The sequence below is a fragment of the Lonchura striata genome, chromosome 6 (assembly GCF_050655825.1).
Source record: "Lonchura striata isolate lonStrDom1 chromosome 6, ASM5065582v1, whole genome shotgun sequence".
Lineage (NCBI taxonomy): Eukaryota > Metazoa > Chordata > Aves > Passeriformes > Estrildidae > Lonchura > Lonchura striata.
The window spans coordinates 31476459-31584573 of NC_140708.1; the positions used below are offsets into that span (position 1 = coordinate 31476459).

The 108115-nt window shown below is 41.3% G+C and overlaps 3 protein-coding genes across 10 annotated transcripts; 2 read left to right on the forward strand and 1 right to left on the reverse strand.

Moving 5' to 3' along the window:
- Window positions 1–770: 770 nt before the first annotated feature.
- On the forward strand, window positions 771–20097 carry PDCD4 (programmed cell death 4). Of its 5 annotated transcripts, none has more exons than XM_085582791.1 (13): window positions 771–803; window positions 5281–5428; window positions 6598–6692; window positions 9986–10282; window positions 10825–10919; window positions 12570–12683; window positions 12945–13166; window positions 13428–13525; window positions 15023–15137; window positions 15984–16091; window positions 17196–17306; window positions 18056–18195; window positions 19366–20097. In XM_085582791.1, exons 3-13 carry the CDS (start codon window positions 6653–6655, stop codon window positions 19424–19426), a joined length of 1401 nt encoding a protein of 466 aa, XP_085438917.1. In that variant the 5' UTR covers window positions 771–803; window positions 5281–5428; window positions 6598–6652; the 3' UTR covers window positions 19427–20097. The 5 variants fall into 5 exon arrangements, with proteins under 5 accessions (XP_085438917.1, XP_021381684.1, XP_021381685.1 ...); XM_021526009.3 differs by lacking the exon at window positions 771–803 and adding an exon at window positions 961–1087; XM_021526010.3 differs by lacking the exon at window positions 771–803 and adding an exon at window positions 961–1038.
- A 2-nt stretch (window positions 20098–20099) lies between these two features.
- Window positions 20100–21068, reverse strand: BBIP1 (BBSome interacting protein 1). The gene is made up of 2 exons (XM_021526011.3): window positions 20938–21068; window positions 20100–20862 (listed from the first exon to the last, which is right to left on the reverse strand). The coding sequence occupies exons 1-2, from the start codon at window positions 20981–20983 to the stop codon at window positions 20687–20689; spliced, it is 222 nt and encodes a 73-aa protein (XP_021381686.1). The 5' UTR covers window positions 20984–21068; the 3' UTR covers window positions 20100–20686.
- On the forward strand, window positions 20735–99755 carry SHOC2 (SHOC2 leucine rich repeat scaffold protein). 4 transcript variants are annotated; one of them, XM_085582788.1, is made up of 11 exons: window positions 20735–23882; window positions 26115–26201; window positions 26347–26509; window positions 56831–57765; window positions 71395–71532; window positions 83576–83706; window positions 86384–86572; window positions 87870–87992; window positions 90066–90203; window positions 90691–90808; window positions 92015–99755. In XM_085582788.1, exons 4-11 carry the CDS (start codon window positions 57063–57065, stop codon window positions 92221–92223), a joined length of 1749 nt encoding a protein of 582 aa, XP_085438914.1. In that variant the 5' UTR covers window positions 20735–23882; window positions 26115–26201; window positions 26347–26509; window positions 56831–57062; the 3' UTR covers window positions 92224–99755. The 4 variants fall into 4 exon arrangements, with proteins under 4 accessions (XP_085438914.1, XP_021381679.1, XP_021381680.1 ...); XM_021526004.4 differs by lacking the exons at window positions 20735–23882; window positions 26115–26201; window positions 26347–26509 and adding exons at window positions 32811–32946; window positions 33623–33773; XM_021526005.4 differs by lacking the exons at window positions 20735–23882; window positions 26115–26201; window positions 26347–26509 and adding an exon at window positions 32811–32946.
- Window positions 99756–108115: the final 8360 nt, after the last annotated feature.

The window sequence follows — 108115 nt, forward strand, 5'->3', positions numbered from 1 at the left end:
GGCGATCCCACTGCTGCCGCTGCCAGGAGGGTGTACTCAGAGCCCCGAACAGGGCAGGCTGCTTGTGCAATGTGAGGGGCAAGTCCTGGGAAGCCACGAGAGAGACAGGCAGGCAGTGTTTCGGGGAAGTGTTTATGCAAAGCCACGGCAGCGGGTGACCCTTCGGTCTCCGCGCCTGGGCAAACGCAGCGCGGTCCCTCCCCAGCTCCGCAGGGCGCCCAGCCCCGACGGGCGCTGCGCAGCCAGGTCTGCAGCACAGCCCCGCTCCCAGCGCCCGCATCGAGCTGCGCGAGGATGTTCGAAAGCAGCTCGCATTACTGAGCATTTAAAAAAGTGAAGGCGTGTTTTTGTACCCTTTCAACCTGGAGCTGACGCTGCCTGATGAAAAAGAATGGGTTTGCTGTGTTTGCAGTTCACTTCGTGAAGGCACCTTAGCAGAAGATGCAAAAATAAAAGTAGTCTGAAGGGAAAGAAAGCAGAAGGCCAAGAGACAGGCAACTGAACAGAGCAGATTGATTTAACAGATATGATACATTTTTGCTGTCTGCATTATGTGTGGAAATTCGTATTCCAAGTGACACAGTAACAGACTCGACTGTAACCAAACAGCTCTGCTGAGGTGTCAGGAGCACAGATGCTGCCTATCGAAAATATTTAAAACAGAAAGTAAAACTTTGAAAAATCCGCGGTGGGGAGTGCAAGGGAAATAAACGTTCGGTAGTGTTTCTAACCCAAGGCAACTTCTCTCGGCTTTCGCTGCTCTCTCTGGTGCGGGAGGTCGGAAGCAGCTCAGCCAGCGCTCGGTGAGCAGCAAAGGCCAGCCCGGCCCGGGCAGCGGAGCCACGCGGTGCCCAGCGTGCGGGGGAAGGGCTGCTCCCCGCGCTTTGGGGAGCTCCAGCCAATGGATCCCTCCCCTGGGTGTTACGGGAGGGCTTGGCCTGCCTCTGAGAAAGGGAGGGCAGAGTTTGAAAACAACTCGAAGGAAGGAAGGCTGCTCGAAAGTGACCTGCTCGCCTCCGTGCAAGCATTTCGCTCCAGGTGATCGGCGGCTGTAGGGGTGGAAGCGCAGAGGGGCCGGGCGGCACAGGTAACCCGGGGTGCAGGTGTCGGGCGGCGGCTCCGGCTGGACACCCCGCGCTGGCTGCCTCGAGCTGCAAATCCACCACAAACGCTCCAAAGATTTTGACTGTGGTGTTTTTTTTTTTTTTAAATGTCAGGAGGAATTTTGCTGTTTTGTTTTCATGAGGATTTTTGATCGTGTGTTTGCTATTAATATGTCTAGGGGAGGGAGCGAGTAGGTCTCTACAGCTCAGAGGTTAGCATGTGATCAGCTGTTTTCTTGTTGTTGCAGGCAGGTTTGAGGTTAAAAAGGGAAAAAGAGGTGATGTCTTTTAGTAGGCTGGTTGATACAATGGAAAAATACAAGTTATCTTTCATGCACATAAGCTCTTTTTCAGGTCATAGTGCTTCAGAAATCAGATGAGATTTTCAGTGATTGATAACCCACGTGCTAATAGAGATATACAGCAGAAGAAAGAAAAAAACACGCAATTTTGTTGTCTGGAGGTGTGCTGGATGGTTTGGGGGTTTTCCTCTTCTTTTGACCTCTGATCCAGCTTTTAGGCTTCTTGGAAGTGAATCAGCCCTAAACTTTAGTAGAAAATCCTTTAGCAATTTTCCATGGCGCTTTAAAAGGTGTAATTGGCATGATGCCATATTTTGTGCCATCTTCTCTTGTGCAGGTTCTGGCTACTGTTTCAGTCTCTCTGTCACCTCTTTCTTTACTGAAAAATCTCTTTAAAGCCCCACTCTGCCTTGCAGGGAAAGCTAAATTCCATGGTGAATGTTAATAGGTAGAATTTCTTTTCCAAATCCTGGTGATGACACTGTGGTAGTTTGCTTGGTACGCACGAGTCAGCAGAGGTGCAGAGAGCAAACTAGGAACTATTTTTTGATTGATGGGGAAACAACATCTTTTAAAGCTGCCTCTAGGTTGCATGTGAAAAAAATCTTGTGTGAGCATGTTGGACTGTTCCGACATGAAAAAGTCTGCAATTTAATGCCTTCATGAGCAAGAAAGGTTTTCTTTCTGTCATTTAGCTGGTGGGGGAAGTATCATGAAAACATGGCAATCGTGCTGCACATTCTTTTAACAGATAGTTGTTGTTTTAGATCTTAAATCTATTTTGGATGATTCATGCAGAGCCAGGCCAGTAAATTAATTCAGAGGCTCTTACACAAGGGAACTTTGGCTTTTATTTCAGTCAGAAGAGTACCAATCAGGAGTGGAATTATACAGGAAAAATATTTAATAACACTACAAAAGTCAAGTCATAATCTGGTTAACTGGGGAGGTTTCTCTCACTGGCAGCTGGAAAATCCTGCAGTGCACAAATACCAAAGCAGAAGTGATCTGTATTTGCTTCCCTCATTGCTTGGGCTCTCTGGAGTGACAAATTAGGGAGAAAACAAAGGGTGAGCTGAGTTTTGAGGAGAGACCTGAACGGAGGCAAAGCACAATTAGAGGAGACTGTCATCTCTAATTAGGTGTGTGCCCTCAGGCAGTTGGTATAAAAGTAAACTAAAACAAGGTGGGAAGTTTGGAAGGACATGCACAGCCTGGCTGTCAATCCCAAACCTGATCCTCAAACGTGTGTGAAGCTTTCCCAAGGGGGGGAAGGCGGCAGCTCTGCCCGCCGGGGGCCGAGCAGCAGGAATGCCGCCGGCCAGCTGCGGTGCTGCCCGGCACCCTGCCCCGCACCCTGCCCCTCACCGAGCCCCGCACCCAGCCCCGCACCCTGCCCCGCACCCTGCCCCGCACCCAGCCCCTCATCCGCCCCGCACCCTGCCCCGCACCGAGCCCCGCACCCAGCCCCGCACCCTGCCCCGCACCCTGCCCCTCACCCTGCCCCGCACCGAGCCCCGCACCCTGCCCCGCACCCTGCCCCTCACCCTGCCCCGCACCGAGCCCCGCACCGAGCCCCGCACCCTGCCCCGCACCCTGCCCCGCACCGAGCCCCGCACCCAGCCCCGCACCCTGCCCCGCACCGAGCCCCGCACCCAGCCCCGCACCCTGCCCCTCATCCGCCCCGCACCCTGCCCCGCACCCTGCCCCGCACCGAGCCCCGCACCCAGCCCCTCACCCTGCCCCGCACCCTGCCCCTCACCCTGCCCCGCACCGAGCCCCGCACCCAGCCCCGCACCCTGCCCCTCATCCGCCCCGCACCCTGCCCCGCACCCAGCCCCGCACCGAGCCCCGCACCCTGCCCCTCATCCTGCCCCGCACCCAGCCCCGCACCCAGCCCCGCACCGAGCCCTGCACCCAGCCCCTCATCCTGCCCCGCACCCAGCCCCTCATCCTGCCCCGCACCCAGCCCCTCATCCTGCCCCGCACCCAGCCCCTTATCCTGCCCCTCATCCTGCCCCGCACCCAGCCCCGCGCTGAGGGAAGGGCTTGGGCGGGCAGGCAGCCAAAGGCCCGAGCTCCCCTTGTCAGCAGAGAGAAACACACGCCGATAAGAGTTAACAGATTCTTTTTTCTGATGGCTTTGATGCTTCGGAAAAGGAAGAAAAATTGGCTTTTAATTAAATTAGTAGGCCAGCACGTGGAGGAGGAACCAGGCACAGCTGCCCCGGTGCCAGCACCCAGCACCCCCAGGCGGGATGTGGGGAGCCGTTCTCCCGCATCCCGGGGCCGCCGCTTCGCCCGGCCCTGCCCCTGGAAGGGCTCGGGCGGCGCTGTCCCGGTGCAGGTGGCACTGTCCCGGTCCCGGTGGCGCTGTCCCGGTCCCGGTGGCACTGTCCCGGTCCCGGTCCCGGTGTGGCCGCCCCGCGCCGTGTCCCACAGGGACATGGAGGAACGGCTCAGGCGCCCTCACCCCCGCCCCCCGCACCAATGGCTCCTTCCCGCTCGCACCCCCCGGACCCACTCGCGATGGTCTCGCCCTCCCCGCTCTCCCCGGCCTTCCCTCCGAGCCCAACGCGCGCCGAGCTCCGCCCGCCGATTGGCTGCGGGGCGGGCGGCGGCCAGCCAATGGCGGCGCCGCGGGTGGCCGTGTCGCTGGGGCAGAAAACACGGGCGGGCAGGGGCGGGGCCGGCAGCGGGCGCGCGCGCGGCAGCGGGAGCGCGCGGCGGCTGAGGGGACTCGGCCCGGCCCGGCCCGGCCCTGAGGCAGCGGCGGCGCTGCGGGCGCATCCCGGGAAAATCCCGGCCGCTCCCGGGCCGCGGCGGCCACTGCCAGCCCCGTGCCTGTGCGCCAGTCTGGCCCGGCGGGCTGAGCCCGCGCCCCGCTGCCAGCGGCCTGCAGCCCTCGGTGCGGCGGGCTGGGCCGTCGGTCCTGCCCGCTCCTCAGCGCCGTTGGTCCCGGCCCGCGGCGCGGGTTTGGTAGGAGTACCGAATCTTACCGTGCTTTTGTGTGTGTGTGGCTGCAGAACAGCAGCTGGTGCTGGCAGGTCTCCAGAGCTTCGGTGGGGGGGGCTTGTTTGCCTAAAGTTAGCGAGGAGGGAGAATAAGTGCATGCTATGGGAAAGATACTCAGGGATGCTTTGTAGCTCGGGAGGGCTTAGTAACTTTTGGAAGCTTTGTCCTATTGCGTGTGTTGTTTCTAAAGGTTAATGTGCCTGCTGAGGTAGAATTGCCTGTTTAGATGAAGTGCAAGAAATGGTAGTGGGTACAGAGCACCGAGCTTGTTTCACTGGTGGATTTCAGTGACTTAGAAAAATACCCTTGTCTTATGAACTTTAAAAGTACTGTTCATGTCACTGATTCATCTTAAAAATTTCCATGGCGTTTCTGCCTAAAGTGGCTTCTGTCCATTTTATTCCTGTATTACCTCTTCCCACATGGATTCTGATATTTTAAAGGCAGTTTTATCGGTAGTACTGTGTGATGTAAGTCTGCAAATGAGAAAATGGGATTTGGATACAATGATAAATCCCAGCATCCTGAAGCTCCAGAGTCTTCTGGTTTGAGTTAGTGATAAGGTGCATTGCTAGACTGAGACTGAGAGTCTTTTATCTCCTGATCAGTATGACAGCAGGACTTGTAAGGCTTGGATATTCCATCGTCCTTTTTATAAACAAAGTGGGATGCTGAATCTCAGAGTGATACTACATGGAAGTTGGGTTGTTACTTACTATGTTGCCACTGGTGGAGGATTTCAACTAGGTTCCTGTACAGGAAAAGCATTTCTCCGCTTGAAATTTAGAACTTGGTTACAAATTATGAAAGCTGAGATTATTATTTAACACAGGTTTTGTCCTTTTTTGTCTTTTCCCAAGAGGTGGACAACTGATGGAACGTTCCACTAGGAAGGATAAAACTGTTCTTTCAAGGTAGTTTGTGTGGATTAGACCAAGACCTGCACAGAAAAATATCTCAACCAACAGTGATTGGCATCACTTAAGAACTCCTGAATGATTGCTTGAGGTAACTCACAAAATTGTTTCTTTTAAAAAATGTGTGGAGCGGGGAAGACTCTTATTGCACAAGGCTGGGAACTGTTTGGTTTGGCATTAGGAAACACAAGACCATGACAGCTGAATGCTGTGCCCCAAACCGGTTGCTTTATTGCCAACGGTCTGTGATGAATCATTTGCTGTTAATGGGTCTGTGGCAGGCAAGTGGGCATGAAAGGGGAAAACCAGGGAAGGGAAAAGGGGAAGGGAATGCAGTTGTTTGGTGCCACAGTCTTGCCACTCAATGGTGCACAGTTTTCAGGGCAGCGAAGGATGAGATAGGGAAAAACGGGCTCCTGAATTCTTATGGGACAGACACAAATACCAGTAATATTCCCAGGCCTGTGAAGGGATTTGTGGAAGTCTTGCAGATGAGGAATGAGGTGAGGTATGAGGAAATTCTGGGACTGCTTAATTTTTTTGTGTACATAAAGTAAAGATGGATGATGCCATCGTCTTCACAGTGACATGGGGTGGTTTGGACAATAGCAGCTACTAGGAAGGGGGAGAAAGAGGAGCAGAAAAAGAGAAGTATTTAAATGAGAACTCTATCCCTTGTAGATTGAATGGTGGTTGCAAAGAGTGTTTGAAGGGTGCAGAAGCACAGATGTGAAAGCTTGATAGCTGTATGTACACAAACAGTAAAACAAAGACTATGTCCTTGAGGGGAGGATCAAAAATTAGCTTGTTTTCCAAGGGCTGGGCTGAGCTCGATAAATTGGTACCATTTTATCAGCATCATTCACATGAAGAATGTTTCTCTCATGGATACAGTTGTGACATTGATATTGTACCCTCCTAGAGATAACCACTTGGCAGAACAGGACAGTCTGGGTTGATAGAGGTGGCTTTTATCAATTAAAAAAAGGAGTCTACATGGGGCTTCTAGCCTTAAAATAACGGCTTTTGTCCCATTTATAAGCAACAGAACTGACAGCTGCTAAGGCATCCAGGCTTAGAAGTGTTGGAGGGTGGTGCTTTTCTCTTGCTACACCATTTACCTTCCCAGGAACTTTTCAACTGCTACTGATAGTTAATTATAGCTGAACCAACCCCCCTATTATATTTTATGAGTGAAGCCTTTGCATTTTACTTTGATCTAGTGTTTTTTGTTCTTTAAGCTTTTCTGTTTCTGTGTAGGCCTTGGAGGGAAAACATTAAGACTTTACATTTCAGTCAGCTCTGTTAAGCAGCTATGGAAATAGAAAAGGAACACATTTATATTACCCAAACAGGTAAGTAATATATTCAGTTATTTTGTTGTTTTTTTTTTTAACTTAAAATTGTTTAGCTGACCAGAAGGGTTCTCTGTAGAAAAAATGCATCACCTGATAATCTTTTTAACAATACTGATTTAGAAAAAAAAATAAAAAACTTACAGAATTATTCCTTCAAATGTATATCAAAGAATCCTGCCCTATTATGTTTATTTAAAATTTATTGAAATAATAAAGTTAGCATTTCTGCAAGTTGCTGGATAGTAGTTGCACTTGTCTCCTTATCATCTGAATTCAAGTAGTGCTGGTGTGAAGAAAAGAATAAACTTAAAAGTAAAATGCGTAGGTGTGTTTAAATTCTGCTTTTATGCAACAATTTATCTTAAAATTAGGGGAAACAAATCTTGAAGGGCTTGACTGGAGGTGGGAATGGGCTGACATGGGAAAAATTTAGGAAGTACGTGTTAGAGACTGCTATGAAATTGATTCTTTTGTCCATTTCACACATTTATTTATGATGCTTAGTCAGGGTAACAGATTCATATTGTTTTCTGTATCTTCCAAAGGTTGTGATGGTCTGCACTGACTCTTTCATGTCAAAGAGGTTTTAAGAGGTTTTAAATGTTTTTTTAGAATAACATGTATCTATGGTGGATAATGCAGCTGAGGTGGCAATGTACTCCATATGATTTCTGATATTAAAGCAGAATTAGGTTAATGCAGAAGACACCTTGGTTCTCAGCATTTTATAATTATGTTTGGATAAAGGGTGGAAAGCTGCAGGAGAGCTGGGTTGGCAGAGTTTGGACAGTTAAAATTGGTAGAAGGCTTTGTTAATGAAGGTAGCCCATAAAAGCACAGATTTTAAGTGAGCTTGCTAGGCTTAATGGCAGGGTAATGAGATAAATTTGGATAAGTTCTAAGTGTATAGTAAGCAAAGTATTGAAGTTGATTGAAAACTGTTACTGCTTATGTATGTATGTTATATGAGGTGAAGATAAGAAACTGGAAAGAAGATTTGCACCACTTTATAGGCTCTTATTATTTTATTTTCTAAGTTTTCGGAAAATAGTATATGTGTTCAGTCTGTTTTTTCAAGCCTAATTAGGTAACTTAATAGTGGAGGGCCAGTTGGTTACCAAATTATGGAGAAAGAGGCTGCAGCTGGAAGTTACAGTGGTATATAAAAACCAGTGTAGTAGTGCAATGAGAAATATTAATTCTTAAGGGTTGGATGTTTCCTGTGGAGGATTTCCTTTAGTCTTGAATCTGAGATCAGGATTGTGTAAGGAGGTTGGACTGTAGCCTCCCCTTTAATCCTTAGCTGTCAGAGGCAGGACTGACTTGTGTTAATTGTTGGCCTTTTTTTTTGGAAACTGACAAAGAAGTAAGTGGTAATTGAAGAGTGAAGTTTGTGGACAGCCAGAACTCAGGTCTAAACTGGAGAAATTAATGGGAGACTGAGCATGAAGAAGAATTTGAGTGCATTTGCTGGAGAGGAGCTGGTTGTTGCTGATGGGGTCTCCTGGGGAATGAGAGGAAGGAAACCTGGTTGGGTTTGCTCTTTTTTCCCCTTCTGTTAGCTTTATGCAAATCTCTCATTGTTTTATTAAAATGTTAGACAAACAGAGAAAGTTGCTTGTGAGAAATCTTTTCCTGGATGTGATGCATGCTTTTCTTTTTTAGCTTGCTGCAAGCATAAAAGGAATGCTTTTGTGGGAGTAATGAGTGGAAAGATGAAGCTTAGCCTGGAATGGCTGCATTATTGCTCAGCTGTAGCATTCACATCTCTGAACACCATTATCTAAATGTTATTTCTTTGATCACAAAGGAGGCAGTTCCACCAATGTTTGCTCAGTTTAATATATTCTTTGATATGTGTAAATACTTGGAGAGTGGCAATATTTTATTAGTTCACTTTGCTTTAAAAATAATATTTAATGAACTTGTTTCAAAATGAAAAAAACATAATTCTGAGAAGTATTGAGAAATGCATGTTGCTCTTGAGCAGGTATTGGAAGGGTGAATTAATATGTTAGCTATGTTCAAATGTAAATTTTGAATACTCTTCATATTCTGGGTTTATGGCAGTGAACTCTTCTGTAAAGGTTTGAGAAAGCAGCTTCTTTTGAGTGCCCTCGTCTTGCCCTGCTAGTGTTGGCACTGTGGGTTGTGTCTTTAGGACTCTACTCAGATCTGGAGAAATTGAGAACTGTGTAACAGAGAGCTGGGGCTGTTCTCTGTCTGTGTGTGTCTTCTCATTTGCAAGGACTCCCAGGGTACTCATTGGAATGTAAATAGGTTCTCAGGTGCTTTTTATTTTATTTTTTTAAGTCTTTATTAGTTAAGAAGGGAAAGAATGGCTTGTGAAAACTTTTGTTTATAATGCTGTAAATAAGACATTCTGGGGACAATTTAACTTTGTGAAATAAGACTTTAGACCTAAACATTAAATGTGCATTAGCTTCCTCAGAGAGTGAAGTTACTGGGCTTCTTGGTGCTCTGAGATATTTACAGATTCTTATGTAGTGAGAGAGTTTTATGTTGGGTACAAAACAAACCTATTTTGTTTGATTGTGTTCTGTTTAGAAGCAGTCTTGACAGAAGCTACAGTGAGGGACAATCCATAGAGAAGAAAGATCTCACTGATGCAAAAGACTGTATATTCTAGGAGTCTTCATTACCAAGCTCTCCAAGCTTTGTAGTGAACAGCATTTTTCCCCCCATAACTTTAAAAACAAAACCTAAAATTAATAATGTTTTTATATTTTTCTATGCCTAAATGGTTGCTTTTCTTGCTAGTGAGCTGTGTTTGAAATTCCTTGAATTGAATAAGGGAAATATTGGTCGATGATTTAGGGAATTAATTTCACTTTGGTGACGAGTCTTGTAACATTGGTGAGTTCCTACGGAATTTACTGTATTGGCAGTTTAATTTGTTTCTAAATCAAGAGAAGAGTGGGAGGAGTGAGAACGAGGCACTTAGATCTATGCACTTAGGAGTTCAGATAGTTTTTGTTTAACAAGGGTGGGGTTTTCTGTGGTTTATGTATTTATGTCTGGTTTTATTAATTTGCTTTCCAACTCTTGACATCTGCTCTGTTTAGATTATGGATATTTTGGGCAGGGGAACAAGGAACTCCTTATTACTGCAGTATGTAGACATACCTTAAAAACAATGTTTGCCTTTACATTCTTGAAAACAAGAATTCTATATGATGTTATTTATAATCCTTTCTAAATGCAATGTGTGTTGGTATTCTAACATAAAACTGTTTAAAATAGTAAGATTTTTTTTCTGTCTTTTTAAGAACTTGAGAATCTAAATGATGCTCCATTTTCTGGTGATGAAGAAAATGGTGGGTCTGAGGAACGAAAAACTGAAATCAATGGAAATTGGATTCCTGCAACTTCAATTACTGAAGCCAAAATAAATGCTAAAGCAAAGAGACGGTTGAGGAAAAACTCCTCTAGAGATTCTGGGAGAGGAGACTCTGTTAGTGAGAATGGAGAGACACTGAAGATTGGAGTTGTACCTACAAGTCCAAAGGGCAAACTTCTGGACAGGCGATCCCGGTCTGGAAAGGGAAGAGGTCTACCAAAGAAAGGTTGGTGTAGCTTAGGGAAGAGAGTAGAAGGAGAAAGATAAAAATTTGTTCAAAGCACAGCATATTTTTTTCTGCTGGAAATGGTCTTCATAAACCACAGTCTCTGTGCAGGCATTTGGCCCTTTATTTTATTTAGTGGGTGGCAATAGCAGGTGGCAGCAAATCTAATATGTCTGTGATCAACCAACATGTGTCTTCGAGGGAAGTACATTTCCTTAGCAGGCTTAATACAAAAATCTGAACTGTTGGTGGTTCATAGGACTGTAACTAATGCAAATTTAAATCATGGTTCTATTTGAAAGTACAGTTTCAACCTTCAGGAATTCTTGTGCAGTCCATACTGCTTCTAGTGTCTTGTGGGAAAATGATGAAAAGTGGCTGGGGAAGTGGGAACTTGTCAGACAAACGCACCCTCTTCAGCATATATTGTTAGTCAGGAGATGGGCACAGCAGTGATAGATCACTTTTAAGTGAAAGAATGTTGTGTTGAAGTTAGTGTTGTGTGTAAACTGGTGGTCCTTACTCTTCCATATTTTTGCCAGGTGGAGCAGGTGGTAAAGGAGTTTGGGGAACACCAGGTCAAGTGTATGATGTGGAAGAAGTAGATATTAAGGATCCTAATTATGACGATGACCAGGTATGCAAATAGTTTCTTTGCAGTGTTGGTTTATATTTCCTCTTATCAATTTCAATGGCCTTGTGAGTTGACATGAATGTAAGCCTGGCTACATTGAAATGTTCATTTTTATGCTCAAGAACAGATTATTGGCTAGTAAAAAGTCAGCTGGTGTAGAAGTCACAGTGTAATACTCAAAAATCTCACCCCCGAGCCCTCTTTCTGTGCCTGAGTGAGCAGTATCCCTTTCCCAGGTGTGTTCTCCACTGCTGGTTCCCGTGGATGTGGATGTTGCAGTACTGCTCCATATTGCACACAGACAATGTGTTAAAATTGCAACACAGACTTGCTCAATTTGGGAGTTTAGTTTATTTTCAAGTGGGGAGTTTAGCATCCTTTATAGATTTTTCTCTTCCATGTATTCCCATATTCCAATGTCTTGTCTGCTTGGTATAAACACTTAATGAAGTTGATAGCTTGGACGTTTTGTTGACATATTTATTTAAATTTGTTATGGAACATTGTATCTTACAGCCATACTACTGGGAGAAGGGGAGAGAAAGCAATACTTATTGGGCAGAGGGGCTTCCTATCATTGAAAGGGAAATGGTGATTAGGGACACAGATTGCTGAAGTCTCTGAGATCAGTGCAATTGCAAGGCAGACTGTCAGTACACTCTGTATGACATAAGCAGAACAATGGTGGTATCCTTTGAGTAGAGGCTGTTTGCTGTAGCCAGAGCTGCTGAAAGTATGTTATGTGAGAATATCAAAACCTTCTTCCAGGATCAATTTTCCCTAAAATTTGATGTTTTACATAAACAGAAATAGCCATTAAAAATGGAGCTGACAAATGCATAGAACAAAATTTTATGAAGCATGAACATTCTGTGTAACTTTGGTGCGATGAAAGGATAGGATTTTTGATTTTTGCTATACTTGATCATGAAAACTGTCTTTCCATTACACATTGCTTGAAGAACGTCTTTGATCAGATGTCTTTGTTCAGCTCTGTAGTATTGCTGTGAGTGTTGCTTCTGTAGGTGCAGAGTAGGGAACTGAGTTAAATCAGGTCTGGTGCTGCTGGAACTCTGCAGGACAGGTGATACGTGAGGCAATTGCTGTGTGCTTCTTTTTTCCCCTTCAGGGAATGCCTTTGCCCACAAATATTCTGAAAATGCCTTTTCTGTGATTTGTGCATGGCACCACCTGTCTGGTCACAGAGTCACCAAGGAAGAGGGAACAAGGCTGGGTTCCTGCCAGGGACAGGAGTGCCACATGCAGGGGAAGGTCCTGTGACATGGCCAGCTCTGCTGGGCTGGGGCAGGAGCTTCTGTCGCTTTCCCTTCACTATGGAGGCACTAAACCTCTGTTCCTGTGGTACCAGTTGAATCCTAGGAGCAGAGTTTGGTGTGTTTACCATTGTTTAACAGTAAATTCAGCCTTTCAGTTGAATTCAGCTAACAGTAAAGTCAAAATATGAAGAAGCATGACAGCCAGCATTGTCTGCAGTTTAATAGTAGAGAGAGAGTCCAATGTTTTTTGGCAGAATATTGACTACCAAGAACAAAGCATTAAGGATTAAAAAAACACTATTTTGATGCCATTAGTGCTGTAGAAGGTACAAGAAAAGATAGTAAGGATATGTATTTCTGTTGTCTTTTAAAACAGGAGAACTGTGTCTATGAAACAGTAGTTTTACCTCTTGATGAAAGAGCATTTGAAAAAACTTTAACACCAATCATCCAGGAGTATTTTGAACATGGAGATACTAACGAAGTTTCGGTATGTTATCTGCCTTTTTATTTCTTTGTTTTAGGGGTCAAAGCTGTAGCATACAGGGTAATTGCCAGCTATGAATGAGTTTATAGAGAAATTGGCAAGAAATGCACTATAAGAATACCCAAGCAGTTGTATAAATTATTGTGAGCAGAAGCATATATGTAATTGTATAAGTATAAGCACATCAATATTTGAGGTCTATTTATATATTTAAATAATACAAATTATGAAATCTCATTGTTCTGTTTGTCCAATCTTATCCAGGAGATGCTGAAGAATTTAAACCTTGGTGAAATGAAATACAGTGTGCCAGTGCTGGCTGTTTCCTTGGCATTAGAGGGGAAGGCTAGTCACAGGGAAATGACATCTAAGCTCATCTCCGACCTTTGTGGGACAGTAGTAAGCAAGACTGATGTGGAAAAATCCTTTGATAGACTGCTCAAAGAACTACCTGAATTGGTGTTGGATTCTCCCAGGGCACCACAGGTATATTTGTAAATCTTTATGTCAGTAGTCAAAAGCTTTTTGTGGCTAAAATAGATCAAATAAAATGAAATAGACCCTGTGTTTGAAAAATATCTATTGATTTTCTTACTGTCTGTAATCGTCTCCCAATTACTCAGCCTGTGTTTTCACTTTGAAACAGATCATTTAAATAAAATCTGAAAATCAAGCACATTATAATTATCTACTTAAAACTTCTTTGAAATTCAGCACTTAATTAAAAATGCTTCTGTTTTGTTGCAGTTGGTGGGCCAGTTCATTGCTAGAGCTGTTGGAGATGGGATCCTAAGCAGTACCTACATAGATGGCTACAAAGGCACTGTGGATTGTGTCCAAGCTCGGTAATTTCCTTGCTTTTTCTCTAGAGACAGTTTTCTATTCCAAATGTCAAAGATGATGATCAGGAATTCACAGCTTCAAAATAAATAATGCAGTTATTTAACTTTTTTTTTTTTTTTAACTTGAAATGAAAAAAAAAGAAACCACAAAACCAACAAAATCCAGAATGACTCAAGTCAGAGAAGAAATACTAGGTTCTGAAAAATATATTAATACATTTGAGTTGAGTTTGTCAGCTTTGTTGTCCAGCTTATGTTCAAGGGTAGAAAATGAGCTGAAAGAAGCAGTGATTATGGAAGGTTTTGTCTTAGAAAAAGCTTTAATGTGATTAATGGGTAAATATAGCATCAGGACAGCTGCTGTAAATATGTTGTGAAATACACAAGGGATTAACTGTTTTGCCTTACAGAGGTTTGAAGCCTGTGCAGTGATTTCCGAGACTTTCTCTGTAATGTTCTATTTGTCAAGGAGTACAATTGTTTTCCATGTCAGTGTGAGAAGTTTGAAGGAGCAATCTCTGACAAAGAGGGATGTTTTAATAATGAGTCATGTTTTATTTTTCTTACCCCCGTAAGTGTATGTTTCAGGCTTATGGAGGTGCTGAATTCCTGTTTCTTCCAGAAGTTGCATTTGCAGTGATTATAGTTCAGTACTTTCAGAATGAAGAGCAATTCTTAGCTGCCTACCTTGGGGGCTCAAATTGAGAAAATTGTCTGTCACTTACATAAATGTGTCCTGTGATTTGAAGGATTGTAGCCTGCATTCTGCACATCTGGGATGCTTTTCTGCCTTTGTTATTTCTTGGCCAGTCTTTCCTGCTCATTAAATCTTGGTGAATAGAGTTATTGTTATTGGCTTGCCCCCAGCATGAGGACTGGGAGAACTGTTCCTCCTTTACATGGACGGTACATACTGTATCCCAGGCCTCTTTTTTTTACCTTACTTCCCTTTTATTATTTTTTCAATAAACTGGCAGGCATCTTTAGCTTGTGCTATTTTTCCAACTACATATTTACCTTCTGAAGTGTTTTCTTTGGCTTAAATTCTAAAGGTTTCATAATTCTTCAGACCCAAACAGAAAATAGTATTTCAATAGAAAAATATTCTTGAGTGTGGCAGCAACTCAGGCCTTTTTTGTTTGAGATCTACCTGCCAAGCTGCATTCTTGGAGAAAACTGGATACAATCCATTTCTGCATAAGAACAACATCTAGGTGTTTTTTGTGAGGATGTTTCAGGTTCTGCATTGGTGATTTAATCTAGTGCCATTGCAGCATTGTTACCTGTCCTTGATATGAGCAGGAGTGTAAGGGTGACAGAAAGGCAACGTGGGGAGCTTACTTGCTTTTTTGTTTTTATCTGGATGATCCCTGTGGAGTTGATAACCCTGACCTCTTCCCAAAGATCTGGTAGCTTTGAGGAGACGTGGCTATGGGGGAAGTTGCAGATGCATTTAATGAAGTTGTGTGATCAGGTTTAAAGCACTGACTCTGCCTTTAGAGCGGCGCTGGACCGTGCGACGGTGCTGCTGAGCATGAGCAAGGGAGGCAAGCGCATCGACAGCGTCTGGGGGGCAGGAGGGGGCCAGCAGTCTGTGAAACACCTGGTCAAAGAGGTAACGACAAAACTCCCCACTCCCCAGCTGCCTCTTGGTCTGAGCTTACGTTGTTCGGGGCAGAGGGAAGACAGACAAGTATCCCATACTAAAATGACATCTTACGTTATGAGTGTTGGTTTTGTTTTGTTGCTTGGACTTTCTTTTTTTATATAATTGATTTAGACAACGTAGTAGAACTGATGTAGATAATTTAGTTGATTTTGTAATATTTGTCACTGGTGGGAGCATGCTAGTACAACATTCTGTATTGCAAGTATATGTTTATTTTTGCTTTAAGCAAAACTTGTAAGCATTCAGCTTTTTAAGACCTCACAGTATAAAGTGATGAAGTAATTAAAAGAGCCAAGATGAAACTGGCTAAACTAGATAAACTATTATTTTTTGGCACTGCTGATCAAAAAGACAGTAATAACTGAAAAAAGAGAGAGGAAGAAAGAGGAATGTTTAGAGATCCATGCTATAAAGTAAGCAGGTCTAAAGGAAAAGGTCATGTTACAATTTCTAGTTTGGGAGTCTAACAGATGATAGGAGGAGGCATTCAAGGGAGAGGATAAACTTAATGCCACCCACATGCTCCTTTTATGGTGACACACAGCTTATAAAACAATGATTTTGGTGCTTCTGTATCAACACTGTGGATAGGTATTTGGCTTACACTGTGTTTCAGGTTACTGATAACATCTCGATTCAATTAATGCCTAAATTTAATTACATTTATAAAACCATTGGCAGCAAGTTTGAGGAACTAATGTGCTGCTGGGTTGCTAGTGGATTATCAAAATGGTTGACCGCTTTTGCATTTTGTATCTAATTAGTGTTGGGTTTTTATTTAAAATTCAATAGATTGATATGTTGCTGAAAGAGTACTTGCTTTCTGGAGATGTATTGGAAGCAGAACGCTGCCTTCAGGAACTGGAAGTACCCCATTTTCACCATGAACTTGTATATGAAGTAAGGAGAAATCACAGTCCCTTTAATAATTGTTGTTGTTTTGATGTGGGCATGCAAATAATATAACTGGCATGTGAAGCTTAGGTTGCTTGTTCTGTTATTTGAATAACTAAACTATTTAATGTAAAGTTCAAGGTTTGTGTGCTCATTTCTATGTGCATTGTGCAATAAGTAAACTGCTGCTGACTCTGGGAAGATTCCTAAGTAATTTCTGGGGATTAAATAGTTGAATTCAGTTTATTATAAATTCCTGAAAATAAGATCTCAGTTTATTTTCTGCTGAGGAATAGCAACAAAGAAAAACCTCCCATGCTTTGTTTTGGTGTTTATTTCCTTCTAGTTTCAGATATCTGGGTATTCTAATGGGTGTTACCTGGTTTTTTTAAATTATAGAGCTTCTTTTTTCAGGGTGGGATTGTTTCACCCAGCACATTTGTAAAAGCTTACATATTTCAGACCAGCCTATATGGGAGACTGTTCCCATTTGTACTCTTTTATCTGCCAAATTGGGAAATGGTTGTTTACCAATAAAGCTGAACACCCACAATCTACAAAATTTCCATTTCAGTCAATGGACTTGTTATAGAAAATTCCTTCACAATAGAACTAGAGAATCATTTCAGTTGATGGGGGTTGTGCAATATTGTAGAATCTAAACTTCTGAGTCCTCCTAAAATCACAGATAAGAAACCCCTATGGATACAAAATTAAAACCCCATGGATATAAAATTAATTTCACAAAATTAATTAATTACCATCTGTATTTCAGCAGCCATATGGATATAGTCATGTAGTGGTGAAACATGAGAGAGAAAGGCAATGCTTTTCACTATGTCTAGTCCTTTCTGGTTTTGCATACCTTTTATCTTATCCAAAGAATTTTGATTTGTTTTTCTTTTATAACAACAACAATAATAAATACTACTACTACTACTAATAATAATAGTAAAAAAACTGAAATTGTGAGTGCATGTAGCAAATGGGCTTTTTCCCTCAGAAAATTCATAACACATTCACTCCTTTCTGTACCTCATATGGTCACACACCTTGTACCTGAGCCAGTGTTTTCATTTTAGTCAAAACTCTTGCATTATTTGTTTTTAGGCCATTGTACTAGTTCTGGAGTCAACTGGAGAAAAGACATTTAAAATGATACTGGATTTGCTGAAAACTCTGTGGAAGTCTTCTGTCATTACTGTGGATCAAATGAAAAGAGTAAGTGTGGCATCTAGAGAAGTTTGTATAAGATCTTCCAAAATTTTCAGCTGTCTTTATGCAGTTAAATGGTTAAAACTAATAATCTAAAATGGTGAAATATTGCTTCATCTTTTAAATGTGTCTTTTTATCTGGTAATTATTTGTAACTGAAGTAGTACAATAAAGGCTATCTAATTGCAAATGTATGGAGCAGTATAGAAAAATAAATATTTTGCACAGTTGGAACCATCTGTGACTTTACTTCTCAGGATGAGTATAGGACAGCAATTCTGTCCCAGGACAGACTGGGAACCACACCAACACTTCCATACTTACAGCTGTGTTGTTGGTGGGAAGTGCTGAAGTCATCTCTGGTTGTCCCCAGTCTCCCCTCTGTAGCATAAACTTGTGTTGATCATTTCTGGCCACATTTTGTTCACTTACATGGAAGACATTAATTTTCTTCCCATGTTACTACCCTTGTAGCAACAGGCAGGTTAACATACAGGTTTCATAGTGTCTGGATTTCTGACTTCTAAAGAAGTTAAAAGTTCAGGTTGTGTTTTTATGTAGATAGATACTTGTATAGTGCCATGGTATGGGCTGATATTATATACCTTATCTCTCTACTGACTTGGAGCTGCAATGCTTTAGGTTTGTAAAACCATTTAAAAAAAATAAATCCTGTGGAATGCAGAAGGGTATTTAAAAACACTGTAACAAAATAATAGAATAACCTGATGATTATTTGAATCCTTACACTGCAGGGCTATGAACGGGTTTACTGTGAAATCCCAGACATTAACCTGGATGTGCCACACTCCTATTCAGTGCTGGAGCGCTTTGTAGAGGAATGCTTTCAGGCTGGAATCATCTCCAAACCCCTGAGAGACCTCTGCCCTTCAAGGTACTTGTTTCATTGTAGCTAGGCAAAGGCACTGTTTTCATTCCTATCATAGGTCACAGAAAGCAGCATCTTGGGACCAAAGTGTTACTGATTGGAGGTGGAAACTGGAGGATGGACCAGCAGCTGGACTGGTAAAACGTGTATTAAGAAGCTGCATTGATGTGAAACCTGTTGAGGCTGGGATAAGGAAAGGTAGCCTCCTGTGAATGCCAGGCAGCACCCCTCAGTGCTCCCCACAGGATAAAAGCTGCCTCTCCATTTCCTGATTTTCTTGGTAGAAATTGGTGGAGCACCAAGCTGGAAGATCCTGGTGTCACAATGGTCCGTGTAGGTGACAGCGGAAAACTGTCAGCTATACTGGGGAAACGAAAAAAAATCCTTTAAAAATGGTTTAAACTTACCAAAGAATACGAGTAGAGTTCTAAGATGAGAGAACCAGTCCTAATATTTATATAAAAAGAAACAGGATAATCTCTGCACACCCCATTCCTCATATCTGTCCTGTGATTTGTGTAATTTTTTTTTTTTTGGGTATGGCTTGGTTACTCGTAGCATAAATAATGCTGTGTGAACTGTACCTAATCAGTATGCTGTTACCTCCTTACTGATCACAAAACAGTTAAGATGTTTCATTTCCTCTCGGGAATATATGTTAATTTTAAAATAGGATGTTAATACTATTATTCACAGTTTTATGCATTTGAAATAGTATTTATTTGACAGGTCATTCCTATTTTGGGTGTTTTGTTAGAGTTCTTATATGTGATAAATTTGGATCTTGGAATAGCATCTTTATCAAGAACAGCCTCCATTTGTGGACTTTACGCTTAAAACTCTGTGTGCGTTGGTATCAAATGTTTTGCAGGTTTGGGTGTGTGGGAGGATAGAGAGTCATCACTGCATCAAAAGCTTGATTATACTTTGGCTACCAGTTATATGTTGAGAGGCATTTTTGGTTTGTGTACTTCAGTTTTAAGTAGAAACCCCCCATTTCTATGTTTCCAAACCAGCATTTTTAAGCAGCTGAGCTGACACTGTGATCGCTGCTAACCCTGCTGAACTCGCGCTTTATTTTTGATTTCCAAGATCCGGGAGAAGATTCTTCTCACTGGTAAAAAACAAGCAGTACTACTCTGAATTACTGAAAAGGGACTTTCTACTTTCTTATAGGGGCAGGAAGCGTTTTGTGAGTGAAGGAGACGGAGGTCGTCTGAAGCTGGAAAGCTACTGAATGTGAGACCTGCCTCCTGAAGCCTTACAAGCTGGAAGGGAACATAGCTCGCTGTCGATCTACACAACACGCATGCTCCTCTGGTGTGTGTATGGATACACATCTAGGACAGACCAAATTCAAGAGTTGCTTAGCACAGTTGGTATTTTTTTAAGAGCACATGTTTTGGGTACAAATTGTTTTCTTTTTTTTTTTTAATAGTTTTGTAAATTTCAGGAAGAAGTGTTCTTTCTTTGGGCATATGGTAGAACAACTAGCCACTCTGCTGTGGTGGTGCCTTGAAATAAGCTATCTCTGTATGTGCCATGTTTATGACCTAATCATTCCACGTGTGCATCAATGTCTGACTGCCGCTCGCTCTTTCCAGGACAGTGCTGTCATCATAAAAATCACTGGTTTATACAAAGCTTTATTATAGAAGGGTCAAGTTAAGCTGCTGTGATCCCATTTTCATTGCTGCTAAAGAAATACTGTGCTTTGGGAGTTAAAAAAAATTAGCAGTTTGTTTTAAAGAGCCCAAGAAAATACAGCTGGGTGACAAGACAAATTCATCTGTTTCAGGGGAGAACACTGGTTGGTTTCAGCCCCCATGTACCAAACTTGTCTTTTTTTTTATGTAACTGGAAAAGTGAAAAGTTCTGGTAAAACATATTAAAGATATTTTTTGTGAAGCTCTTGTTTCCTTTTTATTTATTTTAAATGGAATAAATTAAGCAGTACATCCAATGCTGCCCTTTGGTATTGCAATCAGGAGGAGAGCACAGAATAATTAAGCTCATGGCAAGTGAGTATTTACGAGATCTGTTTTGGAAAACACAACTGACTTGCGTAGGAGTGTCCAGGCTGGCACAGATACTGTGACTGTGTCTTTGCAGCTTCGTGAAGCCGTTCCTCAAGAACAAGATGGATCTAAGGATGACTCGCTTACAGGAACTCAGTAGAGGCTCTCCATTGTTTTTCAGTTTCACGTTCAGATTTCAGGTGTTCTGAAATGCTGGGAATAGCCATGCCAGGGCCGGGAACTCGCTGTGCTCTAGGAGCCAAGCGGATCGTGCTCGAGCGGGTCTGGTAAACCCGGCTTGGAGCAGGGTGTGTGGAACTCGCCTCCTCCCGCTTTCCGAGGGGTTCTGGTTCTCTAAATTCGCGTTTAAACAGCGCCAGGGCAGCGACCAGCGCAGCTTCTGCACCAGCAGCGCCCGACGCGCGGCCCGCCCGCCCCGCGGTACCTCCGATCGCGGGCGCCGGGCACGGCCCGCCCCGCTACGGCCGGGCCGGCGCGGCCCCCGCGGGCGGCGGCGGGGCCGCCTCGGGCGGCGGGGCCGCCTCCAGCGCCGCCCTCTGCAGCTTCTCCAGCTTCTCCAGCGACACCGACTTGAGGGGCAGGATCTTGGGCTTGCACAGCACCAGCGCTGCCGTGTCCTCCACCGACAGCTGCCCTGCAGAGGGAGAGAAAGGCCGTGAGCGAGTGGCGGGCCGGGCGGGCAGCGCCGGGCGGTGCCGGCCGCCGGTACCTTGCTTGGGCAGCACCTCCCGGAGCGCTCCCGTCCCCTCCGGCATGGCGGCTCCGGCCGGCACCGCCCCCGGGCACAACTACAGCTCCCAGCTGGCACTGCGCGGCGCCGCGCCCACGCACCCCGCTCGTGCCGCCCCGGTGCGTGCTGGGAGCGGTAGGCCTGACGGGGCTCCGGCTGCCTCAATGCGCGCTGGGAGTTGTAGTCCTTGGCGTGGCGCTGCGCCGGGGCCGCTGCGGGCGCGGCGGGAGCGGCTCCCCCGCTCCCCCGGGGCTGTCCCGGTCCCGGGATTCCGGGATGCCGCTCCCCGCCTCAGCTGCGCCGGGCTCTGCTCTGAGGCGGAGCCGTCCCACCTGCGCGGGCCTGCCCGGCCCGGCGAGCCGCTGCCTGCCCGCCTGCCAGGGCCCGCCGCTGAACTCAGGCTTTGAGGCGCTTTTATGGTTTATTTTCTGCTTCTGTAAATAAAATCCCCAGCAGACACCGTCCAGCAGACGGGCGTGGCCAGGGCGTACGCGTCCCGGTTTTCGTTTCCAGGCAGCGCCTCGGGATCCGCGCTGTGAATCACGCTGCTGTTTGACATGTAAACAGCAGCAAAAGCCGCTGTCTTTCTAAACTCTGGGAGCTCAAATGTCGCCGAACCTGATGGGCCAGTGCGCCGGGATCCCCCACAGGGGTCCGCCTGTTGCAGGATCTTTGCACCGGGAGCGGCTTCCCTGGGAAACCCCCGCGGGGAGCCGCGTGTGACCCGGGAGGGGCGAGAGGGGTTCACCTGTCCTGTGCTTGGCCATGCCCCGGCAAGCCCCGATTCCGGGATGTGTTGCAATTTTAGAGTTTGCTAATGAGCTTGCCTGTGTGCCCTGCACACCCTGTGTGCCTGGGGATGGCAGCTCGGGCTGGTAATCCTGCTAACCTGGCCTTGGCAGGCGGGGACGCTCCTTTCAGTGTTCTGGGATTGAGATCTGCCTCCTTGCTATGCACAGGGGTGGCCGCGGATTACTAAAATGAGGGGGGAAATCATCATCTTACTTCCAGTAAGCAGCACTCCTCTGACAGTTATTTAAAGCCTCTGTCTGTATTGTTCCAGAACTATTTCCTTTTTCCTCTAAGCAACCTAGAGTAGGAAGCTGACAATCCCTCAGGTAGCCCGGTTCCACCTCGCTGGAAGCCTCCCCTGATGTTGGGTTGGAGGCCAGCAGAAGCCACAGAGGTGGGAGCAGGGCTCCTCCTCCCTGCCTTTTGTGGAGATGCCAAAGGTAACTCCTGGGCTGCTCCCGGGCAGCACAGAAAATGGCCCTTTTTGACCTTCCTCACATATTCCACTTTCAGGTCAGAATATTGGCGTTGGTGAGGCTGTAAAATGGATGTGCTTGCTGGGGACATCCTTCTCTACCCTTTGAAGTGCTCAGAAGCATTCCCACCAATTTCAGTGAGAAAAGTTCCTTTGTCTGATGTGCTTTTCCATGTGCCAATCACTATTTTGTGCCGACTGGAGGGTAAAGGACAAGGCACTGCTTTATGATGGATGTTTTTACACCAGGGCATTTTAAACATGCAATTTGCAGATCAGTAATTTGTAGTTGTTTGTCAGTTTGTTCAGTTTGTTTGTAAGAACCGATCCAGCATCTTAGATATGGCCAAGGCTAAAAATGAATATAAAAGATACCCAGTTATGACTGAAAATTTTGCACTATGAAAGCAGGAGGTTTTCCTGTGGTAACAAATATGGCCTACAGAGCAACAGAAATGAGGTGAAAGCAAGATGTTGAAATCAAACTGTAGGCCAGGTTTTGTGTCAGTGTCCTTCACAGTGCCAATGGCCCCCTGGAGTCCAGCATTATGTGAACACTTGCATTTGGAGCCCATCTCAGTTGTGCAGGGAATCACTTTCCAAAAGCAGTTTTCCTGCCAACAGGGTTTGTTTGCTTGGTGATAAGAAACAATGGTCAGCTTAGTTTATTGCTTGAGCATTTTAGTGACTGAGAAGTCTGGCATCCTGTACTAGATCCATTTTCTTAGCTACTCAAATGCCATCTTGGCAGCCTATCTAGGAAGCTGATAGCACTGGGACAGGCGTGATTGTGGAGGTTGTTTTCAACAGTTTCTAGTAAGTCTGTTTTTAATATACCTCCTTCCTTTTTTTCCTTTCCTGGGAAAAAAACTCATAGTTACCACCTTCATGACTGGGAAGTCTGGATGATGAGCAAGAGGAGGGAGGCATGGGCATGCAGCTTAATATCCTACTTTTCAAAGTGCCTTAAAAACAGGACTGGCTTTAGTTTTGAGTGAGGCTAGTATTTATTCATAGTTATACCCTATTTCTTGAACTTTTTGGCCTCTGGGGTTGACATGTGCTCAAGCACCCATTCATTTCTCTCACGGGCCTTTCCAGTTGCCAGGGATAGCTAGGAAGCTTTTGCCAAAACCCTTCCATCTGGGAAAAGCACCGTGCACTTGCAGTGGGACTGTGCTGAGTCAGTGCATTATCCTGGTGTCATTCCACAGGGCTGAAGTCAGAACAAGACTGTCCTTGTGCCCAGGTCCCAGGTTGTGTCCCCATGGGACGAAGCTTCCCAGAGTCCTGAGACTCGACCTCGGGATGAAACCCAGTGTTGTTTGAGAAAGCCTAAGTGTGGTATCCATGGAGAGGACAACGTGCTCTAGGTTGTACATCCTTATTTTACTGATGTCACAAGCAAGTTATTCTTGTGCACTGCAGAGAGCATCACAGCCACAAAACCAGCAATAATTTTATAAATGATAAGCTTGTTTTCCTCCTCCTGTTCCCAGATACTCTGAGTGCAGCAGGCAGCAGAGATGTGCATTGCTGGAATCCAGAGGGTTTCGTAATTTGGCAGCCACTTGCTGAAAGCCCTGCAGATACAAAACAACACTTATTTCAAGTCTTGAGAAACATCTCCTACTAAGTAGAAGAAAAAAGCATTTAGGTGAAGCAATGTTGCCAGTCCCATTTGTTTATGAGGCTTGGGTTTTGTCTTTATACATTTTAAATGCTTTTTATTTTCCTTCTGCTCTTTAAGCCTTTCAAGTTCATGTTTTCCATATGACAAGAAAGTCTGGAATCAAGTCCTTACTTTTAAAAGCAAAAATATGGTTCAGAGTCCTGTATAATCATGCAGCTCCAGACATGGAGTGTTTAAAAATAAAGCCACTTTGATGAGAACTACCCATCTTGAAGGTGACTTTCTGTTCTAAGTAAATACTTTGTTGTCAGTTTAAGAAGCTTTTAACAGCACCTGATCTGTGTTTGCTTTACACTTGGATCTCTCGCTTTTTTCTTCTTTTCTAAAATTCTAGAGCTTGTTTCACCTCTCTGTGTGCTGATGAGATCAGAAATGTAGTGTGGCAGCCTTTGGTGAACAATGCATCCCTGTGCTTTCAGAAATACACCCGCAGATTTCATGCCATGGTCCCTGAAGCTGCTGAGTGGTACCAAGGGACACAGAGCCCAGCTTCAGAGTGAGGAGGAGGAGGAGGAAGGTGGTTTGGGTTTACTGGGTGGGGTGAGGCAAGGAACAGAAAGCCTGGCATGGCTCCCTGCAGGAATTCCAAATGCCTTCAGAGCCTGAAGCTTGATCGCTTGGTGTTTAACCCAGTCCTTGTTTTTGAAAGGAAGTTGACAGACTTTTTTTTTTTTTTAGTTGAGCTTTCTGAGTATATTTTAAGTTTGTTGTTAGTTTGATGCAGTTTGATACAGATGCTCAAGCTGCATGCAAAAGGCAAGGAGACGTGCCTGAAAATGCATTATCCAAGGAACACAGAAACAGCTTTTTGACAGGCTGCTCTTCCTGCTAACACCTGGTAATGCAGAGACCTGGCTCCATGTAAGTCCCAGACTGAGCTCCTAAGCCAAATGCTCCACACTGGCATTTCTAGGAGGTTTCTGCTCTACTTGTGTGGTTTGAATCGCTTAAGTCTTTGGCCTCATGCCCTGGAGTGCCAGCAGAGGCTTGCTGTAATTGCCCGTAAGTGCACCGTCTGTCAGATTATTGTTTAATTATTCCAGCTTCTCACCGCCACACACTGCTCAGTGTCTCTCTTGCTATCTTTATTTAATTGAGTGGAAGAAATTCGAGACTTTTGCTTCTCTTACATCACTTTGTTTTCACCCATCCTCACTGCATCCTACCATGAAGTCCCACCTTTTGTTTGCAGAAGTCAGTCTTCTATATAGAAAAAAAAAACTATTGTCAATATCTCAAGCATATGTTAGAAAGAGAATCAATATTTTAACACATGGTAAAGTCAAACCATAAATCTCTCAACACAGTGAAATGATTGTATTATTCTCCCTTGAAACACTGCTCCTCCCCCTGAGAAACAAGAGAGGGAAAGAAAACTCTTGGATAACCAAGCCCTTGTTCTCACAATGCAGGACTGTTCTTAGCCCTTTGCTCTGTGTCACTCCTTCCTCTTCAAGATCCATCTTTCCCCAGCCCATCCCTGTTCAACTGTTCCAGAGTATTACTGGGATATCAGCTCTTTTCCCAAGATCAGCTCGTGATGACCAGTTCCACTGCCTACCTGCTGCCATTTCAAACATCTCTGTGCTTCCTCCCACCCTTGCAACCAGGTTCTTACTAATGTGTGTTGAAAAGTAATCTTTCTGAGCTCTCTCTGACATGCTCGTCTGTATGGCCTATAAAAAAACCTGGCAGCACTCTGACTGCTTTTCTTCTCTCATGCCCCTGTGCCTGTGACACATACGTGTCCTTTTTCTGGTCTTACACTTGGCTTTCAGCCTCTGAATTCAAACACTCTTCTTGTACAGCCCCCACACAAAGATCAAGGCTCTCAATAATACTAAATGTTAGGGTTGCCAGCACTCACTCTGCTCTAGTTTTCATGGCTCTGGACAGAAGGAGTTTCACCTTTTGGAAGATCTATCTGCACCTGAATGATTTAGTTTTCAGGGTTTCCTTTAGAAATCCTCAGCTGAAACCTCCCTTTACAGGTGTAGTCCCTGTAATGCCTGGCTCTCTGACCAATTTTTGGGGTTGTTCTTTTCACTTCCTGTAACTGAACTGTAGGATTACTTTTTTCATACTATTTTATGATTTTATTTTTCATCCATCTCTTTTTTTCAGGAAGGAGCAATTTATGCAAGAAACTCAGTGTGGAATTGACTTTAGGCTTTATTGCTATTTGTTACCCTTCAGGAAATACATCCCTGGCTCCAGTACTCAATCCCTTCTGGCACTCTGAAGAGGAAGAGAAAATAGCAGAGATGCAGCAATTAAGAACAGGCAAATATTTTATTAAAACTCAACTTCTTGGGTCACTCTTAAGGAATATTTTTCTGATTGTGAGGATGTGAACGAGGATTGCGTTTGTTTGTTTGTCTTCCTGGAGACTCCCCCGTTCAGCTGATCTTCATCTTCCACATTTCAGGCAGCAGAGCTTGCAGCAGTGACAAGCTGGAATCCCAAGGAAAACTGCTGGTGCCTGTGGCCGGGGTGAAGCTGCTGGCAGTGATACGTGCCTGGGCAGGGGCAGCCGTTTCACACAGCTCAGCACGGACGTGCTGCCACTCCCAGCCGCTTTTAGGACACAGGTGAGCTGTTTACAGCAATCTCAAAAAAGCCTGTAGTAAAGTTGTTCTGCCTTCCTGGAGCCACCACTGCCAGAGACCTTTCCCCTTTCTTGGCTACAGCAGGAGCCTCATTCCTTCAGCTTCACACCTTTATCAGCTGAAATGATGCAGTTAAGAACTGGTTGTGGTCAGGCTCTGTCTTAGAAGGAGGGGGCTACACTGCCACTCTGTTGTGGCTGCTGAGAACTGGAAGATCAGAGAGGACAGCAGGGAGGTGGAAGCCTGCTCCCTCTTTTATGTGGAATGGAGTCAGGATATGCCCTTGTAGGAAGTTCAGAAGTAAAAACTTGGGCTGCCCTCGCATTCCTCCCCACCGTGCCATTCCAGTCAGCCTGGTACTAATCTCCACGGATCTCTGAAGGCATGAAACAACATGCAGTGTAAATGAAATCCGAGCCACACCACGCCACGGTACTGGTGCCAGCCACATTTAGAAGGCTGCCACGAGAGCCAAGGGAAACAGGTACAGTGGTAGAAGATGCCTCGTACCACCTGCAGGCACAGACCTACAGCACTCGAGCAGCTCGTGAGGCATGTGAAAAGCTGGTGAACACAGGGCCACTTAGACTTGAATGCACTTTCCTGGGGAGGAAGTGGCTTTTCCCTTGGAAAGCTCAACTCCCCAGGGTCTGCATGAGGTCAATGGAAAAAGTGATTTCTTCAGAATGTGATTCAGAGTGCCTAAGCACTGGGTTTATCTTACTGACTACAGAGGAAGCTCAACCTCTGTAGATTTAAACTCACTTTTGAGAATAGTCATCCCCTCTTGCCCTTAGTTATGGGAGTTATACTAGACCTGGATGTGGTTAGTCCTTGGAAGGCACACTACCTACTGAAATTCAGGTGCTGCAGACCAAAGCTAAGAGAAGCTTGTCTACCAGAGCACTGAGCATCCTGTTGGATCCTGTTTTGTCCTTTTAAGTTACCTTGGGATGTCAGAGATAGATTTGCAAGTACCAGAAAAGAAAATTAAATCAAGAAAGGTTGGTTTCTTCATGGTTGTCCTGACTGGAGTGGAATAATCAGCATATGTTTCAGTTTAACTGAGTTTTCATTCTGGCCTTTCTCCCCTTTCAAAGTACAGGCAACTGAAGCCTTTAATTTGCCCTGGCTTTCACTGCAGAGGAAAATAGGAGTTTCTAACAGCTGTTACTATCCTGTCTAGAATAGCTACACTAAAAAAAAAAAAACAGTTTATTGTCTGTTGTGAATGAAAAAGCTCTTGCTTGTTTCTGTTGTTTGTTGTGTTCACTTTGAAAGATAAATTGTTTGAACTGGTTGACTCTCCGTTTGTATAACTGAAGATTAGCTTGCTTGATAGCCTGCTGGATTTGCAGTTTTCCCTTGCACTAAACAAACTGAAGAACTGCTAGCCTTGGGGCAGTTAGGACACAGCACATTCTGGAAAAAGTTTGTGTTCATACAGGTAAATAAGAAAATAACTTCATGCATGACATTCTGGATGTGCTGCTTTAGTGCTGATATGTCCTGTCTTTCCACCTGGAAGAGATCTTGTAAGATCTAGGAAGCCTTTTTAAAAAATTGCTAGCAGACATGGATAGGTGGCTAATTAGTTGAAAGTAGAAGCTGGCAGGACCAGAAATAGTTTTTACATGGTAGTTCTAAAATCCTAAATCGTGCTGCTTGTTTTTGAGAACATAGGTACTCTGCCCTTTTATCATACATTTGCTTTGTAAAAACAATTTGAGAAAAAAGCAAAAATAACTTCTTGTCACTCAAGTAAGCAGACCTGGCTCTGAATATATAAAAGGAAGTGACAGTAAAAATAGCAACATCTTACTGTACTGTAGTCCTTCAATAGAGAACCACTTTTTGAGGTTCCCCTTCTTTGCATCCTTCTTTGTATTGCAAAGGCATCTTGCCCCAAGCAGAAGCTTTTGCTCTGGGGGGGTCAGAGTCTGATTTCAATGGGACAGAGCTTGGTGTCAGTGCATTGAGTATCAGCTTCTAGACACTGACAAGGGCTCTGACTCTCCATGTGCATCCTCCAGGCTTGGTTTCTGTGCCCTCCTCTCTCCCCTTCCACCAAGTGGTCCAGCCTTCCCAGTTTTTGTCTACTCATAATAAAGGCAGTGGAGCCATGGTGCCATTCAAGAGCAAGACAGAAAAGAAAGACAAAGGCATACACTATTTCTATTATGGGCATGGTACTCACAAAATTAAGATGTGTTGTGCCATCAGCCTTCAAAACATGCTTCTATCCCCCAGAATAACTAAACTCCTTGCAACCCTTGGCCAAGAGACTGAAGCCAAACTTCTGGTAAATTGACAATTCAAGGGAAAGGAAAAGGATGTGTCAGGAAGGTCTAGATAAATTGAGGTGTAGATGAAAGGAAGGTAAAACCTAGTGTGAAATTTTGAGATTTGAGACATGATAGTGGGAGGCTGAGATACAGAAAGAAAGAGAGAACAACTAGGAATTGGAGTTTTATGTTGAGACTGGTTGGCAAGGAACTGGCAAAGAGAAGACACAATGGAGCTCCAGTACAAGGAAAGAAGAAGGAAGAGAGTAGAAAATCAGTGACATGAAGAACCAGACAAGAGATTGGACTAGGACCTGGCATGGGGAACCAAAGTTGGAGGCCCCGTTGGAGATCAAGAAAGGAGGGACAGTCTGGGGAAGGAACAGCTGATCCAAGTCTGGGAGTGGAGGTCGGGCGCAGGCAGCAGGGAGGGAATGGAGGAGCAGGGGAGAGCTGTGGGAAGCAGCCCCACGGGGCAGGCAGGGCTGTGTGGGTGGAAGGGGCACGGCGGGCTCTGCTGCTGGGACATCCTGACCTGCCGCGCTGGAAGCGGAACAGAGCTTCCCCGAGGCCGCTCTTCATGGTGGCGCGGCCAGCAAAGAATTTGCCTCTTGTGCTCTCTGCCCAGCAGCAGCACAGAAACCACTGGAGCTGAGTGTCCTTGGCCGAGGCAGCAGCAGCTGCCTGCCTGGGGGAGGAGAGCAGGCTTTTGGGTAGCTGGATGACAAAAATTTTACAGTTGGGAGGAGGTAGTGAAAAGGCCACATGACCGAGGGAGAAAGGGTCAATTCATTAGTCTGGCAGCCACTAAATTAAAAAAAAAGGCAAGGGGGACTATATATCAGAGGTATCTGAATTCGGTCAAAGATGATTCTGAAGTTGCTAGATTGATCTTGTGGTTGGCTTAAGCAAGCTTAACTAATTAATTGCTTTATTTTAGTTCATTGTGTAAGAGCTAGCTCCTAATAAATCATACTGTTTTGTAGAAACATGCTTGAAACAACTGTGTAAATACTAAATAGCCTTAGGAATGGTCTTATGAATCCACTGAATAATCCAAATTCCAACACTCATCCCCCTCTGCTGCTGGTCTGGATGGAGGATAACAGCCACTGCTGCTGTTTCTCTCTCAGTAAAAGGGGTAGAAGTCTGTGCTGGACACACAAGGGTGGGGACACACAATTGATATCCCATGGAGGTCCTGTGATGCTGTGTGATCCTGCACCAACAACTCTCCTTTTCAGCAGCCCAGGAAATGCTACAGGTGTTACAGGAAGATTATGAATGTTGCAAAGCCAAGCATTTAAAAGTTAGGCAATGTCCAAACAAAATTGCCAGTGAAACCTTAATTCAGAACCATGCAGGTTATGAAATGCTCTTTAATTATATTTCTCCTCCTGCTTGTTTCAGTGCAGATGGCAATAATTCAAGGTCCTTGTACAGTCCTGTGGAGCTTCTGGGGCAACAGTCTCCTGATGCTGAGAGACCCTTTACTAATAGTTGTAAGGATTGTGAACTCTTCTATTCACCCTCTGCTCGGGGACAGGTCTGTGCCAATGAGATCTGGAGACAAACATTGCTGGTGGAGACTGGGAGTAGGTTGGAGCTGAGCTTTCCAGCATCCAGTAGGAGGGTATAAAATTACCTACTCCATTTGGGCAGATTAAAAACAAATCTTTCATGCATGAATTCTGCCTTTGCAAAAATGTCTGTTAGTTCTGATTGTTGGCACAAGTATTCCCATAGTATCAGTCTAATCTCATATGACACATTTAAGGATTTGCAGCAGAAGGGTGGAGATAGCAGTGTAAATTTCTTGGCTGATTTGTCTCTTGTGACAATTGTCCTGCTCTGCTTTATATCAGCTTTTCAGAACAAATCAGGGCTTTTGAGTATAAAGTAACATTTCTTTAGATTTCAAATAATATTTTTTTAAAGCAAAACGAGTGGAAACAGAAGTAGACTCTCTAGTAGAATCAGAGTAGATATAGCAAGTACATGTATTTCAATGCTAAGGCAGTGTCACTGGGCAGTGACACTTTGCACACAAAGGGCCTGAAAATGTAAAGGTACACGACAAACATTCAGATCCTCCCTACAACACTACAGTCTTTTAATGCAAATGACTGTGTTCAATTAAGTCACACAAGAATAATTTTTTTAGACTCCAAGCTCTCAAGGCAAAGTGTGTATTTCCATGTCTTGTAGAGGATCCTGTACTGTCCACAAATAAGTTTTATTGATTAATAACAGCAAATAAACATGCACTCATTGTAAGAAATTGTAGGAAATTTCAACTGGTTTCTGTCTTGTGATCCAATATGCCAAAAATCCAATTCTGCTTTTAATGCTGTCTAGTGTTTGTCAGTAAAAGCCCACATAACCACATTGAACTGTCTGGTTTGCCAAAGACCTATACAAAGGCAGAATTTTGGTATTTGAAAACTGAATGTGAATAGCTTTGTTTCACTGAAAGCAGCCCAGATGATTGCCAAAAGTTGTAAAAAATCTGATGGAAACAGCAGATACTCAGCTCTGACTATCTGATGTGTCTCCCAAATTTACTCATGGTTTTGATTCTGCTGAAGTAACTGCTGAATGTGAGCCTGTGGGACCAGTCCAGACTAGCAAGTACTGAGATCAATTAGTAGACTCCGATTAATTTGAATGTATTTTCGAATTATAAAGTTGAGATGCTACTGCATCTCAGTAGCATTCATCTAGGATGCTCAGTGCAGAATCCATCTAGGCTTGAAAGGGGAACTGATTGCAACCACCTGAGAACTTAGCATTAAAAGCCTAAACCTTTCCCAGCAAAATACTGAAAGATCTGTTACAACAAGTCGTCAAAGAACTTGCTTTTAAAGCCCATCCTAAATGAAAGGGCGACTGATGGCAGGTGCTGTGTCACACTGGAGTGTATTTGTCCGCACAGAGATGTGGTTGTCACCTTTTGGTATCCCTTGCAAAGGCAGCTTGGTTGGGCTTAGCCCGGGATGTCTGCTAGAGGAAGGAGAGTCGGCACATTGGTCCGAGGTTACAGCAGCTGCCAGCTGGGGATGGTCCCGATTTAGTCGAAAAAGGAGACAGGGAATGCCGCGGTGCCCGTGTCCATTCCTTTGGCGGTGTCCCAGCAGCTGAGGGCGGCTTGCCGGCGCGCCCAGCACTGAGGGGAGCCGCGGCACCCCAGCCCGCGGCACCAGAGCTCCGGGGCCCGGCTGGAACGGCAGGAAAACATTTCTGTGTGCCCTAACACTTCAGTGACTGCACTGGGTCACCGACCGGGCTGCGGCTGCCCTCCGCGCCGGGGACATCGCGGCAGCGCCGGCACGGCCGCAGCTTCCAGCGGGGTGTGCGGGGCCGGGCGGCCACCCGCCGAGACGGGAGCCGCGGTGGGCAAGGGGCCCGCGCGGGGAGCCCGGCCCGAGCCCCGCGGGGAGCCGGCCCGGCTCGGCCCCGCTCGGCCCGGCTCGGCCCGGCTCGGCCCCGCTCGGCCCGGCTCGGCCCGGCTCGGCCCCGCTCGGCCCCGCTCGGCCCCGCTCGGCCCGGCTCGGCCCCGCTCGGCCCGGCTCGGCCCGGCTCGGCCCCGCTCGGCCCCGCTCGGCCCGGCTCGGCCCGGCTCGGCCCGGCTCGGCCCCGCTCGGCCCGGCTCGGCCCCGCTCGGCCCGGCTCGGCCCCGCTCGGCCCGGCTCGGCCCGGCTCGGCCCGGCTCGGCCCCGCTCGGCCCGGCTCGGCCCCGCTCGGCCCGGCTCGGCCCGGCTCGGCCCCGCTTGGCCCCACTCGGCCCGGCTCGGCCCCGCTCGGCCCGGCTCGGCCCCGCTCGGCCCGGCTCGGCCCCGCTCGGCCCGGCTCGGCCCGGCTCGGCCCCGCTCGGCCCGGCTCGGCCCCGCTCGGCCCGGCTCGGCCCGGCTCGGCCCCGCTCGGCCCCGCTCCCGCCGTCGCCACGGGCAACGCGCGCTTCCGCCGTGACCTGGAAGCGCTGGGGCCGCGCTCGGCGGGCCCGCCCCGCCGCCGCGGGAGGGCCGTGGGCGGGCGGTCCCGTGACGGCTCGGTGCGCACAGACGGTGGCCGGCAGGGCAGGGCCGGGCGCGGAGCGGTGCCGAGCGCGCCGCGGGAGGATGGCGGAGCCGCACGGTACGGGCGGGGGGCTCGGCCGGGGCGGCTGACAGCGGGCGGCGGGCACAAAGGCGGGGAGGGCCGGGGCGCAGGTGGGGGCGGCCGGCGGGGAGCCCGTGCCCGCCCCGGCGGGGCTGCCCCGCCCGGTCCGCGGGCCCGGCGCAGGTGGGGCGAGCCGGGCCGGGCCGGGGGCGGCCATCGGCCCCGCGGGGCTCGGCCGAGGGGCTGCCCGGCGATGGCAGCGACCGCCACAACAACAACAACGATAACAACAAAAAGAAAGGAGGAAGCTCCGTCTTGCAGGCTCACCTCCTCCCCGGCAGCTCTCGGTGCCGGGAGCTGGCACGGAGCGCTTGGAGCGGGCTGTGCGTGGTGGCGGCGGCGCTCCGGGTAATGATTACCGGCGTGCGGGTAATGATTACCGCTGCCTCTGCCCGGGCCGGCGCGGTCCCCCACCCTCCTCACAGGCGTGAGGCTCTTTTCCTGTTTCACCCGACGTATTTATTGTGGCAGCTCTGATGGAGCCGCAGAGACAGGACCTCGTTTCAAAAGTCGTCGCCTTCCTGTCTAGCCAGGTGATTTTCCCGGTATTTAAAGCAGAGAGGTGTGACAGAGAAAAGCGGTGTGACAGCTTCCCGCGTATATTTGTGGCCGTAGAAGGCGTCTTCACCGAGTTGTTCGTGTCTTTCCCCAGGAAATGCTTCAAAAGCTGTAGTAACCTTAGTAAGGTGAACGGCCGCCTTGACTAAAATTCCGACTGGGCGTGAGCTACACCGCAGTTCAGCAGAGCTGAAGTTTGGTGAAACTGTGTTGCTGCTTCACTTGTCCATCCTATTTAGGAGCAGGTATGGACGTGGGATGAAAAGTTGCAGTGTGTGAGAAAACAATTGTGAAGTGCTGAAATAATAGTGGTAATTTTTAAGCTCTGTTTTTGAGAAGGAACTGTAGAAGCATAGAGTTCTGCACATGTGCAGACTTTTGAGGCAGAATATTAATGATCAAGAGTTATAATTGTGTGTATTGTCATTGCTGCAGTACTTGGAGATTTTTTTACTATCAGAATAGAAGTTAAGATAGTTTTGGTGATTACCTTCAGTGTCTTAATTTTCTACTGTTTCTTGTTTGCATCTTTGACTTTATATATTGTTCTTTTTACCTCCTAAACTGTGTGTTGTTGTGTTGTTTGTTTTATTTTTTTAATCATTAGTCACTATAATATACTTCTGTTTATAAAATCAAGGGCTTAAAGTAGGTGCTGGTCAAATTAAATCACACTTATTTACAGGCATATTTCAGCAGGCATATGTTGTATGGTGATCTTGATGTAAACCTAGTCTGGTTTTGAGAAAGATTTACAGTATCTTATGAATTTGTTATTACACTACTGTGCATACATTTTAATTTTAGTAACACCCTTATCTTAATTCCCCTTGAATGTTTTTGATTTCACTGTTTTGTTTTCTGTGTAATTATTCTTTGCTCTGGATGAGTAAAATGGGAAATAATTTTACTAATTTGAAGCCGTATTCCTTTAATTTTAGGCTATTTGTTGGCCATCAGCATTTCTGTACATGTCGAAAGGCAAAGCGTGTATATTAAGCAAAACTAATTTCATATGTAACCTTATAATACACAAAGATGATTTCAGACAAAGCTCTCCTTGTGTCTACAGCCTTCCTTTGAGGAATACTGAGGGATCCTCAAAGAGGATGCTGTCTTCTTCCACGTCCCTCTATCTGCTCTTTCTAGAAACAATCCTCAGCGTTTTTTGTTTGTGGTGATGGCAAGGGAGGGTCCATGAACAGTTCTGGTTGTGAGTAGCTGCTGTTCCCACTGTAGTTTTTCCTTTCCAGCGTGGCATGTCTGTAAGGCAGGAGGTGCTGGGAGGGGCGTTCCTTTGTTATGTTGACACTTAAATCGCACTGACGGGTGTATTCTCCTCCAGGAATTTTGTGTGATTGAAGGGATTCCTTCAGACGAGGAATATTTTCTCCAGCTGTCTTCCTGCGCTGTTAGCCTATGCGCAGAAATTAATTGCTCGTAAGATCACTGCTGTGCGTGTGCCTTTTAGGAAACCCTTGGATTGATTGTGACTTGGCTGTGGCTTTCTAGAAAAGCATGTTCCTGCTGGGGGTGTGTGTGGCAGTCCTGGCTTGTCACCGTGCAAGCCGGCAGCTGTGTCCAGCAGCCGTGAAATAGGTGGATGTAGGCGCTTGCATGTGGGCATGGTGCTCATGCATGGTAATTGAATCAGGGCTGTCAAAGCATCTTCTGCATGTCTGAAAGAAGGATCGCATTCTGTGAGCCCTTCTTGACAAGGCTGAGGAAGCACAGTAAATAACAAAGCTCTGTTTTGGGAAGGTTTAGTATGGTATCAAGGAAATAAAACTGCCTTAAGAAACCTCAGTGGTTCCAAAATATCACTGTGGAGAATTTGGGTGGGTGCTAGGAGGTGGCTTCTCTCTAGGAGAAGGTTCTCCTTTGTGTCTGAGCAAAGATGAAAACTTCTGTGCTGCGACAAGGCAGCGTTGTCCCTTCCCGTGTCCCACCACAGCCCCTGGGAAGGCTGTCCCTGGTGCCCACCTTGCCCCTGCCCTCCCCAGCGCCTGGGTTTGGGGTATCTCTGCTGTTCCTGGGTGCAGGAAAAGCTGGTGCCATGTCCTCGTGTCCAGCCCGCCATGCCCTCCTGTTCAGCGTGGCCGGTGGCATTTCCCACCCAGAACGCTTCGAGGCTCGTTGCTTTTGATTTTGTTTTTCAGTGGATGCTCTTTTAATTGAAATGAGGCTTGCTTTTCGCTCTGTTGTCGTAATACCTTGTATTTATTTTTACTGCATGCAACTGCATCTCAGAGGAGATATTTCTGCCTCTTGCTTTTTGGTGGGTTTGTATGCATGTGAGAGGGCTGGGGGGGATGCAGTAGTGAAGATTAAAAAGCCAGTTACAGCTGATGGTACAGATAAAAAGAACTCTCGTTTTCGTGGAAATTGTACTGGCTGACATAGTGTAGTCTGTTTGATACAGTGGTCTTGCAGTGTTACAAAATGGACGGGGATAAAATGTAACAGGTTGTTATAATAAGCAAGGTAATGTTTGCTGTATTAGCCATTGACCTTAATTCACTTGTTTTTTGCTGCATTGCTTTGCCTTGACTCTGTTGCGAAATATGCATCACATACTATTATAAATCTGGGAATTCTCCAACATCAAATTTGGTTCAATAAAGGCATTTTCAGTATAGGCAGGTCTCTGGATGAAAATGGAATTTTAATTACTAAGATTTTTTTATATCATTAACCTCCAGGTAATGTGTCTTTTTTACAGAAATTATGGACAGTTTACACTTTCTTTAAAAAATGTGAGTTTGTGCCATGTGGTGATTTTAGACTGTTTTAAGATTGTCGCAGTTTAAGAGGTACTTTATCTGTATTGCTCTACCAGAGAAATGAGAGAACAGAGCCCATCATATAATTGCAGACATGCTGACTGAGGATATATTAAGAGGCTGTGAATTGGTGTAGATAAATACTAGGATGCACGGTCAAAGAACTTTTAAAAACAATCTGGTTTGCCTGTATACTTGGTTGTTTTAGTATTGTCTTTCCATCAAGGTGTACATGTTGGAAAAAAAAGGTAAATACTTGAGTCTATTAGTTTGCTTTTTGCTTTCTCTACAAAAGCGTAGTCTGTTCTCAGAGTGGATGTTCATTAGATCCTGGTTTGCACTCCTGCCTCCCTTTCTGTCTCAACCAGTGCCGGAGAGCATTATTTTTGGCTTTTTTTGCCACAAGAAAGTATGTACCCGTTTTCTGTTTATTATTTTTGAGCCAAGTTGAAAGTTTGCTGCTGTGTGTTGGTGGTGGGGGGGTTTTGCCGAGAGGAGCAGCCCTGGGGACCGAGCTGTGCTCCAGCCCAGTTGCTGTCTTGTGTGACACGAGGCTGGTGCTCGCATTAAATTGGCTGTAGCTTGCTCTCACCTTTGCTGTGCTAATCATCTGCGTGCTTTTGTGCCCAAGGACGCTTCATATTCCAAATGTGAACAGGAGGCACGGTGCGATCCAGCAAGCAGCATTTCCATGGAGCCCCGTTGATCCCGTAGATGTTGTATCCGGTTCAGTGGACCTGCCTACCCTGTGGTCGGAGGCTTTTTGTTATGCATGCATCCTAATTGTTCTTTCTGTCGGCATTGTGCGCTGACTGAAGGGGCTGTGCACCAATGCAAATAGCCTTTCTAATACCTTCCCGCATTTGCATTATAATGGCTGCATAAATATTGCAGCACATCTCAATTCACTCACTGCTTTGACTGCTAGGTTTAAAATAGGTTCTTTCTGTAGCACAGATCTTGTTCGTGGTTGGTATTGATTTGGAGAGGGGTTCTGAAGTGCATCCTTATTAAATAATGAGGCTTGTTTGTGATGAGGTGCAATTTTAACTTAGCTATGTTCTAGTCTCCCACTCCTTTCAGCCCACAGGTTGATACATGCACTTGGAGGCAAAAAAATTTCAAGCTTTAGCAGTTTTTCACCAACTATTTCTAAACTCACTATATTTGGGGTTGCAAAACACGTTTGCTTGAGATTTTGTTTTGCATTAATTCCAGAAATCCTATGGAGGTCTGTGGTAATCTTTTCTACATAAGGAATGTGAAACATTGTGCCACTGTTGTTTTGGTGCTGAAACATTTGTTGACTTATTGAAATGTCGATACAGGGATGTGACTGAAAGCAGACACTCTTTTTGGGAGCTGGTGGCAGATTGCCATCACCTTTCTGTCAAAAGTTTGCTTTAGGTAGTTGTTGAATGGAACAGTGATTAGTATCACATACTTGACTCTTGGTGATTAATAGATGCATAGAGACTTTTTAATATCATCGGAGAATGCCAGCTTTTCTTGTGGCTATAGATTTATTATTAATGCATTGTTTCAGATTTTGGAAATGGTAGCACATGAAACTAGTATTTCTATTTTTTGGCTAATCAGTTTTAATGCCAGGGTTCACTCTGTCTTATGTGATTTAGTGAATGAAAACTGCAGCAAGAAAGGTACGCTTAAATCAAATGTTAAATTTATTTTTTAATGTGCCTGATGTTAGTAGCTTGTTACTCTTCCACTTGTTTGCACGTATTAAAGCAGTATGATTTATTCTGGTTAAGGATATGCAGAATGAGCTTGTTGTAAGAATTAAAATTACAGAAACTGTTTTCTGAAACAGTAAGTGATAGTATTGCAGGAATCCTAAATTTACTTAAGACTTCTGTATGATGATGGATGATTCACTTCCATATAAAGTACTCTGCACAGTGCTGAAAACAACATATGTATTACTATAGTACAGTACTTTTAACACTTATCCTGTCAAAAAATTGTGCCCATTAGAAGTTCAGAATAATTATTTATAGTGATGGACATGAAAATGCAAGGTTAAATAATATTACGTATGTATGCATAAAAATAATCTTGAAACCCCAATACCTGTGAACACTAAGCTGTCGTGTGTCTATACTTCATGTATAGATATATATACGTTTTAATTATCTATTAGATATTACGGATAACATTGGTTTAGTACATAAAAAAATGTGGCAAAACCACTTCAGGATTTGCTGTTGTATTTAGATCCGTGTTTTTGGTGTTTCCATCCCAATAGGAATTAGTATTAAATCAGAAATTGAAGAGTTGTTAGATGACAGTTTGAATGGTCAGAACAATCCATTGGTCTGGCATGTTGTCTTGACTGGGAAGAAAAGTAAGTGTATTTATTACTTCTATGAGGAAATACCTGACTGGCAGCCAAAATAACCAGGGCCCGATATTTGTTTGTAGCTGAGGTGCAGCAATGATTGTGGGGAGTTAGATTTCTCTCTTTTCCTTTCCTTTCTCTTGCCTGTGCCCCAGCCATTTAAATCTTGGCAAATAGGGGATTTTGCTTTCTCTTTGTTGTGAGGCTTCTGTCCTGTGACTGCCGGTAATGGTAGTCTGTGTAATTGTAGCACGTGAACTGTCCAGTCTCCTATATAATAAGATTCCTGACTGTTGTAAATATTTTTTTGATGCTGAAAGTTATAATCTGTTTTGTAATACACAGCATTAATCGTGGTTATTGAGAATTGTCCTGGGAGGAAATACTCATGTTGTGTCAAAATGCTCAGAGCAAAAAAAAAAAAAAAACCCAAACAAAAAAACCTCCTTTTTACGATTTCTTAACTGTTGTGTAGATTTCTCTTTTTTTTTAAACAAAAGATAGCTATTCACTGTGTCACAACTTAAAGCTTATATTGCACAGTAGTGAAGGTTGTAGTAAATCTGTAGATAATTAGCTAAAGCTCTGAGTACAGTGCAACTGCAGGTGCTGAGTAAAGTCCATTGTGCTATGGAAAGGTTTGGACTCTTAGCTTCAGTCTTTTTTTGTTTGTATTAGACCTAATCTAGCATCATTCCATCCTCATTAAAAAAACCAAACACCTTGTAATCTCTCTCAATGCTTCTCTCCCAACTCAACATCCCCCCAATCAACCTGCAGCTGTCCAAGGCAAAGAAATATTTGAGCAATCATTATTCTCATCATTAGATGAGAACTTGTGTTCCTGAAATTGTGGTGTTAAAATTTTGTGCTCTAACAAATTATATTCCCCTTTTGTGCTCTAACAAGTTATATTCCTCTTCCTCCTCTGCTGCAGAAAAGCAGAACTATGCATTTCTTTTAGCTCCAAGGGATAACTGCACAGGCAGGAGCCTTTTGCAGATTGCTGCAGCTCCTGTTTAGAAGTGTGTAGTTACAGGGAGTCACTGTGTGTAGCAGAGAGAAAATGACTTCACTAGCAAACTATATGTCTCCTGGAGGCATCAGGAGCCTTAATATGTAAACCAAGGTCCACTGCAGTCAAAAATAGATCTTTATAAAAAGAAATAGTGCAATATAGTGGCCTCCTAAACAAGGAAGTGAAGGGCTAACAGAGAATTCATCTGTGTAGTCCTGCAAAATGCTGATCATTGCAGAATATGAAGGATTTACCGTGTAAACTCATTTTGCTGTTGCTTCTGAGGTAGCACTTGGAGTACATAACTTTTAAAAATTGTTCATGTACAGGAATGACTGTATAATCAAAGGGTCTAAAGCCAAGAATGCATAATATGCATAATTTGGACTGTTTTGCACAAATTTCTTATGGAAGGGATGTATGGGTTAAATGAAGCCTCAGCTCCAATGTTTTTGTTAATATGTTAAGTCTGTGACAATTACTTTTCTAATAGTTCTTCAAATCTGATGGCTATTGTTCAGTACTTACAAAATCAAAAATATTACTTATTAAAGAGAATTTTATAATGCTGGCATGAGCTTTATCGAATTTAAAATGCTAGATTTCGTGGAAAGAGAAATTCGTATTAGTAAATAGCACAAATGAAAATCCCTGTGAGCTTGTTTTAGTGCAGCAGATTTTGTTTTGCTAAGTCTGTGCAGGTCTTTTGAACTCTCTGAGAGTGTGCAGATGATCACTGATTTCAGGTAATCATATTTGCTTTTCACGGTGGGCTGCATATTTACTTTTTAGAATAGTCAAAAAATTGTTTGGCAGCTTTCTTTATAGCATATTGTATGTGGCAGGCCTAGGTAGGAGGGAACAAAAGTTTAAATACTATACCAATGAGTCGTAATTCAGAATTTAAATACAAGTTGGATTTTTTCTTCTCTGTGATTTCATCCATAAATCTATTTTCTATGTTTTAGGTCATCATTAGGGACATTTTTCAAGTAGTAATTTCTCTTTTCCCTATAAGAAGTGTTCAGATAAATGTTTGTAGTTTTTTCTTGCATTTAGGCTGTATCCTGTCTTGTCTTTTAAAACTTATCTCTTTGTAGTGCAGCTCTTTGGAGAAGCCCTAAGTCATACCCAGATATCGAGGTTTTAGTTACATGTTCTCACTGTAGTGTCATGTTTTCTTCTTCTGAACCGAGATGCTGTTTATTGAACCAATTAGCTGCTGGGTGCAAGCCAGAACTTTCTCCTGAAATCAGGATTAATGAATAAACAGATTCCTCTGGAAGGATTCCTGTTCTCACCGGGCAGTGACAGTTAACGCGTGACAAGGACAGGTTCGTATCCTGTCACCTCAGTGCCCGTGTGTGTCTGGGAATGTACCTGGCCCTGCTGCAATCCGTGGGGTAAACTTGTGAGTATGGATCACAATGTTCACATCACATATTTGATGGTATGTCTGTCTTGGGCTGTTTTTGAAACCATTCCAGCTCTTCTGTAGTCAGCAGATGGGATGCATACGCCTTCATTAGCAAGCAGTTAACTCCGCTGGTAGGGCTGAATTTTCATCACGCTCCGGGTCTCTGACTTGGCTCTTTCTGCATTCCAGCTCCCACTGTTTGTTCTGCTGTCTCTAAGAAGAAATCGACAGGAGCGTTACATGCTCCTGCCCTCCTGTGGTAACGAAAACCCAAATGTTTTTCTCAAAATCAGGTTGTGTAAAAATAAAAGAGAGAGCGAGGAGAACAAGGAACTAGTTTTTCTCTTCTGGAGCAGCTGCTCGCATCTCAAGATGTGCATTTGCCTTTGGTGAGGTGTTCTGCTTCAGAAACCCTGGAAAAATCATCGTTATTTCTGAATTTGCTGTTGCAGTATCAAAAAGACCTTGTAGACCTTTATAGTCTTGAAGAAACTTTCTTGCTTTTATATGTGATGCGCACTATCCCTTTTGCATTGGAGAAATTAAGGCACAAATTAACAGGGGAGATTTTTATCAGCAGCATTGGCAGTGGGGATAACTCTGCTTTCCCTCCTGTGAGCTAGTGGGAGCTGGAGCCCAGTCCTAGGACATGACTTGGTGACACCAAGCTCACCGTGGCTGAGGAACAGAGGTGGATCCCAGCCCCAAACTCCTCACTCCTCCCAGCTAAGTGGAAGGTGGAGAAAAGCAAATGGGCATAAAACCATGGCTGCAGTGAGATCTTGGTTGGTTGGGGGGAGCACAGAGAGTAGTGTGTTGCATCTGGAACATACAGCGTGGTAACAAGAAGTGGCCTGAAAGAATCCTGAAATGGTTGTAATCTGTATGTGACCTCTTACTTATTAATGATCCTCTGTATTAAGAATACTAAAAGAAAGGTACTTTCAACTTCAAAGCTTATGGTTCATATAAACTATGGACATACACCCTCAGTCTCTGTAGGCAAATCTTTGTGTTGTTCTCAACCTGTAAAGTCTTGGAATGAGAAATCTGTGTTTGTCACAGCTTTCAGTCCTGTGACTTTCAGTGTCTGCTGAAAGTGGTTTGTTTTGTTTTTTCACTTAAACCTGCTTTATGTTAGCAGGGAGACTTTCCCAGTCTGCATGCTGTTGGTTCTTTGGGCCAGCTTGCTGTTTGTCTTTCAGAAGTATTTAATACAAGCTGATCAGTTGTATACGATGGTACTCTAAAAGTATCCTTGAGAGCTGCTTCTACTGATTTTTGCATTGCTTTGTACTTTTACAACATGATTTTTGCTCCCTCTTCATCTTTGAACTACATAATTAATAGTTGAAATAACTTTTGACAAAAAGAAATGGTCCAGAATAATGTTTTTTTAAATCTTGGTTGTAAATGTCTTATTTTGTGACACAGGAACAAGTTAATGCAAGGCAAAAGGTGTAGAGAGCATGAAAGCTACTCGCTGCTACTGCTTATCTGTATTCTTTTATCCTGAGGTAATGTGAGGTATCCTGCCTCAATTCATCTTAATGCACAAATTTCAGGTATGTGTGCATGCCTGAACTTTTTCCAAGTCACTGGTATGCTTCCATCATTGAATTACTCTGTTTGCAAGTCTAGAGGTATAAAGTTTTCTAATAAAAGTAGGGGGAGAGAGCATAGAAAGTTTATATGTGAGTGTCGCTTTCAAATTGCTGTTTCTGAATAGAAATGAATAATGATTTGAACTTTCTCATGCACTTTTCCAGTGATGGAGAAGTGACTTGTATGTCATGTGAGCAAAAAGTTTTGTTTGGGTTGTATGTGGCTGTAAAAGCTCGTGGACTGAATTTCAAGTTTTCTAGGTGCAGAGTGTAAAATTACTGCTGAGGCTCCTTAAATCCCTTCCAAGAGTAAGTTTTCTTTCCTGTCTAAGCAACTTTCTCAAGTAGTGGAGAGTGAGATCAGTAACAGCTCTGGATATATCTGAGTTATAATTTTTATGTAAATTCAGTGTTGTATGGCCTGGTTTATAACTAAATGAGGTTAGGAACTTGGGAACTAATTAACAAGTTTTCTTTGGTGGGGTTCTTCGTTGATGGATCTTCCAGAAGTATTTCAGATGTGTGTATATATTCGTCCACTACAAATGTGCTGCTCTTCAGCTACCAAAAGTAAATGGGCAGAACCTGATGACAGCATAATAGAATTAATTATGCTGAAAATAATATTTTCACCAGCTTTTGACCACTTTTCAGGTAGCTACTCTAAAATAAAGTTTTTGATGCATTACAGGGATGATTAGTCCAGAATCACAGTATTTAGGATTCGTTTGGATTCTCATTTTCCTTGTTGGCAAACCTCTTAATTAGCAGCTAGTGAGCCTTGTAAGTTCTCCTGTCAGTCTGATGTGGGAGGCTGGGTTGCATGGCCCTTTTTCTGACCTCCTGTGATCATGGGCACTTTTCATCCAAGGCTACTGCTTGATTTTGATTATTAGTATCATTATTAATGTGCAGCTTTTACCACTGCCTATTGCTTGCAACCAAATATAAATAAAATATCCCAGTTTGAATAGCAATGACAAATGAAAGCTTAAACAGGTGATCACAGAGCAGAGTAATTAGTCTGGGCAAGGAAGTGGTTCTTTTAGGTCAAGCTTTTCATTTGCCTTTAAGGGTCACTTGCCTTAAGGGTCACTTTTCAGTATGAGGTGCTCTGATATGCTGACAGAAGTTGTTATTATGCCATTATAATTATATATACATATATATATATATGTATGTGTGTGTGTGTGTACACACACATACATACATACAAAGGTAGTGGGGAGAATCACTTTGCACTTTGTCAAGTTTACCAAAGTCACTTGTGGATCACTCCCAACTTTGTTTTGGTATTTCTAGTGACAACTAGTAGTACTTGAATTAAGTAATGTGGCTTTTATGCAAGCCTTCTAATATTTGAAACAGTATCCAGAAATAATAAATAACAAATGGAGAACTCCTGATGATAATACAGATGAGGAAGAAATTTTAACTGGAACATATGGTATTTTTTCAGCCTAATTTGGATTTGTTGTGTTATCTCCCTTTTTTATTTAACGTTCAGCCTTTTGTATCTCTATTAGCAACTTCATTTATTGTGTATGCAGGCATGACTAATATGTTGGAGCATGCAGGGCAGCATGGCTTGGAAGCAGTCCACAGGCCAGAACTGCCTTGCAGGGCAATGATTTGCTTCCTGTTTCTAAAGGATAGGTGGAAGGGCTGTTTGGACAATAAATACTTTGACACTGAATTTTTTCTTAGATAGCACTTTGTAGTCCCATCTAGACATAATGGTAGCATGGCTAAAGGATGAAGGGCATAGACAATTTTCTAGCAGATTCCTACAGTTATGGTGTGTTTATAAATACGGGAAGAAGTGGACCCATAGATGCATCCACTGAAGATACCACATTCTTCTGGAGAGGGATGAAGAGCTCCTGAATCAAAAGAATAATTTATTGATAAATGCTAGAAGTAGGAACAAGATGATCCTGTGCAAGATCATGCTGTAATGCAGCCCACAGTGATGAGTCTGAGTGTTGGCAGAGATCATCTGGTCTGGATTTAGTGGTAGTGTTATTTGCTCTGCAAAATAAGCTAAAAGTTGGTTGTGAGAAAAATGAGCAGTGAGACAGTATCATCTGCACAGATCTGACATGAGGAATTTAGGAGTTAGAGGACAGCATACAGTGTGTCAAAAACAGACTGTGGTTAAAACCTTTTCTCTTCAGTCCAATTTCCAACTGGTGGTCCTCACAAGCAGGATCAAATTTAGCCGTAGAAAGCAAGAATAATTTAAAATGAAAATTTCCTTCTTTGGATCATGTCTGAATTTGATTCCCATAGGATGGTGATCTAATATAAAGTGATTTCATGTGTAAATTTATTTTTTTTAAAGTTATCTTATGTTTATAGCATTTAAGTGTGCTTCAATACTAAGCTAGTACTGACAGTTGTCAGACTAGTTATGCTACTCTGTAAGAATTACAGAAGCTTTTGGTTTGGTAGGAATGTGTGCAGTACACACTGATATTTAGCTCTTCAGATTGAAAATTCTCCACCTCCTGTTTGAAGAATTATTGTCAGAGAATAAGAAGGAGAGGAGGATGGAGAAATTGTGGGGGAGAGAAGCTGCCCCTGTTTGCACAGCCTTATGCCCAAGAATCACAGGAGTTGGGGGCTGGTGGGGAGGAGGTTTCCTCAGACACGTGCTGATCTTTTAGCCCCAGATAGGAATAAAATACTGCATGTAACTGGGCTGTTTCTTGCCTTGCAGCAAAGGGAGGGATGGGGCAAGGCTTGTGGTGGGATGGAGGAGTAGCTCTGGCCTGTTGTGCCTGGCAGGGAGGGTGGCACTATTGCAGCAATTCAGGTCCTGCTCCACACATCCTGCTTGGGCAGTTCTGATGTCCTGCCTGTCTGTCTGCTACTGCTCTTTGGTTATTCCTGTTCATTGTCAGAGTTCCTTGCAGCCTGTTCCCAGTACTCCTGTCTCACTTCAGGTGCATGCTGGTGGTTCTCATCTCTCTTTTACCTGTACTGGTGTTTGATCTCTTTTTCTCATCCTTTATGTTTTCCTTAGAAGTGTCTTTCCTGTGATTTTTTTCTTTCTTCTTCACTATTTTGAGAATAGTTGAGTGAGAAAGGAACAAGCAGGTAGCAAGTATTAGTTAAAAATAGTTAATCAACTTCTTTGTTAAACTGATTTTTATTTATTTGGTTTTGGAGTTTCAGGTGCAATGTTTCTACAGTGTTTCAGTTTCTTATTCTTTCCGTTCAGGAGCTCTGTTCTCACGTCCTCAGATATTTTCCGAATATTCTCATACTGTTCATGTATATAGATAGTACCCTCATTTTGAACATATTGTTCTGGAGCATATTGTCATACTAAAATTTGTTCAGTCCTTCAAGTCAATTTGTGAGGCTGTATATTTTTCCTGAGTGCTCTGAGCATATGTCTAATACTTTTTAGATGACACTTGGTTTGAAAAGGACTCGCTGTCTTTTAATTTGAGTTGGTTCAGCCTGTGCAACTCATGTGCATATCACTTAGATGGTTGAAATACCCCTCTCCTGCCCTGTGCATTAGTGCAAAAATTAAGGCTCCATCACTTTTGTTAAGCTGTTAATTGGAGGTTGGGTCAGGGTCACTCTGCAAGGAGCTGAGAGCATCCTCACCTCTGTGCAGGTCAGAGAGGAGCAGATGTGGGCAATCCCAATGCAGGGAAAGGATTGCTCTCAGCTTGCAAAGTTCAGTGCAATCCTCTGGTCCATTTACTCAATGGGAACAGATTCTGCAAGGCACAAATATCTGGAGACCAGCAGGCCTGGTGAGACACTTGTACCTGAGCTGCTGTAAAGGTTGCATTTTAAATGTTCACAAACAGACAATTTCTTGCTCAATTATCTAGACATTTATGACATCTGTTTTCTGTCTGAAAGAAAGGCCAATAAGGTGCAAAAATGTCACTCAGTGTAAATAGGCAATTTTGTTTTTAATTTTTTAGGATAGTGATGTGAACTTTAGTGTAGCTCTAAGCTAGCCTCCTTATTCATCAATTTTTTCAGATTTCAATTATCTTTTTAATTTTTTGGAAAGTGGTGCGGTAAAAGGTATTGTTGCAATATTTTTATACAATGTTGCTTTATTCAGATTGCATCTAAATTTTTTCCAGGTTAGCACTGCTGCTACTCTCTCCTTCTGCAATACACAAGCCTTTCAAGTGTGCTAAGAGTCTATCACTGGGCTGATTTTTGACAAGCAGAAATCATGTTTTTCACTGTTTCTAGGAAAATTGTGATTGAAGACTTTTTTTTTAAGAAAAGAAAAAGATGCCTCATCTGAACAGATTTTGAAGAATCTGCTTGGAAGGGATCATAGTGGTTTTCTTCTTACTTTTTTTTTCTTTTGAAGGAAAACATCTTGTTCCTGTGAAAGGACCCAATTTATCATGTGTTCTCCAGAATTGTTAGTATGTGTGAAATAATCTTTTAATTGGGCGCAAAGTTACGAGCAGAATAGCGTTCAGTGCTGGGGCTGAGGGTGTTTTGTGCATCAGGCTCTGTGACAGTGGGGGTGAGGATGGAGAGTGGTCATGGTAGGTCTGGACATTTCATGGTTCTTCACAGGAAGGTGAACAGAGCTTTCTTTTTTGTCCTTGTTTGTTCCACTTTTATCTGCTATCCTGGGAAAGAAATCTCTGGGATCACCTTGGCAATCTGTAGGAATGTGGATGAACTTGAAATAAATTCAAATGCTGTCATATTGGGGTTTTTTGTAATGCTAATGCATTCAATGTTGAGTGGGGAAGAAAAGATGTAAAAAGCTAAATAAAAATACTCCTAAGAAGCTATGAAAATTAAGTTTTCAATATAAAGCAATCAGAATTAGGTAGATGTGAATAAGATGGCTTCCAGTGCTGTAGGTGACTGTACTTGTCAGAGTGTTTAATACCTCTCCAATCACTACATGCTTTTGCCATCTCCAAGACCCCTTCTCCATGCAGTGTGTAGGAGCAGGAGTGGTGCCTGTTGACTGATTATTTTCTCTGTATTTTTATGTCTGTGATACTCTCTTATGTAGAATTTCTTATCAGCTGCTTTTTGCCCATCACCTGTGCCTGCCAGCCTCCTGTCCTTGTTCTTGCTCCAGCTCCTGCCTGTTTCTCATCTTGCCTGTGCTCCAGGCAGGAGCTTTTTCTTCTGTGTGGCTGCTGTGGCTCAGAGGAAGGTAGGGAGGGCAGTAGGAGGGAGTCTCAGCTGAAAGGAAAGCTGAAAGGTTTGGCCCCTCTGGGTTTGACTTGCTCTGTGGGAATGCCTTGTGTCAGAAGCTGTTGGTGTTGAGGAGGTGAAGCAGGCTTGGGCTGTATGAAATACTCAGAGCTCTGTTGCTACAGGAACTCCTTGTAGTTTTCTTATTAGGCTTTTGAGTGGCCAGGAGTGAGTATGTGGTGAAATTCACTGTGGCACAAACATTATAATAGATTTGAAGACCATAGTCTAAACTAAAAATGCCATAGATACGGAATTGGTGTTCAGAGTACCTTCAACTTGAACAAAGCCATGTTCTTTTACCAGCTGTTAGTCTTGCAAACAGCTCAACCAAGTAAATTATCTTACCTGTTCCCTCTATTCTTAAGTTCCCTCAAGGCCCCTTTCTCCAACCCCAAAACAATCCAAAAAACCCTGGGGGCTGGCAGGCAGATGCTGCTGAATGTCAGCTTGAAGGAGTGAAGTCTTTTACAGATCAAGGTGTTTGAAGAAGCCTTTGCCACAGAGCCCTGGCTGTGTCCAGAGCCACCTGAATCACCCATGGAATGCATCTGTTTGTTTCAATAATACTTCACTGCTGTATGTCATTGTGTTTAATTCTGTTATGCTCAATGGGGGAGAGCAGCTGAAAGTTTTGAAAGAGGCTTGGGAATAATTTTGGTCTTCATCACCTCCTCAGGGTGTATAATGAGCCTGCATTTCCATGGTGCCATTAATTTGTGAAGTTCCCCAAGGTATTTCTGAGTTGCTTTGGCTTCTCCAGCTGTGGCTGAGCAGTGGTGCAGGATCATGGAATCCATTGGAATGTGGTAATCTGCTTAACCATGTGCAGTAATGCAGCATATGAGGGTGAGGACAGGGAGGGAATGCAAAAGCCAGTTGAAACTGAGTAGGCAGAATGCAATTAACCTCAGAAATGTAGCAGTTAAAAATGAGACACCAGCTGGAGTGGGCACACATAATACAGGAAAAATACCATTTCTCTTTGACAGTTTCTAGTTTTTGCATCTGAGTATTTGGATGGCAGAAGTGGTTGGTCACATCATTAGGCAAAATGATGGAGAGAAGAGATGAGAATATTTTATCAGTTAGCTGAAACACAGTAATTTCTTAGTCCTCATGTTATATATATATATATATATATATTCACCTGGACTGAATCAGTTGCTTTCACCAGGTAAGATGCATTTATCTGAAAGAGTTGGATTAAAAAATCAAACAAAAAAGCCTCACTGGAAAGAACATTGCTTGAGCAGTAATAGGGGAAGATGTGTAGATTTTTTTGACTTTTCATTCAGAATAGTTTACATTTGTTTTAGTTTCTGGTAATATTTAAATATATAATGGACAGTTTTGGGAAAATATACTGTCATAAAGAAACAACTCTAACTGATAATTTTGCAGTTTTAAAATAAATTTTATTTAATTTAGTTGTAATGAAGTAGAAACGTACACTTAGATTTGAGCAAATTTGATACTGATTGTGGTTATCTTTTCTCTGGAAAGAATGCTGATCTGTTCAAGGAACTAGTTATTTTCTAAGAACTGGTCAGATCCAAAATATGTTAATGATTTTAAAGGTGAGGAGGTGTATTATTGGCAACTTGTGGGTAAAGTATTTTTTTTGGACTTTGACAGACACTTCTGTATCTTCCAAACTCACAATGTTAGTTGAAAAGTAAATGTTACTGCAGATTTTCTTTTCAATGCGTTAGTTACATTTAAACTAGCTGTTCAATAAAACAAATATGTCCTGGCTTTTGTCATCTTAACTGAAGATCAAGAACTGCAAATAATTTTAGCTCAAAGCAACAAAAAAATTGAAGAGAAGCCAGATATTGTTCAGTGCTGAGCTGCGATAATGTTGTTATTGTGGCTTTGTCTGCTAGAACATAGAAGGTAAAGAGTCGTCACTACTTTTCCTGTACAAAATTGTGTTAAAAACACATCTTATTTTTTAAATAGTTTTTTTTTAACATAATGTTCCTCTGCAAAAGGATCTAGTGACATACAGTCACTAATTATGGTCAGAAAATTTGAGGGACTGATAATCATCCAGCACTGAACTTTGTGAATTAGTCATAATTATTACAGAAAACCATGTTAAGAAGGTGGGCAAGCTTACTGCATCAAATTCAGAGATAACTAAACAGAGAACTGCTATGATGAACGAGATTTTTGGTAGATAGATAATCCTGTGTTGCTGTTTGGGGCTAGGGTGGGATGCTACCTTAGATAGTAATTGTTTTTGTTTAGCTGTGATGGGGTTTTGTGTGTGCTTTGTCCCAGTCTTTGTAGGATCAACATAACTTAATTTGTTGATAATATAGATGATTAGTAGGTAATATGTTACTCTGCTGTTGCTTTGTGTGTTTACTTTCTCTCTTGCTTGTAATTAATGTTTAGTCTCATTTTTAGTAGGTTTTGTTTTGATAAGTTGTTTTTATTGCTCAGAGGAAATGATGAATGAATAAAAAATATTTGATGCTGGTTTGTAGTTTGTATCATCACCTTTGGTGGGACCAGTGCCATTTTCTGTCAAATTGGTAACAAAACAGTGTGTGGCAGGTTGCTTCCTTTTTTTATAGGAGTTGCTGAAGGATCTGAATAGTTGTGTCTGGGTGCTGTAGGGATAATAGTGAAAGGTTGTTTTATATTGGAAATTAAGTTTATGCTACAAGTGGGTGCTCTTTATTCAAAGGAGGGTATTGGGTGGATTGGGAGCACTTTCTCTTGCAGAAGATTGTATGCCACTGTGGATAGAGATCTGTTGTATGGTCACAGAAATAAGAACTGGGTTTTCCTAGACTCATATATCCATTTAGAATGACCCTTTTAAGAGATATTAGATCCCGCATTAAGTCCTGGAAATTTGTTTCATCAAGAAAGTTAGGATTTTCAAATTTCTTGTATTATGTAGGATTACACAGCCTGCTGATACAGTGAGTTGCCATGGAAATAGAGACATGCAGCTCAAAAGGTACATGCTGGGGGGGCCACACATGCAGAAGTACCTTTTTGCATATTAAAATAAGCTGCTCCATGGAGTTAGCAGAATTCTTTGCTCTTGGAGTCTATTTCTACAAAAACATGCAATAGTATTGTATAACTTGGCCAAAAAACTAGTGTGCTTTTGTTCCTGCAAAGGAGAAGAGAGAGTGCTTCATAAAAATAATGTTGGAGCGCACAGAATGAATCACAGTATGTATATTTTTGTACTTGCTAGGTGAGTTCAAAGCCAGGGCACAAAAGATTTTCTCCCTCCTAGGAAGTTAAGGCGTAGGTGACTTTCTGTCTGCAATCATGGGGCCTTTTTGTCCCCACTGCTCTGGACTTTGGTACGTGACCTGGCACTTAGTGCAGGGAAGTACTTCCAGAGAGCAGCAAACTGGTGACTGGTGAGTGAAAAGACGGATTCCAAAGCTTCAAAGCCAGCAGTGATGTCCATGTGCCTGCCCATTTGCTCTGGAAGGGCACGGTTGTGTTAGAAGCTGGGATGGGGTGTCCTGGGAGATCTGCCTGGTTCTGCAAGCACGCAATGATCAACCTTCGAAATCTTAAGAAACTCACTTGCTTATTTATAGTTACTCCAGGTGTAACTGCACATAGGTTTAATAATTAGGTGTCAGTAGTTACAGATGTGATTGCAGATTTCAGACACCACAAGTGAGGTGTAAGGAAGCCCTTAGAGATGGTCTAAATGCAGTTGTTGCCCCCTTGGTCTGAGGTTTGCTCAGTCGTTGCCTTGCCCCGCAGGTTTTGCTGGAATGCGAGGCTGGGTTATGCTCGGCTCTTTGGCAGCCGGGGAAGCAGCAAACACTCGGGCTGCTCTTGGCTGCAGTCCTGTGGCAGATGAAGATGTTCTGAAGGGCTTGGAGGGCTGTCAGAGCCCAGGCCTCCTCCTTACCCAGCTCCACAGGCTCAGGCTGTGCCTGCAGTGAGCAAGCCGCTCCCTCAGCGTGAGAGGGGATTAGGGTGAAAGCTGTGTCATGTCCTGGGGTGTTGAAATCAGGCTGAATTGTTAGTCTGTGAACTACCATCTGCTGGCCATCCACTTAGAGGACTGAGATTAATTTAATGGCCAGCCTTCTCTATAGAACGAGCCAGCCAGGGTAGCTGGCATCATGGCAGTATTGCCCTGCTGGCATTGAGCACCCTGTACTCTGGAATAACAGGTTTCTTCCCAAAGAAGAAAAGCTGTCTAGCTGGCATATTTCAGGAGCACTGCTTTTGTTGAGATAGATGAGGTGGTTTTTGATCTCTGATGGAGTGATGGCTGGTTGCTCCCTTGCTGTCTCCATCCCTCTGAGTGAGGCTTTGTGTTTAGAGGAGCTGTGCAACCACTGGTGACTGATTCAGCAGTTTGCTCCCAGCTGGTCCGTGGTGGCTGCAGTGGCAGAAGCTGAAATGCACTTACGCAGATGAAAACTCCGTAGGTCAGATATTTGAAGCTAGCAAATTGTAGGACAGAATGTGCTTGGTTTGCAAGTGACTCGTTGGCTTAAGCTATTTGGGTTTCTAAATGAAAGTAGTGACTATGGCGGTTGAGGTTTTTTGGGTTGGCTTTTTTTTTCTTTTTTTTTTCTTCTTTTTGCATATGTGGCATTGAAAATGGAAATTCATTGTAGCCATTTGGGCTAAGTTTTAAATTTCATCCATTGCTTATTGATGTGTTCATCTTTGTGGTGTGCTGGAATATGAAATGCTTTTGATGTATCCCATGCTTCTCTAATTAAAAGGTAAATACTTTTAACAAGGTAGATTTTTGTTTTAGTGTGTTTGTTTGTGAAGAGATGTTGCTACATTTACCAGATAGCATTTGAACTCTGCCTTGTTGCTAAGAATCACTTAGGACTGACTAATCAGAAATACCTAGATCAGAATTGCTATCTCAGAACATTTTGTTTATTGTGTAGTACAATAATTGTCTGCTTAGTCCAGAGTGTTAAGTATGAGCTGATTCCTTATTTCTTCAACTTGTTTTGTGTTTGGAATTATTCTCTGCTGTTATTTAGCTTGAAAAGCCCTAGCCATAGTGTTGTTTAAGTTTAGTACAAACACAGAATGAAGAGAAAAATCATTGTGATAAAAAGTTCTATATGTAGTAAGAAAGTTCCTTTTCAAATGCAGGCCTGTATGTCTCTTGCTACATTACAGAAGTAAAATTATGTTACAACTGAGTGTAATGTGCTACACTTAAGTGAAAATGATGCCTTGGATATTACATGCTTGGTATATCAGAAATGTTTATGGTTTGGAGTGCCTGGTTTGGCTACTGAAACACAGAAGGGGAACACAGAAGGGTTTAGGTGGAGCTGTAAAGTGACCATTTTGTGCCATTTGTGACGTGCCACTATGATTTTCCTTTGGCAGAGAAAACTGCTGTTGGTTAGCCTCGTCACTTGAGAGGGAAATGTTTCAGCTGTGGGAGACTATTTTATTTAACAATTTCTTCTTCAAGCCATCTCTGTGAACTCACAGGAAACTTTCATATAATTACAAGTCACAAGACACTTGAATGCATCCTCTGGGAAGTGAAGGACTGCTGGGAGTAATTCATGTGGGGAACAGCCTGTTCTGGGGGGTCCCCCTGCTTTGCAGTAGTGGGTAGGAGACAGTTAAGGCATTTACAGCCTTACTTGAATAGCAGTTGGCTGAAATCCTTTATCTCAAGCCTCATATTGTGTTAGATAGTGACCAGGAAACATCGGTATTTATATTGCCAAGTTGCAGTGATTAGTGTAATGTTGTTCCTAGAACTGCAAAATGTTCCTACACTACCACACTTTTAATAAAGCATTTATTGCATAAATGTTTTAGGTTGTATTGCTCAGAAAAAACTGAAATCTCTTTTCAATTACTTGTACATATTAAAAAAAAAAAATCATTAAAATTTACAAGGAAAATGTGTTCTTCTTTTCCAGACAGTAAGGAAGGAGATACAGTTTAAGATGAAGTTGCTTCTGTTTCTGAAGTTTCATCAATTACAGATAACAGAAAAAATGAAGTACATCTGGTTTATGTTCACCAGACATCAGGAGGAGTGGATCAAAACTCTGAAGTTGGCTATTTATAGCTATTTACAAATATTTTACTTTTAAAAAGTAATATTTGGAACAGGGAAGAGATTATTTTCCTTAACTTCTTTAGAAGTTTTTTCCCCCTCACATAGAGTGCCAAGCAAGAGTCTTATTAAATTTTCCAAGTTCTCCAGGACATAATGGTTAAATGTTTTTATGTCAATTAATATTGACAGGAAGTCAGTTTGAACAGCATTGGAAAATGGAAGTAGTTGGCAGAACTAGCTAATTTCACTTAATTTCCTTTTGCTAAAAATATCTCTAAAAGAAGCTCTCCTTTTGAGATACAATGAATGCTTGTTTGACTGTGGTTTAGAATTGATGGTGACTCTTGTCCTTTAACTGAAAGAGCTTGAAAAATATGCATAACCTTTTGAAACATATTTAACTTCCTCTGCAGTATATGTTATACGCACGCCCACCAAAACTTTACATACATGTTTGACTTGATGTATGTGAGTAACCCCATCAGCTTGAGTGATCTGCAGTAGGGATCATGTAGAGCAACTTATGTCAAGTTGAACATTTAATTTCTTTCTAGGTACAATTAAAATTATTGCTAACCAAGACAGTGAAATGCTTCCAGATTATTTGGAGCACTTGCACTGCCGAGCTGCTTTCAGCAGCACTAATCTCCAGCAGTCTTTCCTTTTTGAGGCTCTTTCTAAACCTCCTCCAGCTGCTGTGCACATAAGAAATGAAACAAATCTCTTGGTGGGTGCTAAATTTGATTAAATTGAAAGCTCAAGAGAGCAGCAGCCCTTTGAGTATTTTGCACTTCAGTGACTCAATGAGGAGCAGTAGCTGTTCTGGCATTGCTACACCTCTCTTTTCTGTGTATTATGGGCATTCAGAAACTGTGTTAGTTCTGGATTCTTTGTGTTACTGTTTCATAATGAAAACCTTGTCAAGCCTTTGGGGTTCCCACCCTTTAGTCAGCTGTGTTTTTGCTTTGGGAGTCATTGCATGTCCTATTACTGGCATTTTACAAGCGTGTAGATTATACATTGCTGAGAAGTAGTTTTAAATATAATCTGGTGAGGTTAGTAATCTTGGGGAGAGGTCAAATTAATGGATGGTGTAAAAGTCATGTGGAAATTTTAAGGACGGGACCAGTAAAGAACTTCTAGTAAAGAACTGGCATGTGCTGCTTTAGAAAACTCAACAGTGCAGAAAATTTCCAATTTAAGAGCTGTTTTTGCTTGCTGCTGCTAGCATTCAACCACGGTCCATTTTAACAGAGTTGTCCAGAACACAGGAACTGCAGGCAGTTTTGGGCTTCTTTTTGGGGGGAGGGCTTCTCTTTTTTGATATTACAGGGTCTGTAGCACACTTGGTGATGCTGCAGCAGTAATGAATCAGGGTGAAGGACTGGAAGGGAATTACAGCTAGGGTAAAGTGCCTTGTCCTTCTGATCATCTTTAAATAGATTTTGAAAAATCTTTAAATCATCTTTAATTCACCTTTAAAAAAAAGGAATGATTATATATATCTATATATATCTATATATATATATATATATAAATGTACAGCTTTGTGTTCTCCATGTACATTTTTGTATTTGAAGGTAATCATACATAGCATGACCATAGTTAAAAATGGTTACATGGGCTTTGCTAAAAAGTGTTAGTATTTATAGTACTTGCTGATGGTTTAAGTATGCAAAATATTAAATTGTTTTTGATTACAAGCTTTATAACTTGTGCAGAAGTTGGAAACCAGGACAGTGACACAGTTCCTGTGAAGGTTTTATGACTATTTAGACAAAGTGGCTGGCAAACAAGGGACCTTTCTTCAGCAGTGGATACTTCATATCAAAGCTAAAAGGTGGACTAATATGGAGACATGAAATTATTGTTGCCATTGATTGTTTATTTTTCTTCCACAAAGATTCATTTGAAAACCTTTCCATATTACTCAGAATCGTTAAGTTCTTGGGCATGTTGTGTGGTTTGAATTCAAACATGAAGAAAGGCTATTTTCCCTGATACATGATGATTTTGTAAAAATGTAAATGGGTCTTTATGGATTTGAGACATCTGTTCACTTAGTGGTCATTGAGGGGGAAAATTCAAGATATGGTAAAGATATATTGTGTCCTACTCCCAAGAGAAATTCCTTCCTAATTTTGCTTTTCTTGAAGCATAATATATTATCTCTTCTGGGCTTTGGGCTGGCTTTTTGATAGGTGTATTTTAAAAATCCTTGTGTTTGGTTCTTCAAAGCACATGAATCTGGTGAGAACGTTCTGCTCCACATGAAAAGCAGAGACCCGCTGTTCAGAGCTGGTCAGAAGAGAGATCTCAAGGCAAAGTGTTTGTGTTACTGAGCATATTAGATTTTAGTGTAGATTGTAGATTGAACTGAGATTCTTTTGTTCTGAAAGAGTAAGCCTGTACAGGTTTCTTTGAAGAGGTAGACACTTAAAATTATAGCAGATATTTATTGGCTGATTGGGCATTGAGGGAAGAGAGAATATTCATGTTGAGGACCAGGAGGTTATTGTAAGAGCTAGGTAAGACATAAAATGGTGACTCAAATGTAGTACTGAAGGCAGTATTATGTTTAAGAATTGTGATTTTTCTTCCCTCACATATACTAGTTAGCACAGTTCTCGTACCACAGTAAATCTTGTACCACAGTCTTGTGAGTCATATGTGTAGTATTTTTGGTTTAGCCTTGGGTTTTTCATTGACATTTGAACAGAAGGTCAAATCATTAACCTGAGTTAGTGAGGACAGGTAGAATTGATGTAGAAACACTCAGTATTTAACTGGAAGTTTTATATTGACACTAACTTTGGCTTCTCTTCTCTATGTTCCAGAAATACTAATACGGAGCATTTGAACTGATCTCTACAGCTGAATCTCCTGATAGTAGGATTAGGAAAGAGTGCCTTCAGAACCAATATGTAGCAAATGGGTGTCACACCTCTGAAGCTCCTCCCTGGGTTCAACACTTGTGTGTTTTAAGGATCCTTCTTGCCTCAGCATTGAATTGTTCTTGTGGACTTCAGAAACAGATTTCATGCGGTGCTTGCTGGACGTTGAGTCACCATGAGTAGTAATCTAGGAAAAGAAAAGGACTGTAAAGAGAAGGATCCAAAAGTCCAATCGTCAAAAGAAAGGGAGAAGGAGGCAAAGGCCTCCGGAGGATTTGGGAAAGAGAGCAAAGAAAAGGAGCCTAAGACCAAAGGGAAAGATGCCAAAGATGGAAAGAAGGACTCCAGTAGCACGCAGCCTGGGGTAGCTTTTTCAGTGGACAATACAATAAAAAGACCTAATCCTGCCACAGGTACTCGCAAAAAATCCAGCAATGCTGAAGTGATCAAAGAGCTAAATAAATGCCGGGAAGAGAATTCTATGCGCTTGGACTTGTCCAAGAGGTCTATACACTTGCTTCCATCAGCTATCAAAGAGCTAACACAGTTAACAGAACTTTATTTATACAGTAACAAACTGCAGTGCCTGCCTGCAGAGGTGGGCTGTCTCGTGAACCTGGTGACACTGGCTCTGAGTGAAAACTCACTCACCAGTTTGCCTGACTCTCTTGATAACTTGAAGAAACTGCGCATGCTTGACCTGCGGCACAACAAACTGCGAGAAATCCCCTCGGTGGTGTACAGGCTAAGCTCCCTCGCCACTCTGTACCTACGCTTTAATCGTATAACTACTGTGGAAAAGGATATCAAAAACTTGTCAAAACTCACCATGCTTAGCATACGAGAGAACAAAATCAAGCAACTACCTGCTGAAATTGGTAAGTGATTGTACTGACTGAAAGTGTGATGCTGCTTTTGCGTTCGCTGCAGTTCAGTTAATTATACATAGACTGCCACTTTTCCAACTGCACTTTATTTAAAACTACATAAAATTATGCTCTTGATCATACTGTTCCACTGTTAGCTTGCGAATAGTCAATACCTTGTACATACATATTTTTAAACAACAAAAGCCCTTTTTCTTCATCTGTCATCTTAAAATCAGATGTATATTGTTTTCATCTTTGCTTTGTACTTTCACATATTGTGTCTTGAGGGCCCAGATGGTTTAAAAAAAAAAAGAGATACAGGGGCATTTTTTATTTTAAGATTTTTTATAAATCATTTATGAGCTGTTCCAAGTTATAAACACATTATGGGCATGTTACAGAGGGGTGTGACCACAGTAATACAAGATAGAATAGATAGCTATTACCATGAGCAAGCCGTTGGGTGCTGTAACAATTAATAATCTAGGTTAACGATTTGTACAAGTGTCTGCCTTTTATAAGTCATGAATGTATTAATACATGGACTCTGAAGTGACCAAATGTACACATGTCTGATGATTTTTATGATTTGGAATGAATAGCATTTGTTTTTCCAAACATTGTTACCAAAGTTCAAAAGATGGTGAACTAGTGTGAAAGTGAATTATTATTTTAAATAGTTTATTACATAAAATGTGCTGGATTAGCTGTATATCAGAACTTCTGTGTTGTTCCTAATATATCTTGCTTCATGGAAAATGTCTTTATAACACTGTTCTCAAGCAATGTTTGAACAATGTGTGTGCCCTATAAAAGTGTGATTATGTTAATCAGTAAGTTTTTTTCTATAGGTCACCAGTTTTTAAAATGCAAGTATAGTTTAGCCCTTTTAGGGGGTGGGGCAATATAAATTTCACACAATTAAGAAACTGCTTTGACTTTCTTCAAGTGTGGAAAAAAAAACCTTGTGAAAGCCGTTGTAACACTGTGAGTAATAACTCCCATGCTCTATTTCCAAAACCTGCTGTGGGACTTTCCTATTGTCCAAGCCAGTGTGTAAGTGTGCTGCTACTGAAGTGGCCCTTATTTTGCAAAGCTTGGGAAATGTTCTTGTTTGTATACCTGATAGATCTTTCTCAAGTCAGCACTGTTTGCTCTTTATCTGGCATGTTGATGTGAAAAATGTGTAAGATAACATGTTCTTGATGGTGGGAACTTCTGGACATGCCTGAAACTGCTAATCCAGTTACCAGCAATGCCCAGTACAGCGAGCTTTGACCCTGGTAACAGGAGTGAAGAAATGCAGTGGTGATGCCAGCTGTTGGTCTGAGCCTTTGGCTCCCTGTGGCAGCTGCTGAGGATGGATTCTGCTGGAGCCACAGGAACACTTTTTGCTAGGCAGGAATGAGAGGGTTGAGGTGATACGTTTTCTGATCCATGTGCTTTCTAAATTGTCATAAGCATCTCAACATCTCTTTGAATTTCCCTTGGGAGATGGAAGGAATTAAAATTTTCAACTATTTTGACATTTCAGTTTAAGTTCAACAGCCTAGTTGGATTTTTTTACTGATCAAGAAATGGTAGTGGAAACCATGGGGCTGATGTTTACAGAAAACCCATCATACTGCATGTTTCTACATTCATTGAAGAAATTGTGTCCAGTTTAGCTGGTTGAGCTGTTATACAATTGTCAGTATTTTACCTGGTTCTGTTTGTGGCTCAGTTATTAGTTAATCTAGCAAAGAGCCATCTTCTGAGGTTCAGCTGGGGATAGTGCTGCATAAATTTAACTAGTAGTTACTAGTAGTTTGTGAAGAAAAAACTTCTGTGAGGTGTTGGATCCTAGTGCTTGGTGTTCAGAAACTTCTTGTGTATTTGATACTGCAGACATTGCTGCTGCTGAAACCTCTCTGTTTCTTTTGTTTCTTGAATGTGGTTTACTGGAAGTATGTAATGTCTGTATGTGTTTGTTCACAGTAGTCTTGAAAGAGATAATGTGTAACTATTTTATGGGAAAATTAGTAGGTACTTGTGTCATGAACATGTGACTTGTTTCTTTCTTCTGTATTTTTTAATTGTCTTGATATGTGTACAGGCAGTGTTCTCAGTTCTCTATAAAACCCTAGCTTGAGAACATTAACTACTTTACTTCTGTCTTTGTATCCAGCAGTTAGTCCTGCCTTTATTTGAATTGTGATAATGCTCATGTGGCTTTTTATGGGTCAGCACCTCATTGTGGAAGGCCTTTTAGAAGTACAAATGCAAGACAGCTGTCACCCTTATGAAGAATTTAAAAGGGAAATAATCAAATTCAAGCATCCTTTCTTGTTCAAAGTAAATTTCTCAGACTAGTTTGCCTGAAATTGAATCAGGTGTAAAACAAAATTAATTGATGTTTAAGTAACACAAATAATTTAAACTGCCCAGACACATAGTACAAGCATTTGAAAATCTTTTTCAGCAGAGTAAAACCAGATAAGATAGTTTAACTTCTGTAATTGATTTCTACTCACTTACTTTCATGTTACTTTTTTCGATTAAATACTTGAATTGAAAACAGCTGAAAATTGAAACTACTGAGAACTGTATTTCTGACTTTCCAATGGAATTTGTTTCTTTAAACACTATTTCTCTACATTTCACTTATGCACTTGAAAAAAACCCTTCCCTTTTAAGTCTCAATACTTTTAATTCCTTGTATGTTTTATAATATGGTATCTAAATATTGTAAACTAGCAAGCACTCATATTATCAGCTTGTAAATAACACAGAAATTTTTGTTGCTGCAGAATGGAAAGTAAAATGAAGCCATTATCTTTTACAAAGCAATATCATGCGGAGCATTTCAAATTCTTTTAAAAAATGCCCCATTGTTCTAAGGCCTAAGGCTCACAATGGCATGCTAGTGTGCTTGTTCATATTTTTAAAAATTCAAAGCTTATGCAACCTGCTGACTTGTCCAAAGAGGAAGAGTCTTGCAGCAGTTAACTACAATGTGTTCGTGTTGCTGATCTGGTGCACACTGTGCAAAGAATCCTGGGTTTTCTTTACTTTGTCTTTTGAAAGTAGATATGCTACAAAAAGGTTGATCTGGACAAAAAGAAAATTAAAGATCCAGATTTCAGTTTGAAAAATGTTGCTGTTGTTTCCTCAGAGAGGGATGGCATTAAGTCTTACCCTGGTGCTACGGACTTGTGATGACTTTCACTGTTACTAAACAAAAATTTTCAGGTTTGTGTAAGAATAAGTCACTTTCCAACTTTTGGACCTTATTCTTTTAAAATAAAGGGTCACTTGATCTATAAACAATCATCCCATTGCTTTTCTAGGAATCTTTATTCTCCAGCCTTATTAAATAAAGTTTATTTTCCTTCTACTTTTACTGAAATAAATTGAATGTGGGATATTTAAGTGCTCTGATAATTGAGATGTTTCTTCCAACACGCAGCATGTCTTTGAATAGTTGATTTTTTGTGCCAGTGATGTTCCATTGTTCTTAAATGCAGCACTTTCCCTCTGTTGCCTACATTTGTTCTCAGGTGGTCCTGGAAACTGCTTTACAACTGACCTGTTTAAGGTGTTTGTTGTTTTGAGGAAAACCTGGAAGAGGTGAACCTGCCAGCTCTGAGCTGCTGCGAAATAAGCTAAAGTTTGGTTCTATGTTTGACTTTAAACTGTCTTTAGTAGCTAAACAACACAAACTTTAATTAGGTGACTACACCTGAGGAAAAGTTGCTTTGCATTTAAAACAAGCATTTTAGTGAGAAAGAGGAAGTGTTATTATCTATAGTTACCAAACAGATGTGTGTGCTTCTGATCTTTTCCCCCACCCCCAGAATTAAGCACCTCTCATTCCATGGCATCCAGTTGCTTTATTATTGGTAGATGCATACTAAATAATTTCTGCTTGTATTCATCAGACTTCTCTAAATACTTTTCTAGAAACATCTATATTGCTACTACATTTTAAATGCAATTTGAAATTATTTCAGTCGACTGAGTAGTAAGCTGAGGTCTTGGCGTGCATTGTTGTGTTTTCAAATATAAACATATTTGTTTGAATGAGTTGTAAAAGTACTTAAGTACTCTGTTTTGGTTTGTTTTTTTTTTTTTTTTCATGTTTAGTCAAAAGCTCTGCAGGTGAATTAATGGGAGGTTTCATGGAATGGATGTGCTGATGTATTACAGGTCCATGATACTGAAAGTGGCAGGATCCACTCCCCTCCTGGCAGCTTCCCAGATGCTGCGTTTGTTGTCTGTTACTTTAGGTAGTTGAAATGGGTGTAGTTTCAGATCAGCCTGGAACTGGAGCAGGGAGAGCACGAGCTGGAGCAGGGAGAGCAGGAGCTGGAGCAGGGAGAGCAGGAGCTGGAGCAGGGAGAGCATCAACGAGCAGGGAGAGCCTGGAACTGGAGCAGGGAGAGCAGGAGCTGGAGCAGGGAGAGCAGGAGCTGGAGCAGGGAGAGCAGGAGCTGGAGCAGGGAGAGCATCAGCTGGAGCAGGGAGAGCATCAGCTGGAGCAGGGAGAGCAGGAGCTGGAGCAGGGAGAGCAGGAGCTGGAGCAGGGAGAGCAGGAGCTGGAGCAGGGAGAGCAGGAGCTGGAGCAGGGAGAGCAGGAGCTGGAGCAGGGAGAGCATCAACTGGAGCAGGGAGAGCAGGACGGCGCTCGGCCCGCACGGAGCCCTGGGATCAGCGGGGCTGGCTGCAGCTCTCCATAGGATTGCTCTTGTGTATGAGCATGGCAAGTGCACTGCAGGTGCTCTGAGGAAGGGTGGATTGCTGTCTGAAGAGAGCTGTTGAAAATGCAGAAAATTACATTTTCAGAATATTTTTGTCCCTTTCCTGGTACTTTCCATATCTTGTACCGCAGAACCTGGTGTAGCTTATTGGAATCTTGGTAGTGTGAGCTCAGCTGCACCTTATTGAAACAATGTTTTTATGTATAGTGGTGAGAATCCATTGATGAGAGTTTCTTGATGACAAAGCTACTCTGTTATTCTTTCTTACAAATTCCATCCTACCTAACAGTGGCGATAAATTGTTTCAGAGTGCATCTTGCCCTGGTTTTGACTCTAGCCTTAAGCAAACGTGCATAGAAACAGAATAAGTTTATATATGAGGCTTAACGTGACTCCTTGCCCACATCCAGCTATTTTTGTGTCAGGGATTTCCTGAGTTTGATGCAGCTTGTTTCTTTAGTAATTCTCAGTACACTCTTCTTCCAAAGGCTTGGCTGTTTTTTTCCTTTAAACTCCTATAAATGCCTTTCTTTAGTAAGGCCTGCAAGTTTGCTTTGAATGTTGTTACGCAGATGTTGAAAATATATATCCATATATACATACACACACAAGCACACCAAGTGCAAGGCAGCAGAGCTTACGTGTTCACCTGGCTGTTCAATCTCTGGTGGCATCCATGAAATAAAACCTTAACAGAAAGGTTTCTATGTGAAAACTTTCACAAAAGACAATCTGGAAGGATAATTGTGGAGATGAGTTCACAAAGTGGACACCAGCTTCATCTCTTTATCTGGTAAATTGTCCATTCCACTGAGATCAAAAAGTGGAAGATTAGAATGGAAGAATGTGAATGCTTTGGTGAGTCAGGCAGTCAGCATGAGAAGGATGGAAACCAGAGGAATTGTCTTGGGATGAGGCCAAGCAAATGTTTCAGTTTGCAGGCTGTTACTTAAGCAAGCCTTTTGCATTTCTTATATTTGGAGTTTTATTGCATTCCTCCATGTAGTGTTGAAGGAATAGTTTTGCAAAATCAAGTTGATAATATTTTCTTTGCAAAGACAAGGTTGAATCTTATACCAGATTTGAATATTTTTGTCTTGTTAGCATGCACAACTCAAATAGAAATAATATTGTCAACGTGTTTGAAATTACATTTACATAGTTTCTGCAAGTTTCTTGAGACTCCAAATATTGTGTTTTCTGTCTGTGAATGCAACTCCTTTTCTGGGGAGAATCTGGTCAGGGCTGTTCCTCAAGGGAAATATTTTTAGAATGTAATTCGGGGAATCTGCCTACACCAGACTAGGAATGTCTTTGAGACTCTCTTCTCTTCTCTTCCCCCATCTACCCAATATTTAGATAATTTGTGGTTTGTTCACTGCTTTGAAACTCTTTTTCATAACACTTGCACCGGTTTTGTTTTCAGTAGTATAGACAGTGGACCAGATGTGTGCAGCCACATTAGTTCAAATCTACTCACTCCATGCTGAATGTGCCTCCTTATTAAATGACTTGTTAGTTGCAAGGCTTTTCAGTGATGCTCTGAATTTCATTTCCCCTCTTTTTTTGTTTTTTAAGCAGATCTGATAATATAGAGAAATATTTGTTTACATTATTTGTATCTAAGAACACCTTCTTGTACTTTATCAGTTTGAAGGAAAAACAAAATTGTGTTTCTGGGCTTAATTGGTGTGGTAATGTCTGCAAACAGTGGTTGAGAATACTTTTCTATATTTTTATTTTAATGTGATAAAAGCACAAAGTTGTGGACAGGAACAGAATAAATATAGGCATTGATGCATGTGTGTTGGTCTCTAGAAGTCAGAGATAATGACTGCTTATTTGATCCAATTCTGGTGGTTTTCTTGAGCTGCAGGAAAAGTGTAGAACTCCTTTTGACCAGCTTCAGCTTTAGTATCTGGGTTCTGATTCTTGTGAAAGCTCTTGTGGGGATGCAGTTTTGTCTTGTCAGCTAGTCAAATTCCTCCTGATTACATTTTCTTTAGACTGGCTTTAGGATAGTGATAAAGTAGTCCTGCCTTTTTGATCTGCTTGCAGAGCTTACTGGGATGATGCCACAAGTGTAATTCCAGTAGATGCTGACAGCTTGTTAGGAATCCAGGGTTTTTAATTTTTTATTTTTTTTAATCAATGCTGCAATTATTTTAACTGTTTGAATATTTTAATAAGTACTGAACAGAGGGAAAAAGTCACTTCCCTCAGGCTGCCCTTGCTAATGTCACCTGGAAGGTGGTTAGCCTTTATTATTTGAGAGCTTGCTCCACATTGAAAATGGATGGGGTCCAGATGTTACCCCAGTTTCAGCATCACCAGGACTCCCTGGTCCTTCCCTGCAGAGCTGTTTCTCACCTCCTGGTGCAAGGTTGTACCTGTTTACAGGGTTATTCCCTGCTAGGTGCAAGACTTTGTCTTGGCACTCAAATTGAGTTTCTGCTGTCCACCTGAAATCCTACTTTGAGCCCTTGCTAAGACTTTTCTCTACATTTTGCATGTTTGGGATTTTGTTTGAACATGTTTTGAATTTTATTTGTATTTGTTGCTTTCAGTTATAAGCAATAAGTCTTTGCTGTTGTGTCTTGTTGAAGCTTGTTTTAGAGCAAATTTTGAGTCTTTTCAGCTGAGGTTCTGTGGTTTTGAGTGGTTCCCACAACTAGATTCTGGTGTGCATTCTGCATATTGAGAATAATATTACTGTAATTATTTCTTATATGAGTATTTTAACTTTGATAGTAAGTCACTCATGACCACATTAAAATGGTATTCCTTCTCCTTGGTGACTCTTCTGTATAAGTTAAAGTTGTGCAGTAATAATTCAGAATAGCTCTGACTGCTTACCTCTTCTTTTGGCAGTTTGTAATGCAGAACAAAGAGCTCAGGCTGTCTGTCACAAGTGATGTACTTGGATTTCACAGAGAGGCAAAAGATTCCAAAACTCTAAAATTGTTTTCAATTTTTTTCTAAAATCAGGAAACCTGTCCCAAAGACTTTTCATACACTGAAAATGTTTTCCTTTTTATTTTTTAATTTGGCAGCAGAGAACCAAGTGAAAGATGAATAACTATGAAAGCTGAGGGAACTGTTTGTAACTTGTTCCCAGCATTGCTGATTTTGGATAATTAATACTTACAAATTAGCTTACAACCAATGTTCTGACACACCAGTCTAAAGTCCCACTAATATTTGCATTCTCCTCTTCCTTCTACTTTCCATAAGAGTCTTGATCCTCTTGTTGTGTCATCTGGCCTAGGATTTATCATGTTGTGAAGGATTTCATAATATTCAATCTGCTTAAGCATGGGCAGGCATGTCATTAATCCAGTGGAAAACAGGCTACATTACAAATTGTGTTTCCCATCCAAGAGTGGTGTCCGCTGACTGAATTAGTGATTGGAGACACTGAAGCCTCTTTGCTATTGACCTATTTACACTCTCCAACTGTTAATTTGTGTGTACTTCGGTGTTTTTTGATGAAGGAGTATTTTGTGTTTCATATGGCCAAAAAGTTTTTTTCAGAGTTTTGTAAGTCAGGACATGTAACCTGGCCCTCTTGTCATAACAGGCTTTCAAAATTGGCCATTAAATGGGACTATAATTCTGCCTCATTATGCTGAAAATATTAGTCATTTCATTGTCCTGGTTTTCTTAAAGCAGGTATATGTAGCATTGTCATACAACAGCATTTATTCTTTGTGTGTATGAGAACAACAGTGAGGTGATTGCTCACTGCGCTTTTTTTAAGGATTGTTGAGGTGAATACTTAGCTGTATTTTAACAAGTTCTTTTTTAAATGGAAGGTGGTTGGAGTCTTCACAAACTGTCTTCTCTGAAAAATGCATTTGAATTGTGTGATTTTTTTTTTTTTTAGGGCCTTTAAAGTAGGAATTTTAAAAAACTGCATGCTACGCTGTAACTGACTGTTTTGTGAAGATTATTTATAGAGAAAATGTTTTATGTTTGTCACATGAGCATTGCTCCTACTTTAAAATCTTTTATTGTCAAGCCAGCTAGTACATGCAATTCCTGTCTGCTTTCTTGGGGCAGACTTTGAGCTTTAATTACTTTTTTTCCTCTTTGCAATCACTGTGCAATATAGTAAAAAAAAAAAAAAAAAGTCCTAGTTTATTTTTTAATTGTTGTGAGGGTCCTTATCCCTTCAATGCAGTTGCAAGTAGTCTATAGAGAATCCTTTATTCGCTACTGTGAGCTTAGAACTTGTCTGTTTTGGACATTACTTGTGGCAAAAAAGTTAATTCATTTAACCTGTGGTTAGTATTTCCCGAAAGCAGCTATTGCCTTATTGTAATGATTTTGGGTGTTTAAACAGTATTTCAGTGAAGTGATGCAGGAGTTGTCCACATGATGAAAAGGAATGAGTTTTTCTTCAGGAAACTGCTTTCTGATTAAGGCTGATTTTGATATGCTGCACATTTCTAGCTGACTTATTTCTGTTAAATCAAGATAAAATCATGTTTCAGCAAATTTTAGGTAGTACACGAAAGAATTGCAAATGTTAATTCTTTTACTATGAATAGGATCATGAGCTTCTTATTCATTAGACGTTTTTCTTTTTGTATCTGAACAAATCTTTGCTTTAGGAAAAAGATTTTTGCTTTTTTTTTTTTTGATTTTGACATATGCTTCCTACCCTGGCAAAGCAAAAATGACAGATTCAGTTGAATCTTGGCGAAACTTTTTTTTACTTTATTTTTTTTCTTTTGTTCGAGAAGCAATTCCTCAGTTACAACTACCACTGTTCAGACAATAAGAACACTTTAACTCGGTGAAACATCAGCTCCGGGGAAGAGCATGATGCGGATGGCTCCAGTTTGGCCTCTTTGCGTGTGCAGCTCGTTGTGTGTGTGTGTGTGGTGCTCGTGCCGTGTGTTTGCGTGCTGGAGCTCCTGGCAGAGCTGTGCTGTGAGCAGCGCCGGCACAGCGGGGCCGCTCACGGCACCGAGCCGCCCCCGGAGCGCGGCTGCTGCCCTGCTGCTCGCCCTGCCCAGAGCCATCCTCGTCCCACGGCGGGATGTGTTCAGTGGTGCTGGGCTCTGAACAGGGAGCTCCTCGCCCAGCAAAATGGAGCTTAAAGAAAAGACAGGGCAGGTGGTGCTGGTGTGCCACAGGACTTGACTGGCATTGGGACTGGACCCTTTTATTTCCTTATTCCTCTGTTTTCCTACACTTGCCCTCTGGGAGTCCAGGGCATCCTTCTGGCTGCCCTGGAAGGTCTGGGACCCTGGCAGAGGTTAGGAACCCCTCTGTACAGAGCCCCCAGAGACACTGTCTCTGATCTCTGTCCATGGAAAAGAGTTTTCAATCTTACAGGATGAATTACAAGCTCTGAGTGTTTGATATAAGTAATAATTGAGTATGGCACGGGTGCAAAAGTAAAATTTTAGGATCTAGATAAGGGGTCCAAAGGGCACAAGATGGAGGAAATTGGGTGTGTCTTGTCCTTTTTCTCCTTCTTCATGCCCTCCATGTTTCACTGTAGTATTGGCATTTTTCTGTTGGTTCAGGCTGGGGACACACTGTTCAACGTAGGTGACAGATATTGGCACGTTATTGTAAATCTAGCCCAGGGAGTTTCTGGTATTTAATGTTTGTAACATCCCACTGAGGGCAGAGCCCCACACGCTGCCCTGCAGGACAGAGCTGGGCAGGGCAGCAGAACATGTTAGAGATAAACAGAATAAACAACCTTGGAACCAGCACAGACCAATTATGGCTTCTGCTTTGGCAGCGGGGCTGACAGAGACTTTCTACAATCTCGGAATCATCAATAGCACAGGTTCCAACATTGCCCTTCTAAGCTACATTGGTTCCTCCTTTTCCCATTCCCTAAAGATTCCCTAGCAACTCTAACCATCCCTGGTTGCTCTTTTACCTCACAGTAGGTGTTCAAACCCCACTTGCAGTGACAGCCCTCAGTCTGTGAAGTGCTCTGAAGATCCTTTCCATTTACACACTCTCTCAGGTCTCATACACACTTGCAGTATTTTAGTGTTTTAGCTCTCAGGCCACAGCTGAGAGATCTCTGTATGCCTTTGCATGTGAAGATATAAAAAACCATTTAGCTCAATTGATTAGAGCATGGTGCTCATGACACCAAGGATGTGGGTTTGGTCTCCCTGTGAGCCATTCACTGAAGAGCTGGACTTGATCCTGAGTTTCTCAGTTAACCTCTTTATATGTGTATTGTTAGGGTTATGAAGTGATTCTGAGACTTTCTTTCATTTTTATCTCAAATGGAATGTTTAAGTTGATAGGCTGGGTTCATGTTCTTCACTTCTGTGATCTGAGTCTCTATCACATCACTCAAATGTTTTTCACCTTGTTAAGCATATTGGATGTAAGATTTTTTTTTGCCATATATCATGGAGAACAACAGGAGAAATGTACCTTGAGTGATTTTTGTTGACTTGCATGCTCTGTGTTGTGTCTCAATAATTCAAGTTAAAGTTTTGAAAAAAATTGCAGTGCCAACAGCATTTAATCTCCCCCCTCCTTCTATCCTTAGAGTGGGCAATAAACCCATTTTGATGAAATACTGTCAAACTATAAGTGTCCAAGAACAAGATTCCCTTCTGAGCAATTCTGAATTAAAAGCTGAATATTTCTATATCTCTTGAATTCCTTATTCCTTAAGTCACTATACTTCATGATAGGACTAACTTTTGATTTCTACTCTGAAGTCTAACATTTATTGGGCAGTTCTCAATCTGTTTTAACATTCAGTATTTTTATTAAGTGCTTACCAGTGTTGCTTTTTTAAAATAATGCCTGCATTTTTAATATGACAATATTAAGTATGGCTATCCAAATTAAACTAAAGTGTTTGGTTGCCCTTAGTCTTCTAGAGAGACATAGGCATTACTTTCCATTATTTTTCCTCCTCAGGATTAGGTAGTAAGATGTTTGTTTCAAACATTTAGCTTGCTGTTGTAAAAGATATCAGCAGGTGCAAAAATGAAGTGCAGCACATGTTGCTGCAAAACCCCCAAGTATTTCTTCAACTTCAGCAGATGTAGAGTGGGAAGAGTCAAGTAAATGAGAACACAGCACGATGAAAAGGAATTTATGCCATATTTCAAATTTGACATAATTGGTTAAGGTCTGAAGAGAAAACAAATGAAAACAGCAATCATGAAGTGAAAACTACTGCCCCAAAGTGTGTGAAGGTTCTTGAGTTACCTCAGTAAAGTTTTGTGAGGCTCTTTTTTTGTTTGTTTAAAGGGAGGAATGTTTTAAGTCTTCCTCAAGCTATTCTTCCTTCTGTTCATTCTACACTTTGCCCACTTCTTCCATGAATAATAAAGTTACCATTGCCACAGACCATTAACTCTTGCTTAATTATTTCTTACATTTGCTTTCTTCTGCCTGGTAATGGCTTTGACATGTGTGGGTTATGCAGTGCTGGATACAGCACATTTAGCTGTTGCTTCTGGTTGCCTGGTTGCATTCGATTGCTGATGTAAGAGAGGGGACACACACAGTGATGGAGTAGTTGCTTGAGCACCAGCTTTACATTTCCATCTTAGTTTCTAGAAAAACATCCCATTTTGGGTTAATTATTGCGGGAAATAAGATGCGTTAATGTATTAGTTATATGTTAACAGTCTAAGAAAAACAGAATAATGAAACTTTGAGGTTGTCTTTTTTCTTGGCCTTTCACAACTGTTTGGTGATACATAGTGAGTATTGTGGCTACATGATGCCTGAACTCTAGACAGAGTCTGAATTAATATTATTTTATGATTTATGAAATGACCAGTTCTGATTATCCGCTGGCCTAATGAGTAGACACTTTACACATCAGAACTTGCCCAGGATAATCCTGTGGGCCTGTGAGAAAATCCTTGTGTCAGAGATACAATGCTGAAGCTTAAAAATAGACATTTGCTCCTCAAAAGGAATTTGCTACTCTTCCAAATTTGTTATTCACTGAGTCATGCTCTAATATACAAATGCAGTGACCTCATCTTTACTGGAGAGAGTAGAAGCTGTTCAAATAATATGCATTAATTTCACCTCCATCAGATGCAAAAATTGTGAGTACATATACCTGTATTTTTGCACACAGTATTTTCTTTTTTGCAAACTCAACAATCTTTTGCTCAGAACACAGTGTGTTTGACATAAAAATAGGTGAAACTACTGTTCATAGAGTTGTGCCTAGCTTTGCTTTAAAATTAATTAATAAATGTCAGAAATTAAACAGTTCTGTGTGAAGTGGCTCTAAACTCCAAGTAAATCCAAACTCTTTTAATGCTTAACAGATAAGCCTTTTATTTCAAACTTGTATTTGCTGTAGGTCTGCTTGCATGCGCTTTACTTATAATAAGTTGTCAATTTTGTGATGACTGTCACAGATGTTTTAAATGTTTAAAAATAGCATTCAGCACTCTGGATTATCTAGGTTGTCAGCCAAATTATTTTTCTGTCTCTTAATTGTTGATTTTGTGCCTGAAAATAATTAATGATATAAAACCAGATCTTAATTTCTCAAAATCTAGTACAATTAATTTACTTAATGATGTTTTAGACTTCTAGTCAGCCTGAAACAAGTGTATGATGCAAGTTTTGTACTTGTATTCCACAGCTTGAACTGTCAGCATAAAATCAATCAATAAATAACATTTCTTTGGAGAATCTATTAAAGCTGTATTTGAGCTTTTCAAAATTGTTGGTCAGGCTTTAGATCTGACTGATGAAATTATGATCCTGTAATACCTTATTTTGTATGTATAACTTCATGGTAGCAGTAGCTTTTTTTCAGCTTATCCCCAAATCCATCTGATTCTATTAATCTCTGTGTGGAGGTCATTGTTGAGAGCTGTACATTAAAGTCCTTTATGTTTTGGTTTGTGTGCTTTAGGTGAGTTGTGTAACCTCATAACGCTGGATGTAGCGCACAATCAGCTTGAACATCTTCCAGAAGAGATTGGAAGCTGCACGCAGATCACCAACCTTGACTTGCAGCACAATGAACTCCTGGATCTGCCAGAAACCATAGGTATGTGAAGAGGCTGGAGAAGAGAAAATAAATCACTATTCCAAAATGCTCATTAAGGGGAACAAATTTAGGAATGAGTACTTGTTGGTGTCTATCAGATGACTGGTGTTCAACTCAACACAGCTTCACACTTGAGATTTAAAGCAACGTGTGCTTGTTATCTTAAATTTTACCTTAAATAATTTAGGAATAAGAGTTACAGTGAAAAAAATCAAAATCCATTACTTCTGAATCTTAAGGTGTTCTGTGGTTATAAGCAAATGTCTACTGCTTGTTCATTGTGTAACAAAACTGAGGCTATAAAGAAATGAAAGGCTCACTTATAGTTGAAGTGTAGTACTTTGGCAGATAATTTTAACTTGAATCTTTGCCTAAAGAAAAATAGAACTAAAATCATAAATGTTTTAAATTAATTATGTATATGTTATGTTGTTTGGTGGAACATCTAAAAAAATCCCCCAAGTCCACAAGGTCATCATGCTCTTATGCAATAGAATGCAGAGTTTGCAACTTACATTGGGAATAATAGACTAAGATAAACACAGTCCTGGTTGGTTTCAGAATCTCATATGAGATAAACCAATAAAATATGCCTTTTCATATCTCATCAAATCAGTTTTAAAAAGATAGCTGCTGTTTTAAAAAAATGTTGATTTAAAAAGATTAAAAACAAGGCCATCCTGATTTTAAGTTCTGTCACCAGAACATTTTCAGAAGAATGAACATTATCAGTTTAATGGTATTCAGAGTTGAGCACTTATTAATGTACTTTAATTCATAGTAAAGTGAAGAACCATTTAATGACACTCCAGCTTTTCTACTAGCTGTAAACTTTTGAGGATGGAGTTACTGTGACTTTTGGTTGAGAAAGTTTGACCTGAGCAGAGTTTACACTGATGATGTCTCCGCTGGAACTAAACTTCGTTCCTGGATTGATATTTTTAAATTCTGGAGATCTCATTCCATCTGGAGTTTGCATCTAACTTACACCATTCATAAGTACAGCCTTTATTTGTGTTGCTATTTTGTAAATCTTGCTGCATGTTGTTTTACATAACACTTACATGTAGTGTACGTATCCCATTTAGGGAGCAAGTTCCCAGGATAAACTGTTAATTATGGGAAAAATTCTATAAGCGTGAGATTTCCATATTCAAGGCTTATAGATTAATGCTGTTAATTCCCGTGAAGAGTAGTAGTATTATTTACTAGGTTGCTTAGTACCTGGTAGTCACTGAACTTCTCAAAGGACCAGAAAAATCTCACTTGTAATATGCTGCAAGACTGTACTTACAGGGAAAAGTCTCTGAGTAGGAGAGGCACAAAGTTATTAGGCAGTTAAGTCTTGTGATAGATAGGAAATTGCTTACTCTGCAGTCAAGATAGTTTGGACTCACCTATTTCTTCAGAAAGTTTTTGTAAGCTTAGGTGGTTTCTTTTGAGTCAGGTTCATACCTGGTTGGACTGGATTTCTGTTTTCTTTGTTTAGTTTTTCCCTTGCATTGTCTGTACAATGGTTAGAAGTTACTTGCTTTTAAGTGTTGGTAGCTGTCTCTTTACATGCTTATCTGAGCTGAATATCAATGTTTTAGAGCTCAAGAAACCACAAAAGATAGCTGAATAATGGTAGGAGACAGGAGTGAGCCGTCGTTTTGTTAACCTTACTCTAGTTCAGTTTTGCTCCACTGGAAAATCTCTCTTGTCAACAGTAAGTTAAAGAAAAAAGGTATTTAAATAAGAACTTAAAAATCAGAAATCCATGTTTTTGCCTCCTGGGGTTTGCAAACAGAATTTAATAGTGAAAGGAAAGCTTTAGGTTCCATCTTAAATGATAATGATCAGCCTACATTTATGCATGTTGCAGAAAAGGTACTGTAAGCCAGTTCAGCAACATTGGCTTTATTTCTTAGTCATCGCAGTTTTGGTTCAACATATGAAAGCAAGTTGTGGCATGATTTTTAGATTACAGCTTGCTTTGTGGCTGGGATTGTTCAGCGAGAAACTTTGAGTGCTGAGAAAAACCCGGCGAGTCAATGGCGCACGGGCGGCCGGGGTGGCCCTTGGGCCTCTCCAGCTCTCAGGGCAGTTTCTGTCTCTGCCTGCTGTTTGCCACGACTTTTCTTGCCTTTTCTTGTAGCATTTCCAGGTGTCAGGATGCTCGCTGTATCAGTGCTGTTAATGGTTCTCAGTTCAAACTGTGGGTTACAGACCAAGCACATTTGCTCGTTGTAAGAATTGGATGTTCTGTGAGCCCATGAGCCTCCTGTTGTGGGCCAGGCTTTCCATTACTACCAGGTCTGTCCCCTCCTCCCCCACTGACACCCTTTTTGATTGAGGCCTCAGGTTTTCTTGAGAAGGATGTTTTTGTCATGCTGCTTTGAAAAACAAGCAGCTCCCTTTGCTTTCTATTTCTCCCTCCCCTCAGAAAGGACCCTTTTCCTTCCCCTCCATCAAAAAACCCTCTTAAAGTAGCTGCTGGACTATCTAAACAAGTTTTGGTTTTACCACAGAAAGATTTCAGAGTCTGCCTAACTTAAAAAACAGCTTGTTTGCACTGAAATGTGCTGGAGCTGTGAGAAAGGGACGTGAGGGTGACATGCAGGGGAGTGGCAGGGAAGGGATTATGCATCAGCAGTGATTACAGAGGTTGCAGAGCCAATATACCCACTCTGTAAATATACCATGTTCTTCTCTCAACTAATGCTGTAGAAGCATGCTTTTGTGCAGTAACAAATGTCGATTTAAGATATTAGTTGTCAGGAAGTGACCTAATGCCTTGCTTTATAGATATTGGCTTAATACATTCATATCTGTATTTCTGTTGATTGAAAATTGTAAAGTACTTTTTATATTAGATCATTTCCTGTAAGAAAAATGAGCTTTGTGGAAGGGCTTAGCACATTTTGAGAGTCTTGAGCCGAGAATCAAAATCATAGTGGGATCGTAGCTGTTTAGTGTTTTCATTGCAGATTACACCCTCCCCTCACCCTCCCCCCCATGTTGTGGTGTTTTTTTGGTTTTGTTTTTTTTTTTTTCTTTTGGAGGGTGGTGGAATTGTTAGCTACTTTTATTTACACAGTGCCTTATCTCTGTATACTTAGCTGGCATGCTAATGTATCCAAAAGTTATATAGAAGAAGGTCAACAACATACCATTTATATTAAAATTATGAATTGAACTTTTGAGACTGGAAACAAATTTTGGGTGGAGTAAATTGTTTCTTAGGATTACAAGATAGCTTAGATAATTTTGTCCTGCAAATACCACATAGTGAGTATTCCCTCTTTGAACTTTTAATTTTAGTGTTCTGTACAAATCTGTTCACAATTTCATATGTAAAAGCATAGAAAAACTGATTTGAGAAAGAAATATAACAGAAACAAAAGAGCTACAGCTTTTAATAATACCAGATTCTTCATCTGCTTTGTAATTTTCTAGTTTTGTGTGCTTACGTGTGCAATTTGATCATAGTCAAGTGTGCCATATTCACAGGCATCTAAGGCAACAGAAATTTTAATAAGAAAAAGAATAGTCAGTTGTAAATGTTCCAAAATTATACTTTAAAAGCACAAAAAATTCTGTCAATGGACACACTTTCCAGTGTCTGACATAGCACTGTTCCTAAGAGATGGTTAGGAAAATGGGAAATTCATTTACAGCTCTGCACTACCCTCCTGCCCTTCTCTGTGGCACTGTAGCTCAGAAGCTAAAATCACAGCTTTCATGAAACGAAATAGTACTTATTGGTTGGTTTTGCTGTTTGAAATTGTGCTTCAAACCACACTTCTAACCTGTTTAACCCTAATGTACCTCTGAGAGCACTGCTGTGCTCTTTAAACCTACAGCTGATAAAACATGAAGCGCTGACCAGAACCAGACGTATGGAATTGGTACAGCTCAGGTTATGCAAAATTGTGGTTGAGAGCTTTAAGTCCCTAGAAGTAAAGATATTTATGAAGAAATGTGAAACTACTTTAAAATGGTATTTTAAATTTGGCAGGTTTAGCAAAAGCAGGAGTCTTGTTCTGAAACATCTGAGCACCCGCAGCTCCCTCAGTGATCAGGGGCAACATTCAGATGTGACCGATGGGTTTGATGTGGTTAATTACTCACTGTTCTGATGGAGCAAAGTGTAGAGGCTTCTGCTCCAGCTTTCACAGCAATAGTCATATGCTCAACATTTAAGCTACTGCCTCGTGCTTTGGTTAGTGAGCATTCTGTTTTGTGGCATCAAGCCTCTTTCCATAGGCTCACTCTGGGACAGCTGATCAACATTTGGTGCTTTGTCTAAGGTTTTGTTCTTGGACTATGCTGTTAATTAAACTTTTAAAATTGGATTCTGCTAGTATTGGGCAATTGCAGTAAGTCCAGCCTTTTCTTTATCTGGTTGGAAGTAGTGGCTCCCACTCTCATATGCTCATTTTTATATTACTAGCTCTCATGGTGGTCTCATAAAGGAAAACTTCTGGTTCTTGTTGCCTTTAATTCTAGATTTAGTAAATGTAAAGTAATGAAATTGGCTGGAAAATGTCAGGTGGGGGGTAAATGGGAAGTGACTTGCTTATTTTGTCCTCCACGTTCAGAAGGGCAGGCATGTGAGCTGTTGTGTCACACTAGTGGAGATCAGACAGTAGTGCATGTTTTGGGCAGGGGACATTTGGCTCTCAGTGTTTGCACAGGCTGATGCAGATGCTGAAAGCTCACGGTGTGATGTGGCAGTTATGCAGAAAAAAATCATTGCAGTTGCATCTGCATTTGGGAAGTCACTGTTGAATCTTCCCTCACTCTTCAGGAAGTTTCAGGGTGTCCTTTTCCCTTTCTTTACATTCTTCTCACGGTATCTGCTGTTGGACAGCATTCAGCTGGAGGGAAGATACAAAGTAGAGCCCTGGTCTCCATAAAATAATTCTTGCATTACTTAATTAGCTAAAATTGTAAAGATATATACATGGGTTGTACATTTTATATGTTAGCTTTATGTAGTAGGGCAGACTTAAAAAATTAAAAACATTTTTCACTTAGGAAAGGTTAATGTTTTTATCTCATTGCCAATTAAGTATAAACTGTTCATACAATATGATTTACATTAATATATATCTTTACTTTCCCAGAAAGGCCTTAAATAGAAATTTGAAAAGAAAAAAAAAGACTACCAATAAAAAATTAAATTAAATAAATTTTAGTTGCTTTGTCTTACTATATACAGTGTGAACTGAGTAAAATGCAATGCTTTCATTGATAGCTTAAAATAAGGTCCAGCTGTTGTTTTTGTCTCTGTTGCAATGTGAAGTGTTTTGTATTTTTGTATAATTTTCAGCTAATTATAATTTCCATTTCATATTTTAATGAATACATTTCCAATGCAAACCCAATATTGCTAAATACATATGTATTGCTTTCATTAAAGGTTAGGATAGCTTCTAGTGGCTAATTAATTCTAAGTTTATTGATTCAGTGTATTTATGAAAATATTTTTATTTTGTATATTGGTTGGATATTCATCCTAAGACTAGAGTGGGGGCAGTTTATTTTAGTGAATGCATGTACCTTTACAGAGTAATTAGATGCAGAGACCAATGTGTACGGATGTATTATAACTGCAGCTCAGCATTTTCAGAATGATTAGTGTACTGCAGAAAGAAAAAGCCTATAATCTTATTTTCTTTATGTAAGAAGCAGGCACAAGGGAAGAGTGATTCAAAGGAACACATCAGAATTGAGACAAGTGGGTTTGTGAGTTACTTGCATTTTGATGAACACATAATAAATGAGTTTTAAGTTGAATTTTCATCTAGACAGTTTCAGAAACATGTCACTAAGAGTTTGTGCTCTCTAGCCTTATGCAGGTGTTGTGTATGGTGAGTATTGGGTACCTGAGCCTTTGTTGCTCAGGTTTTTGCGAGTATCTTGTGTGCATCTTTCACACAGTCAGTAATGTTACATTCTGGCATGAGAATTGGGAAATAACTGACTGCTTGTGGTCACAATTTAGTGTTTTAATATTGATATCATGAGGAAAAACCTGTCTTTGGATGATACTCGTAGACTGAAAGTAGAAAGAGTTCTTTGCTCTCTTCAGATGGCATTTAAACTCATAGGGGTCATAGAGGCTAATTTTAAATTCATATTAAATAGCTTTCTAACAGATAACATCTTCATCAGAACTCCTAGAATTTGCATTAAGAGGATAATGTGCTTTGGTTTGAGCAGGGCAAAAAATGATGGACCCTGCTGACTTTGGTAATTTGTGAATTTGATTTTGCCTCCTACACTGGCCTTCCTGATATATCCAGAGGTATTGGAGGCTGAAAAGAAAAATTAAAGTACACTAGAAGTCACTTTACTGTTAAACCAGTAAAATAAAGTTAACTTCGTATTGTAATTAACTACACTTTTGTATTTGGAACAGAATAATTACATTTCATGCTTTGGCTTTGATAGTTGGTAGCAATGATCAGGAGGGATTCCCTTCTTTCCTGCGGTTCTAAGAGTGGTTGCCCTCCCACCCCCATCACTTTTCTGTCCTCATTACCAATTTTTCTAGGGCATCAGCCTTTAGCCAGAGTATATTAAACATGAGGGATGTAGGGACTGTGGAGATTTGCTGTCTCTCAGATGGTGGTCAGTGACACAAGTTTAAATTTGTACAAACCTACAAGCTTTGATTTAGGAAGAAGGTGCCCCCTGACCAGATGAATAATGGCTGTGGGATTTTGTTCTGCAGCAAGATCACTGAGATCTCTTTTGGGGTGTCTTGTTGGACCAGTCATTTTGTGCTGTTGCTCTCTGCTTGTGGAGTGCAACTGAAGGTTAAACACTTTATCTGAAGTCTTTAATTTTACTCTACAGCTATCAGGGGAACTGGTTTGCTTTCTGATAAGAGATTAGATTAAATACACCAACAGCTCCTTTCACCTAAAAATCTGTTATACAGTTAAAAAGTTGTCACAGAGTTTGGCTGACATCTGGAAAACTAGTATATAGTAAGTACAAAGTGTGGTACAGGCATCTTCTGACTCAGGGCTATTTTAGACCAGGAGCCACTGCTGAAATATTGGAATGCAGTCTTTAATCTCTGTCCACAACTGCCCATCTCTAGCATGTTTGCTATCTCCCATACAATTTGAAATTTATTTTGTATTGTCATCTTTGTTATTCTCTCTGCAAGATTAATATAATGTGATATATTAAATTTAATTCATGTATTTTTTTTAAAGTGACATCAAATTTAATTTTTTAAAAAAAGTATTATTAATTTTAGCTGTACTTCTTGCTTTCAGTTAGTTAAAAATGATACCTGGTATCTTTTGTATGCAAACCAGCAATTTTTCTTTGCTAGGAGAATATCTCTCAGTGAATTAAGCACATGGCACTCTATGAAGTAACATGTGGCCACGTAAAACATGTTCTTTAGTAGGTGACTGCTCACTGTGTGCCAAGTTGAGTCAAATCAAAAGCTAAGAATATTTATACAAGTTATGCCATCTGAAATACTTAATAGTGCCATGTTGTTTGTAGCAGGTTCCTGCGATTTTCTATTGTGTGCTGAAGTTCACATATATTGTTGATAATGATCTTATGGGGTTTTGATGTGCACAGCTCTTATAAGTCCAGTTTGTGTTTTTAACTTTATCTGTAGTTTTATCTAGTGAACAGATTTTTAAATTGATCTGGTGCTTTTGGTTTATTTAAAAAAAAGCAACTGATCCTGATAGCAAATTAGCTTAATGAACTAAGTTTCACATTAATAATGACCTTTCATCTAAGGAGAGGGAATTAGAAGGATTATTTTAACTAAGGGAGTGAAAGGAAGAGGTGTGGTAAATTTCAGAAGAAGAGAGCATTTATCACTCTGTTTAAAAAGTGCTAGTAGGACTTTGAATTAGGAATTTGTATTTCTTTATATTCAGCTTAGCAGTTCTTTTTTCTCCTGATTTTGAAATACTTAAAAAAGAGATGTAGAGACCACTTCAGGTGGTCTTTCTAAAAAAATATTGTTTTGGTATTATAGTTTCCTGCTTTATTTCCTGTCTCTCTCTTTTTTTTTTTTTTTGGGGGGGGGTGGGGTGGGAGGGGATTGACAAACACCTGTTTTTCCTTTGATTAATATTTTTGAAGTACCCTTAATAAAAAAATAATTTAAACCATCTATTTCACATCCCTTTTATTGTATCAGTTTAATATTTCTGGATTTGCATGCTTCCAAGGATTTTAAATTCACTTCTGTGTAAATGAAGCAGCTAATCCTGAGAGACATAAAGTCACTCCAGTGAAGGGATTATGAATTCTTTGCTTAGGTTGCTTCTACCATGAGAGCTGGCATCTGCTCATGGGTGTTAATACTGCGCTGGTGAGAAAATGGTCCTGAGACAAGGCATCTGTGAAACCTGAATTGCAAGAGTAGCTGTTTCTGACAAAAGTTGAACTAAAGCAAGTGACTTTTCAGTGACTTGCTTAGGCCTGGTGTGAGTTTAGGGCTTAGTCAGGCTTTGCAATCTTGTTTTAGAAGTACCAGTAAATAAGGCAGTTGAGTTTACAAGGGTTTGCATAACAGACTCTCTAAGAAAACAAGTTGGAAGGCGTTTTGCTTGCTGCTTTTACTGCTGGTATTTGCTTTTCACTTGTGGTTACCAAACGGTCACGTACATGAACATCTAGTGCAGTGTTTTCTGAGTCATTACCTGCGAGGGGCTGGTTCAGAGCAGCTGCTGAGGTGCAGCTTCAGTGACGAAAGTACAACTGCACATGGTTCTGGTGACAGTCTGACTGAGCTGATCATGATCAGTTGTTGCCTTCCTTGCCTTATTCCTTAGGCTTACCTGAGAACCCATCAGCAGATACCTCGTGCTGTTCCATCTCGGAAAGCAGTAGCTGAGCTGGAAATGATGGAGATGAGTGCAAGCACTGTAAAGCAACTCCAAATATGGCTATCTGCTAGGTAATCCTGAGCTCAGGGAGCTGTAAGTGGGATCATTTGATGGTTCGGTGCACCAGGTGTGGTCTTAAGCATCTTGCAACAGTTTCTGTGCTAAAACAGTTCGTCACTTAGTTTTCATGTTAGCCAACTGGCCCCTGGACCATGGAGGCAAATGTTAACATTGTACTGGTGCATGGTGCATTCCTGTTAAAAAGAAAAGTTAACTTAGACACACTGGGCAGAGGGAAGAGCTGTATCCTATTTTGTGAAGGTGTGTCTAGGATGTGGCTTGTCCAGCATGTGAAGATAAAAGATGATAAGGGTTTCACACTGCCGATGCATTCACAATGATGAAATGATAGCTGAGCCTTATTGACTGAAGACTGAGGGGCTGTAAATAAATTCTGGCTTGAAATGAGAAGGTGGCTCATGTTGTCTGCATTAGCTGGGCCCAGGACAATCCTTCTAAGAGCAGTGGGAGAGGTGCTACTGATGCAGCTGCAGCTGAAATATTGGTTTTGTCCTCAGGAATAATTGTGCCGTGGTGTGTAACACAATCATAAGGAATGTGGTACACAGAGGATGTGTCTTCTGTTATGCCTTTCCCATGGAGAAGAAAGATAACTAGTAAAGAAACAGTGATAAAGTTCTATTAAGAAATGCTACTTATGATAAGGAGAAATTAATGAGAGCTGCTATTTATGCCTCCTTTCTCTTCATGATAATGTCATGAGGATCGCCAACGTGTGTCATTCTCTTCTTTATGGTACATTTTGACTCTCTCTAGTGTCTGCCTTGTTTCATTTTTCTGAAATGCCACATTGTTGGTAGGAAGAGAGCCATATACATACAGCCTGTGCTCGCAATCTGGAACTGGCACAGCAATGTTGTATTGCTAAGCAACAGTTGGCATCATGCTGTCTACTCCCCTGTTTGCCTGAAAATCCTGATCAGCATCTAGTGCATGTTTTAGGTAGTGAAAAGAATAGTAGGTTTATATCTTATTTTGTGTAAAGTTTGTTGTTCATTCTTTAGTAAAACATTAAATAACAATTCAGAGAAATACAGTCAGAGTGTGCTTTGTTCATCCCTAGGATGGCAAATTCTAATGATCTTGGAGCCTTGCAATAGAATGTTTTTTGTGTGAAGCGAGGCCAGTTTTTTTTTCAGCCAGCAATGCCTGATCTCACAAATACAGTATGAAATGGCTAAGTTATGTACAAATCTGTGCCTTTGTACTAGTGGACTGCAGGATCAGAACAGGTCTTAATTATTCTCTTTAGTGTGAATATGCATTGCAGGATTTAACAGGAAAAGATGAAGATTTGTGCACTGGAGTGCAATATTGATAGCCTTGGATTTTAAATGCCTTTTTCTGATTAAGTGAACACTTTCTTTGCTGCTTCTATAAAAATTTTATACTAGCTTAGAATCCAGTGCTTTAAAAAATAGAACTCAAAATCCCAATTGAAAATATGACAAGTTAAGCAATGATGTGTAGCTACCTGTTGTGACTTTTGTTTAGCTGTTGATGGTACTAAGTAAAATTTGTTGCCAAGCTTGTCAGATAATTACCAGATATGCACCGAAAACTCATCCTTTTTTTTTTCTTGATTTGTAAGATGTAGATTATTTTTGTTGTATATTAAGGGGTTTATGGGTTTTGGATTTTTTTCAGTTGCAGTTTTATGGGGAACTAATGTTTTTTGTTTTCTGCTCTTTTTTGGTGCTTTTTTTTGTTTTACTATCAGTCCTTCTGCAACTTCTCTGTTTTAGAAACTACAGTGAAATCATACAGCATTCTTTCTAGTTTCAAATTTTTATTATCTACATTCCCAACTATTTGGTGATGTTGGGATATTTATTTTGACCAGGTTCAGGAAAGAGATATTTTGCCTCTTGCTTTGTTGAAAGTTTTTCTCTGTCTAACGGACATACTCTACAATTTGCTTCTTCCTTTGCTGTGCTGCAGTAGCCTTTGTGTAAGTGCACATGCATAGACACTAAAACAGCCTTCACTTAATGAGCATTTAGGCTGTACATATTAAGACCTCTTCATCTTTTAAAATTACTTCTGGTTGTTAAATGCATTGTTTCCTTTCTAATGTGTCAGGCTGGTACTTCAATTTTCAGAACAAAGGTGTTGTGCCGTGTGTGGCTGTAAAAGTGAGTGTAAACCAGCAAATGTTTTGCAAGGAACTGATTGTGTGAATGTTCACAAGCTCCCCTGGTGTGAAGCCCAGACCTGCACAGATACCTTTTCTGACTGCAGGGATGAGCCAGAGGTCAAGTTTCTGTGTACAATTTGGCAGTTGGCTTTTCAGTGAAGTTCAAGGCCTTGCTACCTGCAGGAGAGGCTAAATGCCCCAGCACACTATAGTTCAACAACATCCTTGAGCAGTTGGTTTTGGTCTTTAGTACTTGTTAGATGGAAAAGGTTGAAGCTTTTAGCTTCAGCTTTTCAAGCTGCAAGTTCCTCGATATTTTTATTCCCTGACAGAAAGACATCAACTGGGACCATCAGCCTAGCAGTATTCAGAAGTATTTTTACATGCATTACTGTCCAGATTTTTGTAGACTTCATCCAGACTTTTCCTTCAGTATCACTCTAAATGTTGGAAATTCTGGGGTTTTTCCTATCACATATTAAAGGTTTTCTTGCTGTTGGAAGATGGCAAAGCTGTGGGGATTTTTTTTCCTTGCAGAGGAAATTGTTTTTCCAGCACCCGAGTTGTATGAGGCATGCCCAAGTTCTGGTAATATGATTCATGGCATTGAATGATACTGCCTGTAATTTTAAAAAGTCATTTTGGGAACATCTGGAAAAATGATAGTATGTTTTGTTGATAGAAAGATCAGGATAGAAGGACTTTTACAATAGGACATAAGCCTTGCTTGCATATCATATTATACAGAACTTCAGAATAATATTTAATACGCACAATCTACTTCTGCATGGTTGACTTCAGCATTGTAAATCTGTCTCCTGTTTTGGGATGATAGCTCCATTTCACCATTTGAAATTTTGAAGTGTAATGTGAAAGACAATAGAAGAATCAGGAGTCACACCTTGTTCTGTGTTTGTGTGATTCTCACAGCATATTAACACCTGTTTTCTACCCCTAGGAAATCTGTCCAGTCTAAGTCGTCTTGGCCTGAGGTACAATAGGCTGTCAGCAATTCCCAAGTCTTTAGCAAAATGCAGTGAACTTGATGAGCTGAACTTGGAGAACAACAACATTTCTACTTTACCAGAGGTGAGGAATAGAGGGAGTGGACTGGGGAGGGGATGCTGCTGGAGAGCATTGATGTTTTGAAAAGGGACTGGAACAAGGGAAATTATTTCATCTTGCATCTTAACTCTGAGGAATACCCTTTGTTTTAACCTAAAAGTAAAGTGAATTATGTCAATTATATAAATACTAGGTATATTTAGTGTAGAAAGACTAATGTCATACAACTTGAGTCAAAACTGGGAGCAGCACATGTGGTTGTATTTGCTGTGCTGTGTCTTTAGAAAAACTTAAATAATGAGTTCAGATTCCCACCCTTCAAGCCATATAAGTGTTTCTCAGTGTTTCTGCTTCATGAAGCATTACTTCCTGGAAGTAATTGTTCAGATGACAGAAAAAAATCTGATGTGATTGCTTCTTATTTTGGATATTTATTCAATTTCTTTAGATCCTTTTAAGATGAAGACTTCATGACACAACATAAAGTTTTATAGTCTCTTCTGTTTTAATGATGGTCATCCCTATGACCCCAAGTCGTCTAAATTACTAGTATAAAATGAGGTTAAAGGTTATCTAAATATGTCTGTAAGAAATAAATACAAGGGGAAAAAAAAGCATTTGGAATTAGGCAAAGTATTTGCAATAACAAAGGGCAGTAAGTAACTAATTTTCCTCAGATAAATTTCTGAGCTCAGCAATGATAGACTGAAACAGAGAATTTAATAAATGTTTGGGCAAGACTATAATTTAAGAAAATGCTAGAGTGAAAGCCACCAAGCTGCTTTTGGGATGAGAGCTAAGATAGTCCACCCCACCCAGACATGTTACAAAAGCAACTACAGTGTAATTACAAAAAGCTAATGTGAAGGATGATTACTTGCTTTAAAACACGTTCAGTCATAATACAAACCTCTTAGTAACTGTGCTGCCTTCTTCAGGTACATTTGCCCACAATATGCTAACACTTAAGTTTGCAGAAATGTATAGTTTATACTGTAATCTGTTTAAAATAAAACATTTTGCGCTATAAGACAAAGAACTGTATTTGAAGAAGAAATTTCTGAGTTTCAAAACATAGCTGAAGCTGCTGACACAATGCCTAATAAATATTTTATCTTAAAAGGATGGTCTGGAAGAAGGCAGCACTGCCACAGGTCTCATAGATGTAAGAGCATTGCTCTCTTTGTACTGCCAAAGCTCTCTTGCTTCCCTTCAAGTGCATTTAATTACTCTGGGCTATTAGAGTGAATTAGCTAACATATTTTATGTATTTTTTTGGTATACAAGCAGCCTTCAAAACCAGCTTTTTGAAATGCCAAAATCCATCTGAACAATAAAGTGTGTTGGAGCTCAGGGACTGCCTAACCCTAGGACTAATATCTGTTAATTAAAGAATAGGTAGAAACAATATTTCCTAACCAAAGATTATACTAATTAATGATTAAGTTAGATTAATACTGATTTGAAGATCCATTATTTTATCTGTAGTGGGGAAAATGCTTCACTGATATTTACTAGATGCCCCCAATGTCTAAAGTTTTAGCCAAGGCATGTAGGTAAGTCCCTATTAGATCTTATTTTATTTACAATAATGTTAATAACTATTTATAAAAGTTGCCAAAGCTTTCCTGGTGAAACAGCAAAGCCATGTTCTTAAAGCATTCACAGTGAATATGGAGCTCAAATTGCAATCCAGAAATACTGACATTAGGAATATGGTTGGAATCATTATCTTGTTACTGCTCATTCCTGATTGCAGATGTTGCATTATTTATGGTATGTAATGTCATGCATGAATCTTCAATTTCTGTAATACTTAAGCAAATAGGGCTGGATTCAAGTTGGTGTAGTAATAAGCAAAGGTGACACTTCAGCAGTAATTTAGATCTCATTATCCATCTCCACAGTTCCAGCAACGTGCTTGGCACACAACTAACAGATGAACTGAGATATGGGCTGCCGGGATTTTGGAATCTAATTAGATTGTCAAAAGAAATGAAACTCTGGATTCAATGGGCAGCCCTTGCTAGGCAGTTTACTTACAGGATTCTTGCTTTTTATTTTTTAAGGGGAAAAATAATAGAGCAGTAACTACTTAGGAATATTTTAGAAAAAGGAAAAAACAATGGAATTTTCCAACCCATCCTCTTCTTTTTCTCTGCCTGATTATCTGAAACTATTATGGTATAATTACAAGACACTGACAAGTTGTGATCGCAGTATGGATTTTTATGATGTTACCAACGATTTGTACTGGAATTATCAAATGCCTCTTCTGGGAGCCATTGTGTGGGGTTGATATTTCTTTGGTCTCCATTTTGATGTGGGTGAGCTGCTGGAGCCAAAATAGCTGCTGGAGATGGGATGGACATGCTACCTCTGTGCTCCTGGAGCAACGTGTCATTAGAAAAATTGCTTTCAGAGTAGTAAAGAGTTACCAAACCTCCCAAACCTGTGCTTTTAAATGCTATGTATGCTTTTTTATATCTGTCAGCATGCAGGGAGGAAGGGGGCTGACTGTGAGCAGAGGTTGTTGCTGGTGGAAGTTTTATCAAATTTAACACTGGTTTGTGTATTGCAACACTTCTTCAGGGGATGGACTTAAGGGGGAAAAAGCATTTCTAATTAGACCCATAAGGGAAAAGAGACGCATTCAAATAAATCTGTCCTAAGTTCTTGGGTGGTTTTCTTCTTTCTACAGGGTCTTTTATCCAGCCTTGTCAAACTGACTAGTTTAACATTGGCCAGGAACTGCTTCCAGTCCTATCCTGTGGGTGGCCCGTCCCAGTTCTCCACAATCTACTCTCTCAATATGGAGCACAACCGCATCAATAAAATCCCCTTTGGAATTTTCTCTAGAGCTAAAGTATTAAGTAAGCTGAACATGAAGGTGAGGCACAGAAACATGCTACTGTGTAAAATCAATGAGGAGCACTGTTTGCAGCTCCATGAATTCTGGCAGGCTTAATAATGTAAGGAATGAATTTATCTTGCTGAAGTGGATGCTGCTGCTAGATACATAAATAATTCTGTATTAGTCTAAGATTGTGCTATCAAGAAGTTACTAAATGGTCTTTATGTTTGTTAGTTAAGATTTTGTCACATTTGCTTGAGTTTGAACAATGAAAATAAGAAAGCTGGCTGCAAAGTTCTTTAATATTCACATGGGACACAAGCATGTAGATTAGCTTATTTCTCCTTCAGACACTTACAGTTTACATTATAAACAGAAGTGTGTAAAATAATTTTTTTTAATATGGTCTTTCAAAACCTAAGTCTAGAGACTTTTGCCAATAGTTGAAGAGCACAACAAAAGAGGTTTTAAGTGTGCTAATACAGTTAAAGTAGGGAAAAAATATGATTTTTTATATGAATAGATTTATTTAAAGAAATCCTTGAGCAGTAGCTAAGCTCAGCTACTGCTTTAGAATCGTTTGACACAAATGAATCCTCAGTTTGCATTGTCAGATTTTTTCACATACCCATTTGTAAATTTGCCTGTTTGCCACAACTTTGTGTGACCATTCTTAAAAGATCTTTTGGTGACTGGTCTAAATCAAATACTTAAAAAATATTTTGAGCAGTAACATGTTCAGAGTAATTTCAGATGCTTTTACTCTGAGCCATTAAAGTACATGGGGTTTTTTTGGTTCTCTTTTTTTTTGGTTGTGGGTTTGCTGGGTTTTTTCCCCTCAGCAGGTTTTGGTGTATGGGTTCTGGTGGGTTTTTTACATGGTGGTGTTTATTCTCTTGATTGGTGTGTTTGGATTTTTTTAAAACTCCATATATTTTTAGGATTCAAACATTTGCTGATAGCATCTTTGTAAGTTATGGTGAACTTTCTGTTCTTTTTTTGGACCCACCATTCATTGTATTCAGCAGAAAGAGGACAAAAAATGTTTTAACCACTGTGTGAGAGCTTGATAATTAAGTGCTTCTAATTTTTCCACTTCAGTTCATATTAGTAACAGAGAGTCAATTCTGTAACTCTAGATTGGTACCACTAATATTTGGTGGAGTTTGAAAAAAAAAAAAAAATTGGCCAATTACCAACATTTTAGTCTTCTGATTTCACTATCAACTATGTTGTTATGAAGTATTTCTATTTAGCAGTTCGTGTATCTGTCAGATGCCTTTCCAACTTCTGGCAAGGGTAGACCCTAAATGTTTGATATGTTAAATCACAGGACAATCAGCTGACATCTCTCCCCTTGGATTTCGGGACATGGACAAGTATGGTAGAACTGAATTTAGCAACTAACCAGCTCACAAAAATCCCTGAGGATGTATCTGGGCTTGTTTCTCTTGAGGTGAGAAGAGTATAAGCTAACAGCTAAATGAATACTTGCAATATAGGGATTCTCTGCTTCGGGTTTAAGTAATATTACTTTGGAGTCAAATAAAGCTAAATAAATATGTATATCTGTGCTGTTTAATCCCCTGTTACATCTGTTTGTGGCCACTGTCAATGGCTTTTGAATGTTCTTTAGACTCTGGATGACTGTGCACAAACCACTATGGTACAGCTATATTTTTAGCCAGGTAGAAGAAAATTTTTTCTCAACAGGAATCAGTGTTGTAAATGCAGTGTTGCTAAACTTGGTTCAATTCCTGGAGACCAGCATGGAAGCAGCATGGATCAGAAAAACATAATGAAATGTTTGACAGCCAGGAGAGGCTTGAGTGTCAGGCAGCCAGGTGGGAGTTCTCAGCCTTTGAGGATGAAGAACTCATAGGTTAAAAGCTTGAACTAAACCTGCTCTGTCCCCTCATCCTGTTTCTCAGAGTACCATCAGCAGAGACAAATTATTGCCTTGGAGGGACAGAAAGACAGAAGTACTTGTTTGGGCAGTTGAGGGGACTTAGGCTCTGTAAGTTGCTGGGAAAAATCTGTTAAAGAGCTATAACAAAAATTGCAAATTTCTAATGTGACTTCTTCTGTGACTATTTAATTATTCCTGTAGTGTGGGGCTAAAATTATGACAGAGTAATAGTTACTTAATAGCCCAGTTCCCTTTTAAGTTAAGGCTGTGGTTGATGTGATTGGGAAATTAGTAACCTCTAACAGCTGGGTTTGCTGGTGGTCTGTCAGCTGCTGAAGCTGGAGAGCTGCTTGGTTTGCTGACCTGTTACCACTGTGTTTCTCTGTAATTAAAAAATCAAATACAAAGGGCTGTTTGGGCGGTGTTTACACAAAAGTGAAGGTTCCCACAGCAGTGCTAAGTCAGCTGCATTTCACGCAGGTAATATTGTCTGTTCCTGCCTTTGTTTCTTGATACGCGATTAAAATATTACTGTTCTCACTGCTTTGTGCGTGTAGTGCATAAAGGATGGTCACTGAAATGCTGCTTGTGCTAATCCTCAGGCATTGGCTTTTTTTCACTTTGATTTTCACTTTGATTCTCACCATGCCTTTGTTTTGTTCCTGCCTGTGGTGTTTTCACATTACATGAAGCCAGTGAAATTGGGATTATTGGTAGAAGACAGGCACTTGCAGCCTTGGCTGGTTGTGTGTGGCTGACAGGAGGGTCCATGCTGACTGTTCTTTCACATCCTCATGTTTCAATGTGCCTTCTTAAAGAATTAGATAATAACATTGTTTAATCAGTAATTAAATACTTGACTACTCATGGTGCTGTTATGAGGCTTGATTACTTTGTAGAACTGCAGAGTTTCTCTGGAGGGGAAAAATGGTGTATAAGTGTAACCCCTGTTAACTTGCCTGTGAAATAATGAATAACTCTTTTAACTGACTGCAAGTAAGGATACACTTCTTGAACCTGGAGTATTTATAATTGAACTCAGAAAGGAGGAGAAAAACAAGAGGACAGCACTATAGTAGGCGTGGGTGTGTGATGGCAGCCCGTTTTGGAAAGCCAGTGCTCTGCTTAGGTGCTCCCATCTGTGTGTTTATTTGCTGCTGCTCCTAACCAAAGGGATATAGGGAGAAGAGGAAGTACTAAGCTTTTAAAGGAGGACTTGGCAAGCACAGCAAATAATGTAAAACATGATTATGAGATGGCTGTAAGGAAGCATAACAAAATGATAGGCAAATTCAGAAAGAAACTGTTTTTCTTTGGTAATTTGAAGAAGTAAGGTTTCTATTGTTTTTGCTTTGCATTTATTATTACATATAGTAATACTTGAAAGAAGTATATCCTAAATATATGTATTTGTATCATTAAAGACTTGAAAAAATTGTTTCATCACTGACTTGTTTTTTTTTTTTTTTTAATTTTCATCTACTTCCTCAATGTAAATGTAGGCTAATATTGGGCTTCATTATTTGAAAATATAAAGAAAAAGGTATCTTAATCTGTAAATCTGTTACTTACTGATTATGTTGCTGAAATTCTGTGCTTGGTTGTTGTTTCTTTTTTGAGGTTCTTATCTTGTCAAACAATCTCCTAAAGAAACTTCCCCATGGAATTGGAAATCTACGGAAACTCCGAGAGTTAGATCTAGAGGAAAACAAACTGGAATCCTTGCCAAATGAAATAGCTTACCTCAAGGATCTGCAGGTGAAATAATAATTGGTCAAGATAAGCATCTTATGTCCTTTATTTACACCATGCTGATTTAATTGCAGCTTTTTGGATGAGTGGAAACTATTTGAGACTGGACATAGAAACAAAAGTTTAAAGTCTTGTGCAACTTTGCCCACAATTAGTCCCCATTAAGTGTTCCCCAGCTTTATTAGTTAATACTGAACAAAAATTTTTGAGGGTTTTAACTGTTGTGCCATGAGCATGATACCACCCCAGGAATTATTCCAGTCATGCTCTTGAAATCTTCTATGTTTAGGCATGTGTTTTATTAGGCACCTTTCTATTTTTACATTCAGTGATGCTTGATAGAGATTTGAAATGTTGATGAACAGTTGAAATTTTTCTCATTCAAATTCAGGAGAGTAGAACCCATTCATTTGTCAGCCACATATCTTGTTACTTGCTGTCATTCCAAGCAAAAATAATTAATCTAATTTGTAAAAACATGTTTTCCCCTTAGAAATTGGTTCTGACTAACAATCAGCTGACCACCCTTCCAAGAGGAATCGGTCACCTTACCAATCTGACGCACCTTGGGCTCGGAGAGAACCTTCTCACACACCTTCCTGAGGAAATTGGTAAGATCCTGTTGTCCGGTTTGATGAAGTATCTGATCAGTATCTGATATATGTACAGCCTGATGTGAAGTATGTACCATAGGAACAGCAATAAGAGTGATGTGCAGATGAAGAAGGCATGGTTTGTCTCTCGTATGATCTTTGGTGAGGAGCCATTACAGCTGCTCATCTTACATGTGCCTCAATGTGAGAAAAACCTGAAATAATCTAAACTCAGAGTTTTGTAATTTATAAGCTAGTGGAGAGAGTTTGGATGCTGTGGAAACAAACTCTGTAATTAAAATCAGTAAAAACATTTTAAATACCATTGTAGGAGTACAGTTTGGTTATTAAAGCTGGTTGTCTTCACAGATGAGAGAATAGTTACTTTTTGTCAGGTGTAACTGTTTAATGTATCATGCTGTCAATTGTTTTTTTCTATAGCTTCTCCTTATTGTTCATTTACTATGCCAAGAGTCCTGCCTACTGCTTTCTCTTGTGAAAGAATAAATAATCTCTGAGGTTATAGGAAATAAGATTGGAAAAAGGGGAATGTTTGGGAGAGGACTTCTATGTTTTTGAAAGGAGGAATGGAAGTCTTAAGAAGAAATTACTCTGTTTTCCAGCTTCTGGTTAACCTGTATTGCAGTATGTGTAGTAGAGGCAAACTGTAAAATTTTAATTCAGGAAAAATATTTAACACTTGTTAGTTCCACTTAATAAATTCATAAGTTAATCTTCCTGTGCAGAGAAGTCACACTCTTCTGCTTTTTTACTGTGACATATGATAATTATGGCTTCAGGTCTTTAATATATGGCTTCTAATTACATAAAAGGAATGACATAGATATTTTTGAAGAGGGAATAGATCCTGTATGGTATAATTATTTCCTACGTCCTTTTGACTAGATAGCTGTTCCATGTTGCCTGCACTTGCATAGCTTGTGAATGGCTATGGTGAATTCCCTTTCAGTTCTCTTATTCTCTATATTTGCAGTTCATTTATTATCTAAAGGAGATGCCCCAATGGATATTTTTACAAGGAAATTAAAGCAAATTGGTTCTTGCTTGGGTACTGGAGAACAGAACTTGCCGTGCTTGAGAACAGGAGTCTCACTGACTGAAGGTTCTGTATAGGAAAGAGTGGACTCAGAGCCTCTGTCTAAAAGCTATAAACTGCATGAATCAAAAAGATACTACTAATACTTACTATTTGATTTTAACCAGGTACACTGGAGAATCTGGAAGAACTGTATTTGAATGACAACCCCAATCTGCACAGCCTTCCCTTTGAGCTGGCTCTTTGCAGCAAACTGTCAATAATGAGTATTGAGAACTGCCCGCTCAGCCACCTTCCACCTCAGATTGTTGCAGGAGGACCCTCCTTCATCATTCAGTTCCTAAAAATGCAGGGACCATATCGTGCCATGGTCTGATGCTCATTGACTTGTCCAATACACTGTACAAAATACAAACTGCATTAATGTTGTAATTGTCTGTATATGTATATATAATATAATATATGTGGTTTATATTATATTATATATATATAAATATATAAATAATATAAAAAGGCAAATCTAAGACTGCATTATGTGTTTCTGCTAATAGAGGAATCATAGCCATTTAGATTTTTTTTTAAATTCTGTAAAAATGCTTGTCTAAGTTTTCTTTGCTGAACTTGATGGAAGCTGTCTGAATAATCTGAAAATGCCAGTTCATTTAAAACAATTGCCAATGACTTTAAGGGACAAAACCAGTTTTGCTTAGATTTATTTTCAGTTAAGAGAAATGTATAATCTTTATATAATGAACTTTCCTGTTTTCCTCCCCCACTCCCGCCTTTTTTTTTTTTTTTGTGTCAAAACCTGAAAGGGTCATGTCCCCTGAGGTTGGTATTTTCTTTTAACTTATTTTGAGATTTGAAGCAAATGGTGTTTTTATATTGTTTACAGTCAGAGTAAATCACTGGATTTTTGTTTTATTCTGATTTGCTCTGTTTTAATCAATCATATCTAGAGTTTATATGCCTCTGCTGATGAATTTTTATCAACCAGTTTGTATACTAAAAACATACTCATCAGAACAACTGGCAGGTGAAAAGGATGCAGTCAAAACAAAAAGAAAAGAAAAAAAAAAAAGCTTGAATTCCTTTAAGTCTTGCTTCCCTGAGTTATCAGTTGCAGGCATAACATATCTGAACTGAGCCTTTTGCAGTTGGTCTTTTCTAGCACAAGTAAACCTTTTCAGATTGGTAAAAATGTGGAGTATCCTCAGTGAAGAGCGGTTTTCATTGTGTGAAGTAACAAGTCCATGAGGTCTAACAGTACAGTTAAGTGACAAGGAAATAATATATATGTACATTTTTATTACAATGTCGAGTCATAAACTACAACAGGCAATTTTAAGGATTCCTTATAGACCTTGTACAATAAAATGAATGTGTCTTACTTTTAAACACTGCAATATATGTAAGTTTTAAGGTTGGTTAACAATGTACTATGGTTTTATATCTTGACTTGCCTTGTACCTCCTTCCATTATGGAACTTCTGTGTCCAAGCACAATATCTTCACACTGTGCTGTTTTGCTGCTGAACTAAATGCACTTTTCCCCACAGCTGGGGCACTTGCTTCAAAATATTCAGTTCAGTATCTTGATTATTCTTTTTTAACTTCATCCTATCTGTTTCAGTATTAAACCAATCTGTTAAAAAAGAGGCACCTTTTTCATTTGTGCAGAGATGTTGGTAGCTCAAGAGAAACACTGTAAGTAGTGGACATTCAGTTTTATAATGAATTTCTTGGCTGTTCAGAAGGCAGAAGATGCTTCAGAGAGATTTACACTATTGCTACACTTGCAGGGCCAATTGTCCTTTTTCAGGAGGGTAAGAAATCGAGGCAGTCACGTTCCATGGTTGCCCAAGAACTGTTCTGTTTATACTCACTGGAATTGTTGCTGGGGTAGTGTGACTTACAGGGCTGTACTTTTGCACAGAATCAAATCAATGGATGCCATGGGAAATCTGTTTCACGTGCAGAAGTTTGGGAATATTATTTCTGGCTTTCAAGCGTGCTTATTTAGACATATTTCCTTAATCTACTTGCATTTTATTTTGTTCTATGTCTTTTCATTAACAAGGAGAAAGTTTTAAATGGAAGGCAGGTGGAGATATAAAACCTTAGAGGGCTTAAACATGCTGTAAAACTATTGTAGATGTCACTGGATTTTACTAAGTAATGTTCTGTTCTTTCTCACACACTCTGTCTTTTGCTCCCCTTCCCTTTTTTTTTTTTTTTTACATCTACTGTAGTTTAGACTTTAGTTTATAAAAGGCTAGTTGCTTACAGTTCTGCCTGAGTTAATCTTTCTTAGCACTAAGGTGTTAAAATATGAAGATGCTGAAATGCGTAGTATCAAGATTGTAATTGAAGTTCTGAATATACTGCAAAGTCTGTGTTTGTGCCCCCAGGTCACTAGGGGGGAAACTGGTTTGATTAATATGGTTCCTTAAAGCAAAAGTGGCGACCCCTTGTGTTTCCAAACGTCTTGGTCTCATTCCCCATCTGCTCCTCAATCCCGTTTTTATAAGAGTCCAAGGGATTGAATTTGTTTAGTTTGTAAATATGTTGATTATTCACCTTGTTAAGGTACATGGTTAATGACTGTATGATTGGAGCTGACCCTCTCACATAAATTCCTGTGGAGAAGTTGGCTACCAAAACAGTGCTCGTTACACTCACTTAAAAACAAGCTATTCTTTTCAGTATAGGAATAAATAAAGCTATGTTTTAATTCATTGCTATATTAAAAACAGGATATTTTTTTTAACTATCTTTGTGCTAGTATGGTTGTTGCAATGCCAGATAATCCTAAGCCCTGTTTTAGGAGTTTAATTTTATACACTTTGAGGTGAATGCTTATTTTTTCAGTGTCTCAAGGGAGATTTGAATAAGGGCAGTGTGAGAGAAGTTCTTGTGCAGGAGAAATCAAGTCAGAAGAATCTGAAAAGTTTAAAGCTTTAAATATCTGGCACAGATTGAAAATACATGCATATAAATCCATTTAAGTACAACACATGGATTTATATCGAGATCTATACATAGATCCATATAAATCCAGCCATTTTGATAATTCAAAATAGTCATACCTCCTGAAATAACAGACTTTTGCATTTCCCAGGATGCTGCATTGTTAACTGGTGTATTTTCTAGGTGGTTTTATTGCCTGGTGACATTCAGTTGAACAAACATACTGGCTTACACATGTTTAAGAATTTTATATGTCCATATCAGTTAAAGTATGAATGGAAAGAACTTCATTCTGACAACTGTATGTATACATAAATACAAAAATGTATTTGTGTATCTATACATGTATGAAAGCATAGACAGTGTGGAGAAATAAATTAGTTACAGCATTTTTGAAAATAAGAGTGAGAAACAAGTAATTCCCAGATACTTGTATTAAATGTTTATTCTCTTTGCTATGCAGAGGAAAATTTAGAACAAAAAATTAAATTGAAAAATATGGCAGTTTTTACTTTGAGGGAAAATCATGACCTTGATTACTTTTCCATAGCCAAAATATCAATTTTATATGTGTCTGTGCCTGTGTGCATATATACTTATGCCCCATAGACACTATCTTGAATCATGCCTTGATTTAACAAGCTAAATTATTATAGACTATGTGTATTATGGAAGTCTGGAAAGGTATAAAGCACATCAGAGATTTGCTAAACCACGAAAAGAAGGAACAGTTGCTGTTGTGACTCATGTTCATTGCATATTGCATTTTAATTTGCTAAATAAGAATTTGATAATTCTTTGCAGAAGTTTTTTAGCATAAGGTTTTAAAAGTTGTATCTCTCACTGTCCCATATTCAAATTTGTTACCAAAATTGTCTGCTATAAGTGCAGTGGAAATGCTGCTTGTTAAGCTGGGTCACAGAGTTATATAATTGGGACTTTTCGTTTTGACCTTCATGCACCCTTTTTAGAAACGTTTGGATTGTAGAATATTCATTTCAGTGCCTCTCTTTGATTTAGTATTTTTAGGAACATGCATATTTAGACATCTTGAAGGTTGTGTTTGCTCATGATTTAGACAGTTGGTACTTGGATTGTCTCTCTGGTTAGTGCTTAAACCCATTGTGTCACCTGGAATTCACGTGTCATCTTCAATCCTTGGAGATTGAAAAATCTCTTTTATTTAACAATTAGAAAGCTTTGAGAGTTTTTTTTTCTCTCCCCCCTTTTTTTTTTAAACCCAAAAATAAATTAAACTTCTAAATCAGCATAAATCCATATCAGGAGACTTTTCATATCTGGATGCAACGAAGAATTTTCCTGCCAGTGTCAGACCTCAGCTGTATCAAAAGAAATGCCAAAACATCTTCTAATTAGAAATGTGCAGTTGGTGGTAATTTGCACAACACAAACTTCAAGGCACAGTAAGGACGATTACAAACAAATGATAGGATCTACGAATGGGTTTGTTTTCACATTAGCAAATACTTAAAAAAATATGTTTATTATTATTCTTATTTAGATCTTAACCAGGACTGCACAGGACCTTTGCTGTGGAAAAATATCAGGCCACACTAATTTTGTGGTTAAAAGCTAAGTGAGAGTGTAAACAGTCTACAAAAATGTCTTTTAATCTGAATTATTGTAATGTTGTTATGTCTATATAAAAGATTGCCTTGCTTTTTTATAAGAGTCATTCTGTATCAATGCATTCATTATAAATAGTATATTTGTTAATAAGCTGCCACTGGGTCTTTTCAAAGTTTTCTAGTATTTAGAGTCTGACATTAACCTGGATGTAAGTCTACTTTTGCAGCACCTCAAATTATTAAGAACTGTGTTCTCATTTTATACTTAGCAGTCTTCAGAAGATCTCAAAATACAGATTTTCATGTAGAGCAATTACAGGAAACTTCAAAAGTTGGATGATAGTAACTTCTTTAGTCAGTCTTCTTTAGAAGACTGGAGTCCTTCTGTACAGCGAATATTGGTAAAAAATGTTATATTCATTTTATTATGTTTTAATAGTAAAAAAATCCTACAGCTTTCTCTGTGATGGGGAAAATAAATCTTGGGTTTTACTGCAAAATGCATTTCAGCAGCAACAAAATTAAAGTAGTTATAGAATTGTGATGCCTAAAAGACACTGGCATTTAATCTTCAGGTTTAATAGAAGACAGTATTGCCAAGCTGCCATGGCACTGATTAAACTGTTATCTTCCAGCTCTGTCAAGCTCATTGCACAGACTACTTCAAGAAAGATATGCTTACATCATGCCCTACAAACAAACAGACAAAAAGCCAGTGTCTTTGGAAGTCAGAATAGAAAGCCCTCAGGAGTTTGGACATGAGGAAAGAGGACGAGGACTGTAGCTGCTTGCTTTAAAAGGCTGGAACCAGTTCTTATAGTGTGCAGCAGTCACTATTGCAGTAATGAATGCTTCTGTCATTTCATCAGGTCCCTGCTGATTAAAATCAGTAGAGGGTCTGATCAAAATTCCTAAATTTTGGTCTTTGAGGTAAGTCAGTTTCTGTAACCAACTGTAAGTTAACCAGTCTCCTCACCAGCGTGGCAGCCCTGTGCTATGATGCTGGACCACCTGCCATCCCCCTGTCTGACAGGGCTGTGCAGAGCAGGGTGTGCAGCTCCTCTGCTGTACTGATCCTGACCTCACCAACCACTGGTTGAAGGGCTTGCAGAAAGGAAACAGCATCTGCATCACTGCATTTAGTAGCCTTGATAGATGAAGCAAATTCACTGAAGAAACTCTTTTTCCTTTTTATTTTCTTTTTTTTTTTTTTTTTTAATGTTACATCTCTGTGTATTTCTGGCCTCTGCAACATCCTGTCTCTAATAATTCTATAATATAATTATGTACAGGGTGAAAAAGTACTTCGTTTTGTTTGTTTCGAACACACCACCTTATTTCATTTGGTAACTCCTAGGTCTTGTAGATCTGGAAATTTATGAACAGGGTTTTTTTTCCTGTTCATCTGGTTTTTACCACTCTTGAAGGCTTTGGGTTTATGTCTTAGGTTACCAAAGACAAACCAAGACAGTTTATTTTCATAAGTGGCAGCACTTTTTCTCCAAGTCATGGAGTTGAAGTTTTTTAGCTTCTTTTCAAACTAAATCTCTTCTATTCTCTGATAATTGCTGCTGCCTTTCTCAGTGGTTTTCTAGTCCCAGCTCTGAGTCTTTTTCCTAGTTCGTGGCCTTTAGCAACCTCTTTTGTTCTTTGTGTACTTCTCCTTTGTGAAATAAAAGTACAGTTCTGTTATGAAAATTAAAGTTGAGTGGCTGATATAGTACTAAGCTCTGGTGATAATAATCCTACTAGGCAAGGATCCGATTGGGATTTATACTTCAGATGCAGGCCACCTTCTGCTGTAATTAATTGTTTCCTCTGATTAGCTATAACTGTCTTCCATCATCTCTTGCAACTAGGTGTAAAAATCAGAATTAATACGAATTTTTTCATGGTGTGCTGATTTAAATAATGCCAGGATTTAAAATACTCTCTCCATGCTAGTAAGAGTTCATTGTTTTGGAAGATGTGACTTTTGAATATTTCAGCTGATCTTTTTAAACTGTTAAAGCCCAACATTTTCTGAAAATACTGGGAAATTTCTGGTATTACTTTTTTTTTTTGAAAGATAAATTTGAGACTGCACTGGTTGGGTTTTATTTTCTTACTTGAAGTCTTTGTAGAAAGCTACAGAAGAAATTCACATAGAGAGAAGAAAAGGAATCTTCCCTGACCCTTCCATGACAGGGAGCATCCTGCCAACAATTGTTGTCAGCCAGAGCTTGGCAGCCACCTGGACTGAGTGGAACTTTCTGGTTCTGGTGACTGCTTTTTGTTCAGATGGTTGAAGTGAGCACCCCTAGGTGAGCCTGGCCTCAAGAACCAGGCTATTTGGCTCTAATTGAGTGAAAAGTGAAGAATGTGTCTTGTTTTTGCCACCCCGTGTCCTTAAGGCTGTACAAAAGGCCTCAGCAATATGCAGATGGTGTCTTGTGTGTCTCTGGTGAGACAAACTGATGACATGTCTGTGTCATTAATCCAAACCAAATGCTTCAGGATACCCAGTGTTCCAGCACTGCTCTCCAGTGACAGGTCCTGCTCTCCCGTGGTGGGAGTTGAGCATTTTAGACATTCACTGTATGTTGTATAGTGTACAAATACTGTGTAAAATCTGAACACTGGGCAGCTCTGTAGAGCATAGCTGGTGCTGTGAACTCTTGGTGATGGCCAGGGTAGAAAAAGGCATTAGAGGGCTGGAGATGGTTAGCTTTGATACAACTAGAACAGGCTGAGTGCCTTGAAAGCAAATTTGTTTTGTTTTCACAATCCATCTCAGTCAAATAAAATACATCATCTCTTCGTTCAACCCTTGCCTCACTTCACATTGTAAGAGTGGGAGATAACTTGATTACCAAGATCAAATGATGATGTTTTAGAGGAGGAGCCATCTGGAGTTTCTGAGTGAGCAGCTGGCAGCCTGGGCTGCACAGTTAATGATCTATGTGCCTTGCAACTATTTTTTTCTGCTACAAAACCTTTTAAGAGTCTTTAGAGATCAATCTACCCCACTGCCTCCAAGTAAGATGCTATCTGTGAAATTGCAGACAAATGTTCACTTTTAAAAGCTCTTTCCACAGCACCCTCTTTTTTCCTTTCTATTAGTATTAGTATTTTTTGTTAAGACTTGTAATAAATCCTTAATTTGCTGTAGTTTGGTGCTTGGCTTTGCTTGGCCTAGTAGTAGCTGCTTTGCATTTTGTCCTGCATGATTACAGCTGTACTGCCTGAAGTGATTTCCAAACTTCATGTGGTCAGTTTTAATGGAAATACATTTTCTTGTTGAAAATCTTAAGATGTTTGAAAACAGCCATGGTAAAGACAGTGCAGTAAAACTCTTCTCTCTGCATGACCCAAGGTTTTTGGAAGCCTTTAATCTCTCTTGGTCCTTGCTAAGTAATGTTAACTGAGTGGGAAGTTTTAACTAACTTAGAATTATCTATCCTTGCCAGAGCAGCAGTGGGCAAGAAATTTAACTAGGTATGGAGCTTCTGGTCAGCGAGGCAGCTCTGATTTCAGGCTTTTTAATAATCTCCAAGCCAAACACTTCTTTTTAGGCCTGCCAGGCATTTCCAGCCTCCCAAAAATCCGCATCAGACAGTGCCATGCGGTTCTGATGTGGGGGACCAGGAGAGAGTCCCAGCAACACCGGGGAGTCAGAGGTTTGCCTGGAAAGGCTGCAAAGCTCTGGAGGCAATTCCCTAAAAACAAACAGACCCAAGTTGAGAGTGGGTGGTGCCCTGCCAGCCTCTCCTGATTGATGCTATTGGTAGCCCAGGCTGCAGCTCCAGGCACAGCCAGGCAGGCAGGAGAGCACAGCCAAGATTCTTGGGTCTGTGGCTTCACCAGATGGATGGTCCTGAGGCCAGGCCACTGCTTTTTCTTTTGAAAGAAAAAAAAAAGCATCTTTTGAAGAAGAAGCTTTTGAAAGCTGGGGAGGGTTGATATCGCTTTAAAACAGAACTGTATCTTGAAGTAGTAGAATCCCCCATGAGAAGGAGGGGTTTCTTTAGCATTGCTTCTTTTTCCCCTATAAGCTCTTCAACTCCTATCAGCTGTGATCTCAGCCTCTCCACTTGAGCTCTTACCTGCCAACTCTCTTCCTTTGTATTTCACTCTTTGGCCAGTAGCCAGGTATCCCACCCCCATGCCTTCCACACTGTGCTGAAGTAAGTGGAGAAAGGCAGGGAGAGCAAAAAGATGATTTAGGACCAGTGACTTCTGCCCCATGTACCTGTTGGTGTAGCCAGTTTTTCTGAACTTGCTTTGTATTGGTTATGAGCCCCTTTTCTCCAGTTCTATTGCAGAATGGAAGCACCAAGAGAAAAACAGGATTTGGGAACAGATGGCTGGGAGAGGAAAATAAAAAAGATGGAGCAGCTGCACACGACACAGCTGTGCATTGCTGTACAGCTTCTCTGTTGGCTCCTTGGACACAGCCAGGTTTTTCCATTGTGTCTCAGAGTCCCTGTAAGGGGATTGATGTCTGAGTACTTACCAGATAAAAGATTTGGCTTGGGGTACATGTCAAGATTCAGAAAGGAATGAATTTTGATTAAATAGCAATTCTGTGGCCAATCTGTCTTCCAAACCATTTAGGAATGAGGATGGGTGGTTTAATTTTTGAAGTGACACAAAATGCTTAACAGTCCAATGAAGAGTTCTGAAATATGTGTAATGCTTAATAATATTCATCACTTCTGCTTTAGAAAAACCCACATGCTTCCACAGTTAAATTGTTAGTGAAGTATTAATAATAAAATGACATTCTCATTTCATACAGACATGTAATTCCCCAGAAACGTTAAAAAATACACATTTAAAAAAGATACTTGTTAAAGTTGCCACAATTGCTTTTTACTATTTTTCTTTTGCTCTGCTTAAGGAAAACTGAAATTGGATTGTAGTGAGGAATCAGTGGTGATCATCAGTGACTTCAGCTCCAGAGGACTTTGCTGGCCTGTCAAGGTGTCTCAGTGCTTAGGGACACAGGGAACCCTCCTAGGAAGGATGTGAGCCTGGTGACTGGGGTGAATCAGAAGGGCTCCTCAACAAAATGGTTTTGAGGTGCTGTCAATTAAAGCCAGTTGCATTAGCAGTGAGCTGCTTTTCTGAAGATTTGGGGAATAGTTTTAGCCTAGCTAGAATGAAGGGGTGCTGAGATTTCAGTTGTGCTTTTTTCCTGTGTGTGTCTGAGGACACTGGTACTATGCCTCTGGAAGTACTTGCATGCTCTATGGCAATTTCCACTTTGTGGTTGCTGCCCAGCAAATGGCTTGGCCTCAACAAGTGGAAAGGAGTTCAGGGTGGGTTCAGTGCTCGCTGTCTGGGGAGTTCCAGTGTTTCTCATGGATTGCTTTGCCCTCTCGCTCCTCCTGCCTTCATGTTTCACTGGCTCTGATAAGCTGAACAGCAGAATATACATGAAGTAGCAGAGATTGCTCCTTTTCCCTTCCCTCAGAGTGCAAAGACAAAGTTTTGGCAGAAGAATCTGCCACTGTACTGTTCAGGGTTGAAAATGACTTCTCAAGGAAAAAAAAAGTTTGCAGCAGCAGAGATTAAAACTTACTGACATGTGTTTGGTTTTCTGCTACACTTCAGGGAATGACATGGATTATTTTGCTCTTGAATTTTGTATGGCAGGAATTTCCCTTGGTACCTAGGATGCTTCCAGAGAAAAGGAAAATCTGAGTTGAAAAAGTGCAAGTGGAGATACAGTGCTTCACTCAGCCTTTCTTCTCTAAGTGCGTTGTCCTCATTACACATTACCAGCCTTGATTCCCAGATAGGATAAATGTTTCCTGGGGAGAGAGCCAGTTTGTATTGCTGAAAAGCAACTGACAGTGCTGCATAAGCAAATACATCAAAAGCTGGTATTTAAACTTAATTTCAGCCTCTCAGGGAAAAAACAAGTTGTACCTTGCTATCAGTAATATGCCTATGCAATATTCCTGTGACTGTGCCTTGCAATCTGCAATATCCCTGTACAATCTGCATGGGGTAATTGTCTTGTAGGCAGTGTGGGAATGAGTGCTGTAATGATGATGGATGCAGAATCTGCAAACCACTGTGAGGATGGAAACTGTCCCTGGAGAAAAGAACCCTTCATCCTCTGCCCACCAGATGAAGATTGTTTCGCTCCAGTTTTGGCTCGCCTGGCTATCATCAGGCCAGGGAGGTGTGGGACCATGGACCAGCTGGAGTTCAAATGTGGGGCAGCACTTGGCCCTGCTCTGGGGGCTGAACCCACTGTGACCTCCCCATTCTGGGTAGTCTCCCTGCAGGCAGGTGCCCTCTCCTTCCCTCTCATGGAGCAGATCAGGTGTGCAAGCGTTCCTGCCATGCCCAAGTGGGTGGATTGTGGCCAGGATGTGGAAAGGAGGCCTGGCCCTTTGGCATGGCCTGGTGGCAAAGGGACAGCACAGGGAGAAAGCAGCTCTGGAAAGCTGATGAAGGCAAGCTCTCCCCAGCACACCAGGTACTTGTAACATCCAGCTGAGTCCACAGTGAAGGTTCTTCCTTGGAGGTACGTGTCTCTTTCCACCTGTTTTCCTCTATTCCCTGTACCCCTGGTTAACAACTCAGCTGAGGTGGTGAAGGAAAAGCCCCAACTTGGAAAGGCTCTGCTCACCGCGACATCTTTTTGTGGGGGCTTGGCTCAGCCTGTGCTGGGTTTTATTGCCAGGAGACCTGGGTTTGCCCTGCTTTCTATGCTTACTGTCCCTTGGGAGCTGGGGCTCTTCTGAGGAGGGGCTGGGGCAGGAGACGGGGTGGAAGAACTGCTGCCCTGGGGAGAAATTATAGGAGCCTGTGGGCTGCAGCCAGCATGGGGACAGCGGGGACACAGCGGCACAGGGTGGGCAGTGATCCGTCTGGGAGGGGAGTCAGCCTGTGCAGAGCAGTGTTTGTACAGGGCTGTGATTTAGGACTGGGGCATGGCAGGGCTCTGGGTGCTGCCTGTGTCCTCCTCTGTGTCCCCAGCTGATCGAAGCGGGAGGAGCTGGTGCAAAGCACAGTCTCCCTCCAGAACTGCTGCAGCTCCTGGATGGCTCCTCAGTGGTGTTTGCTTTTGCCACTAGATGGTGAGGTAAGGAATGAGGGAAAACACAGAAGTCTCGCTGTGTTCCCCGGCGGCCTCGCTCCCTGTGACACCAGGCTGACGTGCTCTGCTTTCTGGGAACCTGGCAATTTCAGGCAATTATTCCCTGGACATTTTATACGGCCCAGCCTTCAAGAACTGCTGCTGCCACCCTGACTCTTTGATCTTTTTAACTCCAGTGCTGCCACTCTGCATTGATGTAGCCATGGCAAGCTGTGTTAGACACAGCTGCAAACCTGCCTGATGCAGCGATGTACAGAAAGCTGTCTCCTGCTGTAGCAATTTACTTTGGTCCATTTTTGAAGAGGGTGTATGATCTGCTTCCCCTTTCCCACGAGGACCTGAACCCGCTGTGAGACCCACACCTTGGGTCCCTGCATGGCTGCTCTCTGATGGGCCAACTCTTTTCAGAGCTGTTTGCTTCACTGGAAGCTTTGCTCTGGCTGTGCTGGAGGAGTCTGGGGATGGGTGATGGACCAGGGAGTTACAGCTCACCCGGGGCCTTTGCAAGAGGGATTGAAGGAATGCTGGTGACGGCAGCCCCTGCCCCAGAGATAGCAAAGTAGATCATGGAGAACGGGGAGAGAAAGGGCAGGTGCACACATTTGGGCACTGGGGAGTGGAACTTGAAGGGATGAGTTACTCCTCAGATGAGTAATTGAATGCCAGCATCTCCCAGCTGGGAAATTAAATACTTTAAAGGGATGTGGTCTCAATTTTGTCTTAAGCACAGGCTGACTCTGCTCATGAAGGGGAGCTTGTTGAGCTGCAGAAACTTTATTGCTTTAATTTAGGGAAGGTTATAAAGTGCCCAACCTTTCTTCTCTCTGAATACTGGCTTGGGTGCCACTCTGCATGCCCAGGATGACCTGCTTTTCACAGAATCATAGAATGGTCTGGGTTGGAAGGCATTGTAAAAATCATCTAATCCAATCCAACTCCCCTGCCATGAGCAGGGACATCTTCAACTAGATCTGGTTGCTCAGTTCCCCAACCAACCTGACCATGAGCACTTTTAGGAATGGGGCATCTACCACCTCTTGGGGTGAGCTGTTGCAGTGCAGGCTTGGAGAGGCATTCCCTTTGTGACTGGCTGGGACACTGACCTGCTTGCCCTGGTTCCAGGAGTGTGGCAATGCTTCTGGCTTGGTTATTCCTTGCTGGGCATTGCTGCTGAGAGGAGTATTTGCATGGGAGCAGATCAGGGAATACCCATAGGACCAAGGCTGTTTGTGGGCAGCCTCCAGGCAGGAGTGGAGCCAGATGCTGGGGAGTACCACCTACCCTAGGTCTGGCCAGGGATGGAAGGTTTTGGCTGTGTTTTGTCTATGTGGTCATTAGGTATGGAAAGCCCACTGTAGTCTGGTACAGGGTTTTATGAGAGGCAATGACTCAGTCCCCTGACAGTGAGCAGTATGGAAGATCCCTGTAGTATATTAGGAATGGTCCATAGACAGTTTGGTTTATTTTTTACTATCTTTCCACAGTTCTTGGCTAATTTCAGTGGGCTCTACCTTGTGAGCTGGCACGCTGGGAAGCCTGGTGAGGGGAATGGAGCTGCTCCCCAGCACTGAGGGATGGCCCCCTGGTGTTTAGTTCTGGCCATGTAGCAGGATGCAGCGAGGAAGAAGTCCCAAACAGAGAACTGAATAAAGAAAACAACACTTCATAAAAACTCACTCACCTTATGCTTGGCACAGAGGTACGTGTGTGTGCATTTGTGGGTACTGCAGAGAGAAAATGCACATTTCACTCTCCCTTCTCCCATAGGCATTGAAGTGCCTGAGGGACACAAGCCAGAAACATGCAGACAGCCAGGGAGGTTTCTTGTGCAGTGCTCCTCCTGCAGTGCTGAAATGAGCCTTTTATGTTCCAGGACACTGTGACACCAGGAAGAAGCAAGAGGGAAAATACTGAACAAATAAACCTGAGGCTTGCACGAGCACAATCCCCATGTCAGCCTCGCCCCTGACTGCCACGCTATAATCTGTAGCATGGAAATGTTTCTCTTGGCTGTTGGTTTAGGGCTGTGCAATCAAATTTGGTAGTTAAAATCTTGCTGAACAGGGCAGGCAACCCAAACAGCAGAGGAAAGGCAAGCAGAGATTTCAAGTTGCTTGCAAAAAAACCACCTGAGGAGCAGGTGGTCACACAGCATCCATCTTGTGCTGTTTTGAGCCAGCTGTCTGCAGATGGGGGGAGTGAAGAATTGCCACTGTAGGTAATATTCAGTGTGTCTCCTTTCCTTCCCCTCTGAACATCTGATACCATGGCAGCACCTTTGCTCACAAGGGGATTAGGTGCTAGCACAGACCACTGCTGCAGCTATCCATTTCCTACTGATTTATTCAAATAATTTGGAAAAGTACATCCAGCAGCCAAGTTCAGAAAGACTCTGTTGAAAAACATGCCTGGCTCTTCGTAAGCTATTGCTGTGAGATCTGTGAAAAGAGCAAACCCCAAACTCTCACGTGCAGGAATGGAAAGGCTGTGGGTCTGAATGTGTGTAGGAAGAAATGTGCCTGGGGTCTCAAAGCAGCTGGAGGGGTGGCTACACTAGACACTTTTTGAATTTAATTTAGAAATAGAAGGAAAATAGGAATCACAACATTTGAGACATCTGCCTGGAAATGGAAGGTGTGCTTGCTGTGTTACTTTGCAGTGGAACATTGTAAAGCCAAATTTGCCTGTGGAATGTCTGTGCCTCTTCCCTGATAGCTTCTATGCTGTTTCTCCTCCTGGAGTTAACACAGTAAAAGGGAAAACAATATTTTGGTGTGACTTAGCTGCATCTCTGCTGGCTTTTCCTAGACGTGCAGGAAAACTGACCAAATTGAAGCTGCTGTGAAGGGCCTACTCAGTCATTAGTCCAGAGGGGGTGACGAGCCATGGGATTTCAGTGCCTTGCTCCCAAAGGTAACTGAACGGTTAGTAAGGTAAATCCTCCTGAAAGACACCCTGCTTTGATATAGTCAGATAAGCCCAGCAGCATGATCAAAATACACAGCTACAACAAGGGCTTCCTGCCATGGATATGCAAATATTGAGATCAATGCAAATTGCAGAGCTCATGCAAAGCAAACTGTGACTGCTGTTTACCTCCAGGTGCGCAGCACCCACAGCTACAAGGCTTTCCTCTTTTATGCTTGTGTCAAGTTGCTCTTGAAAGCTTCTGCTGAGCAATAATTTCTGTACCTTGTTCCAATGGTTGTCCCTTTCATGTGGTCCCCCCAGGAATCTGTGCTGCCATACCTTGACATAGCTTTAGGTTTGTCCAGTTTCTTAGGCCTGAAACAGACTGTCCAAAAAGCAAGCCTTGGTCCTTCACCGGTCTTTTTAAAATTTTCCCCTGCCAGAATCTCACTGCTCTTCTGGAAATAAACAATTCCTGGGGCTGCTTGCTCAAAACACACATTTTACAGCCTTATTACCATAGCGATCCTTCCCAGAGATTCTCTCTCCATATGTGGTTTGCTTTGTGCTGTGAGCAACTCCCGGACCACATGAACATTTCTCAGCTCCTTCTCCCCAAGAGGCAACAGGGGAGGGTGGTCCTGGTTCCCTGCAATGGAGACGATGCTGGAAGCGATGCTGGAGTCGAGGAGTGGAGGAGATGTATAAACATGGAGGCAGCATGCCTAATTAATGACCTGAAACAGCTGGAAAGGTCAGTTTGTTTGCGGGGCCGCGCTCGAGGCACGCGTGCTGAATGCGAACTTGGCCGCCGTGCCTTGCAAAGGGCACTGCTGCCCTCCCGGGATGGCAGCTGCTGGAGGGGAGCCATCACAGGAGGCTTGACAGCCTTCAGCCTCACTCATTAGTGTGCACCCAGGCCATCCCCCCTTGTCTGGCGAGCCTGATTCCTTGTAGGGCTCTGCTGAGAGACCAGGCTGCTTTCTGGGGAAAGGGCAGGCTCCTGCAGGTCTTCAGTGTGGGATGCTGCAGAGAACAGGCTGTTTTCTGGGCTGTCTTGTCAGGCACTTGTCGACTGAATTTGATCTGCAGAGTCTTATTACTCATATTAACGCTGTCAGCAGCACGCATGCAAAAATTGAGCGTCTGGATGCAAACGTCAGGGAATTGATATAAAAATGTTCTTTGCCTGCTGTTCTTTGTCCCTGTGGAACTTTTCTCTACAGCGTTCCAGAGGCTAAAAATTCAAGTTTCTTGCCTAATCCCAGGACTCTGGGAGTTAAGGCTTTATGAATATTACGAATTATCATTAAGCGTGGTATAGACTTGTAAAGACAGCTGTCCTGTAGGACAGGGTGTGCCATGGGTTGTCATGTGAGATCTTCAGGCTACTTGCCAGCTCTTGCAATTTCTGACCAGCCTTCATCTCAACACTTGGGCAGAGCCATGAGGTAACCTGCAGAGAAAATCAAAGGGAGAGAGCATTACTGAGTCACTTTGCAGACAGTGCTGAGCACTTCTGGTGTCAATAAAATCACAGAGATGTCACACGCACAACAATGGTGGCAATGAGAGGAAAGTGCCTTTGATGAGGCAGGTTTTCTCCCTCTCTGAGATGAACACAATGTCATCCCAGCTGTTCCCCACTTGCAGAGAGCTCTCTTTCTAGTGGTGTTTCTGGGACAAACCCTTTTCTTCAG

Excerpts from the sequence above, each read along its gene's own strand:
- BBIP1 (XM_021526011.3), bottom strand. The coding sequence starts at position 20,983 with ATGCCGGAGGGGACGGGAGCGCTCCGGGAGGTGCTGCCCAAGCAAG. Across the intron at positions 20,863-20,937 it reads GGAGGTGCTGCCCAAGCAAG|GGCAGCTGTCGGTGGAGGAC; the intron begins GTACCGGCGGCC and ends CTCCCTCTGCAG.
- SHOC2 (XM_085582788.1), top strand. The coding sequence starts at position 57,063 with ATGAGTAGTAATCTAGGAAAAGAAAAGGACTGTAAAGAGAAGGATCCA. Across the intron at positions 57,766-71,394 it reads GCAACTACCTGCTGAAATTG|GTGAGTTGTGTAACCTCATA; the intron begins GTAAGTGATTGT and ends TGTGTGCTTTAG. Across the intron at positions 90,204-90,690 it reads CTTACCTCAAGGATCTGCAG|AAATTGGTTCTGACTAACAA; the intron begins GTGAAATAATAA and ends TTTTCCCCTTAG.
- PDCD4 (XM_085582791.1), top strand. The coding sequence starts at position 6,653 with ATGGAAATAGAAAAGGAACACATTTATATTACCCAAACAG. Across the intron at positions 6,693-9,985 it reads CATTTATATTACCCAAACAG|AACTTGAGAATCTAAATGAT; the intron begins GTAAGTAATATA and ends TGTCTTTTTAAG. Across the intron at positions 13,167-13,427 it reads ATTCTCCCAGGGCACCACAG|TTGGTGGGCCAGTTCATTGC; the intron begins GTATATTTGTAA and ends GTTTTGTTGCAG.